We start from the raw sequence: 112,853 nt of genomic DNA, 5'->3' as shown, positions 1-112,853 counted from the left end.
GCTGCTCTATGCTTACTCTGAGGCAATGTTCTGTCTTTTTCGTGTGTGGAGGAACTTATAGAGAGTTTGAGGTTTTCTGACCTACGTAAGCCATCTTCCCAGAGTCCTCTTCAACAGTTTCATTTCACTGGGAATCTGAAGGGACCCTGGAAACTTCAAAGGCGAAAGAGACTGGTGACCCACTATAGAGCTCAGGGACCTTTAAACCAGGAATCTAGGTTTCTAAAATGCCCTATCTTCTGCCTTTGCCTTTGAGAGAAATTTTCTGTCAGCTATAAGGGTTGGGGTGGGCAGGGAGCCCACCTTTGTCCACTATGATGGTGGATGGCAGGTCTCTGCCAACTTTGGGGGTCGGGCCCTTGTGTGGCCAGTGGTCAAGACCCAGGCCTGTATTTGATTTGGACCACTGGTAGGAGAGCTCAGACCAGTGGCAGTGACCTCAGGACTAGTGCTGCCTGCTGAGGAGAAGAAGCAAGAGAACAGATGGAAAAAGGTGGAGTGATGACTCACCAGCTCTACCAGGAGGATGCCCTTATCTTCCTGTTTAAATCCCTGGGTTCCCTTTCCACAAGCATCAGCTGATTTTCTCAAGGAGGGGGGCGGAGTTACACAGGTGGGCCTGGAAAAGATGGATGGGGGAGATGGGAGCTCTGGACCAACTTATGTTTCTGCTTTGCAAACTGCGTCGCCACAGGAAATGGAGCATTGAGATGAATGCGCCCTCGCTGTTGACTAATAAGGAAAAGTCTAGAGGCAAGGGTGGGGTTTAGAGCCATAGATGGTCTACTTTTTGAGCGATATTTCATTATTTTCTCTTCTAAACTGATTCCAGCCAGTAGGAAAAGGAATTTGTAGAGCGAGCTCCCTCTGGTGGCCAGTGGGGAATACTACGACCTTTTAGGAAAGCGATTTCCACCCAGAGTGGCTGATGAGCAGGCCTCCAAGAAGGGAAAGGTGTGGGTCTATGCCCACCTCTGACACTGTCTAGCGGGGTGTCCCTGGGCAGATCAGCTAACCTCTTGGTCAACGCGGTATATCCAGGAATAACTGGGATATGAAAACAAAAGTCTTAATACAGTAATTAAAAAGCAATCTGAAATGAAAGTGGCTATGCTAAGGGGCCAACCCTAAAGCTACTTTGCATTTATTGTGTATTGATTCTGCATATAATAATCTCTCTCTCCCTTTCTGTCTATATATACATACACACACATACATATATATACATATATATATATATATACACACACACACACACACATATATATATATATATGCCGTTTCCGTTATAATGCAGGAAAAGTTCTGGAGGGCAGGAACTTTCATTTTTGCCTTTGAATTCTCCTCCCCCCCCCCCCAAGTACTTAGCTCATTGCCTGGTACACAGTAGGTACTTAATAAATGCTTATTGCTCCATTTCCAATGGCCTTTTCCTACCTGGCCTTTCTACTAGCAGCATTTAGGCCTGTATATCATTCCCTCCTCTTGGATATAGTCTCTTCCCTGGGGTCCCTCTTCTTTGCTGGATCATGAGTCATATCCTGTCCCTTAGGCATGTAGCTCAGGACTCAGTCCCGGACCCTCTTTTCTCTAGGCTCTCTCTCAGTGATCTCATCAGCTCTGATGGGTTCAACTGTCATCGCTATGCAGATAGATGATTCCCAAATACAAATCTGCGTCCTGAGTTCCAGTCCCACATCCCTTGATTGCCTGCTGGACATTCCATCAGCACTGGAATGAACTGAACAAGTCAAAAATGGAACCATCTTCTCCCTCAAATCCATCCTTTTTCTTAATGGTGCCATCCCCGTGAGCCGTCCTTCACTCTTCCTTCCTCCTTGGTTCCATACCCAATCTGTTACCAAGTCGTGTTTATTCTACCTTCACAACATCTCTCACACTGATCCTTCCAGCTCAAACGCTCTGATTTGCTACTCTTTTTCTTAAGTTATCTTTTATTACTTTCCACTTGGGATAGACCTGTGAGGCAGGCCTTTATGAACAGCATATGCTGAAGAACAATCCATGCCACAGACCTCAACTTTCAAAGAACCCTGGAATTTTTTTTTTTTTGGTGAGGCAATTGGGGTTAAGTGACTTGCCCAGGGTCACACAGCTAGTAAGTGTCAGGTTGGATTTGAATTCAGGTCCTCCTGACTCCAGGGCCGGTGCTCTATCCACTGTACCACCTAGCTGCCCCAAACAATGGAATTCTTAAGGAGCTTAAGACATCATCTAGTTTTTTTTTTTTTTAGTGAGGCAATTGGTGTTAAGTGACTTGCCCAGGGTCACACAGCTAGTAAGTGTTAAGTGTCTGAGGCTGGACTTGAACTCAGGTACTCCTGACTCCAGGGCCAGTGCTCTATCCACTGTGCCACCTAGCTGCCCCTATCATCTAGTTTTTAATGTCTGAAAACATGAACAGTCTACAAAAGCTCTTTGAGGGTAGTGACTGTCTTTGCTTTTGTATCTATTCCCAGCATTAAGAAAAGTGTTTAATAAAGAGGTATTCATTCATTCATTCCCATTCATTCATTCATTCATGCACTCTTCTCTACACTAAAGTGGCCAGCACCCTAGGTGAGACCCTCTTCACCTTGCCTGAATTATTGCAATAGCTTCCTCATTTGTCTGTCAACAGTCAACAAGCATTTAATAAGCACCTACTATGTGACAGGCACTGGATAAAGGCTGAGGATACAAAGAAAAGCAAGCACAGCCCCTGTCCTCAAGGAGATTACATTCTAATGGAAATCATAACATGCCAACAACTACATACATTGAAGATATGTATATATGTATGTGTGTATGTATATACACACATACACAAGGCAGACTAGAAGTAATTTCAGATGGAAGGTAATATATCATCAAGGGGGACTGTGAAAGCCTTCAAGCCCAAGGTGGGATGTGTGTGGGAGATCTGGAGAAAACCAGGGAAGGCAGAGGTGTTGAGGGAGAGCCTATTGGGCAGGGGGGATGGCCAGTGAAAACGCAGAGTCAGGTGGTGGAGAGTCCTGTTTGAGGAACAGCAAGGATGCTGGTGTTCCTGGATCGGAAATACACGTAGAGGAAGAAAGAACAAGACTAGAGAGTTATGGGAGGGGGCTTTGAACCAAACGGAGGCTTTCATATTTGATCCTTGAGGTAATAGGGAGCCATTACTGTTGAGTAAGGAGGTGACACTGTGGATGCTCCGGACTGCCAGTCACTATTTTCTTATACTTTCAGTATATACGGTAGTCCAAGTAGCAAAATCCATTTTAAGATAGACACTATCTGGGGCAGCTAGGTGGAGCAGTGGATAGAATACTGGCCCTGGATTCAGGAGGACCCGAGTTCAAATCTGGCCTCAGACACTTGATACTTACTAGCTGTGTGACCCTGGGCAAGTCATTTAACCTCCATTGCCCCATAAAAACAAAACAGACAGAAAATAGACACTATCTGCTAAAGTTGAGGCCGGGACACCACGTAGTCCAGGAGTGAAGTGATGAAGGCCTAAGCTAGGATGGAGGGAAATCTTGTCCCTTCTCTCCTGATCTTTCCTTGAGTCTCCTTTGCTGGCTCTTTCCCTGACACTGTACTCTCATCACCTCTGGCCTGGACACTTGTAATAGCCCTGTGTGGGGCGGTGGGGGAGTGTGGGGGGTTGGCCTGCTTCAAGGCCCTCCCCACTGCTGACCAGCCTCCATTCAGTCATTAAAGGGGTTTTCCTAAAGAACAAGAATGACCATTTCACACACACCCCCAATACTACAATGGCTTCCTATGGCCTCCAGCAGGATCAGAGATAGAACACGTTGGATTTTAAAGCCCTTCACAGTCTGGCCCCTTCCAGCCTTCTCCCATCTACCCACTCCACCATTCACTGGCATTAGCCTCCCGGCTGTCACCCACACAAGATGCTCCAGCTCCAGATTGTCCCCACACCTGGGCCGCTTCCCTTCATCTCTGGCTCCGGGCCTCCCTTGAGGCACCGGCCCCAGAAGCCTTTCCCAGTCCTCCCTAAAGGGACTGCCTTCTCTCTGAGATTAGCTCCACTTTATCCTGCATATGGCTTCATTGTACATAGTTGTTTGAAAATTGCCTCCCTTAGATGATACTTGTAATTCCTAAGAACTTTCTCATTGTTAGGGCAGTTGGAAGGAGTAGATATAGACAGAAGGCACCGGTGTGAGTTGAATATGAAGGGATGATATCTAAAAAAATAGAATTAAGAGGTGAGAGAGGAATGACCCTGGGCAAGTCACTTAACCCTCATTGCCCGTTTCCCCGCCCCAAAATAAAACAAGGAGGGGGAGATGGTGGAGGTGAGGGGGAGTGAGTGAACTCATCAGAATTGGATCAATGAGGGAATAACATACACACTCAATTGGGTATAGAAATCTATCTGACCCTGCAGGAAAGTAGGAGGGGGAGGGGATAAGGAGAGGTATTATAGAAGGGAGGGCAGATTGGGGGAGGGGGTAGTCAGAAGCAAGACACTTTTGAGTGTGGAAATATGTTTAACATCATTGTAATGTATAACCTGTATCAGATTGCTTGCTGGTTTTGGGAGGGGGGAGAGAAGGAAGGGAGGGAGAAAAATTTGCAACTCAAAATCTTATAAAAACAAATACTGAAAACTACCTTTACCTGTAATCGGAAAAAATAAAATACTATTTAAAAAAAGAAAAAGACAGACACTTTTGAGGAGGGATAGGGTGAAAGGAGAGAGAGAACAGAATAAATGGGGGGAAATAAGATGGAGGGAAATGAAGTTAGCAATAGTAACTGAAAAAAATATGAAGCAAGTTTCTCTGAGAAAGGCCTCATTTCTCAAACATATAGAAAACTGAGTCAAATTTATAAAAATAAGAGCCATTCCCCAATTGATACATGATCAAAACATAAAGTAATCAAAGCTATCTAGAGCCATATGAAAAAATGCTTTAAAGCATTATTGATTGGAGAAATGCAAACTAAAACAATTTTGAATTATTACCTCATACCTATTAGGTTGGCTAACAGAACAGAAAGGAAAATGACAAATGTTGGAGGGCATGTGGGGAAAAGGAGGGATTCATGCATTGTACTGTTGGTAGAGTTGTAAATCGATTCAACCATTCTGTAGAGCAATATGGAACTATACCCAAAGGGCTGTAATGCCATGCATACTCTTTGATTTAGCAATGCCACTACTAGGTCTGTATACAAAAAGAGAATGGAAAAGGACCTGTATGTACAAAAATATTTATAGCAGCTCTTTTCTGGTGGCAAAGAATTGGAAATCAAAGTAATGTCCATCAACTGGGGAATGGTTGAACAAATTGTAGTATGTGATTATGATGAAACACTATTGTGCTATAAGAAATGATGAGCAGGATGCTCTCAGAAAAACCTGGAGTTACATGAGCTGATGCAAAGTGAAATGTACTGTGTCCAAAGTAACAGCAGTAGAGTAAGATGATCAGATGTGAATTACTTGCCTATTCTCAGCAATACAATGATCCAAGACAACACTGAAGGACTTAAAAAATGTTATCTATCCCCAGAGAAAGAACTGATGGTGTCTGAATGGAGATTGAAGCATAATTTTTTTACTTTTCTTGAATTTTTTGTCTGTTTTCTTTTACAACATGACTAATATGGAAACATTTTGCATGACTACAAATTTATAACTTACATTGAATTGCTTGCCTTCTCAAAGGCAGGGTGGGGAGGGAGGAAGAGAATTTGAAACACAAAGTTTTAAAAATGGATGTTAAAATTGGGTTTTTTTTTTTTTTTGAAAAATACAATGTTAAATAAAGCATAAAAATAGAAAGTTGCCTCCTTCATTAGACTGTGGCTCCCTTAATGGTAGCGACTATTTTCACTTTTCTTTGTATTCCTAGTCATTTAACATAGTGCCTGGAACACAGTGGGCACTTAATAAATGCTTGGTGACCTAAAGTGTCAGAAGAGAGAAGGGAGCATGTAAGAGAGGCCTGGACAACACAATGGGTATGAGAGGAGGGGGTTGGAGAAGGAGAAGTTGGGGATGACACCTAGGTTTTGAGCCAGGGTGACCAGAAGGGTGGTGGTACCCTCAACAACAATAGAGAAGTTAGGAAGAAGATATGGTGTGTTGTTTGTTTTTTTTTTTGGGGGGGAGACAGGTAATGAGGGTTAAGTGACTTACCCAGGATCACACAGCTAGTAAGTGTCAAGTGTCTGAAGTCGCATTTGAACTCAGGTCCTCCTGAATCCAAGGCCGGTACTTTATCCACTGTGCCACATAGCTGCCCCCGAAGATACGGTTTTGAAGGAAAGATGAGTTCAGTTTTTGACATACTGTGTTTAAAATGTTTGTGAGTTGGAGATGAGAGACTGGAGGTCAAAAGAAAGGTTAGCAAAGAATAATAACTGAATCCATGGGAACTGATGAATTTACCAAGTATAATGGCATAGTGGGAGAAAAGAAGAGGCCCTAGCACAGAACCTTGGGGGGCACCCCTGGTTAATGGGTACAGCCTCACTAAAGAGCCAACAAAAGAGAAGGAGAAGTGGTCAGACAAATAGGAAGAAAGAGAGGAAGGGTCACAAAAGTCTAGAGAGAAGAGTATTAAGAAGAGGGTGGTCCACACTCAGAAGCTGAAGAGAGGTCAATAAGGAAGAGGACTGAGAAAAGGCCATTGGAGTTGGTAGTTAAGAGAGCACAGGCAACGTTGGAGAGAGAATTTCATTTGAATGATGAAGTCAGAAGCAAAATGTAGAGAGTTAAGACAGTGAGAGGAAAGCAAGTGGAAGCACCAATCGAATCTGGCCTTTCCCAGGAGTTTAGTCACAAGAGGAGAGTTATGGGACAATAGCTACTGTGGATGAAATGACCAAGTAAGGGTTTTTGAAGATGGGTGAGCCAAGGGTAGATCTGTAGGTAGCAGGGAAGCAGTCAGTAGACTGAGGCTGAAGATTAGTGAGAGCGGGCATGAAAGATGGGGCAATCTGCTGGAGAGGATGGGTTGGAATGACCCCTTGTGCCTTGGGCAGGAGCAGGACCTGAGACAGATGTGGGGTGCTGAAGGAGATAGTGGAGAAAAATATATGGAAAGTGTGATGAGGTGGAGGGGAAAAGAGGAAGCCCTTATCAAAGGGCCTTTTTTTTTTTTTTCCTTTCAGAAAATAAGGCAAAAATCTCAGATGGGAGATCTGGTGAAGGAAGGTAGTAGGGTGTATAGATTTGAGGAGGGAAAGGTTTGGAGAAGGCACTGCAGTTAGTGGGCTAGTGAATTTATTAGGGAGATATAAAAGGACTATTTTCCTGCGACAAAGACCCATATATGTAACAAAAATATGTAGTGGACCCAAGCCACAATAGCTTTGTAATCCTTCTCTCCCTGTTCCTTGCCTCTGGTCTTTTCCTCTCTGATACATCCTCATGTAGCAAGCAAATTGATCTTTCGGAAGTAATTCTGTATGACCAAATCATTCTGTGCTCAAAGTTCAGCGGTTCCCTACTGTCTCTAGGATAAAATATGATTCCTCTGACACTGAAAGGCCTCCAGGAGCTAGTGTCAATCTGTCTTTCCAGGCTGATCCCACATCTCTCTCCTTGCATTTTATGTTAAAGATAGGTTGGTCTGGGGGCAGCTAGGTGGCGCAGTGGATAAAGCACAGGCCTTGCATTCAGGAGGACCTGAGTTCAAATCCAGCCTCAGACACTTGACACTTAACTAGCTGTGTGACCCTGGGCAAGTCACTTAAACCTCATTGCCCTGCAAAAAAAAAAAAAAAAGATAGGTTGGTCTGCTTGCTGCTTCCTTTACATGACACTCAATACCTTTGCACAAGGCTGTGCCCCCTACCTGGAATCCTCTTCCCCTCACAAGTCCTTTTTTCTTTTTTTTGGTGAGGCAATTGGGGTTAAGTGACTTGCTCAGGGTCACACAGCTTAGTAAGTGTCAAGTGTCTGAGGTCACATTTGAATTCAGGTCCTCCCGACTCCAGGGCCAGTGCTCTATCCACTGCACCACCTAGCTGCGCCCCGCACCCAATTCCTAACTCCTTTCAAGTACTACCTCCTACCTGAGACATTTCTGGATGCCCCCCCCACACACACAATTCTTCATGTTCTCTCACACACTTCCTGACCCTCAGTGCTCTGTGCATTAGGCCACCCTAGATTTACTACCCTAGTAGATTTACTTTGTGTGCCTAATTTTTGTTGTTCTTGCTGTGTTATTTCAGTGGTTTCTGACTCTCTGTGACCCCATTTGATGGGTTTTCTTGGCAAAGATAAAGGAGTGGTTTGCCATTTCCTTTTCCAACTCATTTTATACATAAGGCAAACAGGGTTAAGTGACTTGCCCAGGGTTTAAACTCATGAAGATGAGTCTGATTCTAAGCCCAGTGCTCTATCCACTGTGTCACCTTGCTGCCTTGTGTGTAACATACACATGTAGGACATATACATGCATATATTTCTGTGAACATATACTCCTGTGTATTTTATATATATACACACACATATATTTGTGTATGTTATTTTTCTTCCATAGAATGGGTACTCTTTGAAGGCTGGTAGCTTTCCTTCATGTATATTTCCAGCACCTATATCAGAACTTTGAAGAATAATAGTTGATTTGAACTATGAGATAATCCTTCTTTCTTCAGTACTTCCAACTACCCCTTTAAATAGGGTCCTGATCCAACCTAGGGATACGCTGAAATGAAAACGAAAGTCTCCCTGAGCCCCTTCTGGGAAGGGGAGGGAGTCACTAATGTTAGTTTGTCTTTGACACACTTCTGCTTCCAAATACCCACAGGATGACCAGGGTTCAACACTTGACCTCACAAGTGCCAGGAGGTGGGGGAGAAACGGGAAGTGAGAGCTGGTTCTAGAGGAAGCATAAGTGGGGCACAGGAAAAGCCGTGTCCCAAGGCAAAGCTGACTCAATGCTGCCCTTGAGCAAGACTTCTGGGATGTGCCGAGCAAGGGACATGGGGGCTGGTAGGGCAGGGGGGCGGGCGCTGAAGTTTCTTCTGTTATCCCCAGCCTGGAAGGGAAAAATTTGTGGGGAAGGTGGGAAAGGGGCTGGTGGGGGGGCCTCTGTGTTTGGCAGGGTGAGGCGTATAGGAGGTAAGAATCAAAACGCAATGAATGGGAAGGGAGAAGAAAGGAGGCGGACGCACCGGAAGTGACGCACCGGAAGTCCGAGGCGGTACAGACCGGCATCCTCGTCCCCTTCCCGGCCCGCCCCCCCCTCCCGCCAACCGCGCCTCCACGATGTAACCGCAAAACCTCAGGCTTCTCCGCCCGTCTTTACTGCAGGGCAGGAGGAGGCAGAGAAAGCAGAGGAAGAAGCGGAGCGGCAGCTTGGCTGAGACAGTCAGCATGGAGTCCGAGGGGAGCAGGTCGGTTAGTCAGTCGGTCGGTCCGTCAGTCGGTCTGTTGATCGGCGCTCGGGGGCGGGGGCGGCTGCGGCGCTGCTAAGCAACAGCAGCTCTGCCAGCCTCGCTGCCTATTGGTGGCTTCTGGACGGTCCCATCCTGATCCGGGGGGGAGCTCTGGAGAAAGGAAGTTACCACAGTTCTTTTCACAAGGGGGAGAGAAAAGCGTCGTTTCCCCCTTCCACTGCCTCTCCTATTGGTGGCTTCCGGATGGTCCCATCCTGACCCGGGAGGGGGAGCTCTGGAGTCGTTATCCCCATTTATCCAATCGCGTCAGCCTGCCCCACCCTGCTACTGGTACCTTCCAGATAAGCGTAGCAAAAGTATCTGGCGAGGCTGGGTGGACTGGACCGTACCATTGTTATGGGCAGAGGTTGGCAGAGTACACACACGGTGGCAGCTAGGTGGCATCCACTGTGTACACAGCGCTGAACCCTGAATCAGGAAGTCCTGAGTTCAAATCTAGTCTCCCATGACACTGTCTAGCTGTGTGACCCTGGGCAAAGTCAGGTAACTCAGGCTTGCCTCAGTTTCCTCAAGGGCAAAATGAGGTTTACAAAAGCACCACCTCCCTGCTTAGCCCGGTGCCTGGCATACAGGAGGTGCCTAATCAATGCTTGTTTCTTCTTTTTGGGTCTGGAATATTCTTCCTCTGCAGGAGGAAGGAGATAGGGAGAGGGGTGGTACCCAGTCGCAAAGCCCCCTTGTGCCTTGAGTCTCACGGGTCTCCCTTGGTACATTGTGTTTATTTTTTGTGTAGACAATATTTGGTCTCCACTCGTTAACCACAATTGGACTTAAGCTCCTTAGGGACAGGCGCTATTTTACTTGTGTCTTTTCCCTTCCCAGCCCCCACTCAAATCCCACCCTCCCCCTTAATTTTGGGGTCTCCCCACTGGTCTCTCTGTTGTTGATTGTCTTCGATCTGTCCCAGCCAGAGGACTTTCTCTGTATCCCCAGTACTTAGGGCAGTGTCCGGCACACAGTAGGTGCTTAATAAATGTTTATTGGCTGTCATAGCTGGTGCTCCATAAATGCTTGTCCATCCATTGGCTCCCAACTTGGACAATATGCCACAGGATCTTGTGGTTGTCCCCATCTCACTCTTGGGCAGACTGACGCCTCATAACAGATACACATTTATTAAACACCTTTTCCTTGTCAGTTGCTAGGCCTCATAAGCCCTGGTGACCCAAAGGCAAATGGGAACCACCCTCTACTCTCCAGGGACTTACATTCTCCCCTGGGAGTATGAGGCTGGCAATGAGCCCCCTTGTCCCAGGAAGGGCCCCAGTGAGATCTCAGACCTCGGACCCCCAGTCCAGATTTCTTTCCAAGGTACCCAGATTTTTTTTCTTTCTTATTCCATGCATATCTTCGCCCCAGACTTCACTTTGTGAGAGGCCAGGAAATGCTCAGCAGTCCTAGGTGTCAGTAGCTTCCTGCTGAACTTTGCCACTCAAGCATCTTTGGAAAGTACCCTGCTGGTGCTGGTGCTGGAGCTGAGGGAGCCAGGGACGGGGCTCAGGATTTATGGGGGGACATTCGAGCGAAGGCACAAACATGAGTGCAGTCTTCCTGCTCGAAAAGCATTGTTTAAATGTAAACATTTCAACGAGGTGTTATGGGCCCAGGGCACCCCATAAGTTCTCTGGGGCACATCAAAGTTTCTCCTTGAGAAACTAATCCAAAGGACAGACACACCTAAAGAGATAAGTGGAACCAGATCGGGTTGAGCTAGCTTGGGGACCTCCACCCTTCATTCTAGTCTCCCTCAACCCTGGGGCGATAAGATTAGGTGTGGCTGCTTCCTTTGTGTCTTTCGGAGAGAGATGGCTTCAGAGATCTACAGCCACCCCTCACCCAACTCCTCCAGCCACCACCAGTGGGGGATGGTCCTCCCTCACTAAGGGAACTTTTCACAGTCAGATGGTCACCCCCATCAGTCCTCTATAAAAGTACCTGCCAGTCTCCTGCTTGAGAAGATTGGTATCTCAGAGCCATGCTCTGTGCCATGCCTTCTCCCCATGAGAAGTCCAAGGACTTCTTTCATGCTTTCCCTTCCCTTCCCTTTCCTCTAAATAAACTACCATCTTATTCTAACTGCTTTTGTGTGCAAGAGGGTGTAATTCTTTAAAGAGGAATTCCTAAGGACTCCAAACCCCTACCCCTTCCCAAACCCCCTACCCTGTTTGCCCCATGACAGTACCACTGCTAGGTCTGTATCCCAAAGAGATCATAGAAAAGGGAAAAGGACCCACATGTACAAAAATATTTATAGCAGCTCTCTTTGTGGTGGCGAAGAATTGGAAATCGAGGGAATGCCCATCAATAGGGGAATGGCTCAACAAGTTGTGGTATATGAGAACAATGAGCAGGAGGAGTTCAGAGAAACCTGGAAGGACTTACATGAACTGATGCTGACGGAGAGGTGCAGAACCAGGAGAACATTGTACACAGTAACAGCAACATTGTGTGTTCAGACCACGCATGTCATTCTTCAGATAGCAGAACGGTTGACATTAGTCTTATTTCTTCAGACAGCTCTAGTTTTGTGTATTCATCATGCATCTGAATCATTTGCTAAACCCAGGCATCCTTGGCTCCTGTTGCTGGGGGTGATGTGGGTGGTAGGGTGATTCTATAACCTCCAATTTCCTTAATAATCAACAAATGTCAGTCAATAAACATTTATTAAGCACTGACCATGTGCCTGGGATACAAAAAGGTAAAAGGTAGTTCCTGCCCTCAGAGAGCTTACAATCTAATGGGGAGACAGCAGGCACACAGATATATACAAGCAACTAGATACAGGATAAATAGGAAAGAATTCACAGAGGGGATGACTGGAATGAAGGGGAGGTGGGGAAGGCTTCCTGTAGGAGGTAGGATTTTAGTTGGGACTTAGGGAGGTGGGGGGGGGGGAGACATAGGCAGAGAGGAGGAGGGAGGGTGCTCCAGGTGTGGGGGATAACCAGAATAAAGTTGATACTGATGGAGGCTGGATGAGGGGGGGGGGGCCCGGTGCTGGAAATGTATATGACTGCCAGATGGCACCATAGTGCACAGAGCGCCAGGCCTGGACTCAAGAAGACTCATTGGGTTCAAATCCAAGCTCAGACACTTACAAGCTGGGTGACCCTGAACAAGTCACTTTACCCTATCTGCCTCTCTGGAGAAGGAAATGGCAAAACGCTCAGGTAGCTCTGCCAAGAAGACTCCAGATGGGGTCACAGAGAGGCGACTGAAGGCCTGAGAGACAACAATGTGAGGTGCCTGTGGTTTGTGGGGTGGACACTCTTCCCACAGGTCCCAACTGTCGTTCATGTTGTGGTCCTAGCAAGTGTCCTGAGGCCCACTGAGGTGGCGGCCACCTTAGCCAAGGTTACGCACCAGAATGTGGATGAGGCAGGGCATGACTGGGCCCCCCAACTCAGAACGTTCTCCAGCCTGGCTGACAGCATCGTGTTTCTTTTCCAGAGAGCTCATCTTTCCTCCTCTCACGGAGCCTGTGGATGCCCCGCTGCCCAACTTAACCCCGAGGCACCAGGAGCTGATCCCCACTCCCTGTGGCCCCGTAAGTACCTTGGGCACCAAGCCCTGGGGGAGAGTTGAGGCCTGGGCTCGACTGCTGCTGACAACGGGCTGACGCTGACCCTCCCCAGGGGAGTGTGACGTCCAGGCTTCTGCTGCCACTGCTCCTGTGGCCTCGACTCCTCCCTTATCTCAGCCCCTTCTTCAATAGTTTGTGTCTTGGCAGGAAACTCATGCTCGGCCTGGGACTCACCCCCTACATTGGCGACCAGAATCCAGCCCCCCCCCCCTCAATGATTCCTTCTCTCAAAATTCTTTGGGTCTTGTAAGGCATCAGGGTGGCACTGGGCCAATGTAGCTTCAGACACATCCAGACTGTGTGACCCTGGGCAAGTCACATAACCTCTGTCTGTCTTGGTTTCTTCATCTGTAAAAAACCCAGCACCTCCCTCCCAGAGAGGTTGTGAGGATCAAGTGAGATGATATTTATAAGGCGTCTAGCACGGTACCTGTACATAGTAGGTGCTCAGAAAATGCTTTCCCCTCCTTCCATCCCTTCCTCCATAGGAGGAAGAGGGAGAGAACTCCCAGGTGAGGAAATGCCCTCCCCCACAGCAAGTCAGTGCTTTCCCTGCTGTGTCTGGGCTTCCAGAGGAGACCTGCCCGGGGTCACCCAGCCCATGGGGATCAGAGGCAGTACTTGAACCTGGCACTCCCCCTGAATCTCTGCCTGAGCAGCTCCTGCCCCGTGCCCAGCCCTGTGCCTAGCCACGTCAGTTCCTCCTCAGCATTCCTGGCATCTGCCCCTCTTTCTCTCCCTGGACTTGAGTTTGAGGCACCTGGCTCTGTGTGCCAGCCTGGCCCATGACGGTCCCTGGACCAAGGACCTTCCAGGCCGGCCTAGGAGAGGAGGCACATCCAGGGATGCAGCAGCAGGGAGAGAGCTGGCTCCTGAGCAGCAGGAGCCTTTGAGGGGGCTTGGAGCAGGAGGATTTCACTAGGCAGAGATGAGCGGGCATCTGGCTAAATGCTCCAAGGGGCGAGAGTGTGTGAGTCTGAGAACAGCCAGGAGGGGAGTTGTGGGGAGCAGGGCCGAAACGAGGTCCCCAAGGGGCACCCGGGCCTGCTGGTGGAGTTTGGGGGGCCTCCCAAAGTGGGCAGGGAGCCGTCGAGAGACGAAGTTGGGGCTGTACCTCAGGAAGGCTCCCTGGGCAGCTGGCTTGGATCAGCTGGAGTGGGGGAGAGTGCAGGCCAGAGCCTAGGAGAGAAGCTGAGAGGAAGAGGAGAGAGAGGGGGCACCAGGGCCGGGAAGAGAGGAGGGCATGGTGGTCACTGAGGTCTTGGGAGGTGGAACCAGTCAGCCCTAGCCCTGGACTAGACAGAGGAGGGGGAGGGCGGGGAGGTTTGGGGGAAGACAGGAGTGCATTTGATGGACTGATCTCCCGGCCTCCTTCTACACCAGCGACAGAAAGCCCCTGTTGGGGCAGCTAGGTGGTGCAGTGGATAGAGCACCGGCCCTGGATTCAGAAGGACCTGAGTTCAAATCTAGCCTCAGACACTTAACACTTACTAGCTGTGTGACCCTGGGCAAGTCACTTAACCCCAATTGCCTCAAAAAAAAAAAACCAACAAAAAACCCCCCAAAAGCCCCTGCCCACCTTTCTGGGCCTGTTTCTTCCTTTCTTCCTCCTTCCCCCACAAGGCTGTGAAACACTCGGGACCCACCAAGAGAGAAGGCACCCGCAGGTCCTTCACCCACTGCCCTGGAGCATTGTCTGAGCCTCGGGGACTCCAGTAACTCACACTCCAGTTCTGGAGCCAGAGGACCGGCCTTTGAGGCTGCTCCTGGAGATGGGGATGGGGATGGGGTAGGGGGCCGGCCTCGCTGTGGGACAATGGATGCTCTCCTGGATGTCTGAGCTCCCCGCAGACACTTTGTCTGCCTCTCCCAGCCTCGGAGGCCGGCTGGGCCCGGGTCTCTGTGGGTTGTGCCACATTGTCTGCGTGTCCAGGCTGGAGCGCCGTGCCCTCACCCGTCCCTGCTGGTCTTTATTGGCAGCAGGCCACTGCCTGTGTCAGGACTGGAAAGGTCTGCGGCATATCTCCGTGTCTTTTTTCAGCTCTCTCCCCAGCGTGCTTCTCTGCAGGGGGGTTCTCATTTATCACTCAGATGAGGTTTCTGGGCCTGGGAAGCGTGACTGCTAGCCTGACATGCTCCCGGCTGCCACCAGGGGGCACTCCAGCCCCACCTGATGGAGCCTGGTGGCCAGGCGCTCACGGGGGCCCCTGCAGTCAGCTCTGGGCAGGTTGAAGGTACCCTTTGGCAAAGGAGGCACGGAAGGTGCCCCTTCACCCTTCTGCTCCCCTGCCTGATGCCTCTGCGGCAGTCCGACGTGGACGCGATCAGCCCGCTGGATGGTCTTTGGAGGGGAAGGAGACCCCAGTGAGACCCTGGCCACAGAATCTCATCTTAGACCTGGGAGGGGCCTTGGTGGCCTTCATGAAGCCTTTGAGGAAGGGCCTCCAGGGTGGGGGTGGGGCCTGTCCTTCCATCCTTGGCCAGCTTTGGAGCCCAGGTGTGCCCATGCTTCCCCCCCCACTCTCAGTCCTGTTCTCAGGGCTGGCCAGGAAGAAATCGCCTCCCTCCTAGACGTGCCCAGTGACAGGCTCTGGGCAATGGTGGCCCGTGGTGCCCGCTGCCCTCCCCTGGGAATGCTCCTTACAGCCTCGCATGGCTTTGGATTTATTCCCTCTGTGCATGTCTCTATTGGCCTGTTGATTTTTTGTATCCCCCTCACCCAGCCCAGCATCGGGCACATGTTGGCCTAAAACTTTGGACCAGCCTGTAATTTCATCAGTGTAAGGATCTCCTAGTGAGGGAAGTCCCTTCACTTACGTATAGCAGCACCTGGTCTACCTGGGACCCAGAGAGATGAAGTCCTGGCTCCCACAGCCAGAGTGGTTCAGAGGCAAGCAAGGCCTGCTCTCTATACGTGGTTTCCTGATATCTCTTGCCTTGAACATATACTAGATGCTTAATAAATATTTGTTGAAGTGGATTGAATGAATGATACTGTCCCCATAGGAGCTCATTCCGGACTCATCCCAGGAGCTCCTGCTTCAGTACTTAGTTTTGCCCTTTGTTCTTGGGTAAACCTCCCAGTATGGAAACTCCCTTCTTTGATGCTGCTTTTTTAAAAAATTAAATTTTATTTTTTCAATGGACCAAAATCCACCGTTGCTCCCTCCCACCTCCCCTTTCCCCAACTGAAAAAGAAAGAAAAATAAACCCCATCTTATGCACATGTAGGAAAACAAATTCTCACAGTGATCACATCCAAAGAAAATACCCATCTTAGTGTACTGCCTTGAGTCCATTCCCTTTGCCAGGAGGTAGACAGCAGAGCTTCATGAGAACCCCCCCCCCCCCCCCCGCCTCGTGGGTAGTTCTTGTGTTGCTCAGAGTTCTGAAGTCTTTCAAAATGGCTCGTCCTTCCAATGTTGTTGTTAGGGAAATTCTTCTCCTGGTTCAGCTCACCGCACTCTTCCCAGGTTTTTCTGGAACTGCCCCTTTCTTCATTTCTTGGAGAACAATAGTATCCATCTTATTCATATGCCATAGCTTGTTTAGCCAGGCCAAGCTGATGGTAGTAGCAGAATCTCAAGAGGTAGGCACAATTTTATAGCTTTTGGGGCATAGCTCCACATTTTCAGGATGGTTGGACCATTGCATAGCTGCATCAACAATGCTTCAGTGTGCCTGTTTTCCCATAGCCCCTCCTACATCTGTCATCTTAGCCAATCTCGAGGGCATGAGGTGGGACCCCAGAGTTGTTTGAATTAACATATTAGAGTCAATAAACCTTTATTAAATGGCTACTGTGTGCCAAGCATGTGCTAAGCATTGGGAATACAAAGAAAGGCCCAAGACAGTCCTTGTCTTCAAGGAGCTCATTGTCTAATGGGAGAAGACAAGTGGGGTGGGGTTTATTTACCCAACACAGGGGCATGATAAAGTCCTATAGCCCAGGTGGGAAATGATCCGAGGAAGTGAGAGTTTCAGAGTTGATTTCATCGTGTGGAATGATGAGTTTATGGAGATCATGAAGTTCAGGAAAGCAGCTTGGTGAGGGATGATGAGGTGAATGCTCTGGGAGCCTTCCTCATACTGAGGATATGTGAGGCACTTTTGGATGTCCATTCCTTCCCTCTCCAGTCAGAGGGGGCAGAGAGTGCCAAGGAACTGTGAGATTCAGAGGTTATTTGTCTTGAGGAAGAATGATTTTATGGAGATCATGCAGTCCAGGAAAGTAATAGGGTAGGAGAAGCGAACATTTACCTGCCATCTTTTTAATTTTAGCTTCATCGGTTTTGTTTGAGCAAAAAGTGTTGTACTTTGTGTCATCAGAATTGTCCATTTTACCTTCTAGATTCTCTCTATCCCTCATCTGGCCAGAAACTTTTACCCCTCCATAGATCCGACAGGCCATTTCTTCCTTACTCCTCTGACTGGCTTGTGACCTCACCCCTTGTGCCTGTGTGCACTAGCCATTTTGTGCTTATCTAGGAAGGTGGTGTGAGAGGCTGCTCTGTGCTCACTTTCTGCCAGAATACTTCCCCCTTGTCCCAAGTTGCCTCAATTGCTGGGACCTTTGGGTTCATCAGACACCAGATTGCTTGTGCTTGTTTGCTTACATATACTTTGTACCAGATATGTGCCACTAATTGACCTCTGTGCTTACCAGCATCAGATTGTTTCAGAGATTGCTGACTCATGGGACAGTTTGAGATCTAGTCCTCCTGGGCCTGCTTCCTTCCTGCATTTTTCCATTATTTCCCTTGAGATTCCTTTTTTTTTTTTTTTTTTTGGTGAGGCAATTGGGGTTAAGTGACTTGCCCAGGGTCACATAGCTAGTAATTGTTAAGTGTCTGAGGCCAGATTTGAACTCAGATCCTCCTGAATCCAGGGCTGGTGCTCTATCCACTGCGCCACCTAGCTGCCCCTCCCTTGAGATTCTTATCTCCTTTTCCTTCAGATAATTGTTTTTTTCCTTCAATCTTAATAGTATTTTATTTTTTCCTAGTTATATGTAAAGATAGTTTTCAGCATTCTTTTTTTTTGGGGGGGGGGCGAGGCAATGAGGGTTAAGTGACTTGCCCAGGGTCACACAGCTAGTGTTAAGTATCTGGGGCCAGATTTGAACTCAGGTCCTCCTGAATCCAGGGCTGGTGTTTTATCCACTGCACCATCTAGTCGGCCCTCAGCATTCGTGGCTTTTTTTTTTTTTTTTTGCAGGGCAATGAGGGTTAAGTGACTTGCCCAGGGTCACACAGCTAGTAAGTGTCAAGTGTCTGAGGCCGGATTTGAACTTAGGTCCTCTTGAAACCAGGGCTGGTGCTCTATCCACTGCGCCACCTAGCCGCCCCTAGCATTCGTTTTCATAATATTTTGAGCTCTAAATTTTTCTTCCTCCCTCCCTTCCCTCACTCCTCCCTAAGCTAGCAAGCAATCTGATATAGGTTATATATGTACAGTCATGTTAAACATATTTCCACATTAGTCATGTTGTGGAAGAAGAATCAGAACAAAAGGGAAATACCTCAAGAAAGGAAAAACAAAACAAACAAGCAAACAAAAAGCGAATATAGTATGTTTTGATCTGCATTCAGATTCTTTTTCTGGATATGGAGAGCATTTTCCATCATGAGTCCTTTGGCATTGTCTTGGATCATTGTATTGCTGAGAAGAGCTAAGTCTATCACAGCTGAACATCACACAATGTTGCTGTTACTGTGTACAATGTTCTCCTGGTTCTGCTCACTTCACTCAGCATCAGTTCATGTAAGTCTTTTCAATTTTTTTCTGATATGCACCTGCTCATCATTTCTTATAGCACAATAGTATTCCATCATATTCATATAACACAACTTATTCAGCCATTCCCCAATTGATGGGCATCCCCAATTTCCAATTCTTTGCCACCACAAAAAGAGCAGCTATAAATAGTTTTGTACATGTGGGTCCTTTTCCCTTTTTTATGGTCTCTTTGGGATATAGGCCTAGTAGGGGTATAGCTAGGTCAAAGGGTATGCACAGTTTGATAGCTTTTTGAGCATAGTTTCAAATTGCTCTCCAGAATGGTTGGATCAGTTCACAACTCCACCAACAATGCCAGATAATAATTAATAATGTTTTTACAATCCTATATAAAATAATTTTTGGTAGTTTGCTAAAGGAATAAGTAAATTAATTTAGGTAGAATTGTTATTTTTATTATATTGGCTCAGCCTATTCACCAGCAATGAATATTCCTCTAGTTATTTAGATCTGCCTTTATTTCTGTGAAGAGAATCTTGTTGTAACTCCAAGTCTTAGAGCCCTTTTCTGTCCTGGATCCCTCTGGGAGTGTCTGGTGAATCCTGGAGACCCCTTCTCAGCATAATGTTGTTAAATCCAGAAAACAAAATACAGAGGATTACAGGGGGAACCAGTTAGATTGAAATCCAGTTATTAAACTATTATTAGAAAGAAGTTCATGCACTAATGCATTGTTGGTGGAGCTGTGAACTCATCCAACCATTCTGGAGAGCAATTTGGAATTATGCCCAAAGGGCTATAAGGCTGTGTATACCCTTTGACCCAGCAATACCGCTTTTGGGTCTTTTTCCCAAAGAGATCATAAAAAAGGGAAAAGGACCCACATGTACAAAAATATTTATAGCTGCTCTTTTTGTGGTGGCAAGGAATTGGAAATTGAGGGGTTGTCCATCAGTTGGGGAATGGCTGAACAAGGTGTGGTATATGAATGTGATGGAATACTATTGTGCTGTAAGAAACAATGAGCAGGTGGATTTCAGAGAAACCTGGAAGGACTTACAAGAACTGATGATGAGTGAGATGAGCAGAACCAGGAGAACATTGTAGACAGTATCATGAACATTATGTGTTGATCAACTGTGATAGACTTAATTCTTCTCAGTAATGCAATGGTACAAGATAGTTCCAAAGGACTCATGATGGAAAATGCTCTCCAAATCCAGAAAAAAAAGAACTGTGGAATATGGATGCAGATTGAACCATACTATTTCTTTTGTTTTTGGTTCTGTTGTTTTTCTTTTTTGAGGTTTTTCCTTTTTGCTCTTATTCTTCTTTCACAGTAAGGCTAATGCAGAAATATGTTTAATGTGATTGTACATATAGAAACTATATGAGATTACTTGCTGTCTTGGGGAAGGGGGGAGGGGGGAGGGAAAAAAATTTGAAACTAGAAATCTTATAAAAACAAATGTTGAAAACTATCTCTGCATGTAACTGGAAAATAATAAAATATTTTTATGATTAAAAAAAAATAAAACCAAAAAAAAAGAAGTTCATGGAATCCTTGGGTGAGAGACCTCTGGCTTGGGTGACTTTGTAGAGGAAAGATCTGACCACGTCATTCCCCTGCTCAGTAAAACTCCAGAATCCTCCTGTGACCTTGTGCTTTAAATACACATCTACCTGGCTGGGTTAGAGGCCTCTGCAGCCTGGCTTCCACTGGCCTTTCTAACCTCAGTAGCCAAAGCTTCACTTCTTTTTTTTGTTTTTGTTTTTGTTTGTTTGTTTGTTTTTGGGTGAGGCAGTTGGGGTTAAGTGACTTGCCCAGGGTCACACAGCTAGTAAGTGTTAAGTGTCTGAAGCCAGATTTGAACTCAGGTACTCCTGACTCCAGGGCCGGTGCTCTATCCACTGCACCACCTAGCTGCCCCTAAAGCTTCACTTCTTGCACTCATGATCTAGCCAAGCAGGGCTTCCCTCTGTTCCCCCGATGTGACCCTCATCTCCCATCTTGGGGAGTTTGCCCAGGCTGGCTGGCGTGCTTGCAGTGTACTCCTCCCCCACCTCTTCTTCCTGGAATCAAGGGCCAATTGGCATATGGACCCTTTCCTGATGCCCCCCAGGTGCTGGTGCTGTTCCCTCCATACACTGAACTTCTATCTTGCCTCTCTTTGCTTTGTGTATGTGTGCATGTCCCCCCTCTCCCATAACACGGGCAGCTCACAGAATCTCATGGTCACATAACAAGTCAGTGCCCAGGGTGACTGACCCAGGGTCCCGGCTCCAGAGCCAGATAGGTCCTCGTTTTACAGATAGGAACACTGAGGTCAGAGTAACAACGTGACTTCCCAGGGTCCCCCAGCTGGTGTATGTCAGAGGCCAGCCCTGAATCCTGGGCAGCTGAGGGCCAGGGCCCGCCCCTGATCCCCTGCCAGGCAGGCTAATCGCCATCTCTCCTTCCAGATAAAGCCGTGGTCTGAGTTGTCCTGTCCAGTCAAGGTCTATTTCTGCATCACACTGGTATCTCTGCTGAGCATCATTGGGTTAACCATAAAGACGCTGGTGCAGAAGTCAGATGAGAACTTCACCGTCTCTCTCATTCAGCTCATTGGAGTCGGTAAGAGGGAGCGCTCTGGTGCCTGGGGTTGGGGGGGCCCTGCACTCAGCTCTCCTTGTCCACTCCACGTTGCCAGCAGTCTCATGTGGTGCCAGGGTCTGCCCTCCTCATCCCTGGCTCAGGGACCACGTTATCCTCTTAACCTTCCCTTTAGACTGTGAGCTCTGAGGGCAGGCACTGTCTTTGGCCTCTTTTTGTATCCTCAGTGTTCAGCACAGTGTCCCACACACAGCAGGCGCTTACTAAATGTTGATCAACCCACTGATTGACTGCCCCTCTGCCCTGACCACGGGAGCTGCTGCTCCCTCCAGTGGTGGGGATGTGCCTGGCCCTGGCCTGCCTTGGAAGCGGCCCTCAGGCATGGGCCCACAGGCGCTGGATCACCTCAGGCATGGGCCGGCCCTCCCCAGTGAAGTAGGACCCTTCACTTGGCGGCGATTTTGGCTTCCCCTCTGAAACCTTAAACACAGGGAGGAGTGGGGGTGTCCAGCTGGGATGTGGGCTCCCCACGGAGTGGAAAGAAGAAATAATTGCTGAGCGCTTGAAGGCTCTCTGGGGCAAGACGTGCAGCCTCTTGTGCTGCAGGTGAAGGACTAGGGGCCCTGACACCCCCTTTGTCAGGTCATCCAGGGGAGCCAGTCACCAGGGCCCTGCTCAACACCTCCCTCTGCTCCAGAGAGGAAACCCCAAAGGTGGATGGATTGGCTCCCCAAAAGCCTGGCAGAGAAGCTCTCAAACTGCACCAGGCAGGGGGCTGGCCCCCCATGCCCTCCCTCCCTCCTCCAGCTCTGCCTCTCCCTTCCCTCCTCCCTTCTTTTCCCCATGCCCCTTCTCCCTCCTCCTCTTTCCTTCCTTCTCTCTTTTTTTTCTCCCTCCTTCCCTTGCCTTCCCTCCTCTCCTTCCTTCCTTCTTTCCTTCTCTCCTTTCTTTCCTCCTTCCTTCCTTCCTTCTCTCCTTCCCTTCCTCCTTTCCTTCCTCCCTCCCTCCTTCCCTCCCTCCTCTGGCCCTGCCTCTCCCTTCCCCTCCTCCCTCCTCCTCTTTCTTTCCTCCTCTCTTTTGTCTCCCTCCCTCCTTCCTTCCCTCCTCTCCTCTCCTTCCTTCCTTCCTTTCTTCCTTCCTTCCTTCCTTCCTCCTGTCTTTTCCCCCTTTCCTAACACCGTTGCTCTCCCCTGTACCCTGGGTTGCCTTTCTCTCAGTGCCTCGAGGGCAGAGGCTGGGGCTTCTCTTCCTGCCCTCCTTGCCTGCCCCTCTGCAGGGGGCCCCTCCTGGTTTCTCAGCAGTCAGCACAGTGCCCCTCAGGTCACCTGCAGAATCCTCTGTGGTGTCTTGTCCCAGACGTGTCATCTGCCATATTGAGTTCTTGGCAGGTGGGGAAGGCCTAGCATAGTGTGTGACCCATCATGGGCCCTTAATAAATACCTACTGACTGAGTGATTGAGCCGTGTCAGGTCAAGAAGCATCCATGCAGGGCAGCTAGGTGGTGCAGTGGATAGAGCACCGGCCCTGGAGTCAGGAGTACCTGAGTTCAAATCTGGCTTCAGACACTTAACACTTACTAGCTGTGTGACCCTGGGCAAGTCACTTAACCCCAACTGCCTCACTAAAAAAAAAACAAACAAAAAAACATCCATGAAGGGGCTCCCTTGTGTTGGGCCCGTACCAAGCCCTGGAGGGGGATGATCTCAATTGCCACCAAACCCGTTGCTGAAAGCCGCAGATCAAATGGAGCCCAAGACTGGCCTTGGCCACGGGAGGCCCCGCCTAGATCAGAGCCAGCAGCCCCTCTCTGTGAAGGGAGACCATGTCCTGATTTCTGGATGCCTTTGGACCCTCATCTGGAGAATCGTTCCCGTCAGCTCCCTCTGTCTCGGAGATGACCTGGAGTCCCCCTTCGTCCTCATTACCACAAGCCGGCTGGCTCTGGAGGAGATGTGGGCCTGCCATCTGGTGACGACAGCTGGGGTCGGCCAGCTGGGCCTGGTGTCTAGATGTGCACCCGGGGCCCTGGCCTTTCTCGGAGGCGAGAGGCCTCCTGAACAGCGGGAAAGGAAGGCCATTCAGAGTCGCCGCATCTCCTCCTGAGTCCTGGACGTCTGTGACACAGGGAACCGTCCATCTTTCCTAAGAGGAAGTTGGCCGAGCCCATGGCCTGGTAGCTGGCTCGAGAGGAGCATGTGTGGGTGATGCATGAGCTGCTTGCTGCAGGGACTGGTTCAGCAATGATGGACGGGCCTGGCATTCCCTGCCTAAGGATGGGGGACGACTGGAGTGGCCAGGGGACATAAGGAGCTTGGGCCCTAGGCACCGACTGTCCTGGAGTCAGACCTCCAGGTGTGTTCCCTTCTGGGCAGCTTATGATGGAAGGCCAGCCTGGGGGAGGGGCAGGGGCCAGGGAGGTACCAGCCACTGAGGGCAGGTGGTTTCTTTATGTGTTAGCTTTGACCCCCAAAATAGTCATGCCCTTGACCTGGCTCCCTACGGAGCCTGGGCTGAGCTCAGAATGATACTGAAATTCTGGAAAAGTTACCAGTGAGGCTTCTTTGCCAACTTCTTTTATGGGAAAGGGACTTAGGAAGCTGGGCCGGGCCGGCCAGCCAGAGGTTGGGTGAAGCCATAAAAATGAAGTAAATGTGCTTCATGCTCTGTCTCCTTGGGGAACTCTCGGCTTCTCTGGAATAGGGTGTGTCCCTTCATTGGTGGGGAGGAACCCGGAGAAGGACAGGACGCTCGCCGGAGTCTGTTCCCAGGGCTCTGGGATGCCTTTTTTGGATCATTTACCTCATTGCCAGATGTCACTTGGCACCTTTCCTTGATGACAAGATAATGAGGGACTGATTGTGTCTCCACCGTAAGCTCAGTTCCCCAGGGAGAGGCCGCCCCACAGTGTGGGTCAGCTCCTCTTTCCCCCCGCCAGAGTCCACATGAATTTGCTGAGTGAGACCTCCCAGGCCCCCTTCTGTTGTGCTCACGGGCATCCGCCAGACCCAAATGGAAGACGCCTCGTCTGGGGGTGACCCTCAGCTCCCTTCTGTAGCTTGCATCTCCAATGATGCTTTTTGGAAGAGCCAGCGGCCGGCCCTGAGGCGCCGTCATTCTCTGCCCTGGGCCTCGGGAAACCAGACAAAACCTGCCCATTGGCAGCTCTGCAGACACCAGAGGAGGGCCGAGGCGCTGGGAAGCTAGAGCCGGGGGGCGCTGGGCTGGTGGAGGGTCTGGAGATTGTCTTGGGAGGGACACTCCAGGGGAAGCAGAGGCAGAGGTGAAGTAACTTGTGCAGCCCCAGAGCTTCCCAGCTCCAGGTCCTGTTGTCACATGCTCACTACACACAGCCTCCCCGCTGGGTTCAGCACAAGCTTGTGAGCCAGGCACCGGGGAGACAGAGATGGAGCAGCCCCTGCCCTCAGGAAGCTCACAGTCTACTGGGGAGACTCACCACGAGAAGCCAATGCCATCCACCTTTGCACAAAGTAATTGCATGAGTGAATAAAGCATTGATTAAATGCTTGCTGGGTGCAGGGTACGGCCCTAAGTGCTGGGAGAAAGATGAAAAACAGCAGCTGCACAGCCGTCCTGCCCTCCGAGAGCTCCTGTAGTAATGGGGACGACAGCAGGTGTGAGGCGCCCCAGATGGAAAGCTCCCAGAATCCTCAGCCAGCAAACACCGACGCAGGGCCTCCGAGCAGCCGGCCCTTGGCTAAGCCTGCGGGGCGCGGGGGGGGGGGGGGCAGAGTGGTCGCCAGTGCCTGTTCCCCTTGGAGTTCGCCTTTGTGGAAGGCCTGAGGTCGGGGCTGGATCTGATTTCCTCCTGCTGCTGCCCGTTCCCCCAGAAGTTTTGTCCAACACCAAGTTCTTTTCCTTTTTGCTAGAGCTTATCGGTCCGTGTGCGTCTGTCTGTCTGTCATCTACCTGCTCTGTTCCTTTGATCAGTCCCTTTCTTCAGCTGGAACCAAGCTACTTTGTGGCGTTGTTTGAGGTCCAGCACTGCCCAGCCCCCTTTGCTCCTATTTTTTTTATTTTTATTTTTGTTGAGGCAATTGGGGTCAAGTGACTTGCCCAAAGTCACACAGCTAGTAAGTGTTAAGTGTCTGAGGTCGGATTTGAACTCAGGTCCTCCTGACTCCAGGGCCGGTACTCTATCCACTGCGCCACCTAGCTGCCCCTGCTCCTATTTCTTTTCCTTATTTCTCTAGAGATTCTTGACCTTCTTTTCCTCCGTATGAATTGTTATTATTTTTTTCTAGTTATACAAGAGAATCTTGGTAGTATGATTCGTGTGGCATTGAATAAGTGAATTAATTTTGCCTCTTTATGGTCACTTCTTCTGATAAAATAATTTGTTTCTGATGATGCAAAGGTGTGGAAGTGGGAGATGGGTTCTAGCTTGGCTGCAGTGCAGAGCGTGTGTGCAAGGAGAAGGGGAAGGGAATGCAGCCTGGAAAGATGGGTGGGGCCGGATTGTGAAGGGCAGAGTCGAGGGCCTGCTACCCAGTGTGACCAGTCCCCATCATCGGATTGGCAAAGGAGTGAGTTTGCTGCCACTGGGAGTGAACTGGTTGGGGATCTGAACCAGATGGAGAGTGCATGGGGATGACCTCTGAGGCCCCCTCAGGGTGGTTGGCGGGCCTGATCGGGGAGGCCTGCAGCGGTCTGTGGCCATGGCAGACTCTGGGCTCAGGCGTCTTGTGGGTTCTCACCCACGTCCCTCTCTCTTCGTTTGTCTCGGTCAGTGTTCTGCATTTACTATGTGACCAGAGGGATCCTCCAGGAGAATCGGCAGGAGCTCATCGTGTTCATCCTCTCCATCCTGCTGGTGATGTTCCGGTCCCTGGTAAACTTCCTTGTGCTGATGGCGGAGGAGAAGCCCGTGAGGGAGGACCCTCTCATTCTGGTGAGTGTGCGGGTTCCATTCTGCCTTGCACCACCCCCTTCTGTACAAGTGAGCCCCACAGCCCAGAGGGTGGATGGGCTGCTAAGCTTTGCCCCTCACGGTGCCTGGGAAGGGGACGGGTGGGCCAGGGTGCGGGTCTGGCACCCTGAATCCAGGGCTGCTGCATTATCCACTGTGCCACCTAGCTGCCCCAAGAAAAGACAAGATCTTGAGATGTCTTTTAAGATTCTGGACCTCCAGAATAATTAGCCAGGCTGACAACTCTCATGAGCCCAGAGCCCCAGAGCTTGAGGCGGGGTGGAGCTTAGCAGCCATTTGGTCCAACCCATACACAGAGGAGTCCTTGCTCCACCAGTCTTGCCTTGAAGACCTGCAAGCACAGGGAGTTCACCCCTTCTAGAGCACATAGGAAGAGGAGGCTGCGTCCCAGCTTCCTACGGCTTCCCCAGCAGAGAACGGAGGAGAGGGGGGTCCGGGGGAAAGAGCAGTCACGTCCCCTCTCTCACCCTCAGTTTCCTCATCTGTCAAATGAGGCAGCCGGCCGGGCCAGCTGGCCTTTGAGGGCCCTCCCAGCCCGAGCTGCAGGAACCCAAGGAGACATCAGCCCTGGGAGAATGGAGGGTCTTTCGGCTTCACTTTTTGGAGGCCCTCCTTCCCTCCCAGCTGCTGCCCCCCTTCCAGGAGGTCGAGGGGCTTGAAGTGCCTCTTTGCATCCCTAGGCCCGGCACTGTGCTGGGCACACAGCAGGCCCTGGCCGAGTTTGGCCTCAGAAGGCCTTCTGACTGTGTGTGCGGGCCCCGCGTCTCCATTAGTGAGAGGAAGCTCTGTTCTGTGGGAGCCCAGGGTCCTCGTCTTGAGGCCCGTTCTGCCTGGGACCCCGGGACCCCTCCCCGGCCACGGGATGCAGCTGCAGGTGGTGGCTGCCCCAACCTCCCTGACGTCAGCTCACCCTGAGCGCCCCCGTGACCTCACCCTGATATGGGGCCTTCACCTCAGTTGAGTGAGCTCGCAGGTGCTCTTCTGTGGTTTCTTTCCCTCCCATGGAGAGGACAAGGGCCGGGCATCACCATTTCCTCCTGGCTCGGTGCCTGGGAGGCCTGGCAAGAAGAGCCCCGAGCTGTTGCCGGGATTCCCCGCCTGTCAGCTTCCTTGTCTTGTGGGCCGGGCGCCTGCCCCGTCTCCAGCCCCATGAGGCTGCCTCGACCCTGTAGTTGAAGCTCCCCTCCTTGGCCTCCCGTTTTCAGCCCCTTGTCCCAGCCAGACTGGTCCTGCCCCTTCCAAATTCTTCCATCCAGGGTCCCTCCCCTTTCTTGACTCAACAGTGAGCAAGCATTTTCTCAGGAACAGGTGTGGGTCGGTGCCTGGCCAGGCCCTGGGAGAGGAATGACATGGCAAACTGATGCCCAGACAGAAAGTACCCTTCCGGTCGCTGGGGGTGCAGGTAGAAAAGGCCCTGCCCCCCAAGAGTCCCACAGCTCCACAGGATGGTTCAAAGGGCACGGCCCAACAGAAAAGTAAAGGGGAGGGGAGTAATCTGAGGAAGGAAAGGCAACAGCTTCTAGTGTGGAAAGTCCCTCTGAACTCACCACAAAGGGAGTTAGGCGAGGCTGTGTGTAGGAGGCGGGGCCCAAGCTGAGCCTTGCAGGACTCTAAGTGGGGAGAGGAGTATTCCAGCCATGGGGAGCCAGCAGAAGTGTAACTAGGGCGGGGTGATGGGGGGCGCATCCCAGGACCATGACATGGCACACGCTTCTTTGCTTGGCTTCCCATGATCCTCTCATGGTTCCCCACCGCCTAGTCTATGTGACTCAACCCTTCCTACTCCCATGCCTCCCTCCCTGGGTCCCAGCCCTTCCTTTGGGGCCTATCTTTCCCTATCATGCCACCCTTCCCATACCTGGGTGGGGGTGGGCTGAGTACAGCCTGCCCAGGAGGCTGTGCCATGCCTCTGAGAGGCTGGGACACAGGTGTCCCATTACTTAGTACCTGCCCGTCACTTGACTGGGAGTGGGCCTGGCCAGTGTTGACTTTCTACCTCCCCTCGCCCCACAGTTTTATCCAGACTGCTCTAAGAGCGGGGCCTCCTAGCTAGAGCTTGGGTGACGGCGGCCTGCGCACAGGGAGCAGCCGATGGACCAATTGGGCTGGAATGGGGAGGACCCATAGGCCCGGAGGGAGGGCCCCACCTGTCCAGAGACCCACCTCCTTGTCCACCCCAGCAGGGCCGGCGGTCAAGCAGGGTCTGCCGACCGCACAGGCAGCTGGGCTCCTTTTTATCTCCCTGGCCAGGCCCGGTTCATCGTGATCCTGTTGGTGGGCTTCTTTGACGTGATCTGTGCCGTGATCCTCATCCGGACCCAGGGCATGATGGCCTTCAGAGTGGGTGGGGCCTTGGAAAGCCTCCAGGCTCAGTACTTCATGCTCAATCTCTGCTTCTCCATGCTGACCTTTGATCTCCAAGCTCAGGTATAAGGGTCCCAGAAAGCCCACCCAGAGAGGTCCTGGGGCTGTTTCCTCCCCGCACCCAAGGGTCTGCTCCCTCAACCCCAAATGGGATTTTGTCTAACCAATTCCTAAAGGGAACAAGCGGGGCCAGGCCTAGTCAGGTCAGAGGGCAGGGGCTTCCCAGAAGTATCCATCCACACATGGAGGGCAGCACAGCCTCTGTTTATTTAAGAGATCTTTGTTGTTATTTTTTTAATTATCTATCTATTTATTTAGTTAGTTAGTTTTGGCAGGGCAATGAAGGTTAAGTGACTTGTCCAGGGACACATAGCTAGTTAAGTATCAAGTGTCCGAGACCAGATTTGAACTCAGGTCCTCCTGAATCCAGGGTCAGTGTTTTATCCACTGCACCCCCTAGCTGCCCCAAAATCTTTGGTTTTAAGAGAAGGCCAGTGCTCCAGGGGTTTCTGGGCATTCAGGGTTAGGGTTCCCAGGATCCTTTGTATCCTGGCTCCGACAGCTCCTGAGCTTGGGAGAGCATCCCCTGGTTACTGGTGGGAGCCTCAGGCCTCCTTCTTAGAGAGGTGAGGCTGTGCTGAGCACCTCTGTTTTCAATGAGTCAGTGGGAGCTAGGTTCAGGTTCCGCCTCACCTCTGACACACTCTGGCCTTGTGACCCTGTGCAAGTCATTTCACCCTTGGTGACCTGCACTGGCAGACAGAGCCCCCCTGCCCACCTCTAGCAGGAGAAGGGAAGCATGTCCCCTTCTCTGTTTTCTGGCCATCCCCACAAGGGTCTGCTTAGGCCTTTTAAAATTTTTATTTATTTATTTATTTATTTTTGCTGAGGCAATTGGGGTTAAGTGACTTGCCCAGGGTCACACAGCTAGTAAGTGTTGTGTCTGAGGCCAGATTTGAACTCGGGTCCTCCTGAATCCAGGGCTGGTGATCTATCCACTGAGCCATCTAACTGCCCCACTGCTTAGGGCTTTTTAAGGTCCCTCCTGGACAGGTGGGTGGGGTGAGGGAGAAGGAAGAAGGACCTATTTAAGCAAACAGCCAGACCAAAGGTGGGTGACACATGCCGAGCTGTGACCTTTAACCCCGCCCCAGCACCCGCAGTGCCCTGCTGGCATCCTCATCGTGGGCTCCCAGCCCAGGCTCTGGTCACCCATAGCACCCAGGAGGCCAACATGGGCAGTCAGGGATGTCTGCAGGTCCCACCAAGCCCTTCTCCTCCAGGGCCAGGCTGACTCCCTCATGCGGCCGATGTCGGGCCCATCACAGAGTGGCTCCCTTGGCATCTGGCCTCTCCCTAGACATCCTATTAACAGATGGCACACCTGTGTGGAGTCAAGGTTTGCAAGGTACTTTTCATGTACTGTCTCAGCCTGGTAAAGTAAGCCGTCATCCCCACTTCACAGAAGAGGAAACCGGTCTGATGGAAGCCAAGGCTCTTGTCCATGGCCGCCCCGCTAGGAACGGCCCGAGATGGATTTCACCCCAGGTTTGCAGTCGGCTCTTTGTCTGCCGTTCCGGGCTGCCTCTGGCAGGGCTCAGGATTGCGGGGAGCCTCCTCAGCCTTTCCTCCTGATGGGCCGCCGTGATGTTGTGAGCTCGGGGAAGCCCACGAGCTTGGCCCTCTGTGGTGTTCTTGGCTTTGCAGGGCAGAAGAGAGGAGGACCCGGGCCCAGCCTCGGAGGGCTCCTCTTCTCCTCAGAAGAACTGTTGGCATCTGGCCCAGCCTGTGCAGCAGATCTGGAGCTAAGGTGAACTCACCGTTCCCAGACTCCCCAAGATCCCCCCTCTCATGCCACATGCGGAGGCATCTCGGGCTTGTTTCCATCTGACTCGGGGCTGTAGACTGCTCTGTGCATGGTGTGTGAGTGACCTCGGGAGCGTTGTCCTCAGCTCAGCCACCCATGGGCTCGTTTTCTCTCTTTCTGGCCACCCTTGGTTGGCATTCGAGGCTCTGTTCTCAGCCCTGGCTGGGCCTACCAGTGGGAAAGCTGCTGCATGGCACATCTGTTCTTGACCTCTTGCCCTCTCTGCCCACAGAGCCTGGCTGGCTCTCGCCGTTTGGACCTGCTGGCTTTCAGTCTTGCTGCCTTGGTCTTGGATTTCTTCAGCAAGCTTCTGTTGTCAATCCCTGGAGATAAAAAGGCAGGAGTGAGCCCATCCTGATCCCAGAGGGCTGGTCTTCTGTTGGGGGACACGGGGCACAGCCCATGCACACTGTCAGGGAAGAGGGAGCCCTCACAGGCCCCAGGAAGGGCCAGGCTATGGGGAAGCGACGGATCCCCTGCAAGGGTGAGGCGGGAGAGCAGGCCAGGCCACACCAGGCAGAGGGACCCCCAAAGGTGCCAGACAGGCGAGGAGGCCCACACAGGCCAGTCTGCCATGAATGCAGAGCCGTGAGGCAGCGAGCTAGCCTGCAATAGCATTTATGAGCTGCTTACTGTATGCCTGGCCCCGTGGCAACATTTATGGGCTACTTACTGTATGCCCAGCCCAGGGGAAGGTGGCAACCGGCTTGGGAAGGACTCTGGAGGCCCATCCGAGGAGTTCCTGATTTGAGCTAGGGTCAGGAAGGGGCTACGGTGGAAGCTTCTGGAACACCTGCTGCTTGCAGATAGCGGCCAGACCCCGTAACACTGGGAGCTGGAATCTCCAGAGCTGTCGGCTTCCTTCTTCTCCCAGAGGGATCCAGGCTAATGGGAGCGGTGTCCCCCCAGGCAGAGACTCGGGCCACCCTGACTCCCGGGGATCTTCTGAATGATCCAGCACCAAATGACAGCTGCCCCATCGTGTCTGGCCCGGCTGCTAAATGTGCCATTGGAAGGAGGTGCAAGATGGCGGCATCTTCTCCATAGGCTTCCTTCTCTTCCCTTTCCTTCCTCTCTCCCTCCCTCCTTCCATCCCTCCTTCCTTCCCTCTTTTCCTCCTTTCTTCCTTCCTCCCTCTCTCCCGCTTTCCCTTCTCCCTCCCCTTCCTCCCTCCCTTCTTTCCTTCTTGGGAGAGTTGGTGTCAGCCTGGCACAGGTGCCCTGCTCCAGCCTCCTCTTTGCCGTCTCTCAGCCATCGGTAAAAGAACAAGGCTCCTGGCACTGCGGGATGTGGCGCTGCAGGATGTGGCGCCGTGGGATGTGGCGCCATGCTCCCACTGGGTTCTGCTGCAAACAGAGGGGCCCTTGGATTCCCCCTTGCTCACTTTCTGGGGCCATTAGGAAAGGGCAGCAGGCCTTCCCTCGCCCATCCAGTGCCCCCTCCCATTCTCATGGACCTTCTTCCTCTAAGCGTCCTTGTCCCTTGTCCTCGTAGCAGTGAGGCTGTGTCCATTCTTGGTTAGTACAGATACTGACAAGTCAGCGAGGGCTCCGTGGGCCCCCAGTGGGCCCCGTCAGTGCTGACAATTGAGGTCTGAGGTGAGAGAACCTGTTGTTGCTCCTGTTCCTTGTGGGGAATGAGGAGGGCCTGGGCAGCTCCAGTAGCCGTCCTCGGAGTATGGGTGAAGCCCCTTCCCACTTAAAGGACCTGCTCAGGGTGCATGCCCCCTGCCCCGGGCCGCTCCGGGGCCCTGAGCGAACATCAGGAGCTCTGCTGCTCAGGCCCTGGGCCTGGCCTGGGGTGGGGGCCAAAGTCAGGCTTCCGCCAGACAGGAGAGAGTCCCCGGAGCCCCCAGGCCCATGCAATGTCCTCCGGTCTGGTGAGCACTGAACAGCCCCATGGGCTCCCATGGGGAGACAAAGGCAGACCAGGCCCTGAGCCTTCTTTTCCTCGTCTCCCTCTGCAGCTCTGCCTGTGTGTCCTGATCCTGACGTCGGGCCTGTACGCCTCGCTCCAGCACAGCCTCATCCTCATCATCGGCGTCCTCTGGGCCGGCCTCAAAGTGACCATCGGCATCCTGGCTGTGAGTATGCAGCTCCCTGGATGCTGGGCTGCCTCACCAGCCTCCCCACGTGGAGTCCCCTCTCATGCCCTCCTGTCTTTGCGTCACAGGGAATCTGCCCCCTTTGGGGCCCCCAGTGTTGGGAGAGAGCCCTGAGAGCCCTGTGCCGATTCTTATTCCAACAGTGGTGTTTGAAGGCCCTTGTACTTCAAATGCTGAGGGTCCGAGGCCAGAGGGCCAGATCCTCGCTGCTACTTACTGTGTGCCCCTGGGCAAGTCCCCTCGCCTCTTGTGGGCCTGCATGCCCCCCGAAGCGCCCCCAGCTACAGCCTCTGTGGCCCCGGCAGACAAGGTCTTTGAGGGGTCCGCCTGAGGGGGAGCCTCTCAGCATGGAGCCACGAGGAAAGCAGTTCAGCTGGTCCTGCCCGGTACCAGCTGGTGATCAATGAGTCAGCCAGCTAGCATTTATTGAGTATGTACTCTGTATAATCACTGTGCTAGGCACCGGGGGCACAAATACAAAAGGGGAAGTATCTGTAAACCTTGTTGAGGGGGTGATTGAGTGATCTACAGGATGATCCTCAGGTCACACACACATCCTCGCACACATATTTACACACACACACACACACACACACACACACACACACATACGCACACCTTATCAGTGGACTATACACGAAGCCCTCCAGCCCAGTAAGACCTGCCAGGGCCTGTGCTCTGCTGGCAGTGCCTTTGGGAACCGTGGCTGCCTCCCACACAGCCTCAGGGGGAAGAGTTCACTGGCAGGAAGGGCATTTCAGGACATTAGAAGGGGTATTGCCGGTCAGGGCACCCTCTGTGCACTCAGTGCCTGTCCAAAGGCCTGCCCTACCCAAGCAGACAGAGTGCGCTCCCGCTGGCTCTTGGGGAGCCTCACAGCAGGGTTCTGGGCACTTCCCTGGCTGCTTGCTTCTCCTAAGGGATGAAGATAACCTGGGCCTCTTGGAATGGGGCGGCTCACTTACTGTCTATCCAGACATTTACATGACTGGCACCTGTGTGTTGCTCACCCTCCACATATTTGTGCCTGCTCCCCTGGGATGTGTGTATGGACATGAGTCTTGGCTTGTAGAATCCTAAGATCATAGATCTAGACCTAAAAGGGACTGGAGAGGCCGTGAAGTCTATCCCCCTCCTTTTACCAGTTAGGCAACCGAGGCAGACAGAAGTGGAGTAACATGCCCCTGGTCACAGAGCTAGGAAGTGTCTGAGTCAGAATTTGAACCCAGGACTTCTCACCTTCAAGGCTAGGGCTCCATCCACCGCACCACACTGCCACTCTTCACCATGTCTGTGGATCTTGTAGAACAGCGAGGCCTGGCGCTTTGGGCTCTGGCTTTTTTTTCTCCCAAAGGAAAATCTTCCTTCTCTCCCTCCCACCTACTTCCCGCAACTGAGAAAGCAAGAAGAACAACCCCCCTGTTATAAACACACATAATCAGACAAAACAAATTCCTATCAGCTGTGTACAAAAGCATAGAGGATTTGTCCTCTGAGATTGCGTCCTCTGTGTCAGGAGCAGGGCAGCCGTGTTTCATCTGGAGGCCTCTGGCATCAGGAGATCCTCAGCCTTTTAGAGGTTTTTGTTTTCACAGGATTGCTTTATTGCATAAATGGTTTGTCTGGTTCTGCTCCCCTCCCTCCGCATTCCTGCGTGCCAGTCTTCTCAAGGTTCTCTGAAACTATCCCCTCGTCATTTCTTTCAGCATAACAGTGTTCTGTCATATTTAGACACCCTAACTTGTACAGGCACCCCCTCAGATTCCAGTTCTTTGCTGCAAAAAGCTGCTGTGAATACTTTTATAAATGTTGGTCCTCTTGTCACTAGGTATGTGCAATTTAATAGCTTTTAGGATATAGTTCCGAAGAGCTTTCTAGAATGTTTGAACCAGTTCACAGCTCTATCTTTCTCCCTCACCCAGGCCCTTCCAGTTTTCCCTTTTACAAAAATCATGTTTGCAAGTCTGCTGGATGTGAGGTAGAACCTCAGAGTAGGTTTGTTTTTGTTTTTGTTTTTTTTGGTGAGGCAGTTGGGGTTAAGTGACTTGCCCAGGGTCACACAGCTAGCAAGTGTCAAGGGTCTGAGGCCGGATTTGAACTCAGGTCCTTCTGAATCCAAGGCCAGTGCTCTATCCACTGTGCCACCTAGCTGCCCCCCTCAGAGTAGTTTTAATGTACATTTCTCTAATTATTAGTGATTTAGAGTACTTTTTTTCCATATAGTAGCTTGGATTTCTTCCTCAGAAAACCACTTGTTCATGTTATTTTTTCATATTTCATATGAGAATTTCATGAATCATAAGAATATTTAATATTCATTTATCAATTAGGGAATGGCTCTTTTTCTTAGAAATTTTCATCACTTTCCTGTATATCATTTAGGAATAAGACTTTTATCAGAGGAGCTTGCTGAAAATTTTCTGCCCAGTTTCTTGTTTTTCTTCTAATTTTAGCTGCATTTGTGTTATTTGTGCAAAACCTTTTTACTTTTATGTAATCAAAACTGTCCGTTTTCCTCCATTTTGCTTCTTATCTCTTTCCCTCCCCATAAAGCTGAAAGATAATTTCTTTCTTGTTCTTTTCATTTGTTTATGGTGTCACCCTTTATATCTAAGTCATGTACCACACTGCAGCTTATATCAGTATGTGGTATGAGATGTTGGGCTATGCCTAGTTTCTGCCAGGCTGCTTTCCAGTTTTCCCAACAGTTTTTGTTAACTAGTGAGTTCTTGCCCCATTAACTGGGATTTTGGGGTTTCACTAGGCTGTTGTGCTTGTTTGCTGCTATGTGTTGTATGCTTGAATAGTTCCCCTGATTGACCTCTATATTTCTTAACCGAATTGTTTTGATGATTGCTGCTTTGTAATATATTTCAACATGTGGCACCTCTATGCCCTTTTCCTTCCCACTTTTTTTTTTCATTCATTCCCTTGAAATTCTTGACCTTTTGTTCCTCCAGATGAATTTCATTATTATCTTTTTCTAGCTCTATGAAGTAATCCTTGGGAGTTTGCCTGATTGATTGGCATGGTACTGAATAAGTAAATTACTTTAGTTACTATTGTCATGTTTATCATGTTGGCTTGCCCTACCTATGAGCAATTAATATTTCTCCAGTTATTTAGATCTATCTTTTTGTAGTTGTTTTCATACATTCCTGTGTGTGTCTTGGCAGGCAAACTCCCAAATATTTTATACTTTCTATAGCTATTTTAAATGGAATTTCTCTTTCTATCTCTTCCTGCTGGATTTTGCTGGTAATATACAAAAATGCTAATGATTTATGTGGGTTTATTTTGTATCCTTCAACTTTGCTATAATTGTTAGTTGTTTCAGTTAGTTTTTTAGTTGGCTCTCTCTCTAAGTAAACTATTCTATCATCTGCAAAAAGCAATAATTTTGTTTCTTCTTCACCTCTACTTACTCTTTCCATTTCTTTTTCTCTTCTTGTTATAGCTAGCAATTCTAGCATGATATTGAATAGTAATTGTGATCATGGATAGCTTTGCTTTACCCCAGTTTTACTAGAAAGGTGGCTAGTTTATCTCCATTATTTGGTTTTTGATAAGTGCTACTTATATTATGGAAAATATTAATTTATTCCTCTGCTTTCTAGTGTTTTCCTAATATTGAACCATGCCTGCATTCCTGATTTAGATCCATTCTGATCAGAGTCAAATTTTTGTGATGTATTGCTGTAGTCTCCTTCCTAATACTTTATTTAAGATTCTTGTATCAATATCATTGGGCATAGGGTATATAGTTTTCTTTCTCTATTTCCATTCTCTATGGCTTAGGGATCAGGACCATATATGGATCAGAGAAGTAATTTTGTAGGAGCCTTTCTTTTCTTATTTCTTTCAGATAGTTTATGTAATGTTTGGAATTATTTTTTAAATGTATTATTACTTGGGTGATTTTTTTTCCTTTGGGAGTTCTTTTTTTTTTACTTGTTCAATATCTTTTTCTAAACTTGAGTTATTTATATTCTCTATTTCTTCTTTCAACATGGGCATTTTATATATTTGTAAATATTCATCCATTTCATTTAGATTATTTTATTGGCATAGAATTGAACAAAATAGTTCCTGATGATTTCTTTTTGTTTTCTTTCTCCTTTGGTTAGGAATCCACCTTTTCCATTTTTGATACCAGTCATTTGGTTTTCTACTTTAAAAAAAAAAATCATGGTAGCTATTGGTTTATCTATTTATTATTCCCCTCCCCTCAAAAAATCCTAGCTCCTAGTTTTATTAATTCATTATTGTTGTTTTTGCTGTTTTATTAATCTCTTACTTGATTTTTAGGATTTCAGTTTTGCTATTTAGAGTTTTTAATTTATTGATTTTCTAGGTTGTTGGTTTTTTTAATTGCATGCCCAGATCATTGATCTGCTCTTTTATTGTTGAAAGTGTTTAGTGACGTACATTTTCTCAAACATTTTGATAAATTGTTTCATTATTGTCATTATCTTTAATGAAATTATTATTTATATGATTTGTTCTTTGACCTACTCATTCTTTAGGATTGAGTTATATTTAGTCTCTAATTTTTAATAATTTCATTAGGGCACTTTATTGAATATATTTTATTGTGGTCCTTAAAAGATATATTTAATATTTCTGATTTTCTGCATTTGTGAGGGTAAGTTTTTGTGGCAGTGCTATGCACAGCTGAGAAATATGCGTTTGTATATATATGTACATCTATACATATATACATACATACACACACACTTCTTTCTATTCCCATTCAGTAAGCTCAAGAGATCTATCATATCTAACTTTTCTAAAATTGTATTCAGGGGGCAGCTAGGTGGCGCAGTGGATAGAGCACTGACCCTGGAGTCAGGAGGACCTGAGTTCAAAGCCAGCCTCAGACACTTAACACTTAGTAGCTGTGTGACCTTGGGCAAGTCACTTAACCCCAATTGCCTCGCCAAAAAAAAAAAATTGTTTTTCACTTTTTTGTTTATTTTTTGGTTAGATTTGTCTAGGCATGAGAGGAGCTAAATTGAGATTCCTCCATTATCATATTTTTATTTTTGGTTTCTTCCTATAAATCATTTAATTTTTCCTATAAGCATTTAATTGCTATGCCATTTGGTAAATATATGTTTAGTATTGATATATCATTGTTTATGGTGCCTATCAGCAAAATGTAGTTTCCTTGTTTATCTCTTTTAATTTAGTCTTTTTGTTGTTGCTTTGCCTGAGATCATGTTTGTAACCTCTACCTTTTTTACTTCAGTTGAAGCATAATAGATTCTCCTTCAGCCCCTTATTTTAATCTGTGTGCCTATTTCTGAAGTGAGTTCCTTATCAACAGTGTATTTTTGGATTCAGCTTTCTAATCCATTTTGCTATCCTCTTCCATTTTATGGGTGAGTTCATCCTATTCAAATTCACAGTTATGATTATTGTTTATTTTTCTCTATCCTATTCCCTTAGACTTTTTCTTCTATTTTTTTCCCTTACCCCTGAGTTTATTTTGCTAAAAACTAATCCCTCCCTTAATCTGCCCTTCTTCTTATTCTCCCTTTCTATTTTCCCCTTTCCCTACTGTTTACCTGTTGAGTGAATTGTATTTCTATGCCCAGGTGTGTGTCTATTCTTCTTTTCTTTGACCAGTTCAGATGAGAGTATGGTTCAGGTGTCACCCATTCTCCCTGCCTCTTCTTCCTTGTTTGTTATAAGCTTATATTTCTGTGTCCCAATTAAGTGAGATGATTTTCCCCATCCTTTCTCTCCCTTCTTCCTCCCCACTTCCTCTATGCACTTACCCAATAGGATAGAACCATTCCCAGGTCCTTTCTAATCAGAAACCTTCTATGATTCCCAATAGAGTTCTGAAGGGGAGATATATATATATATATATATATATATATATATATATATATATATGTTAAGGGACACAATTTAGAATTTAAACAATTTATCCTTCTTCAGTCCCAAATGATCAGTCACTCATGTTTACCTTTTTTTAATGCTTCTCTTGCTTCCTGTGTTTGTATTTCAGATTCTGTTTGGCTCTGATAGTTTCATCAGGGACAGTTGGGAGTCCTCAGGTACATTAATGGTCTGTACTCCCCCCATCCCCCACATAGGTTTATAGTCAGTTTTTCTTGGTAAGTCATTCTTGTTTGAAAGCTTAGATCTTTTCCTTCTGGGATATCACATTCCAAGCTCTCCACTTCTTTATGGCATTGACTGCTAAATCTTGTGTGATCCTTACTGACTCCTTGGTACCTGAATTTTCTTTCTGGCTGCTAGTGGTACTCTTTTCTTTGGCCTGAAAGCTCTGAATCTTGGCTCTAATGTTCCTGGGAGTTTTCATTTAGGGGCTTATTGTAGAAGGTGATTGGTGGATTCTTTCTATTTCCACTTTGTCCTTTGGTCTTAGGAGATCTGGGCAGTTTTCTTTTAAGATTTCTTGAAATATGATGTCAGGGCTCTTTTTTTGGTCATGGTGTTTAAGGTGTCCATCGATTCTTAAATTATCTCTCCCCAGTCTGTTTTCCAAGCCTGTTGTTTTTGCTCTGAGATACCTTACATTTTCTTCTCCTCCTCCTCCTCCTCTTCCTTCTCTTTTGCCTTAGGTTTTGTTTTGTTTTGTTTTTTGAAGCAATTGGTAACTTGCCCAGAGTCACACAGCTAGTAAGTATCTGAGGCCAAATTTGAACTTGGGTTCTCTTGACTCCAGGGCTGGTCTTCCATCCACTGTGACACCTAGCTACCTCTCTTTTGACTTAGTTTTAATAATTCTTATTGTCTCATTGAGCTTCTGTTTGATCAATTCTAATTTTCAGGGAGTTATTTTCTTCAGTAAGTTTTTGTAGCTCTTGTTAAAAGCTGTCAATTCTCTTTTCAAATCTTTCTTCCATAATGCTCGTTTCTTTTTGTTTTGTTCCTCTAGCCCTCTCATTTTTTTTTTCAAATCTTTTTTTTTTTTAATTTTTCTAACTTTTGCTCCATCTTTCCAGGAATTCTCATTAGACTTGTGCCCAAAGTATGTTTTCTTTGAGGCTTTGCTTGTAGATGTTTTAGAGTCCTTCTCTTCTTTTTTTTTTGGTAAGGCAATTGGGGTTAAGTGACTTACCCAGGGTCACACAGCTAGTAAGTGTTAACTGTCTGAGGCCGGATTTGAACTCAGGTCCTCCTGACTCCAGGGCTGGTGTTCTATCCACTGCGCCACCTAGCTGCCCTGAGTCCCTCTCTTCTTTTGGGTGTGTGGCTTGAGCTTCCTCATTATCTCATAGGTCTTTGTGGTGGTTTTCTTTTTTGTTTGCTCATTTTTCTGGTCTTCCCCTTGCCTTTGGACTTTATGTAGGGGCTGGGCTCTGCACACATCTCAAGTAGGTAAAAGAGGTCATCTTTTGTCTCACTTCTTACCTAGCCTTAATCACTGAATGGGTATTGCCTCTGGCGTACTGAGACCAGTGAAAGACCTTAGCTGAAAAAGGCCAAGGTCTCCCACCGCATCCGGGGCAATCTCCAGTCATCCTGACCTATATCTTACCACTGGACCCAGATGGCTCCAGAGGAGAAAATGAGGCTGGTGACTCTGCACAGCCCTGCCTCACTTAAATCCAATTCACTGCAAGTGAAGACATCCCTTCCCTGATGTTATGGTCCTCTTCGGGGAGGAAGGACAAACAAGAGCAACAGCCTCGCTTCATAGGTGAGAAAGCTGAAAGTGGGGGAGTGACCTCCCCAAGTCCCCTCAGAGAGTGAGGGGCAGAGCCAGGATTTGAACCTGGGTCCCTTGACTCTTCCACTCTTATTAGTCCAAGTGTATTCAGAGAAGGGAGTTTGTGGAAGGGGAGACCCTCTGCCACGTTCTCCCTGGGGCTCCCCCAGGGGATGTCTGGGTGCACTGTGACCCCCATCCTGTCTGGCTTGGCCTCTCCACTATCACAGAGAGCCCAGGTTTCCCGGCCTCGCCTTGGCGTCCATCCTGGCCTCTCCCAGAGTCAGCCAGGCTCCTTTGACAATCCAGACAGACTCCTCGGAGTCACGTTTTCAAATGCACAAAATAAAGCCGGTAGAAGTACTGAATTCTACTGAAATGTACTCATCAAAACATGGCCAAAGCCCTGCAGTTCATGACCCCCAGGTTAAGCCTCCCCTGTTGGCTGTCCCTCCCTGGATTTTTGAGATTCTTGTGGCCGACCAGATGAAGTGGATGGGTGTGCCTGGTTTTGTTAAGGAAACCTCAGGTCGCCTTGGCAGCGGGACAGTGGGCGGGAGCACCCCCAGCTGTCACATGGTCTGAGGATTCCCTCTCTGCTGCCTGCCTCCCCCTGTCCTCCAGGGGCCCGAGGCAGCCTTCAAGGATCTTCTGGCAGGGACTCGGAGCTCCAGCCAGGGTGGCAGTGGTCTTATCCCCCTGCCCCCCTACCCTTAGACCTTGGGATCCTACATCTAGGGCTGGAAGGGACTGTTGATGTTACTTGGTCCAACACCCACATTTGAGAGAAGAGAAAACTAAGGCCCAGAGAGGGAAGGGACTCGGCCCAAGTCATACAGGAAGTAAGTAGCAGAAACAGGATTTGAACTAGAGTCCAGAGACTACGGGTTGAGTTCCCTTCTAGCTGAAAAAGTGCCCCCTGTTCTCCGAGGAGCTGAGACCCCGAGGGTCAGGCCAAGCTCTGGAGGGGAGAGAGTCCTGGGGGCCCCCCTGCCTGCCTTGCAAAGCCCTTCCCTGAGTCATGATGGACAGAACCCGAGGTTACGGCCACTTCAGAGTGAGGATGGAAACTTTTTTTTTTTTTTTTTTGCCGGGCAATGGGGGTTAAGTGACTTGCCCAGGGTCGCTAGTAAGTATCAAGTGTCTGAAGCTGGATTTGAACTCAGGTCCTCCTGAATCCAGGGCTGGTGCTTTATCCACTGCACCACCTAGCTGCCCCAAGGATGGAAACATTTACTCCTTGTTGGGTAGGCATGCCAGTGAGAGCCAGGAGGAGAATGACCTTTATGAGGCAAGGTCACCTTGTCCCCTGAGCCAGCCCCAACTGTGGAGGAATACAGCAGGGCAGGCCTGTGCACTCTGACCCTGAGGCCAGAGAGCATCCCAGACCCTCAGGGACTTCTCTGATTTCAGACTGGCCCCTTCTTCTTTTCTGAGCCCCAAGGGAAGAATCCTGTGATTCTCCCAAAGGCCCCAGGAAGGACAGGCTTGCTCCCCAAGGCTGGTCAGGCGAGCCCCTGGGCTTGACCCCTGTGGGGGCAATCTCCAGGAGTCAGCATGGCCGTTGCTCCCCCAGACATTCCTGCCTTTGGCCGAGCCATTTCTGGATCCTGGCTGTGTCCTTCCCAGGCCAGAGCAGGTCTGTCTGGCCTCCATCCCCCGGCAGCTCAGGAGAGAGGGGTCTCCTCAGCCTGGCGATCTGCAGGACATTTATCATAGCCCCAGAGGGTCCCGGGCAAACACCCCTCTGGACATGCCTGCAGCTCCAGTCACTGTCCATCAGGCCGCAGGGATCTGTACTGAGCTGAATTGAGGGTTGGGGTTAGGCCAGAGACAGAACGGGGCCCTGGACTGGCCCCTGGTTACCCCAGGGCACTGCCTGTGTAGGAGGTGGATGGAGAGACACAGGCAGGGCTCAGCCCCTGCCAGGAGCCACAAGAGAGGACCTGCCGCGCCCTCCCGGCAGGACGGATCCAGGGCCTCCTCGGCAGTGGGTCTGGAGGCCGGGCCAAAGGGCCTTTGCCTTCCTGAGGGCCCCAGGCCTGGGCTGTCCCTGCCGCCCAGCCGGGAGACACCGAGGCCCCAGGAGGCGGCGGGACACATCACAATAGTGGCAGTGCCCCTGTAAAGTGCTTTCAGGCTTGTGAAGCCTCAGAAGGTGCCCATGAGGCAAGCGCCGGCTTCGTTTTAGTCCCATCTTCCAGATGAGGACGGCAAGGCACACGAGAGGTCAAAGGACCTGCCCAGATTCGCACAGCTAGTAAGTGACTACGGTAGGATTCAAACCCAGGTCCTCCTGACTCCTGGTGTGGTTCTGCTGCCTCTGCAATTTCCCCACCGAGGGTCTCGGCGGGGTTAGCGGCCAAGCAGAAAGTGCGTCCTCCCATGAGATTTCCATGAAGATGATCTACAGCCCTATTTTATAGACAAGAAAGCTGAGTCCCACAGAGAAGTGCCTGCTTGCCCAAGGTCGCATAGTCAATCAGTGGCAAAGCTGGGATTCTCACCCAGGTTCTGGGAACCAGCCACCTTCCCCCTGTTCCATGCAGTGGGTCAGAGCAGCAGGATGATCTGAGGCTGAGGGCACAGAGCCCCCTGGCATTATTGCCGGACCCCGGGCGGAGGGGTGGCGGGCTCAGCCCTCCAAGGCCTCCCCCCGGTCTCTGCCAATCTCAAAGAGACATCGTTTTCTTTGCAGATCCTGAGGGAGTTAAAGGTCCTGGTGTGGATTTTCCTGGTGCAGAACGTCCCTGAAGTGGCTTACCTCTTCTATCTCCTCTACACGGTGAGGGGGCTGCAGGCTGGGGAGAAGAGCCCTCTCCAAACAACAGTCACCCACGGGTGGTTGGCAGGGAATGCTCCGTGGGGCTCTCTTGTCACAGCCCCGCAGCCATGCCGGCCACGGCCCCAATGGTCAGCGAGCCTTTGCCCAAGGCCCGTGAGCCATAAATGACTGACTAGCTTTCCCCTGGGCCTGGTGCACGTCAAGCTGACCCTGGTTCTCACCGGCTTAGCACAGCCATGTCAGGGGAGCTACAAGCAGGCAGGCAAGGGGGACCATCCCAGCCTGGGTCAGGGTTCAGTTGTGGGCTGAACTGTGGCCTTGCCCTGCTCCTCTGTGCCCACCAACCAAAGTAGAGAAGAGTGGTTGTTTTGGATGGAGCTGGCCTTGGCCAAAAGACATATTCTCTCTGTTGTGGGTGGTGGTGATAGGGAAACTGAGGCAGAGGGTCTCACTGACCCCGTGCAGGCAGTCCCACAGGAGGGCTAGAGTTAAGGACATGGACCCTGGGCTTCATGAGGGGAGAGGGGAGGGGCCCCAGCATGGGGCCTCAGGGAGCAGAGCTGGAGAGGCCCCCACACTCCAGCACAAGTGGGGCTACCCCTGTAGGTAGGGATGGCTCAGAGAGCCCCCACGGCCACGGTCTCGGCGAGGCCTGGAGCCAGACTCCCAGAGATTCCATGCACATGTGCCCTGGCTCTCTTGAGTGTGCTGTCTCTACCTCTGGCTGCCAGCTGTGTTGTGGACAGACAAGAGGGACGCTGATCCACACGGATGGATCCTGCCATTCTGGGGAGGGTCCAGATTGCTTCAGCCGACCTTCAGCTGACCCAAAGCAGCGGTTTCAGTTTCTCCTTGCCTTGCTTCATGGTCCCTTCATCTTTTAGAGTTTCGAGGACTGTGGTCCCCGTTAAACAATAGTGAACAAGTCAGACTTGGCACAGAGCTGGTCATGGAGCAGGATGCTGGTGGGCATCCTTGATCCTGCCTCTCCTGCAAAGGCTGTTGGCGTTAGAGACGGGTGTTCTGTGTTAAGGAAAAGCCCTTTTATTCCTGCATTTTCTGCTGGTTTTGTTGTTTTTGGTTTTTGACACTAATAGGCCCTGGATTTTTTCAAAAGCCTTTTCAGCATCTATTGATTTGGCTTTGATTGGTTTTGTTATTAATGTGGTTTATGATGTTCATGGTTTTCTTTGTAATGAACCAGGCAGCAGGGGCAAGGCTGGGGCAGATGTTATAAAGGGGCCTGGGGCTCCAGGTCTGCAGGGCCCCCTCTCTAGCTTCTACCACCCCACTTTTCAATTCCTGCCTTGCAGGGGCCACCCAGAACAGAAAGGAGGAGCTGGGGCAGCAGTCTGTCCTGCCCTGCGTTTGTCCTTTGCCAAGCATCTAGCCCAGCTTGGGTAGTGATGGCGGCCAGGGGTGGGTTGAGAAGAGGGGTGTTCCTGGTCCCCGGGAGGGTAGTGGCTCCTCTGCTGCTCAGGGAGGCTGGCTTCCTCTTCAGAGAGTATGCAAATCTTATTCAGGATGTATTGATTTATTAGGGAGAGGGAGAGGGAGAGAGTCCCAAGGAGCAAACAGGCCAACCTAAACTCCCACCCACCTACTTCCCTGGGGGGCAAAATCCAGCTGGGCCGGCATGACCCAAAAGGCTGCTCACAGCCACTGGGCAGGCTGACTGAGGTTGGCTAAGCTCCAGGCCAACCTTCCCTGCCCTCAGAGGCTCCCAATAACCTTTGGCCTCATGCAAATCTTGGTGCAGGAAGTATTTCTTTCTTAGATTGGGAGCGGCAGCAGCTGGAGCTGTGGAGGGCAGCGTGATGAGCAGAGCTCTCCTTTCTTTCTGGTGGCCAATCCCCACCGGCTCTAGCAGGGCTGCTGGTGAAAACTAGAAAGGAACAATTCATGAATTCACTTCAGCTGCACATTAAGAGCCTGCTCTGCTCAAGGCCCTGGGGTGAAATGACATGGGCACGGCCACAGGCAGGGCAGAGGGGCATGGGAGGAAGGAAGGATCCAGGCCTCCAGGAACATTGTGAAGAGGGCGAGAAGATTCTATCAGGGAGTGGGAGTGGGCACGGGGTCGCCACAAGCCAGTGTCGGGCTAGGCCTTGGGATGGACAGCAGAACGATAGAAAGGACCCCAATCCAGCCAGGGGGACCGCCCCAGGGCCAGGGCGCAGTGAGCCCCCAGTGCAGTACAACTGCCAAGGGCAGTGCTGCAGAAAGGGGGCTTCAGATTGGCCCCTGCGAGCCTCAGCTATTAAGGATAATAGCACCGATGATATTAACTGTTAGTGCTCGGCACTCGGTCCCCTAGCCTGACCCCAGTATTTCTTGAAGCCCACCTAGAATTTCCTTGGAAGAGACCAGGCCAGCCTAAAGGCAACTGGTGTTGGCCAAAGGGGAGCCCCTCCCCCTGCCTGCCTGCTCCCCATTCAGCCCCTGGGCTAACCCTCAGGGGTGAGGCCTGCGTGGGGTGTGTCAGTTCCCTAGAAGGCTGGACCCAAGCTGGGGAGCTCTCAGGGCACAGCTGTGACAGGGTGGGGTGGGGGTGGGGGTCTCCACCTACCTCGGTGCTGAGCCACATGTTATTGTCCCTTCAGATAAGCCGAGCGTGGGGCCAAGACAGCTCCTACACGGGAGAAGCTGCTGCCATCGTGGGCTCCTGCATCTCAGTGGTCATCAAGTCTGTCTTGCTTTGGGCCCTGTTCCACGTGTACCGAAGCTTTGGCCAGGGTCTGAGAGAGAGAAGTGAGTGAGCCTTGTTGCCGGCACCCCCGCTCTCCCATTTTACAGATGAGGAAACAGGCCTGGGGGGGAAGGGGCCTTGTCCAGACTCCCATAGGTGTGAGTGGCCAAGCTGGACTCAAGCCCAGCAGAAGGCCACAGAGGGTCATCCCAGGGGCGTGGGCCCCAGGCCTGGGCAGCTGGGCCCCCTCTTCGCTGTGCTGGGCCGCTGGAGATGGAGGCCCACTTGGCTCTTCCAGCTCTCTCATTGGCCATTGCCTGGACCCTGAGGGGACCCAGGTCTCTTCCACGGCAGCCCAGAAAACCCCCTTCTCCCTCGTCCTGCCTTCTCCTCCGGCCGCCTCTGCCCCCAGCCCACCCGGAGCCAAGACTGAGGAGCAGAGCCTGGCGGGGAGGGGGGGGTGAGGTGTGCCTAGTCAAGGGCAGGCAGCAGTGACCTTCACTGACTGCAGACCCTCCCTGCCCCCTCCTCTGTCTGGCGGCTCCTCCAGATCTGTCTCTTCCCACCCAAGGCCATTCTCTTCTCTCCACGACCTGCCCTGCGGCCTCACAAGCAGATTCTCAGGGACCCTCGCAACATTCCCCCCCCTCCCCCCCCCCCCCGACTTCATGAATCTTGGGAATCTGAGGCCCACAGAAGGATCCCAAGTGTACAGATCTAAAGCTGGAAAGCCCCTGAGGGATCATTGAATCCAAGCCCCCCCCCCCCGAGGGGAAGAGACTTGCCCAGGGTCACCTCTTTTAAGTGGTATAGCCCAGACTCGAACCCAGGGCCTCATACTTTCCAGGGTACTCTTACATTGGCTTCTCTGACACCCAGCCCAGGACTTTGCCCCCTGTACCACACTGCCTCTGTGAATAGGCACCATTGTGTATGTTTTGGTGAGGGTCCTTTCCCCCCAGCCCCACCACTGCATTTACATTCTGGTCCAAGATAATGACCTGACCCATTGTTTCAGGTCTCCGCTTTGGAGCTATCTGCAGCACCCCCAGAGTTGCTAAAGCCCTCCTTCATGTGCTCCAGCTGTTCTCTGGGGCTGGGGTCCCCCTTCCGGCCTGCCCCTGACCTCTTCCCTCAAAGTACAGCCTCCAGTGAATGGGTCCCCTTGCGCCTTGGGGGCCTAGGCCTGGGATCCCAGGGGCTGGGAGTCAGACCTGCAGCTCAGGAGGCCCGGGCACCGGGTTCTGCACTCAGTTCTCTCTGCCTCCGTCGTCTGAGCCAGAGACCCTGCCTGGGGTGGGGGTGGGGGACCTCTGCCTGCATGTTTGCTGGGCCCAGGGCAGGGCAGGCTGTTACCCACTGACCTCCACTGACACTTGTGCTCTCTCTCACCAGTGTTTTCTTCCTATGGAAGGATTGAGTCCTGAGCAGCCCCGCCAGGCACCCCACCGGCTTCCCCAAGGCCTCCTGGGCTGGGATCAGGACAGGGCAGCCGCCCCCTCCCCCACTCCCTGCTTCTGTTGCTCACTCTCAGCAGCCCCCATTTGATGATCACTCACCAGTGTGGACTCCAGCCCCCATCCTCCCTGCATGCGGCAGTGACGTCCATCCACAGCGTCCTGTGCCAAAGCCCCATCCAGAAATGCCTGGGCCGGGATTGGAGGAGCCTGGGCCCAGGCTTTGCCCCAGCGCCGGCAGGCTGAGCCTGTGACCCTCCCTCCTCCGTCAGGGCCAGGGAACATCTGCAGCAAATACCCATGCTCCGTGAGTCCTGCCCCGCAGGAGCACCCAGGGAGGGCAATGCCAGGCCTCAGCTCGGCTCTTCCCAGCCTGAGTGCCCTGGCCCAACCCGAGGGCCCAGGGCTTTGAGAGAGTTGCCGCCAAGGAGGGCAGAATGGCTGGGGGTGCCCAGGGGCCACCTGAAGAGACAGTCACTGTTTTCCCTGCCCCCTTTCATACTTGTTGCCTCGATTTCAAAAAATCTTTCATACTAAAGAAACAGTTTTATTATTTTAACAAATGGAGCTTTGGTTACTGGCTTTGTATTTTTCAATAAAGTATACAGAATGCACTGGAGTGGTGTTGGGGGAACCTCCAGTCCACATGGGGTCAGAGCCAGAAACCCAGTGTGGTCACTGGATCAGCCACCCCCTGAAAGGGGCCAGCGTCCTTCACCTGGGCCCTTCCCTGGCCTCGGAGGAACATTTTGTTTCTACTTTCTTATCCTCCTCCCCAAGGGCTTAATGGAGATTTCCTTGTTTCCCCAGCACTAGATTCTGGTTATTTATGTTAGCTCCGCTTATCTGTCCAGTAATGGTGTCTAGCTGGGCTGACTAGGGAGAAAGCCTTCCTGCCCTCCAGCCAGAGTTCAGCTGAGCCCTTGCTCAGCTTCCCTGGCCTGGGTCACTCTGTCCATGGCCTCGGGGAACCTTCTGGGCACATCTAGATCATTTAAAGTTTTCTGAATAGGAAGTGCCTGAGAGCCAAGGCAAATCTGATGGAGGTGAGGCTGGATGATTGAGGTCAGCCCCAAGAGTGCTCAGAGAAAGCTCGAGAAGCAAAGGAAAGCTGGCTTGCAGAGCTGGACCTCAAAATTGGGCTCCCCTTTGGGCTTTCCCGTCACCTGGTGCTGCGGGGGGACGATCCCATTGTCACCGGCAGGAGCCTTTCCAAAGGGGGGCCTCTCTATCCCTAGGGCTTAGCTCAGAGCCCACTGCACAGTGGGGCTAAATAAATGTTTATTGACTTGCCAGGAGCCAAAGTGGCTTCATCCTGTCCATGTAATCCAGCGAGGCTCCTCCTTTAGCACTTGTTGGAGGGAGAACACAGCTACAAAAGGCAGGACGATTCCACATGGACTTGACTTGCCATCTTGCTTCTCCTGTGCTATCTGTCTTCACAAAAGTGATTTATAAACCTTGAGAGACCTGTGTTGTTTTTTTCCCTCCAAAGTGAGTCAAGACTAATGGAAGAGGATAGAGCACTGGCCCTGGAGTCAGGAGGACCTGAGTTCAAATGTGGCCTCAGACACTTAACACTTAACTAGCTGTGTGACCCTGGGCAAGTCACTTAACCCCAATTGCCTCACCAAAAAAAAAAAAAAAAAGACTAGAAGAAACCCAAACCCCCTCAGATGAGTGGGAATCAGAGCTAAGAATCCTGTGGAGGAGCTGGGGCTCACGGCAATGTTAACTTGCCCTCTGTGGGACGACCAGGGCTGGAGCCTGCAGGGGCTCTAACACCTCATTTCCTCCCTGGGTCAATGGCATCCTTGCTCAGACCATTACCAACTCTGAAGGGCTCCTCTTTGTGGGTCCCACTCCCAGAGTACAAGGGCGGGGGGCGGGAGGGGGTCTCATGCTTCCCCTAGTGCTCTAACTTTTAAGACACCCCAAGGGCATTCTCACCGCTGGGTCTCATTTTTCTACACCCTTCCTTCCAGGCAGGTGTGATCACAAAACCACTTCAGAGACTGGGTTTTCTACTCTCATCCCTAATGCCTGGCCCTGTCAGGCCCATGCAGTTGGTGCCCAAGGCCACTGCACCGTGGAGACCCCCAGCAAGTTACCACTTAGGAACAACAACTGGACAATGCATTTTTTTTTCTTTAGAAAAAAGTTTATTGAAAGGATGTGAAAATAGTAATATATGCTTTCAACAATAATAAATTTCCAAAGTATGAAACATTAGGAATCTTCTTAAGAGGTTCGAAGCACACTAAAGTCATACCGTGTCCTGCTGCTTTTGGTCAGCACTTGAAAAGCTGCTGGGGCTATCTTGTGGGAAGGACAGACGGGTCAATCAGGGATCTGGAGGACCTCCTGTGAGCCGTCCCAGACCAGAACAAGCCTCCTGGGAGATTGGGGCAGCACAAGAGGGCAGGTTCTAAAAGCACCACTCCTAGAAGGCCACTTTCTGCACTTACAGCCAGAGGACCAGAGAATGTGGTCAGTGTGTGGCTTTCTGCCAAGCGAAGTTTGACCACTCTGTCTCAAGCTACGACTTCTGAGAAGCCTGCCTCCTTCCCAATCGCCTCACAGACAGGAGAGGCAGGGCATCTCGTGGGGAAGAGAACCACGAAGGCGGGGTTTTGAAGAACGGGCATATTTTCACGTGCACCGGGTCACACCAAGTTGTTGGGTTCAAAAGATGAAAATACATCTATACATACAGGCGTATATTACAGGCTGCATTTTGGAAGCGTGCTCTCAAGAGAGCACAAACCCCAAGGTCCGGGAAGGACCAGTCTCTGTATACATTTGTCTATGGGTTGTGCCTGACTCAAATCTCCTTTATCAGCCTTCCTCGGGCTGTACCATCCAAACAAATCAGAGTACATGGCTTTTGCTGAATTCTGTTCTCATCAACTGCATTTCGATGGAAAAGAAAAATACAAAGGAAAAAAATTGGAAAGGAAACGGTTATCTCATAAATTAATTCCTCTAAGAAACATTAAGCATCAAAAGAGAAGTTACATCGTACTTAACATGTGAAAAATGAAGAGGTAAAGCCATGTTAGCACATTCAGACCCAAGTCTGACAGGTCTTGCTTACTCCAACTATAACACGCTCCAAACAATAACTTACAAAACCTGTACAAACGGATTATTAATTTACACCCACATACATAATTTCCACGTTGATTCTACATGGTTTGCTTGAGAGCCCAGTTTTTTGCAAAGCTCTCCCATCTTGATTGACAAAGTAGACATGAGGATGAGAGGGCGGGAGGGAAAAGACCTCCATTCAGCTACCCAAGGACTGGCCCCCGCGCAGACTAAGGTGGGAGAATCTTGTTCATTCCCTACCCCGTACCCCCAGCCCCTCTGGGTAACAGAAATCATTCCAATCGAATTCATTTCATTGGCGAAGCGAAACAGTGACTTGACCCAAGAGCCCTTGCCGAGCTGCCTGCTGTTGGCCCTCTGGGGTTGTCACGCATGCCATACGCAGCTGTGAACAGTTCACTTGGGCTTTGTGTGAGTACATGTTTTCAGCACAGCCCCTCTGTTTCTGAATCTTCACAGGAGATACACAGAAAGAAGCATTTTACAAGTTGGGCAGAATCTTTACAAGTACATACAGATGTAAAGTTTCTTCAGGTGTGCAGAAGGCACCGTGGTTGCTGGGTGAGAAATGTGGGCAGTGTCTGATCCGCCTCCCAAGGCGACGCTATCCCTTCCTGCTTTCTGGGGTATGAGGGGAGCTGCCTCTGACAGAGCTCTGGGGTGAGGGGCACAGCTGCTGTGGCCTATGGGTCTGAGCCGTATATAGCTTCTGGCTGCCTTTTTACACCAGAGTGTAAGGTGGGAAGGAAAAGAAAACTCTGTCAATGCTGGTCAACTGTAAGGGGGACAGGGACCGATCACAGCCCTGGGGTGAGCACCAGCAGCCTGAGCCACCGGCCCAAAGGAACAAAGAGGGGAGTGGGAGCAAGAGCTCACCGTGTTCAAGTAACCTCAACAACAAAAACCAATCACAGTCTTTCCAAATGACTATCAAAAATGTCCTTTTAATTTTCATCTTTGCAGAAGCATTTCCCCTGATAGTCTTAGGAAAAATAAAGATAAGTTATATGTACAGAGGGGGAAAGTATTTTAGAATCATCTGCTGAAGGAAGACATTTGGCTGTGATACATTTATTCGAAACAGCAAAGGACAGTTTTTTGTTTTATAATCCAAAGGACAGATTAAGTCATACATATCCCCTCTGAATTTTAAATAGACTCATCTATGAAATTTCCATACACATGGAATTACAAATAGGAAGCTATGTAGACTATTGTAATGTTACATTTTTAATGGTGGTTTAGAAAATCACTTTGAATTTGAAACTACAAATGAGCATATGGATTGTTGATATCTTTTAGAAATGCCGGCTCATTTCTAATTTTGCTTATTTATAAAACACAAAAGGAAACTGAATTCAGAACATTAAACAAGTTAATTTTGTTGACAAAAAAAGACAAATTTTAAACTCTTCCCTTTGGCCAGTGGATAGGAAATAACATGATATCTGGTCATCAGCAGATGAGACAATTGATATGAGGTACATCACCGTATTCAAAAATATATATATTATATATATATATATTTACAGACAGAGACACACACAGATTGGTCGACTTCGAGGGGCTGGGGGGTTAAGGTCAAAGAAGAACACATTGAAAGGATTTGCACACGCTTCCCCAGGAACTGGGGACCTCGTGGGGCGCCGCTGGCTGCCTAGAACTCTTCCTCCTCCCCAGTGAAGTGGTTCTGCTTTTTCCGGACATTCCAATGCAGACATTCAGCCAGGCTCTCAAACCAGTCACTCACAGGGTCCCGGAAACAGATGGAGGGGAGAGGGTAGCAAGAGGTAGTGATGCTGATACTGACACACGCAAACACACAAGAGAGAAAACAAATGGCCATTAGTGTCAGAGCCTAAGAAAACGGAGCAGTCACTGGTGCTGCGACACGCTGACTTAGGGATGGACTCGAGCTGGCGCCTCTGCATCTGGGGAGGCCCCTACCCTCATTAGGCTGACACTTGCAGGCAGGACAGGACGCCACCTGACCAAGCCGCTACACACACTGACAGAAGTGAAGCTGGGGCTGGGGAGGGGCCGGGCCTGGCTGCCCAAGGGGACATTGCAGCCGTGCTGGAGCCTTGAGGCCCTCCCCGCCCCACCCACTCCAGGAGAGGGCCTGCCTGAGCTTCAATCTTGGCTCTGCCTCCGTGTGTTGTGGTTCCCCACTAGGAACCTTAGTCTCCTTCTCTACTCAATAAGCTGCAAAGATGGACAAGAGCCAGCCTCTATCCTCATGGAGCTCACAGGCCAGGAGTCCCTTTAGAAGAAGCTCCCTAGGCCTTCTGCTTCCTGGGCATCAACAAATAAAATAGGGCTCCCACCATCATACAAACGTGGCACACGGTTAAGGCCTGATTTATAATGGGGGAACAGAAGGCAGAGGCCCCCAACAGGACTGAGGGGCTGCTGACCTGCGGGTGGAGGAGGAGGGAGACCGGCCCAGGGGCAGCTCAGGAAGTCCTTCCGGGTGCCTTCAATTCTAAGGCTTCTGGGACCATCCAGAACCAAAGGCCATCTGGCCAGCCCTGACCCCAGCTCCAAGCAGGAGGGGTCTCCACACCTTCGTTTAGGGCCAAGGATGGGGATGGGACGAGGTGTCTGGGTGGGGATGCTCCTCCAGGCTCAGGGGGAAATACTCACCTGTCTCCATGGCAGATTTCTTGTCTCTTCCGCCCATCAAATGACACCCAGGCTGTGTTCCTAGCTTCCGGTGACAGTGTGATCTGGAAAAACCACCAAGGAGAGCCCTGGGAAGCTGGTTCTGAACATGTATTTTGGGAAGGAGGGATGGAGCGAGCAGTGCTACAGAGAGGATGTGGTGAGGGTGGGGAAGGCCCTGGGCACCCTGCTGGACACAGCTGCTGTGAGATCACCCTGCCCCTGGCCCCGTGCTGGAGGAAGGAGGCAGGAGACCATCCCAGGACTGGAAAAGAAGGGGCGAGTGTAGACGGCACACAGGTGGAAAGAGAAGCGGGGAGGAGAGGCAAAATCTGTGGGCAGAGGCAATGGGGAGGGCCACGTGAGAAGGCCCTGTCTCGGGGCAGGCCGCAGAGGCTAAGGGAACGGGGGAGGGGGCCCCTATGCCAGCCAGGCCGGCACCACTGACCTTGAGCTCCACGCCGGCAGGCACCACGATGGGCCGGAAGGACAGTGAGTGGGGGCAGATGGGCGTGATCATGATGGCAGGGACGTTTGGGTGGATCATGGAGGCTCCTGCAGCAGCGGCGTAGGCTGTGCTCCCCGTGGGCGTGGACACAATCACTCCTGAGGCAGGAAACAAAGGGTCAGCATAGAGAGCCACAGAACATACCACTCACTCTCTCCCCCAGGGAAGGAGGTGCCAGGCTGCAGCTGGACCTGTCCTCCTTTGGGGAAGGGCAGAAAGACAGGACAGTAACATGGCGGTAAAAAGGACTTGGGAAAAACTCTGTGCTGCCAGGACTCGGGGTGCGTCGGCCTCCCCGGGTTCTGTTGTTCTAGGTGCTTGTATCATGGTTCACACCCTCTAGGCCCAAGTGTGCCATCTTGATACCCCTGCCCTGCTGGAGTTCCTGAGGGGGTGGTATTCCCCAGCAGCCTGGCACAGAGCCGGGCGGATGGAGGGCCTAAGCCAGGAGTGAGGAAGACACGGGATCCCTACGAGCAGCCCTCCTCCTCACATGACCTTAGGCAGGGGCATGTGGCCCTGGGGCTAACGGGACTTACCATCCCCTTGGACTGTAGTTATCAGGTGTCCATCGAGATAAACATCAACATTAGAGAGGTATGAGGAGGGACCCCGATCGATCACCACTTCATTTAGAACCTAAAAAAGAAACTCAGCATGTGACCCCGAGAGCAGCCCCGGTGTTTCGGCATCAGACAAAGTCACCAGGAGTCGCACGTTCTAGCCCCTGGGAGGGCACATTAGCTTTGTAGGGAGAAAGTCACAGAATTCCAACAAACACAACTCTGAGGGTCCTTTTCAGCCAAAGAGTTCTATGCCAAGACGGAGGGCCTGACTCGGGCCAAGTACTCCAGGACTTTGCCAGGCCACGCTCTGGGTGGATGCCCGGCTGGCTGCCAGGCCACGGGCCTGGTGGCCTGCTTGGACTTCCAGCGGGCAGGGGCATACAGTACTGCCCACCTGCCCTCCCTCCTGCTGGTGTCCTCAGACCTCAGCCCCCAAAGCAGGCGCTCAATGGAGGGGAAGGCGGGCAGACCATGCACTGCAGAAAGACAGACGTGGGACTCGCGCCCATCACTGAAACATCGGCTGCACAAACCTGGTAGTGCATCATCTGCTTGCTGCTCTCTTTTTCCAGGCTGGGAGACAACACTCCGTTCTCGTCAATGCCGTTCTGGATCATGGCCTTCTTCTCCCGGGACTCCTTGACGACCTTTACCTTGAGCCTGCTCCGGAGAACGATAGCGGCATTTCCTGGGCCGAAGAGGAAACGAGCCATCAACAACAGGAGAGATTGGAGGTTGTCACCCATAATGAGGGCCTTGGCTTTAGGTGGGGGGTGGGGGTTGAGGTGTAGGAAATGGTTCACCTTCAGCATGAGGAGAGCAAAACCCACTGCCTTCTCCCCTACTCAGTGCAACCTGCTGGCTCCTGAGCCAGCCCAAAGGAAAACAGGAACGCCCCAGCCCAGCACCGGCTCTGCCCCAAACCACGGCCTCCCTCCACAGGCCAGGGCCAGCGCCAGGGCCTGCCCAGCTTGACTGACCCAACCTACCTTCTATCACCTGAGTAACTTGGGACTGAAAGTTCTCAAAGTTGAAAGGGGTGAGGAAGCCGAGAGATCCCAGGTGGAAGGCCATCACCGGAGGCACGCTGCCCTGTCAGTAAACAGGGACTGGTGTGAGCTCTGGACCCCCTCTAGGACATACTGAGGGCTATTTATCTGAAGGGTCTCCAGCACCCTGTGGGTGGGATCCCGGAGCCCAAGTGAAGCCATGGAGCTGCAAACAAAGCTAAGACATCAACTCATTCAAAGGCCTCCAAACAGCCAAGGAGAAATCCTGGCTCCAGGGTCACAGGAGGTGGGGGGCTCCCTCTGGCTGCTCACACTCCTGTGTCTTTGTTCCCATAGGCAGAGGCCATCCAGCAGGTGCCCCCCCAACCCCAGCCGTGTCCCCAGCAATCCTGTCTTCTTCCCCTTGGGGCCCTGCCTTCCAGGACCAACAGACACTGTTCCCTGTGCCCTGGGCACCTGGGAGCACATTTAGCTCTTACTGTCTGGGGATGCCCTCCTTTTTGCCTCCATGCTGGCAGACAGGCAGTAGGAGGGCCTGGTTCGAATCCTCTCTAGCCCTCACCAGCTGGATGCCCTCACACAAGGAAGCCCCTAAGTCTCTCTGGGCTTTGGTTTCTCCATCTAAGGGGATCAGAGCAGATGACAAAGCTCTCTACCTATGGTCCATTGTGGGGGAAGGGGCACCCTCTCTTTGTTCTTTCTCCTCCTCCCATATCCCACATCCGTCTTTTCTTTCAGCTCCAAACTTCTCCAAATTCCTCCCCATCTGATCTATCACTCTCAGTCTTCCTGATGATGTCCCACTCTTCCTTCTGTGCCTCCTTCTCTCCTTCTCCTTGTCCTCTAAATGGGGGCACACCCTGAATCTCAGGCCTCGGCCCTCTGCTGTTCTCTCCCTGAATTCACACCATCAGCAGAGGAGGAGGACTGCCCAACCTGCCGGCCTCCTCTTCCCCAATCTCAGGGGTCACCTGAACACCTCTGCCTCCAGGCAGCTCCTTCTCCTAGGCTTCCGTAGTTCTCCCAGTGCTGTTGCCATCCTCTCAAACAGTCATCTTTGCCAAAGTGATTTGAAGCCATCCCTTCATTTCTATCCCTGCCCATCACATGGTGGCATTCCTGCAGCACCCTCTGAACCAGCCTCCGGGCCTGCAGGATTTTGTCCCTCTGATCCATGTGGAAAACACTGCCAGACTGTCTATGAGCAGCAAGGCTGAGCTTGGGACTGTCCCGTTCAAAACTCTCCATGTGTCTCCCATTGCCGACAGGACACTTGACATTCCCTCATCTGACATTCCAAGCCCCCCCCCCCCCCCATCTTCTTTACCTGGTGCCCTGGAGAGGCTCTCTGCTGCAGGCAGGCAGGACATCGGCCCCCCCTGCACTAACTGCTCTGTGTGCAGCCCGCCCCTCCACTGCTACTCCAGCGGACACACACAACACTGGCATGGAATGACTCGATTAAAAACTAATATTTCTACCCATTTCTAAACTTATTTTGCCCCCAAAACCAAAATATTAAATAACTTTTCCAAGTTGCAGAGAACAAAACTATGAGATAGAAAGAAATGAAAAGAGATTACAGAGAAGTGTCTCCATGAAGCACAATGTTCCCTCTTGTGTCTCTTCAAGTTTACCTGGAAAAGTGAAGAAGCGTAAAGCAAGGTCCCATCTCCTCCCAGGCAGATGATGAAGTCTATCTGATTCGAGATGTCGTCATAATCTGGAACATACCAAGAGATATGGAACTTCAGTTCCAGGATGCACAATGACAGGAGTTGTGAGAAGCACTGAATCGACTCATGAAGTGAAGGGGAATCACCTCATCTAACCCCTCGAAGATGATAGTGAAGCCCAGAAACACTGAGGTCACTCAAGAAGTGGTTGAGCTATGACCTCAGGGCCTCTGGCCCCAAATCCAAATCTTTCCCCATCATACTCCACAGCCTGAGCTATCACTAATCACATTCTCTCTCTCTTTTTTTCAGGGCAATGAACCAGTGACTTGCCCAGGGTCACACAGCTAGTAAGTGTCAAGTGTCTGAGGCCGGATTTGAGCTGAAGCCAGGGCCAGTGCTCTATCCACTGCACTACCTAGCTGCCCCCACTAACCTGGAAGAATCAATATAACCTTCACAATTTTGCCAAAGGATTACCTTCCCTGAAGGTGCAGAATTTCTTCTTCACGGCTCCAAAATGTTCATCATTTATTATGGCAGGGTCTTCTAAAACTTTTTTTTCTACATAGACAATCATGTTGTTTTCCTAAAAGCAACACACATGAGCACACATTTCAGAAACATACAAGTGCCCCGTCCATCACACTCATGATGGGGGAGCTTGGTTTTATGAGGCTCAACTATACAAACACCAGAGCATCTCTGTACGACAGGAAAAAAATCTGATTCATCAATATCTTGTTGCCCAGAAAGAAATCCCTGCTGGTGACTCTCGAGGTCTCACTGCAGAATGGGAGAGCTGCTGGGGTTTAGGAAGCCTCATACTTTCACATTCCCACTTCACATCGACATACAGAGATGGACACGACATTTCTACTTTTAGCTTAAGGAGTAATAAATGACTTTGGAAACTCAAACCTTTACACATGCTAAAAGCCTTTATGAGAGCCACGAATACGATTTCTTCTTTGGTTCCTCCCCAACTAGAATCCTCTTCCCAAGCAGGAAGGTCTGGATTCTTATTTACTCTTTGGTCTGTGGGTTACGAAGCCCTGTCCTTCATATGGTTATAGTCCCCGATAAGCAGACATACCTCCATAAGGTACACGCAGAGAGCTTTAAAAGGCTGCAGGAGACTGGCATCTCGTATCTTTTTTATTACAAGGACACTCTTTGGAGATTTGTTCCATGTCAACCGCTGGCTTGCTGGATCCTGAATGTGCCTGAATGGGAAAAAGAAAGAAAACTGCTCATGTGAAGGAAGACAAAGCTTCGAGAAGGCCCGATTTACTAAATAAGTAGGGGAGGAAGATCCCATTTCTTGGACTCATTGCTAGAGTGACAGTTTACCCAAGACCCCATCCATCTACACCACTCAGTCTGGGCACACGGCATCTGCTTGCTTTTTAGATGTCCCCAGTTAGAGGGTTAATAGTTAAATAAAACCACGTCTTCCACCTAGAGCAGCTAGCTCTTGTCTTGCCTTGATCTCTTGTCCTTTGCTACAATTCTTTAGAACTCAGCTCAAAAATCTACCCCCCCCAACTCTCAAAGTCTTTTCTGATTTAACCAAGAAAAAAACTGGCCCCCGTCCACAGTCCGCCATGTCCATCGATGAGACTGACACTCGCTTTCCTGGACATGTTCATGGGAGCAGACGGGCAGATGTAGAGTCTGATGTCAATCGAGAGAGCTCACTGAGGATTCTCTTCAGTGTGTGGCTATTTGAATGCTCGAGTCAAGGAGCTGCACTCCTCCGTTAGGTGCTCCCCAAAGTAATCTTTGGCCCTGACATTCTAGAACCCTGAATGGCCAGTGGACCCAGTGCACACAGCAGGTGTTCTACTCTTGTCCACAAAAAGGACACTTCCCCAACTGTCCACAGGAGCCCATTCTCAAAAAGTATGTTAGTTGAATTTCACCCTGTTCTGTCTATCTCTTGGTCCTATAAGCTTGTTAGCTTTTGGAGGATGAGACCTTGGCTACCCGATCTACACAAACAGTGCAGCCCTTGGCCTTCCAATGACTATTGGCTGAGGGTGACAAAGAAGACTTCAATGATGAACTTCCACCTGCTATTTCTGCAGGTCTGCTAATGAGCAATAAAAGCTAAAATTTATTTTTCCTTCTCAGAGGGCAAGAAGTAATAGGGAAGAGGCATGAGCAACCAGCAGAGAATCAACTCAAAGCCAATTTCTGTGGAACGAGAGGGGGCCACAGTGAGCAAGTTATCCAGCGTCTAGTTTCTCTAGCTAGCTGAAGGATCAGAAGTACCTAAGAGATAAAAGGAAGGATCACCTCAATTTCAGTACTGGTGTCGGACGGCAGCAGACACCCGTGCACACCCTGCTCCTCCCCTGGAGGAAGCCCAATTCAAACTCCTCAGACTGTCTCATCAAAGACAAAACTCTTCAGTTTATCAGCCCGCCAATGGTCATTCTGTCTGTTTGGCCTGCACTGATGTTGGGCTCAGACAACATCAGGCTGGGAGTTTCCACAGATTTGCCCGACATGATAACTAAATAAATATAAATTACATATCACACCATCTAAGTACCAGGATGCAAGTGTGTGCATCTGTCAAAAGACTGAAGAGATTCTGAAAGCTCACCGTCCCTAGAGCCTCAGTGCTATTATGCTGCAAAAACCCTATCATTGCTGGGTCCCCATAGGGGTACACTGGACAATGCACTATCATTTGCTCCTATGGGAGAAGGGAAGGTCACTGAATATAAACGCTGAATCACTCCCAAGTCCAACTTCCATCTCTTGTCAGGCCACTGAAAACAGTGGGGCTTTGGGCACCCAGCCTGAAGCTTCTTAAGTGAGAAAATCTTTCAGGAAGAACTACAATTGATTCCTATTCTTCTCCTTGTTAGTTCTAGCAAAGTCTGCAAGCTTACAAAGTACACACTGATTGGCAAATGCTACCCAGTTTGATGCAACAACCCCTCCATGCGCTGAAGGTATGGAATGTGGCCCTGGCAGAGACTCCCACTTCAAGATTTTCCTTCCTCAACTCCATTCAATGGTGTTTAAAACCAACGCAAAATACAAAACCCACGGTACCAAATGTCTGATAAATCAATGTGACCTGAATCAAGACCCCACAAAGTGAGAGCTGAGACACCCTGATACTTTTCAGAAATTTTCCCGACCCAGACTATTCTTCACTGATAGAGTGGGTGCTGAGCACAGGACCAAGCGTTTTCACCCTTGCTATCGATGATTAACAAAATGCCCAGAGCAGCCATTCTTTTAGCAGTACTCACCATTTCCAGGTATTTTTGTTAAACGAGACGTCATTCATAACACTCTTTATGATCTTCATGGCTTTCTTCCAAAATCACAAATAATTCTTGAAATGTTTCTCGTTTATTTTAAATTAGGCTACTGCCATTGTCAAAAGAATTTTGTTTCTCTTGGCAGGCAAAGAAAGGTTTAAGACAAGCTAACAAAGCTAAAAACACACCCAAACTCTCCCAGCTATGCATTTAACTAATGTTCACTTAATTTCCAAACAGGACAATTTTAATTCCAAAGCACAATGCTAAGTCATCTTTTGGAGCTTTTTAAAACTACTAAGCCATAAGAGCACCCTAAAATGAAAACAATCTAAAACCAGTCAACTCATGTTATATCTCTCATAATATAACCCTTTCTTTTAACGACCCACCCCAAAGGAAGTCTTCCAGATTACGTCTAATCGGCACCATGGGAAAAATCATGGGATTGTCAGCTTTTAAATAAGCTGGAAACCAGAGATTAATCTACTCCTGTTTCTTTTTAACCTGCCAACACCCCGGAAAAAGCCAAAGCAAACCCTGTCAGTGCTAGCAAACCTTATCTTAGCCTCTGAACAACAGTCTAAACTGGCTCTTCTTAACAAGTAGGAGAGGGAAGGTGTCTGCCCGCTCTGGCTCCAGCTCCAGCTCCCAGCTCTCTTGTGTGCTCAGCCTCAGCAGCACTAAACGTCCTGCCCTGCCCACCTTCTCCACACTCAGCCAAGTATGAAAGCCAGTTGATTCTCTCATGGGTCTGGCTCAGCCCTGTGGGAGGGGCTCTTGCCACAATCAGGAGGAGTCTGCTGGAAGCACAGGCCTCCACTTAGCCAAGGGGCTCAGGACACTATAGGCAAGGCAGAGGTAATTTAAGGGAGAACACTCCTCAGGACTGATTTCCTTACAGAATTCCTCATTAAACTACTATATTTACAAATTTTAACTGCCAGGATACTTGAGAAAATTATTAAGGTGTTAAGAAGCAAATTATCAGGGGCAGCTAGGTGGCGCAGTGGATAGAGCACCAGACGTGGATTCAGGAGGACCTGAGTTCAAATCCAACCTCAGACACTTGACACTTACTAGCTGTGTGACCCTGGGCAAGTCACTTAACCCTCATTGCCCCGCCAAAAAAAAAAAAAAAAAGAAGCAATTTATCAAAATGAGAAAAGGAAAACCAGATTTCTTTCCCTGTGCTGAAAGTGAAAAGTCATCCCTACTCCAGGGGCCCCTGGGAGCACTGGGAACCCACCTGGGCAGAAATAGAAATGTCTGTTCAGGGTTCTCACACACACGCTTTCTTTTTCTTGTCTGAGGCTGGATTTGAACTCAGGTCCTCCTGACTCCATCCAGGGCCAGGGCTCTATCCACTGTGCCACCTAGCTGCCCCCCCACCCCCTCCCCCCTGCCCCTTCTTAGCAAAGTCTCCACGCCAATGACATAGGCTTGCAGTGGGGACTAGAGGAAACAAACACACAAAGACCAGAGGTGAGAGACAGCCTCCTTCCGTCCATACTAGGGGGACATTTGCATGGGAAGACCCAGCTACCCTTTCCAAGAGGTCTAGAAGGACAAATGTGCCAAAGGGCACCTTATTCTCTAGAAACCAGATGCTGCTGCTGCTGCAACAGGCCCTTATTCAGAAGCTGCAAAGAGGCCCTGGCCAGGCTGTGCACAACAAAGGGCCTTAAAAGGGTCTCTGCAGTCCACTCTTGGGTCACCTCGAGATCATCGTTTCTAAGGCTTCTACCATGTGACCAAAAGCAGGAGGGGGTAGGGCTTTTCTAGCGACTCTTCACATCCAAGTCCTTGGATGTTCAGCAACTGTGTTTATGGAGAAGCTAACTCCTGTCTTGGAGCCAGGAACAGCTGTGTGAGCTCCCAAAGCCAATCAGCAAGCTGAAATGCATCTGAAAGTCAATCCAACCAATATTTGTTGAGTGCTTGCCATGTGAAAGCCTCTGTTCCAGGGATTGCTCAACACAAATGGTTAAGAAGGTAAAAGGCCATCTTCACAGGGGTTAGTTAACAATTAATCGTGGTGATGATAGAAGTCAGTCTCCTTCTATGTAAGGAAAACCTGAAATGAAAAGAGCCACTGCTGCTGTTGTGCAGTCATGGGTTTTCTGGGCAGAGACACTGGAGTGGTCGGCCATTTCCCTCTCCAGCTCATTTTACAGAGGAGGAAACTGAGGCAAATAGGATTAAGTGACTTGCCCGGGGTCACATAGCCACTGAATGTCTGAGACTGAATTTGAACTCAGGTCCTCCTGACTCCAGGCCCAGTGCTCTACCCACTAAGCCACCCAGCTGTCCTTGAAAGAGGGATTCTTTTTGGGTGGGGGGTGGAGGGTTGGGGGGGGGGAGAGCAATGAGGGTTTAGTGACTTGTCTAGGGTCACACAGCTAGTAAGTGTCAAGTGTCTGAGCCCGAATTTCAACTCAGGTTCTCCTGAATCCAAGGCCAGTGCTTTATCCACTGCACCACCTAGCTGCCTCCAAAGCCATTCTTTTTTGATTCGGACATGTCAACAACCATCACAATTCCTCCCACACTGTTACACTCTCCTCAGTTATTTGATATTCTCCTTTAAAAGAGGAAGTATTCTCAGTCTTCTTGGAAAGTTACAAAGGCAACAATGTTGCAGAATTATCTTCCAAGAGAAGGGGGAGGATGCTTAAAAAAAGAACTATTAACAACTTAAACAACTGTATTGCTGTATACACTGAGTATGGGCAAACTACCAAGCGCTCTGTAGCTGCCTTCCTACCCTCTTGTTTCTGAAACCTTAGAAGCAGGATGAGAGATCTGGAGACTGCAGGCCCGCCTTAATACCAGAGCTAGGTCCCACCTCCACAGAAGGGATGCTACTGAAGGTATCATTTTAATCCTCACCAAGAAGACCTGTTTTTCTCTCCTGATTATGTCACTCCAGTCACTAGACCCAAGATCACAATCTAGCTCACTTCCTCTGAAACAAACATCCCAAGGTAAGACACGAATCAGACACTAGGGGGCTTTGTCGCACCCCACCATGGCACTGGTTGAACCATTTGAATCTCCCCAGCCCGCCCCACCCCAAAGGCACCAACATAGATACAGGGCAGACCCCTCACTGCCCATCTCCAGCATGTGTCCTTGCTCTCCATTCCAGTGCCATTTCCTACTCCCTCGGGCTCTCGGTAGAGTTTGGGAAGACAGGCTTTAATGAACAGGGCTGAGATGGGAGCACTAGACTTTTCCGCAGCATCTCACACAAGCAACCCCCCCCCCCCGCCTTGAGACAGCCTCCTTCCTTCCTTTCTCCTCTGGCTGAAGAGACCCTGCTCTCTCCATGGTCCATCTCCCACCTGTCTGACAGCTCCTCCTCATCCTGAAACCTGGGTGGCCTGGGAGGCCTCTTCTCAGCTCGGCCTATGCTATGTCCTCAATGATCAGCTCAGTGCCACCAGCCCTGGCCCCCATTTCTGAATGCCTACTGGAAATCGTCCTGTGAATGACAGGTGCCTGACCTCCTCCTCCTTCCTCTGAAGCCCGTCTGACTCTACTCACTGTCTCTGCTGATACTCCCACAGCTCTCCTAGCCCGCCAGGCAGGACGCCTCCTGTCCGAGCTGCCTCTATCATATACTTCCCCACCTTCCATTGCCACTGTTGCCACCCTCCTTCAGTCCAGAACAGCTCACCTGGACTATTTCTTTCTTTTTTTTTTTTTTTTGGTGAGGCAATTGGGGTTAAGTGACTTGCCCAGGGTCACACAGCCAGTAAGTGTTAGGTGTCTGAGGCCGGATTTGAACTCAGGTCCTCCTGACTCCAGGGCTGATGCTCTATCCACTGCACCACCTAGCTGCCCCCTCACTTGGACTATCTTTTTTTTTTTTTTTTAGTTCTCAACTTTTGTTTATACAAGCTTTACAATTTCAGATTTTTCTCCCTCCCCCCCTCCCTCCCCCCTCCCCTAGACAGCAGGTAATCTGATATAGGTTATATCTATATATCTCTATAAATATACATATATATATACACACACACATATATATACACATAATAACATTAATCCTATTTCTGCATTAATCCTGTTACAAGAGAAAGAATCAGAGCAGTGATGCAAAACCTCAAAATAGAAAAAAAAACAGCACCCAAAACAAAAGAAATAATATGGTTCAATCAGCATCTATACTCCACAGTTCTTTCTTTTTTTTTTTTTCCTGCATTTGGAGATCCTCTTCTATCATGAGTTCCCTGGAACTCTTCTGTACCATTGCATTGGTGAGAAGAATATAGTCCATCACAGTAGGTCAACACTCAATGTTGATGATACTGTGTACAATGTTCTTCTGGTTCTGCTCATCTCACTCATCATCAGCTCACGTAAGACCCTCCAGGTTTCTCTGAACTCTTCCTGCTCAACATTTCTTACAGCACAATAGTATTCCATTGTATTCATATACCACAACTTGTCCAGCCATTCCCCAATTGATGGGCACCCCCTCAACTTCCAATTCCTTGCTACCACATAAAGAACAGCTATAAATATTTTTGTACATGTGGGTCCCTTTCCCCCTTCCATGATTTCTTTGGGCAAAAGATCTAAAAGTGGGATTGCTGGGTCAAAGGGTATGCACAGCTTTATCGCCCTTTGGGCATAATTCCAAATTGCTCTCCAGAATGGTTGGATCAGCTCACAGCTCCACCAACAATGCATTAGTGTTTCACTTGGACTATCTTAATGGGCTCAGTCTTCAGGCCCTCTTCCTCTCCAATCTATTCTTTTTTTTGTTTGTTTTGTTTTGTTTTGTTTTTGTGAGGCAATTGGGGTTAAGTGACATGCCCAGGGTCACACAGCTAGTGTCAAGTGTCTGAGGCCGGATTTGAACTCAGGTCCGCCTGAATCCAGGGCCGGTGCTCTATCCACTGTGCTACCTAGCTGCCCCTATTCTTTTTTTTTTTTTAATGTATTTTTTTCCTTTTTTCCCAATCTATTCTTTACAGTATTATCAAGATAGAGATCTGATCCCATCACTCCCTCTCCCAAAACCTCATTATCTACCAAATAAAATGGGAATTCCTTAGTTTAGCATTCAAAGCCCTCAACCAGGTCTGATTCCAACCTTTCTTTGGCTCCAGGCAAACTGGACTAATCTCCAGTTAGAGGTTGTTCTCCACATGCCTGCTATGATCTCCCCTCCCTCCATCTCCAGGTTTTGTCTTTTGTTCTTGAAGAGGACCATGACATTGCACTGAATTGGATTGAAGTGAGGCAGGGCTGTGCAAGGACCCCAACCTCACTCTCTCCTCCAGAGCCATCTGTGTCCAGTGGCGAAATATACATCAGGACAACTGGAGATGGCCCTGGATGTTTGAGGCAATCAGGGTTAAGTGACTTGCCCAAGGTCATACAGCTAGTGTCCAAGGCCAGATTTGAATTCCCATCCTCCTGACTCCACAGTCAGTACTCTATCCACTGTGCCACCGAGCTGCCCCTATTTCCAGTTACAGGAATCTCAATCCTCACAGGATCCTGGCTCTCCCTCCCCAGTGAGAACAGATTTCTCTCAAAAATCCATCTGGTAAGGTCTTTACATTTCACCTTTTCATTTATCTGGTACTTATCTGTGTATATCTTAATCCCCTACTAGGGTCTAATTTCCTTAACCTAACCTTTTGCACACTGATGACTAAGATTTATTGAATATGGGGGCAGCTAGGTGGCGCAGTGGATAGAGCACTGGCCCTGGAGTCAGGAGGACCTGAGTTCAAATCCGACTTCAGACACTTAACACTTACTAGCTGTGTGACCCTGGGCAAGTCACTTAACCCCAATTGCCTCACAAAAAATCCCACAAAAACAAAAAACCCCCAAAAACCCCAACAACAACAACAACAAAGATTTACTGAATACATATTAAATTTTCAACATAAAAAAGCTGAACCCCAAATCTTTACTCTCAAGCAAAAAGAGAAGAAAGGCAACTCACATGATAGTCTTGGGGTTCTGCAGCATACAAGCCTTTGGTCCAAAAGTGGTCACTGGGCATGGCCCATGCAAAGAACGGGTCCTCCTTTTGGGGGGGAAGGGAAGAAGAAAAGACAACATTTCTGATTATTACCTTAAAATAAAGATTTGAAGAAAAAGCTGTTTGGGAAAAAAATAAGAAATCGCACTAACTTTAAAAAGATGCAAAAAGAGACTAAAATACCCAAACACTTTGACCCAGAGACCCATCCCGGTACTAGGCATGTATTGCAAGGAGGTGTGTGATAAAAGAAAGGCTCTTTCACAAAATATTTACAGCAGCATTTTTTTGTGTGGTAGCAAAGAAGTGGAAACCAAGTGGCCACACATCAAATGGGTAATTTCTTAAACTGTGGCATGTGAAAAGTAATGGGCTATTACTGTGCTAGAAGAGTGGTACGCATGCATGGAAAGACTTCTGATGCAAAATTAAGTAAGGGGAACCAGCCAAAACAATATACAACAAGTCTACATCAAAGTCAATGGGAAGAACAATACAACAGACCTGAAAGAAGAGTAAGGAGAAGACACTCTCCCCTGTTTCTTTGCAGAGGTGAGGGACCACTGGTGTGGCATAAAGCATAAAGGACTTTTCTGATATGTCAGTCTTGTGGAAGTTTTATTCTTTATTATAAGGAATGGGGAGAGGATGGAGATAGTGGAAAACATAGGTAATGTCAAAAGGAAAATGAAACCAATACAAACTGTTTGTGAAAATTCAAAATTCCATCTGAACTACAGTGCACTGTCCATGGAGACAGGGATCCCGCAGTGTTCAATGTCCTAGGTTTGGGCCCCCTGCGCTGTCATTCCCAACGAGCTGCTACCCTGAAAATGTCACTTACAGAGCTTGTGATGTCCAAGAAAACCAAGACAAGCAAGCCAGTGGCTACCCTAGAGAATACCCACCCGACCTGCACCACAGGCCCTGCATTTTATAATTCAAAAAGGAAGATGGGCAGAAAGCCTCAAGTCTGAGGACATGGGAGGAGCTCTAACCCCGTTATGCTTGTGTTAACTCAAAGCAAGTAGAGACACTGGTGGTGACCTCTGTCTCATCCATGACACAAAGCCCTCTCTTCTCTTCGGCTGGTCCCAGATGAGCTACGGATGCCACTGGAAGTCCAGGAGCCCTTCCTGATGAAATATGCTACTTGCCTCTTGGGAAAAAAAGTAACAGAAGCAAGTGTATGGGATCAGGTAGGATAAAAATACATATTTTTGTAATTGGTAAAAGAAAATTTTATATAAAAAACTCTAGGAATTTGGCTGTCTTGCAAATTAAAGATTCACATGCTTTCCCTCAATATACCTAGGGTAAGAGCATGGTGACTTTCTTCCCCACTTTAATACTATTTTCCCCCACTTACATGTAAAGGTAGTTTTCAACATTCATTTTTATAAGATTTTGAGTTCCAAATTTTTCTCCCCGCCTCCCCCCTCCCTAAGACAGCAAGCAATTTAGTACAGGTTATAGATGTACAATCACATTAAACATATTTCCACATCAGTCATGTTGTGAAAGAAGAATCAAAACAAAAGAGTTTTTAAAAATCTCAAGAAAGGAAAAGAAAAAACAAAAAGTAAGAATAGTATGGTTCAATCTGAATTCAGAATCCAGTTCTTTTTCTAGATGTGAAGAACATTTTCCATCATAAGTCTTTTGGAATTGTCTTAGATCATTGTATTATAGCTGAGAAGAGCTAAGTCTATCATGGTTGATCATCACACAATGTTGCTGTTACTGTGTACAATGTTCTCCTGGTTCTGCTCAGTTCACTCAGCATCAGTTCACTTCATTCTTTCCAGGTTTTTCTGAAATCTGGGTGGCTTTATCATCAATTTTAGCATAGTTCTCAATAGGAAATAGAATTCTTGTTTTATTTTATTTTATTTCTGAGGCAATTGGGGTTAAGTGACTTGTCCAGGGTCACACAGCTAGTTAAGTGTTAAGTGTTTGAGGCCGAATTTGAACTCAGGTGCTCCTGAATCCAGGGCCGGTGCTCTATCCACTGCACCACCTAGCTGCCCCAAATTACATTTCTAGGTTCCATTCCACTGTTGTATTTGTTTTGCAAAGTTTCTATTCGGTTATGTTCTTTTTCTTTTTTATTTTTGTGGGGCAATGAGGGTTAAGTGACTTGCCCAGGGTCATACAGCTAGTATCAAGTGTCTGAATCCAGATGTGAACTCAGGTCCTCCTGAATCCAGGGCCAGTGTTTTATCCACTGTGCCACCTAGCTGTTCCCAGGAAATAGAATTCTTAAACGAGATAATTGGGGCACTTATGAATCACTGAAATAACTGAATGATTTTATAGATCCTTTCACATACTAAAATACTGTCACAAAGTAAAGTGTAGAGCATCATTATGAAATTATTGAAATATTCTGGCCAAGGAGAAAAAAATCGAATTATTCCTTTCTGGGTACAATTCTCTCCCAGGGAATTATGTGAAAATATACAAATTTCACATAATTACTTTTACACTTCTTTAGGTTTTATTTTATCCTTTTCTAAAGAAAAAAATTTAACTTTTCATCTGAAAAATGTGACTAACTCCCCACCCTGAAGAGAGCCGATCACCAATCTGCTGGCTCTCTCCTGCTCACTCACTGGGGAAGACGGCATTTATGCTAAGAAATCAGCCCAAACCGCTAGCTTGCATTTAGCAGGGCATCTTCCATGTTATGGCCTACATTTTTATATATAAATATTACCTGTGAAAATAAGTATAATAATAGCTCAGTGTTATAGACTGCTGTGACTCATGCAAGTATTTAATCCTCTAACATATCTATTTTTTTAAAAAGTGCACACGCACACACATTGTGTGTGTGTGTGTCTGTGTGTCTGTGTGTGTCTGTACATATGCGTGTATAAAAAATATCAGAGTTGGGGACCTGGGTATGTTTCCTAGCTCCAATACTACCTGTGTAATCCTGGACAAGTTCATCACTTACCTCAGTCTCAGTTTCATTAACTATAAAATGGGAGTAATATTATCTACCTTACAGAGCTGGTATAAGAAAAGTTCTCTGCAAATCTTCAAGTCGTATATAAACTAGAGCCTGGTCCTAATTGGTGAGAAGGATGAATCCCCTCCAGTGGTCACATTATTCAAACTCACACTCTACATTTCCATTGGGCTGGAACCAATTATGGTCCAATGAAGTGGATTCATTCTTCACACTAATCACGATTTAGCTGTGCTAATATACACTTATGTGGATACCTCAGGCATCTGAAATGGACAAAGGTTTGGGCCTAGAACTGAATAGCAGAAAGCTACTAAGTCCTTTGAGTGGCCTTGGGCTTCTTCCTGAAACAAAGGCTTAGTTCTTTTTTTTTTTTTTTTTTTTTTTTTTAGTGAGGCAATTGGGGTTAAGTGACTTGCCTAGGGTCACACAGCTAATAAGTGTTAAGTGTCTGAGGCCGGATTTGAACTCAGGTACTCCTGACTCCAGGGCCGGTGCTCTATCCACTGTGCCATCTAGCTGCCCCTAAAGGCTTAGTTCTTTAACATCAACATTCACCCTCCAGACAGCCACTTGCTCTCCTGTTGCCTGTGGCACTTCTAGGAAAGGGACACCTCGGGTGGACTGCCCATAATAAACTTATGGAAAGACATGGAGGAGACTCCACAAGATGGGCAGTGATGAATGGGCTACAATCTGTGTCCCTGCAGAAAGCATCAGACCTTGCAGTATCAGCTGGCCCGCAGAACTCAAGGAAGGTGAGGCCAGTCTGTGACAGAACGGGGCCTGGAGCTTGGCAGCCAAGGGCTTCTGGACAAACACACACTCTCACCTCATTTGGGGCACATCTGTCCTGGACGGGTCACCTCAGCCTTTTGTTACCCTTAGCCAGCCCCAGAAAACTCCACAGCTTTAACATCTAACACTTTCCACTGTATTTTTTTTTTTTTGCCAAGACAACGAGGGTTAAGTGACTTGCCCAGGGTCACACAGCTAGTATGTCAAGTATCTTGAGGCCAAATTTGAATTCAGGGCCTCCTCAATCCAGGGCCTGTGCTTTATCCACTGAGCCACCTAGCTGCCCCATTGTAGTTCTTTTTTTTTTTTTTTTGCGGGGCAATGGGGGTTAAGTGACTTGCCCAGGGTCACACAGCTAGTAAGTGTCAAGTGTCTGAGGCCGGATTTGAACTCAGGTACTCCTGAATCCAGGGCTAGTGCTTTATCCACTGTGCCACCTAGCTGCCCCCCCGCATTGTAGTTCTAATTGGAACTAGAGTTCACTGATTTGTGTAATGACCAGTGGGGGACAAGAATCAAGTTTTAAAACTCCTGGGTTATAGTTAGTAAAGAAAGGTTAGCATGTCATGTTTTAAACTGAATGATCTTCAACTTTTCCCAAAAAATTTTAGAGTATTTAACCCAAGAGAGAAAAAGCCACCATATTAGATACAAAATAAATGAACAAACATTATGTTAAACACAGTTATTATGGTTTTATGCATAATACTAGAATTTAATTTCTATGGTCAAATGCCAATTATCCACATTAATTGAAGTACAGTGGCATGGCTGACACAAATAAGGAATAATCCAAGTGACATTTTCCAAAGGGGAAGCAATTTCTTACAGGAAGTTATCCTAAATATTTTGCTTAAGTTAATATTAAAATTAATCTGCATTTGGGGCAGCTAGGTGGCGTGGTGGATAGAGCACTGGCCCTGGATTCAGGAGGATCTGAGTTCAAATCTGGCCTCAGACACTTAACACTTACTAGCTGTGTGACCCTGGGCAAGTCACTTAACCCCAACTGCCTCACCAAAAAAAAAAATTAATCTGCATTATAGCTAGGGAGTAGCTTACGGCTGTGAAACAGCAGGGAAGAGGAAGTCCACAATAAAGTTGTCATTGTACACAGTTTGCAAAGTTGGGATTGTCACACATCAATGCACACCCATTCCCATGAGGCACCCTGACCCCAATCCTCAGATATCCCAGAGAATTCACATGCTGTTGTTTACTGATGAACCAGAGGGGACTGCAAATGTCCCATGTGACAGGACCTCTGTGAGATGCTACCACTCATATTCACCAGTTTTGAGACATTGCAAAGGCTAAGTCCCTAGGCCTGCATATGTCTCATTGAGCCAATTCTCTTAGAATGCCCAAACTCAGCAATTTGTTCTGGTCCCACCAGCCAGACGATGCAAAACTCCTAGGCAGATGAAGAGCTGGCTCTCTTCTCGGACGGGCACTTTACCTGAATTCTTTCGTGCTCCCCAAGGCGGGTGAGGCAGACAAACTCCGAGACTTGGCACGACCTCGGATGGGATTCCCATAGCTCCAATCTTCATCTCCGTGACATGCTGAACAGCGGAAAGAGGCTGAATCTGGATTCAACTCTTTGCTCAGACTGATTTTTTCTTGTTCCATCTCCATAGTGGATAAAAGGGAACTTCCGTCAGGAAGACACTGACGCCTGGAAGAGAAATTAAATGATCAATTCCATGGACTCAGGCATCAGGTTCTATTAATCCGTTAACTTAAGTCATTATGATACACCTGTCTTTCATTATCTTTGCTCTTTCTGATCTACACTCCTGTTTGAACAATACACCTTCAAGGATAGCTTTGAATTTAGCCCAAAATCCGGCAAATGGCCAGAAAAAGGCAACAAAGGAAATAAGATTTTCTTTTCTCCTTTTCATTTTTAACTACTCCCACATCATTAGCTCAAATGCAAATTTTACACTGTAAATCTTTTTGTTTTGTTTCGTTTTGTTTTTGGTGAGGCAATTGGGGTTAAGTGACTTGCCTAGGGTCACACAGCTAGTAAGTGTTAAGTGTCTGAGGCCAGATTTGAACTCAGGTCCTCCTGACTCCAGGGCCGGTGCTCTATCCACTGCGCCACCTAGCCGCCCCCACACTGGAAATCTTAAACAAAATTAAAAACAATTTTATTTGTTGAGACAAATCAAGGCTATGTAATGAAGATTTGGGATATAGTATAACATTTCCAATGCATTAAGAGGAGCTATAAATCTAATTATCACTCACTTTCATAAATCAAGAAGCCCTTATTGCTTTTAAGAACATACATATTTGGGTGAAGGGACTACAATTCTGGTATAGATCAGAGTAGATGATCTCAGGTCAAGTTAAAATTCAATCAACATTTATCAAATGCGGATCTATATGAAAACCACAAACCTCACCATGGTGTAAAGGAAAGCCTGCCAAGAGGGTACAAGTTCTGGCAGCTTTTACCATGCTGGAAGGGCTTCAAGAATGGTCTTAGAAACAGTCTCTGCCTAGGACTGGCTCCTTTCGTGCAGCCTACAAACATTCCCCATCCTTAAAAAACCTTCCCTAGTTGCTAAAACGTCAGCTATTACCCAGGGCAAAGAGAGACCTGGGGGACTCCACTAGAGACTTTCCTCCAAGTTTGCATTGACCCACATGCTGAACCCTCATCCCTTTCACAACCAAAGTCCCAGAAAAGTTGTCTGCATTCATGGTAGTGCAGTTTCTCACATTTCCCCTTCTACAGGCTCCCCCACCCCAACCTACCCCCCTTCCCATTCTCCCCTCCTTCCACTCCCAAGGATAAGGGCAGGATTTAGTTCATATTTATTTTTTTTGGTGGGGCAATGAGGGTTAGGTGACTTGCCCAGGGTCACACAGCTAGTAAGTGTCAAGTGTCTGAGGCCGGATTTGAACTCAGGTCCTCCTGAATCCAGGGCCAGTGCTTTAGCCACTGTGCCACCTGGCTGCCCCTAGGTTTATTGGTTTTTACATTTCTAAATGTACTAAATTAACATTTCTTCCATTTCTAAGTATTCTTCCCTCCCTCCCTAGGAATCCATCCCTTGTAACAAAGAAAAAGGGGGGGAAATCAGCTCCTGGAAGCTAAGCAGCCCACCAGCTGAGTCTGACAGGGCCTGCTTGGCATGATGCCCATTTCTTCTGCCTTCTTTAGGGCCAGATATGTGCTGGTAGAGGGCTGTTCTTTCCATTTCTGCACTCACTGTGTACACTGTGCTCATGGGTCTGCTCACATCACCTACAAGTCTTGCCCTGGTTCTATGTAGTCCTCAGAGTTGATTTCTTACAGTGAAATAACATTCCATTATATCCCTGTCCCACGATTCATTTCTACATTCCCCAAATGATTGGCGTCTACTTTGTTTCCAATTATGTGTTTCTACATACATTTTGGTGTAATGGGACTTTTTCTATCTTAAGGAACATGCTTGGCTCCCACTCACTTCTCAGCCCCTTGAGAAACTGTCCTGGCCAAGGCCACCAACCTCCACTGACTCCGGACGCCTCACCCCTTGCTGACCGCCCCTCCTCCTCCTTCCTGGGTTTTCCAACCCTGCTTCTCAAGGTTCTCCCAACCCCCTTTCAGGGATCTGGGCTCTCTATCTCCATGGGCCTGCTTGGCTTTTCCACTCCGATGTCCCAGAAGCATTACAAACTCAACTTGCTCCAACTTGCCTCTCTTCCCAATGCCCTGACTCCTGTTGAGGACACCATGACTTCCTTGGAGTCACCTTTGTCACCTTCTTCCTCTGCACCCCTCCCCCCCAATCCCACTATTCCATTTGGTCTTCTCAATTGCTGGGCCTTGCTGATTCCATCTCCACAATCCCTGGGATGCATGCTCTTTTCTCTACTTATACCACAACCACACCACAGCAGGCTCTTGCTGCCTCCCGAATGGACTAGCCCAGGCGTTGGTAAGACTGCAACCCCAGCTAAAGAGGGTTTTTTCCATTTTTAAATAAAGTTTTTGTATTAAAAAAATATAAACACCATTCCCAGCTTTCAGGGAGCCAGTTGGCCCTCCAGCTTCTAGCCAAGACCAATAGCTTACCAAGTGGTCACTCCCCTGTCCAGTGTTAGGCTTCCCCCAGCTACCAAAGGACCACTGCTAAAGCCCAGGACTAACTGTGTCATTTTCCTGCCTTAGAAGCGGCAAAGCCTCCCCCTATCCCTAGGAGGGAATAAAGACCAACCCCCTCTGCTGGAAAAGGCCCTTCCTGATCAGGGAACAGCTCACTTTTCCAGGTTGATTAATCAAGTTTTTACCCTTACACATCCTATTTTCTAAACTATCTGGCCTAATGGCTGTTCCCTATGCACCATATTCCAAATCTCCTGCTCCTCTGTATTTGCACAGACTATCTCCCATGCCTGGGATGTTCTCTCTCCCCACCTCTGCCTCTTGGAAATCCAAGCCCCTTCCCCAAGTACCACCTCCTCCCAGAGACCTTTCCAGAATCACCTTGGGTCATGAGGGCCCCCCCCTCCAAACCCAATTACTGTGCATTGGGGCATCTGTCAACATGTCTCTCCACAGCAGAACAAGGCTCACAAGAAAAGGGACCATCCTGCTTTTAGGTTGGCAGCCCCAGTACTAAGAAAAGAGAGCCCAAGCGCATGGTAGGTTATGGAATAAATGCTTAGTGATTTGCTCACCAGCCCAGGTAGGTATAGACAGTGTAGCACCAGCTGGCTGGCCACTCGGTCAAGAATTCTTTTTTGTTTTTTTTTTTAGGAGAAAATAAGGTCTTTAATCGGGGCAGAGGAACCATAGCTCATGGTATCACAAAGCTCGGAAGCTAGGAATACCCCTCGGTTAAGAATTCTTCTCCTACAACAATGCATTGAACAAAAAATACAAAATCACCCTCAGTCCTATGGAGTTGCCAACCATTGTGGCAATGACAGTGGCAGAGTGTACTGAATACCAGCTTTTAGATCATCCCCAAACTTTTAACTACTGGCATTTTTTCCCTCTTACAAACATGTCAAGCAAAACAAATTCCTGCACTGACCCTGTCCAAAAAAAAAAAAAAAAGCCTCAATTTGTACTGAATCCATCACCTCTCTATGGACAACCATGATTCATGTCTGGAATTGTGGTTGGTTACTATTTAAATGTGAGATCTTTATTCAGCAACCAAGGAGTAAACACAGTACCGAGGACTAGCAAGCATGACATTCTTGCTAGAAATAAAATGAGAAGACAGAAGGAAGACACAGTTAAATGGAAGGAGTGTTCATGGGCTCTTTTTGGAAAGGAAAATAAAACAACAAATTATTTCATAGGTATTTGGCCATTCTCAGCTTCAATGATCATGGTAAGTATTTGTGAAGGGAAAACCCCACCATGAAATACATATACACCAACACCTCCTGTAGAGGATAAAAAGGTAGAGAAATTCTATGAAGAACTCAATAAGACCCATCACATTAAATCAAAGTAAACTTTGATTCTCAATTACTTCAATGCAACATTAGACAAAAACAATAAAAAAAAAATTGGAAAACATGATTCAGGAGAAAGGAATGAGAGAAGCCCAAAACTTACAGACCACACAGACGCTTCAACTCCTTTTATCATGAATACTCTGAGAAAAGAACCCAAAAGTGCTAGATATGCAAGCTCCAAATAACATCACACAGAGCAAAATTGAAATTTTAGAGAATGATAGTTCTTGAGTAATTTTAAGAACATTTTTACATCTTTTAAAAATATCACCAAAATTTCTCCCAGAATCCTTCCCCCCCTCCCCAGGGAGCCATTCTGTAACAAATTCTTCTTTAATACAACAGCTGTGACTCAAGTGGGGCAGGGGAGGGGGAAGAAGCAGGGCCAGGCTTATTCTTTGTCACTGACTGCATTGCTTTGTCTTCTTTCCATTTATGTTGTTGCAGTAATTTTGTTTGCTGTTTTCTCAGCTTTCCCTATTCCCCCTGCCTCAGGTTGTATAAATCTCTTCATTCTTTTTTATAGTTGTAAAGTTGTAATTGTTGTTGCTGGGTTGTTAACAACTCTCGGTGACCTCATTTGGGGTTTTCTCATCAAAGATACTGAATGGTTGCCATTTCCTTCTCTTGCTCATTTTTTTTTTTAAACAGATGAGGACACTGAGGCAAAGAGGATTTAAGTGACTTGCCCAGGGTTACAAAGGCAGTAAGTGTCTGAGGCAGGATCTGAACTCAGGCCCCAAACTCTATCCACTGTGCCACCTTGCTGCCTATGTTTGCCTAGCTACCATAAAAAGATGTTAGAGTAAAGGGCACATGATTCTACAGAGCAAAATACCAACAAGGTGTTTCCCAGACATCCCTCAAACTGAGATATGATTCCCAGAAGACTATAACTCTAGGGACGAACTCGTCTGAAGATTCTGTTGGCCACTTATCAATGACTAAAATGCAACAGAGTCCCAGGTTGAAGAGGAATTTCATATAGATGGTGATGTCCTCAAGATAGCGCTGTTTGTAGATGGTACTTAGCTGGTTACATTGAGCTTCAGAGCAATTGGGAGTCTTCTGGGTGATATGTATGACCATTTGAAAGAACCTAGCCTGACCAACCACACAAGAAAAACAAGGGAGATGAAAAATGCCTATTATCCAGACTATGATATGCTATTAGATGGGAAAACCTATAAAATTCATCCATCAGAAGATATGTCTTGGATAGACACTACAAATGGAAAATAAATTGTGCTCAGAACTAAACAGGGAGAGAAAAGAAGGCTGAATTATCTTTGGAAAACTGCAAAATTCTTTTACTGACCCAAGGAAAGGTCTGTCTTTTCAACAGCAACATTCAACTGGAACTATATGGTTCAATCATCGAACAATGCTTCAGAAGAATAGAAAATGGAGGATGGAGAGGTACGTGCTGAGAATGAACATACCGTAACACATTACAAATAATGAATTAGGAAAGAGGACAAGATTAAAAGATGTAAAAAAAACCCAAATAAACCCATAAGTGAAAAATATGGCAAGAGTGAGGGAGAAGGGGGCAGCTAGGTGGCGCAGTGGATAGAGCACCGGCCCTGGAGTCAGGAGGACCTGAATTCAAATCCAGCCTCAGACGCTAACACTTACTAGCTGTGTGACCCTGGGCAAGTCACTTAACCCCAACTGCCTCACTAAAAAAAAATTTTTTTAATTTAAAAAGGGTGAGGGAGAAGGGCAAACTGTGTGCTCCCTTGGTATCCTCAGGCATGAGGGAAAGACTTAGGTGAGAGCAGCAGCCGGGGGACAGATGTTTAAAAGAGACCCACAATGATGAGATCACAGATAGAACAGGTATGTGTAAACCATTGAGACCACCACTGAGGACACACAAATAAAACCTGCCCCTGCCCCATGAGGACATAAAGACAAATGAAAAGCAGGCCTGTTCTTAGGGAGCTGACATTCTATTGGGGAGGGGGGAAAGGGAGGAGATGTGTCCCAATAAGTATGATACAAGGTAGGGGGTGAAAAGGGCCAATGAGAGGTCAAAGTGCTCCAAGAATAGGAAAGGGAGAGAACACTGACAGATGACACACAAACAGCCCTCTCTGTTTGCTCAAGGGTACTTCCAGACACATTTTCTGTTAAGCATTTTTAAAATTACTCTTCTTGAGAATTACAAAAGGTTCTTACAAATTAAGGAAATATCAGGGGCAGCTAGGTGGCGCAGTAGATAAAGCACTGGCCCTGGATTCAGGAGGACCTGAGTTCAAATCTGGCCTCAGACACTTGACACTTACTAGCTGTGTGACCCTGGGCAAGTCACTTAACCCTCATTGCCCTGCTCCCTCCCCCCAAAATTAAGGAAACATCAATACTTGTTTCTTTACAAAGAAGAAACAGAAACAATGACAGCATATGACTATATCTGATAAATATCTTATTGTTCAAGCAAAAATACAGTTTGCCCAATGGCATTGAAGCTCATCTAAGAGTGAGGTTTCTAACAACCTGCTAAATAAATATCTCAATAATGAATAAATCGATGGCAGCAACTGTTCCTAGCAAACAGTTAGCAAAGAGAACATACCCATGCATATGTATGGTTATTCAGTTTCGATTTTGAGCAACAAGTTTTTGAAAAACCAAAAAAAAAAAATCTATTCTTTAAATATCTTGTATATACTGTGATGTTTAAAATCTAAATTGTGGTCACCTTAAATCAGAAGCTTCAGCTCCAGTCTAGCCTAGAGTTCCAGCCTGGTTGGGTTCTTCCTGAAGTTCTCCTCCACGAGCCTGCTTTAATCAGGAACACCCTTTTCTCAAGCTGTTTGTGGAAGCTTTTTTATACGTCTGGAACAGAGGCGGTCCTTACACCCTGCTTCAAGGTGATTGGTTGGCGTCATCCAAATCCATTGGTTTTGAAGGTGTTCTCAAGTTGAGTTCACAGTCTAGTTTCTGAGAACAATACCTTCTTAAGGGCTAGCCAGGTGTGATTACAATCCAATTAACTTGAAGTAGGCTTAATCAGCTGTCAATTACTCTCACTTGATTCAATCAGTATAGATTAATCTACAGGTGGGTCTTTGAGTATCTGCTAAAATCCCATTATTTCATCACAATACCTATTTGAGGCAGCTGAGTGGTGCAGTGGATAGAGCACTAGGCCTGGAGTCAGGAAGATCTGAGTTCAAATCTGTGCTCAGACATTTACTTAGCTATATGACTCTGGGCAACTCATTTAACCCCTATTTCACTGTAAAATGGGGACACATTGGAGAAGGAAATGCAAATCAACTCCAGTATCATATAGTTGGACTCAACAAAACAACAATACACCTGTTTACATACATGTTGCTTTATGTATGTTTCCTATTATTGAACCACAACACACCTATTTTACAAAAATGCTATTTCTCCCACTAGAGTGTAAGCTCCTTGAAGGCAGGTCTATTTTTTTTTTTTTGGCCTTTTATTTGTATCCTCAGTGCTTAGCCCGGTGCCCAACACCATTTTAAGTGTTTAATAGATACTTGTCAGTTGTTTAAAATTATTTCCAATATATCACCATTTTAAAATCCCTTGAATGTTTTTATGGAAAATTATTTTAGAAAACAACTAAACATCCCTTTTTTTCTGCATTCAGCTCTTCAATCATGTAATTTCCTTAAAAGTAAGTAATAAAATTTATATATATGTAAAAAAAAAAAATCACACTCACCTCAAGACTACTTGATCTGATTTTCTTTCTAACCGTATAGAATACAATACACTGTAAAGTGCTGAAGCTTTGAATGGTTTCAAGGGAAAGGTACAAATTATTCATATTTTGAAATACCATTTTTAAACATTAGTTATTAGAAAAATTAAGTATAACAAACTGAAGTACTTAAAATTACAACAAAATCTGGCACTTCCATTGAAATATTTCAACTCTAATTTACTTTGGTCAACAGTAGCTCTATTTCATTGAGTGGAAAGGGGGCAAAAGGATATTTTCAGAGTTTTAATTAGCTTAGTTAAAAATTATTTAGCACCAGAAGATAAAGCATTTATTACATTGTGCTAAGCACCGAACATATAAAACTAATCAAATAAGACAGTCTCTACCCCCAAAGAGTTTACATTCTAGTGTAAGACAACACAAAGTGGAGGCAAAGTGATTGTCAAGGAAACAGATAAATCTCGACCGTGAGTGGGGCTGAGAAAGTGAGTGCAACCAGGGCAGCTCCTGAAATGATGACATCACTTTGGCTGTTCAGTTGTGTCCAACTTTTCCTGGCCCCATTTGGCGTTTTCTTGGCCATTTCCTGCTCCAGCTCATTTTACAGATGGGGAAACTGAGGCCAACAGGGTGAAGTGACTTGCCCAGGGTCATAGAGCCAGTAAGTGCCTGAGGCCACACTGGAATTCAGGAAGATGACTCTTCCCGACTACATGCCTGGCATTCTATCCATTGCACCAACTAGCTGCCTGGGGAGAAGCTATCTACAAATTGTGATTTGAAGCAAACTGCAGGATTTTCTCATTCTTCAGTGGCTTGAACTAAATGAACTGAATGAAAACCCCCTACTTGAAGTCTGGTCTGAGAATGAAGTCCTCTGAAAGGTAAAGATGAGGGGCAGAGCCAAGAGGGCAGAGGAAAGACAGTGACTCGCCTGAGCTCTCCCCAAGACCCCTCCAAATACCTTCAGATAATGCCATAAGACAATTCCTGGAGCAGCAGAACCCACAAAAGGACAGGGTGAAATAATTTTCCAGTCAAAGACAACTTATTAGGTTGGTAGGAAAGATCTCTCATGAATGGAGTGTGGCCCAGTGCAGGCCTCAACAGCACAGCCCCAGCCCCAGCCCCAGCCCCAGCAAACCAGGCCTTGGGAGCCTCTGAATCAGCTCCTGTAGCAGCTGCTTCTGGAACTTAGCCCACAGTGGTTGGCCAGGGGGAGATTTTAGAGGTCTTTTTGCTGACACTGAGGCGGGACTCTTGTTTTGCCCATGCTTGCATCCGGGTCCTAATCTTGGGTGGCGGTCCCAGGCAGAGGAAGAGGAAAAGCACACCAGAGCTTGCAGCCACAGTGGTGAACATACCCATCCTTAAATCAAACCACCTTGGAAGAACTAAGGACCAGAGAACAGCTGCTCAAACTCCCTGAAGCTTGGGACAATGCACTTTCTACCCTGGAAGCAGTGCCCCACTTTAACAGACTTAAAAGTCAAGAAATAGGCTGGGAAAATGAGCAAACAGAAAAAAATGCTGACCCTAGAAAGTTTCTATGGTGACAAGGAAGATCAAAATATACCCTCAGAAGAAGATAAAGTCAAAGCTTCCAAGAAAAATATGAATTGGTCTCAGGCCATAGAGGGGCTCAAAAAGGACTTTGAAAATAAAGTAAGAGAGGCAGAGGAAAAAAATAGAAAGAGAAATGAGAGTGATGCAAGAAAATCATGAAAAAAATGTCAATAGTTTGAAAAGCCCAATTGGCCAAATGGAAAAGGAGGTACAAAAGCTCTCTGAAGAAAATAACTCCTTAAAAATTAGGATTGAGGGGCAGCTAGATGGCGCAGTGGATAGAGCACCGGCCCTGGAGTCAGGAGTACCTGAGTTCAAATCCGGCCTCAGACACTTAACACTTACTAGCTGTGTGACCCTGGGCAAGTCACTTAACCCCAATTGCCTCACTAAAAAAAAAAAAAAAAAATTAGGATTGAGCAAATGGAAGCTAATGACAATGAAAAATCAAGAAACAATAAAGCAAAATTAAAAGAATGAAAAAAAAATAGAGAACAAAGCACTCCAAAACCTGAGTCCCTTGCTTTGTCCTGTACTTAGGATTTTTTATTTAAAAAAAAAAACATTTTTAAGGGGCAGCTAGGTGGCACAGTGGATAGAGCACCAGCCCTGGAGCCAGGAGTACCTGAGTTCAAAACCAGCTTCAGACACTTGATACTTACTAGCTGTGTGACCCTGAGCAAGTCACTTAACCCCAAATTGCCTCACCCCCCCCCCAATTTTTTTTAATGTGTTAAGGTCAGCTTTCCAAAACATTTGAAATAAAACATATTGAACTATTTTTATTAATCTTTACTCGACAAGAAAAGGAAAAAAGTTGCCATCTCTCATTTTGGTAATAAGCACTTAGAAACAAGGAAGGAACACAAATTCTGCTTACAAATGAATATTCGAATTCAAAAATAGAAAGCACAGAAAACATTTTCTATTTTGCTAAATTTGACAAATCCAATCATAGACTTATTCAAAGTGTCTCTTGCCACAAAGAACCAAATAGCTGATAAATGACAGGTTACTGAGAAGAGCAGAAACCAAAACTTTTCAAAGACATATTCCAGATGTCAGAGAAGGTTGTTGTATCAAGTTTACACAAATAAGGGATTTCTTTTGGCAGCATAACAAATCAACATTCTGAATGTATATCATAAAAACACATTTGCTACCCAAACTTATAAAATCTACTGCCTAAGGACAAATGCTGGAAAAACGGTTTCAATGGCACAGAGTTCACTGCTGTTCTTGGATATATGGGGCCTCCAGGGCCTTCAAAAGAAGCTGCTGGGCACAGCTAGATGGCGCAGTGGATAGAGCACCGGCCCTGGATTCAGGAGTACCTGAGTTCAAATCCGGCCTCAGACACTTAAAAACACTTACTAGCTGTGTGACCCTGGGCAAGTCGCTTAACCCCAATGCCTCACTAAAAAATAAAAAAATAAATAAATAAAAGAAGCTGCTGGTGACTACCCGTGTATAACTATATCGAATTGTTTGCCTTCTCAAAGGGGGAGGGGGGCATTTGGAATTCAGAGTTTATAAAACGGATGTTAAAAATTGTTTTTACGTGTAATTTGGGGAAAATAAAATACTAAAGAAAGGGGGAAAAAAGAAACAACAACAAAAAGGAGCTGCTGGGTCAGCCCTTAGGGAGAGTATGCTTCAAAGGGCTAATCTACCTTTTCATTTTGTCAGAATGATCTGACAGAATAATTTCAGCAATGCTTTCCATACTTTCTAATAAATGCAGCAAGTGATGAGGGGGACTCAGGAGTCACCAATGAGGCTGTAGTGTGTGACTCACACACATTCCTTTCCCCCTACTTTTTAACAGATCTCCTATGAGTCTTTCCACTTGGCTGGTTTCTCCATACACTTTCATTCCAAATACATATTTATCAAAGTCCTATGAACCACTACTAATAATATACTCACACCATATGGTCATCGTATGAGAGAAACAAACTGCTGCTAAGTGCCCAGCAATAGTGTTACACAAGAACCCCCTTGACAGATTTAACAGTTAACAGGCATATTATTTCAAGTCTATTATCCCACATATATCTGAATATATTTCCATATTTTCCAGGATCAGTTATTAACTTTTCCCAAGTGCAGTTTAGACTTCAAGCAAGAATGCAGGGTTTGTAAAGTGCCCCCAGTATCTGAGTCTGCCCAGTCCCTCTAAGGAGCCCTGAGACGCTGTCGCACTATGACGGACATACTAGATTTTAGCCCGGCTTTGCACAGATGTTACCCTCATAGCACGAGTCACTGGAGCTTTGAAGGTTTTGATGTATTATTGTGCTTGTCTTTTCATGAGGTTTTCTCAATACCTCTTATGGTTATTAGGATGTTGGCTGATGAATTCTCTGAGGAGAATAGTGAAGTCATTTGAGGTCATCCCAAGTGACGAGTGAGACTAACTTCTTAAAAATATGATAAAGGTCGTCCCCACGTCAGTCCTGTCCATTATTAATCAGATCCAAGTGTTATTTTGTTACAGCTATTTAAGATCAAGGGAAAAAGAATTATGAAAGCTAAAGGTTTAGGGTTGGTTTTTTTTCTTCCTTGGGCCCAATGGATCCCCCCCACGTCTAGAGAATCTTCCTTCTCACCTCTGCCTTAAGACAGCTCCAACTCTCCTGCCTAGAAGGGGCCTTTCCCAGTCTTTCACCCCTCCCCTGGGGGTTACCTCCAATCTACACTGAATTTTGCATGTACCATTTTTTGCATCATGAATGGGAGGGCAGAGGGCATGCTTTTGCCTTTCTTTGTATGTCCACAGAGCCTGGCACATAGCACTTAACGAATGCTTAACTGATTAACAACAATTGATACCAACCTCAGCAAAAGATATAGCACATAAAAGGGTCTCAGTTTATAGTTCATCTACCTCATAAAATCACAATCCCATAATCCACCAAAGACTTGGAAGAGATCAGAAAAGACCTGTGTTACCAATACTTCTTGCTACACTGATGACCTGGGTAAGTTACTGAACCTCCCTCAGCTTCAGTTTCGCAACCTCTAAAATGGGCAAGTGCCTACTGCCAAGGGGTTTACCCACGGTCAGAATCAACCAAAGGAGGGGTGAGAGGAGGGAGAAAGAGAGATACAGAGAGCGCTAGTAAACTTCAAAGCCCTTGCTATCATTTCCTCCTGGATTTTGTTATCGCTATAGAGAAATGATTTTTTGCGGGTTTATTCTGCATCCTGCTCTTTGTAGATATTGCCACAATGAGTTTCTCTGCTAATTAATTTAAACTGGATGTTCTATAACCATTTCAAATTCAACGTACCCCAAATAGAATTCATCATTAACCTAACTCTTCTACTTAAAGTCCCTATTCTTGTCAAAAGCTCAGTATCTTTCTTCCAGTCTCTGGTTTGTAGACTCAGCAACTCTTCCTCAACTCCTCCTTTCCCTTCCTCATTTTACACATCCAATCAACTGATAAATCTTGTCATTTCTACCTTGACTCCATTTCTCGCCCCACACCCTTTTCTCCGCCCTTACCATCTCTTACCTGGACCACAGCAGCTATCCCTGCCTCAAGTCCCTCCTACCCCAAACCCAGCAATCCCCCAGATACCAAAGGGATTTTCTTTTAGGCTCAGCTCTGACCATGCCACTCTCCTATTTGGGCCCCCTTTACCTCCAGAACCAAATATAAACTTTCATGTGGCTTTTGAGTCTGGTACAACCTGGACCCAACATATCTTTCCAGCCTCATCACATATTGTCCCTCTTCTGCACTTTCTGGTCCAGTCGAACTGTTCTTCTCCATGTCCGTGCCTCTGCATTCAGATCTTAGCACAGAATGCCGAAGGCAGAGGATGACACCTTTAACAAGTCAACATCTTCCTGTTTTACCTGCTCCCCCAGCCCCATTTGGGTCACCAACAGAAGACTTCTGCAGTTGTGAAACCTGAGTACAAGTTGTATCATCTATGCACAAGGGGTAGACTCCTTGATGGAGAAGGGCCTCAAGGCTGTTTTACAGGTAAGGAAATGGAGGCTCAGCTGGGTTCAATGACTACAGAAGATCGCATAGCATGCAAGCCAGGCACTCTATCCATCAGGCCACACTACTTCTCCACCTATGTCCCAGCTTTGTTATCAGGAAAGTATTTTGAGTAATTATGAGTTATTTATGAATTGATTTATAATCTAATTATGGGATAGCTAGGTGGTACAGTAGATAGACTGCTTGACTTGAATTCAGGAGCACCTGAGTTCAAATCTTTCCTCAGACACTTCCCAGCTGTGTGACCAGAGCCAAGTCACTCAACCTTAGTCTCAGTTTCCTTATCTGTAAAAAGATAAAAGTATTTTGAAAACCTTAAAGTACTACTCAAATGCTATTGTTACTGCTGGTTATTGTTCCTCTTACTATTAACCTACCCAAGAATCCTTCTGGGCTTCCTCACTTGGGAGCATTGAGCGGTCCCCATTCTCTTCATGGCCTGTTTGTCTCCCTTCCAAGGACCAGAATGGCTCCATCAGGCAGACTCATGATCAAGTTGGCTCCAGCTAGACTGCTATTACAAATTGGGGGCAGGGAGGGAGGGAGGACGTGTATGATGAAATCAAAGATCTGACATGCAAAGGAATGAGAGTATATGGGTTTGGATCCCATTAAAGACAAATACACCAGGCAGCTAGGTGGTACATGGATAGACTCTTCTTCCTGAGTTCAAATTCAATTTCAGATGCTTACTAGCTGTGTGACCTGGGCAAGTCAGTTAACACTTTTTGCCTCAGTTTCCTCATCTGTAAAATAGGGACACACTGGAGAAGAAAATGCCAAACTGCTTCAGTCTCTTTACTAAGAAAGCCCCAAATGGGTGTCACAAAGAGTCTGAAATGACTAAACAACAAGTGGAAGTATTTTCAAAATGATCTTGTTTGCTAATGTTTTCACCACACTAAGAAAATTAAGGCCATTTTGTAAGCTCCCCCCCTCTCCCCAAGCGCACACTTCATAACCCCTCTATATTGCTACCCAATGTAAAAATACTCCTGAGATGAACATATGAGTTTACTGTATATACAGATGTAATAAGCCTGTTTGCCAAAAGGAGCCAACCAGGAGCCTGCAATGAGCCAAAAGTCTTGTTCACTCCCAGACACCTTTGCTAGTGTTCATGGGCTAACCTTGCTGAGCTGTGTACCTCAAACAGGCTTAAACCAGCCTTGTGGGTCAACCATTGCTGCAAAACATCCTGCTTCTGTGTCCCACCTGTTCTTGGAGAGGACAGTCTATTCTCTACCATAACCCCTCCCCTTTGTGGTTTTCAAGCATAAATTGCCCTTGCCCCTCAGGGGACTGTGGGCTCCATTATGCCTTTGAAACTGAGGCTCCAACACACAAGTCTATCCCCCCCCCCTTTTTTTTCTGCAGGGCAATGGGGGTTAAGTGACTTGCCCAGGGTCACACAGCTAGTAAGTGTTAAGTGTCTGAGGCGGGATTTGAACTCAGGTACTCCTGACTCCAGGGTCGGTGCTCTATCTACTGCGTCACCTAGCTGCCCCCTTGTCTATCCCTTTTAATAAACAATTTTGTTCTGTCTCAACCAGCTCTCCTCTATATTTGAGGCGTGGGAGTCTTTGGAGAGTCTTTTCTTACACTGACACCATTCTCTCTTTCCTTCCTTTTCTCCAGGTCCTGGAGGAAAAGGGGACTCTTTTGCCAAGGCCGACCTCTCCACCTGTGCTCTCAATGGGCACTCCCATCTCTGCTGGGAACTTGCCCCTTCACTTCATTCCTCCCATCCATAAAAGAAGGGAGTTAGATTAACTAGCCTCGGAGACCCCCACCAGCTCCAAACCTAGGAATCCCATCACCCCCTACTCAAACACATTGAGCGGCTTCCTATTGGTGCCCTGAAAGCCAGCTCTCCAAGCTCTCCACCATGAGGTCCTCATTAACCTCTGGATCAGACAGGGCATTTACACTAAAGCACTTCTCTCCATGGCTCCATCCGACCCTCCCTCGTCTCATACACTTAACTCCTCTTTACACACAGCCTGGTCAAGCTGGCCTTGCTGTCTGTCCCTCTTCATGTCCATCTTCTAGAATCCCTAGCTCCCTTCAGAGACCAACTCTAATGGTAACTCCCACAGGAGGCCTTCTCTGATCCCCCTACTTAACAGAAATGACTTTATTTCTATCGTTTCTATTGTCTGCATAGCATAGTACAGGAGAAAGCCAAATGCCGTCAGGCAGGAAGACCTGGTTTCATGGTCTTGCCCCAGGCTGGCTGTGTGCTCTTGGGCTAATCACTGAGCCTCCCCGCGGGGAGCAGGTGCAGACCTACCCTGAGCTTCCTCCCCAGGAAGTTACCTAGGCCCATATGTATTTTACATAGATCTACGTGGAGTAACTGTTTCTCCCGATAAAATGTAAGCTCCTTGAGGTCAGGGACTATTTCCATTTTTGTCTTTAAAAGTTACTTTTGTCAGTGCAGGGAATAAACACCTTCCCAGCGCCCATGATGTGCCCGGCATGGCACTGACTAAGCATTTTGCAATTACTCACTCATTTGCTAACAGGTGACTAATCAATCTTGTTCATTGTGTTTGCAGAAACTGTCATATATGGGGCAGAGGACAGAGGGGGAAAATCGTGCGCGCGCGCGCGCGCACACACACACACACACACACACGCCTGCATTATCATCTCACTTCAACCCGGTCAGAGTCCCATATCCCTGCCTCTTACTGTCTTGTCCCTGAGATTACAGGCCATGGGACTTCTCTTTATATCTATCCTTCATAACTAGCCCAGCTTCGAGTCAGTCCAGCAGTCCTATTCACGGGATGAATGCAGCAGGGACCCAGGGCATCTAACTTTAGGCTAAGACTTTAGATTGTTGAAAGCACTTACCTCTTTGCCCTTTAGCTTACAGACAACTAAATTCCCAAACCTGCAATTTGTGGATTTAGGGCTGGAAGGGGTAACAGAGATCATGCGGTTCAACCCTAACACTGAGGCCTAGAGAGGTTAAGCAACTAGCCCAGAGTCACAAAGCTGGCAAGCACCAAAGGCAGGATTTGAACCCAGGTCTTCCTGATCCCGGGCTCACCACTATCTTCTTCTTCTTTTTTTTTTTAGTGAGGCAATTGGGGTTAAGTGACTTGCCCAGGGTCACACAGCTAGTAAGTGTTAAGTGTCTGAGGCCGGATTTGAACTCAGGTCCTCCTGACTCCAGGGCTGGTGCTCTATCCACTGCGCCATCTAGCTGCCCCCACCACTATCTTCTTTATCACATAAGAGTAAGAAACACATGTTGTCACCAAAACCTGGAATTACCAAGTTGTAATTAACAATCAATGGAAGACAATAAGCTGTATCACTGTTCTAAATCTTGACAAAATCCTTCAAATCTCCCCCCCAAATCATCAAATATTCAGCAATCCTGGATCTGTTTGCTGTCCTTTCCCCTCACTAACATACCCCCCTTGGGGAGCTTTAAGAATAACAGACCAAGCAGGATGATGCAGGGTCGGGGTCAGGATACCAGAATTAGGTGGCCTGATGCCAAGGCCACAGCCAAGATTCTTCCCATAATACCATGCTACCTTGTGCAGGAGGCCCAGGTCAATGGAGAACTCATCCACAACTGAAACCACCTCTACCACAAAAAAAAATTTCATGCATTTTTAATCTTTGAATTTTACTGGCAAAAGACAGGGTTTACTTTTCAAAGAACTAAAAAAAGCAAATAATGTTGTTATTTTTCAAGAATATTCATGTTTACTGCTGAACTATTCCAGAAGCTCCATCAGTCTTTGCTAGTCAAGACTATAATGGGTATGATGACTAAAAATAACTTAATTTAGAAAATAATGCCATTAAACATAAAAAACAGTTCCTTGAACTGAGTTTTCTGGGTTCCATTTTAGCAATGGTTAATGTGACTAGGATTCAACTGCATTTAATCAAAGTTTGTGTTTGGCTTAATGATATTTTTTTTTAATCAAATTTCTAACTTCCTCCAAATGCATTCAGTCTTCTGACAGCACAGATTTTATAATTTACTATTACAAACACCAGGACCCACATATTTAGTTAAAAACCAAAACCAACGTCATGAACATCTGCTTGTGGGGTTCTTCACCAGCGAGGTTGCCTTGGAATATTTTGGAGGAGTTAAGAGAATGTATCAGGAATACTTCCCCTCTTCATTCATTTCACTGTTTTCAAATTAGCTTGACTAGGCATTTTTTTTTTGTCTTAAAGTGGGATAATACCCATAAATTAACCCGTTTACCTGTTACTTTTAGGGTATCAAACTTTAAGGAGGTGAGTTAATGCTGAAAAATCTCTCTGTACAATAAATAGTAAGAAACTCTATTCAATTTAGCAGTCGTTTATGAAGCCTCTTCTCTGTACTAGAGACCCTGAGATCCAAAGTGAGATGAAGGGGCCTGGTCAGTGTCAGAGACAGGATGGTGTGTAGAACACCCCTAGCTCAGCTGGGTAGAACACCCACAGAGTCCATCCATCTGGAAAGACACTGCAAGGAAACAAGGAAGTGGGCCCCAAACGCAATGCAAGAGTGGACTGGACTGACTTTGAGAAACTGATGTTCTTTTAGTGATTCAAAGGCTCTCCCTAAAACAAAGACCCACCATTTCCATAGCACTACAAACATCCTGGCTTCACAGTATACCAGGTTCCAAAGAACTGACGCTGAGGGCCACCCATGGAGGTGCCTGGTGAGCGCAAGCAGGCTGCAACCCATATAAATGAACAACTGCACAGTGTGGAACCACATAAAGGACACCCCAAAGAAGAGGATAACTAGAAAGAAAGGATGGGCTAGCCCTGCTTCCGGACCAAAGGGCAATCTATGTACCCCACCAGGATCCCAGCAATGAAAAGAGGGCTTCCCTAGCCTGGGGTTACAAGAGCCCGGATGAGAGTTGCCAAGGATGGATAGTGGGTGATCTGCGTCACACATCAGTGAGGTCACAGAGCCATTCAAGTGTACATGAGGGCTGAAAAGGCAGGGAGAGTTATCCTGCAATGCGTTACAGGCTGAGCCATTACCCAGTTAATGTCACCAGGCATCTACGGTGCTCAGAGGACCCCAACAGGCTGTGCCGGCCAGAGTGAAAGCAAGCCAAGTATAAATGTCACCAGAGGGGAGAGAACGAGATCTGAGAAGACTAGGAGACAATGAAGCCTGCAGGGGATCAGAGGGAGGAGGGGGAGCCACAAATATCAGTGACAGTGTGGATTAATGACCATCTTATTGCCACCATGAGCTACAACTACACCTGCTGCAATTCAATTCAAACATTAGGCACCTACTGTGTATAAGGCACTATGATAGAGACTATTTGTCCAGAAAATGAAAACAGTCTTGCTTCTCAAAGAGAGAAAAGAATTACATTGGTCTTTTGATTTAGAAGCTTAAAAAATTTCCACACAGGTTTCACTGACTTAGAATTAAAACAGGCCTTAAGGGGGAAGCTTAAGGTGGTGTAGTGGATAGAGCACCAGTCCTGGAATCAAGAAGACCCGAGTCCAAATTCAGCCTTGTCCCAGTCTTGATTGACTCCAAAATAAATAAAAGAAACAGGACTTAATGAGCAACTATTCCAAACCTTTCATTTTGCAGATGTCTTATTGGGGGAAAACTGCTCTTTTTTTTGGGGGGGGGGGTGTCTCTGTATCCCCAAAGTCCAGCAGAGAACCTTTAATTATGCCCAAAAGTGTACAGAATTTTGGATTTAAAGAAAGATTTTACCCCAGTACCACCAACGATCTACAGTCCTGGAAAAGCCCTCTTCCCAATCATGAAGAGCTTCACCTGCTCCTCTTCCTTTTTGAATTTACACCTGTTCTTGGTCAAATACATTATTTTCTACTCTGCAAAACGTGGCTTAAACTCAGAAATGTTATATATCTAGATACCTACAAAGATATATAGCTATTTTTTCCTTTTTCAAAAATGTGTCAAGGATGATGGAGCCAATGGGCACAAAGAGGAACTTACTGTGGAGAACACCAGAAAAAACCATCCTATAGAGATTTGGGAAGAGTGGGGGCAGGGGATCCTCCCTCACAAGAAGACCAAGAAGATGAACGGGCATACCAGGAGGGCCCTGACTATATGACTCTTCTCCAGTGCACCAAATGGGTGCCCAAAGAGGAGAACACGGTCATCCACAAGTTTGTCACACACAAAACCATGGAAGCCATTGCCATCGAGGACATCTGTGGGGCTGGACCATCTCCCCAACTCTGCCTAGCCCTGCACCCCCCCCCCAAATCCATGTAAAGAACTACCTGCCAGGGGCAGACCCAAGGAGGTGGCTCTCCTCCTCCTAGAAAATGCAGATGAGAGGCAGGTAGGTGGAACACCCGCCCTGGATTCAGAAGGACCTGAATTCACATCCGGCCTCAGACACTTGACACTAGCTGTGTGACCCTGGACAAGTCACTTAACCCTCATTGCCCCCCCACACACACACAAAAAAGAAAATGCACAGATGAGAATGGAAAATGGCGGAGTAGAGGGAGCTTTCCAGCCGAATCTTCCCAGCATTCCCCTCCAAACAACGGATCCAATTCTGAGTGGCAGAGCCAACAAAAGGTTAGGGATAGGCATTTTTCCCGCCCAAGACAACTTAAGAAATCAGAAGGAGAGGTCTTGACACTGGGTGGGGGCCAGCCCCAGAGCACACATAGCAGCAGTACCAGTAATGGGCTTTGGAGGCAGCAGCAGCAGCAGCTTCTGAAGCTTTCTGCCCAGAGATAGTAAGAGGGTCAGAGAACTGGTCAGAAAGAAATTGCAGGGTGCCCTTGTGCTAGCACTGAGAGTACGAGCGGGTGGCTGTTTGGCAACTCTGTTGCCTATTACTCAATACCAGGTCAAGGAAGGGAGGAGAGTGCTTACAGGTGCAAGGGAACAAGTGCGCTGGTCACAGTTCCAGGGCAGAAAGAACCACTAGCACTTATGGTTGCAGAGAGTCTTTCTTGGGTAAGAACCAGGAGAACAGTAACCACACCTCTCCTCAGGTTACACCACCTTGGAAGCACAGAAAACAGAGACTTCCAGAACTAGCCCTCAGGCAAGCAGAGCCCAATTTCACCATAGTTGAAATGTTTTTAAAAGTTCAAAATGAAGATACACAAACTCAGGAGGGGATAATGATGTGAAAATAGCTACAAGCAAAGCCACAAAGAAAAAAAAACCACCCAAAGTATTAGCAAGCCTAACAAAAATTCCTGGAAGAGCTTAAAAAAAAAGATTAAAAAAGCAAATAAGCTCGGTAGAGGAAAAATTGGGAAAAGAAATGAGAGTGATGCAAGGAAATTAGGAAAACAGAATTAACAACTTGGTAAAAGTGGCACAAAAAACACTAGAGGAAATCTAGAAAAAGTCACAGTGCATCATTTGTCCATCCATACTTCTTATAGGGAGATAGAGATGGAGAGGTCTGGGAACAGTGAAGGTTGAGGGGTGGGTGGGGCACTGTAGCACCCAAGGATGAGGCCCACCAACAGAAGAGGATCCCTCACACAATATTGGGGCTCTACCCCAGACCCTTCCCAGGGCACCACAATGAGAAAGGGTACCAAATGTAAACTCCCACTAGCCAGTTCTCTGTCAGAGATCCAGGTCTAAGTGAGAAGGGGAACCATGCACAAGGGCAGCATTCCTGGGGAGGGAGACCCTGGACGATGTACTGAGAAAGGAGGAAACTCGGAAGCAGCAACAGCTGTAAAGCTCAGACCATGCACCTAGAATAGCTGGCAAAGAAACAACCAAGGCAGGAATCCCCAAACCAAAGGGGAGCCTACAATTACGTCCCTCTGACTGTCCAGCCAGCTGACAGGGGCTACTCTCCTACAGACCCAGATCCAGGTCAGAGCCGTGCAGAGCTCAAGACCGTGAGGGCAACGATTAGACTTTGCCCAGAACCAGATCGCTCTGAGAACTCTGAGAACTTTCAAGTTCCCAGCTTGTCCCTGAGACCCTAGAACAGTGCAATATTCCATACCCAACATACCCAAGAAAGCAGCAGCAGGACCAGCCCAGACCTTCCCTCCAGACGTGTGTCAGAGCTTAACCTTCGCACCAAGTCCAAAGTCAGGAAGTAGGCAGGAAGAATAGGCAACGAAATAAGAATCCAACCATGATGAGCTATTACGGTGGCAGGAAAGCTCAAGACACAAAAGCAGAGGATATTAACAAGCAATGCCTCAGAGGAAAACAGAGCTTGGGCACAAACTCCACCAGAATCCCTAGAAGAGATGAAGCGCAAGAGGTTTTGGGTTTTTTTTACAAGAGTTTAAAAATGTTTTTATAAATTAAATAAGAGCACTTGAGGAAATAATTGCAAAAGAAATGAGAGCTACAGAAGAATTAGAAAGGCAATTAATAGCTCAGCACAAGAGTTATAAAACTTTGTCCAAGCAATAAACTCTCTGAAAGTTAGAATAGACCAGACAGAAGTCAATGACTTCATAAGGCAACAAGAAATATTAAAACAAAATTAAAAACCTGAAAAAACCCCCAAGAAAATATCATAGCAGTAACAACTGATGAAAAAAACAGACAAGGTGAAAAAAATTTAAGAATCACTGGACTTTGGGGCAGCTAGATGGTGCAGTGGATAGGGCACTGGCCCTGGATTCAGGAGGACCTGAGTTCAAATCAAGCTTCATACACTTGACACTTACTAGCTGTGTGACCCTGGGCAAGTCACTTAACCCCAACTCCCTCACCAAAAAAAAAAAGAATCACTGGACTTTGGACAGCTAGGTGGTACAGTGGATAAAGCACTGGCCCTGGATTCAGGAGGACCTGAGTTCAAATCTGGCCTCAGACACTTGACACTTACTAGCTGTGTGACCCTGGGCAAGTCACTTAACCCTCAGTGCCCTGCAAAAAACCCAAAACCCAAAACAAAAAATAATGGAAAGAGAGTGGAAGAGGAATACACCAAAGGGAAGGGGATGGAGACAGTGTGATAGGGATGGGGGGAAGGAAGGTTAGGAGAAATTCTCTCATGTAATCTGAATGCCCATGTTCACATCTATACAAACAAGGAGGAGGGAGTGAGGAGCAGTGGCTGACACTTTTGAACTTTACTCTCATCTCAACCTGTCAAAAGAAAGAAGAATACAGATACAAAAAGCTGTATATAGAAATACACTTCACTCAACAGGGCAGGGAAAAGTGAGAAGGGAAGAAGGGAAATGAAAGGGAGGGTAGATTAAGGAAAGGATTGGACCTACACAACAAACTCTAAGGAGGTACAGAAATACGGATCGCCCAAAGAATGGGATGTGAGAAAATGCCTGTAAGTTGGAGAGATGAACAAGTTATGGCATATAAATGTGATGGAATACGACTGTGCTGAACTCATATTGGAGTAATGACCAACAAGGATTCCAGAAGACTAATGATGAAACATACCACCCATCTCCTAATAGAAAGGTAAAGATCTCAGAATGTAGAATGAGATAAATACTTTTCTGGACATGGTCAATATAGAAATTGCTTCTAATTGACTATACATGTTTATAATAGGTTACCCCCACCTTGTGTTTTCAAATGGGGAAAGGGGAAGATGAATCTTGGCCGATTAAAACAATTTTTTTTGAGAGCTATCTTCCCATCAAGACTCTGGAACCCTTCAGAAGAAAAGAAAATGGCTAGTCTAACTTAAAGCTGGGGGGGGGGGGGGCTGAGAAATGGAGTGAATCCTCAAAAGGGTGTCCTGTATCAAAATAGTTAAAATAAACATAATCATGGGAGATTAAAAAATGTTATTACCATTAGTTAGGGCAGTAAAACATAATGATGTTACAGTAATTAAAACCAATTGTATAACCCTAACATCAATTTTTCCAAGGCACAACTTGAAGATTTGTTTAAATTTAAACAAATGTTTCAGGAAAAGGCCAACAGAAAACAGTTATAAGTCATTATAGAAAACTGAATCCAAACGGAAATCTAATTGCTTTTGTAGGAAAAAAAAACCCAAGTCCCTGGAACCTTCATTTGTCAGGGAAGGAAAACTGCCCCTGATATTTTGTATTAGCTTTTGGGCACACCCTTTTCCTGCAATTAAAAAGCAAAAGGCAAAAGACCAGATGAAGCTCTGTCTCTGCTGATTTGGAGGCTCTGGGTCGCCAGGTGCCTATAGTCGCATTGAGCTTCACAACCCTAAAGAACAATAAAATCACTTGTCAGGGAGCGCCATTACAGAGAGCTCAGGACCAGATCTAGCTTGGTAAAAACATATTATTACCATCTGTCCTCAGGGTCTTCAGAATAACATATGCAGAATAAGAATTCTGTAGCTTTATCACTAATGATGCAGGAGGATTCACTTCCTCTAGGTTTTCAACTCGATGCCTTGAACACAGCTGGTTCTTAAATGTCTGTAGAACAAAAACTCTTCCCCAAAAGGAGAGGTCAAAAGATACAAGTAATACTCCAAACCCTTCCAAATTATGTGTGAAGGTATGAGAAATGGAGATTAAATTAACCTGAGATTTCCCTTCACACCCAGCAAAGATGACAAAAGATGGGAACAGTCAGCGTTGGAAGAAGTGTAGAAAGGCAGGAACACCAATACACTGCTGGTAAGCAATTTGGAATTAGGCAGAGAGTGACTAACCGCCTCTACCCTTTAACTCAGAGACTCCATTGCTAGGCACAGACCATGGAGGTCACAAAAAAAGAAAAGGCTCCACCCATATCCAGCAAAATATTTATAGCAGCACTTTTTATGTCAGCAAAGAATTGGGAAGAAAGTAGATGTCTCGGAGAAGTACTAAACAAAGCAAGGTTCAAGAATGCAATGGAGCACTGCTGTGCCATAAGAAAGAACAGATGAATACAGACAGGCACAGTCTTACATTAGGTCATTCAAAGTGAAGTGAGCAAGGCCAGAAAAACAGTATTCACAAAGATGAAAGCCATGCAAACACACAAGTCACAACTGCTCGCTGCAAAGCTCTAAGAGCAGCCTTGGCCCTGAAGAAGAGATCTCGGAGAAGTTCTCACAGAAGGCACCTAGGCCTCTCCTCCTCCTCCTCGCCAGTCATGGTCCACAGGTGTGGAGCACTCACTTTCTCTGCAGCCCCCCCCACCTCCCCCGCCAATGAGCTGACCATTTCTGCTGAATTTTTTCCCTTCTTCCTGTTTTTCCTCTATGAATAAAACTCTTTGTTATAAGAGATGGTTCTCTAGGAAGAGAAAGGCGGGGATTCTGGGGGAAACCTAGGCAACATAAAAATAAAAGATTTCAAATTTACTACTTGCAACAGTCTTGCAGAATGAGAAAAAAGAAACAAGGACTAGGAAAAAGCTCAGATGCAGACCACTGTCTTTGCACATGTATGTTAGAGCAAGTGCCTACAACATTTTGGGCAGCATTTTAAAACTGGCTACCCACTACTCATACCGTTGCTGAGAATGAATCTGCAAATAGGAAGTTCACGTAAATACAGATTCTCTCAAAAACCTAAAAAGGTGTTTTGCTTTTTACAGCTCCCTCCCCCAAACTGTAAAAAGCAAAACACTTTTGAGGAAGGTGAAGATGTTCTGGATAACAGCACATGTATGACATATACTGAACTGCTTGATTTCACAGGGAGAGTTGAGGAGGGAGGGAGGAAGAAAAATTTAAGAAAACAGAATTAGCTTGTTAAGGGTTAAAATTCTAGCTAAACTGTCTAAAATATCTAATGAGTGGTCGCCAATAAATTATAAGCTTTGGCAAGAGTTAGACTTTTAAGCATTTATTAAGGAGAATAAGAATTTGGTAAAGAGAGAGAAAGGCCTAGATTCCTATCTATTAAAGGGAGAGCACATTTCTAGCTCCGCTCTCCACCAGAGTCCAAAGGAAAGCCCCCGAGACTCAGCGCCAGTCTCTTCCTTCCTCCTCCCACTAGCCCGCATCACTTCCTGACGCCAAAGAAAAGACTCCTGGTCTTGCCCTCAAAGACCTTCGTTTCATGGGCGGAACTCTTCTACAGTAAGTCTTCAGCAGGTGGTGTCATTCCAATCGTTACAAGCTCAAAGACCTTAACCTCATCAGAGTGGGCTCAAGGAGGGAATAACATACACACCCAACTGGGAGGATAAGGAGGGAAGGGTGAATGAAGGGAGGGTAGAGCGGGGGAGGGGGCAGTCAGAAGCAAAACACTTGAGGAGGAATAGGGCAAAATAAGATAGAAAATAGAGTAAATATTATTGGAAGGGAATAGGATGGAGGGAAATAGTTATGATTGACTACAATGGCAAAACGTATGGTACCTACTCTGCTGGGCTATTGTGAAGAAAATTCTTTATCAAGTTGAATGAACTATATAAAAGTTATGATGAACAGGATGCTATCAGAAAAACCTAGAAAGACCCACATGAACTGAGAAATGTACTGTATACAAAGTAACAGCAATAGTGTAAGATGATCTGCTGGGGAGCCTGTGGTTATTTTCACAAGGCAATGATCCAATATAACTCTGAAGGACTTATGAAAATTGCAATACACCTACAGAGAAAGAACTGATGGTATCTGAAAACAGAGCGAAACATTTTTCCTTTTTTTTTTTTTGGACAACTCCTTAATCTGAAGTCTTGTTTTTATCTGTTTTCTCTCACAACCTAGCTAATGTAGAGATGTTTTCCATGACTACTCATATATAAATTACATTGAATTGCTTGAGTTCTGGCGGGCGGGGAGTGGGAAGGGAGGGAGGAAGAGAAGTTGGAACACAAAGTTTTAAAAATTGTTGTCAAAATCTGCTTTTACATGTAATTTGGAAAATAAAATTCTAAACAACAACGACAAGAAAAGCTAAAAAGGGTATGGGTGCCATCTCCCCCACTCCCAGGTCGGGTCTCTGTGACTCTCAATTCTTTGACCAATTTGAACTAAAGCATAAGGTCACAGACTTAGATCTGAAAGGGGCCTTGGAGGCCAGCCAGCCAGCCCAACCCCCTTTTTTACAGATGAGAAAGCAGAGGCACAGAGGGGTAGGCTGACCTTCCCAGGGGAACAGAGCTAGTAAAGGTGTGAAGAGTGATGTGAACCCAGATTTTTTTTCTGACTCTGGCAGGCACTGCAAACTGAACAGGTCAGAAAGAGAACTCAGCGTGTTTCCCCAAAGATCCATCCCTCTTCCAAACTTCCCTACTACTACTGAGGATACCACCATCTTTCGTTGTTGTTGCTGTTGTTGTTTTTGGCAGGGCAGTGAGGGTTAAGTGACTTGCCCAGGGTCATATAGCTAGTGTCAAGTGTCTGAGACCAGATTTGAACTCGGGTCCTCCTGAATCCAGGGCAGGTGCTTTATCCACTGTGCCACCTAGCTGCCCCACCACCATCTTTCTAAGCTCCCAGGTTCTCAACATCAATGTCACAAGCCTCTCCTCGTGCCAATCCAGCCTCTCTCCAGCTACCAAAGGGATTTCTCTAAAACCTATTTCTGCCCCATCAACATTCTCAACCCTCCCCCAATTCAACAAACCCCAGTGGTTCCTTATTACTTATAGGATCAAATAAAAACTATTCTATTTGGCATTTAACGTCCTTGCAGTCCCCTGACGCGTTCTGTTTCACCAGCCGTAGTGGCCTGCCTCTCTGCTATTCCTCACAAGTCCACCCTATGGGCCTCTGCACTGACCATCACCCAACAGGCTTACACACCCTCTATCCACACCTCTGCCTTCCAGAATCCCTGGTTTCCTTCAAGACTCCACAGCTGGCAGCCCAGCCCTGCCTCCAGCTGCTAGAGCTACCTCCAAGACCACCTTGTACTCGATGCTCCAGTCCTGCATACATTCCTGTGTGCATGTCTAGGGTGTCTCTCTCTATTAGACTGTACATACACTCCTTGAATACAGGGACTGTTTTGCTTCCATCCCCCTAGCACTTAGCACAGTGCCTAGCCTGCTCAGTGCTTGATCTATGCTTGCTCTTTGAAAAGGATAAGTGTTTATCTAAATGGCATGATTTGTAGACCCTGGGCAAAAGAGGTAAGGGACGAATTCATCCAGTACAGAACAAAAAAGATGGACTACCACACAAGAAACACTAAATGGCTCCATCAACGCTGGTGTTTTTGTTAACGTCAGGCTTCTTTGGGGGTATCATTGACACCAAACTTGCAGAATCGGCCCTGGGTTCTGAAGGACTACATAGGCCTGCCCAGAGAGGAAGACTGCGCAGATCCAATCAAGCTGGAAAGGCTGATATCTAAGCCCTTCACTGTCTGTGGACCAGCCTGGTTCAGGTTAGAGACAGGCTCATCACCAGGTTGGTTGCTGCTGATGGACTTTTCTGACACCATGATTCCTGAAAACCAGTAGGAGTGGCAGTCTGCACCAGTGGAGGGAGAACCTGCACCAACAAGGTGGCTGTTGCTAAAGGGCCTAAATACAAGCCACCAAGAAGTAGAAACCGTGCCCAGCACCCATCCCAGGGTCACTGAGGGTCTGCTCACACTGTTTTCCAAAATTGACCTCTAGGGCATTTTACACACTGTAAAAAAATTTTCAAAGCCGTGGAACTCAATCTCCAGCAGGGCCAGTGTCCAAGAAAGCCTTATTCCGTCTGTCCATCCTCCCACCACGTGATAGCCGACAGGGCCAGGCCTCAGCCGCTGCCGTCCTGCACAGCCCCACTCATGGGTCATTCACAGTCCACAGAGGCCCAACACAGAGCCCACCAACCTCCCTAGGTGGTGGCAAGGGTCAAACAAGATTCAAGTTTGTAAAGGCTAAATCTGGTGATTAATAAATGCTTGTTAATTTTGGTCAATAAGCCCCCTTTTACTGAGAGGGGGTGTCAACGAGGGAGCTGGGCAATATATAGGGCACACCTGGAGGGGCACGCAGGGACAGAGGGATGGGGCACACATACGCCAACATACACGCTTAGAGCAAAGGGGCTGACACACTCATCACTAGAGGCAGGCACATGCACACACACAAACACACACACACAACAGAGAAGAGCACACATTCAAACTCACACTTATAGAGAAGCAGGCACATGCCCTCACGCTCACCCATGCTCACACCCACAGATGGGTAGTAGGCACACGAACTTACACACTCACACCCGAGGAACAAACACACCCACAGAGGAGCAGACATTCACACTCAGGCTCATTCATCCAGAGGGCCAGGCACACGCACTCATATACTCTCCCAGGGAGGGGCAGGTGCTCACACTCACCCATGTTCACACTTACCCAGAGGGCCAGGCACACGCACTTACACACTCACCCCTCCTCTCGGGAGGGCTGAGGGAGTGGCTGGGTCGGCCCCACCCCATGACCCCATAGGCCCGCCCCGTGACCCCCGTAGGCCCGCCCTCCGTCCGCCCCTCCTCACCGCTCGGCCGCAGCCGCCGACGCCTCTACATTCCCGGGGCCCCCTGGCCGCTCCCTGGGCTCGTCCCGGGGCTCGGCGGCAGCCCCGCGCCGGCCCCGATCGCCGCCGCTCGCCGTCGCTACCTCCAGGTCTGCGCCGCGGCCGGTGGCTGCCCCATGGCCGCCCGGAGTAGCAGCGACAGCAGCCGGAGCCGGAGCGGCGGCGGCGGCGCCTGCGGCCGAACCTTCACTGCGCAGGTGCCGGGACAACCCGGCGCAGGCGCAGAAGCAGCGCCGCGTGTCGCGTGCACCCCTGAGCTCGAGCCGTTGCCTCCCCCCCCCTCCCTTAGGGCGCGCACGCGCACACACACGTACGTGGATCTTGTCCCCGGTCGCGCGTACCGCCCGGTCCGCCGCAAACTCCCCGAGACGAAGGCCGGGAGCCGAAGTCTCCACCGCAATCCCCGAGCCTACACTGCCCAGCCCCGGATGACTGGTACGGGGCAGGCCCCGAGATTTCATCATCCCGCTCAGCTGGGTCGCCCGGCCCCGCCTCTCGGTCTAGGTTCCGCCTCCTGAGAAGCAACCCGCATTTATTAGGCACCTACTGTGTACTCCCGGGCCCCTTAAAGGGACCTAGGAAACTATCGGAATTGCAAAATCTGCCGCCCAAAGGCGTGTCCACACTCCCGGTAGCCTCCGGACCGCAGGGAAGCGGTTACACTATCCTTACTTAGCTTCCCGACTTCGGTTATTGCCCGTTCATGCTACATAGTAAATTATTCCAAATTGTTGTTTCAGTCACGTCGGACTCTTCTGACCCCATTTAGGGCTTTCTTGGCAGAGAGGTACAGGAGGGGTTTGCCGTTTCCTTCAGCAGTTCATTTTACAGATGAGGAAACTGAGGCAAACGGGGTGAAGTGACTTGCCCAGGGTCAAGGAGCTTGTAAGTGTCCAGGGTCGGATTTGAACTCGTGAAGAGGAGTCTTTGTGACTCCACGCCCAGCTATCATCAACGTTTTACAGATGAGGAGAGACACAGAAAGAGGTCAAGCAATTTATCCAGGGTTGCACAGCTGTTCTGCATCTGTGGTAGGATTTGAACTCAAGTTCAGGACTCATTCAGGAGGGGGGCTGCTCCCCCAAATTAAAACTCTGCCCTGCTTTGCCCCCATTCAGTTTGCTGTGACCTTCAGAGTATACCTTATCTTAAGAGATGGAGGCTAAAGGTCCCCAGTTGCCTTTGCAAGGACTCTAGGTAACTGTATCTCGTAGGAGACAACTGTTATTAGACCCCAGGCAGAATGCAGAAACCACAAAGGACTCTAGAGTTTCTCATAAACAATCAATACAATTAACCTCCCTTTCCGGCTTAACAAACCTTCAGCCCAGGAAACTAATAGCTTCAACTCAATTTTCCAGAGGCTTTCCCTTTCCCTTCCCGGAGACCTTCTCGGCAACTCACAGCGGCAGCAAAGGCCAAAGCCCGGGTTGTGTTTGTTTGATTATTAGTGTTCCTCTTTATTTGAATCCCTCCCGGATACTCTTTCAGAAGGCTGTCATACGGGAACAACCACCACTAGACAGACCTCTTCTCTCTTTTCAGGGGCCGTGGGTCAAAGAGGTGGATCCCATGATAACCAATCAATTTTTCTCCAGTCTTTGAGGCCAAATCACTCTGCTTCAAAGGTGGATTGTAGATGGGCCAACGATTACCCCAAAACACAATGACCAAAATCATAATCTCCCTGGGATTCCAAAAGGTACACTTCTTCCAAGGCTCTAAGTGTGTGACTGTCCCTGGAGGGAGACCAAAGCCCTTACTAGACTGGGAGCTGCTCTCTTATCTACCATCTGAATCTCCACCCAAGTCAACTGGATCTGCTTCCATGATAATTCTAGAACAGCACTGATTGATTGGTGTTCACTCTTCCCTCATTCTTTATTCCTGCTCATCCGCACCATAACCTCTTCATTGCCCTGGGAGTGATACTTTTTTTTTTTTAAGGGAGGCAAATGGAGTTAAGTGACTTGCCCAGGGTCACACAGCTAGTAAGTGTCAAGTGTCTGAGGCTGGATTTGAACTCAGGTACTCCTGAATCCAGGGTCGGTGCTCTATCCACTGTACCACCTAGCTGCCCCGTGATACTTTTAAGTTTTTAAAGACCTGGCATTAAACTTTTCTGAGCTCCTCAGCTGTTCCCTCTCAGACAATTTTAACTACTTCAAATGTATTTTCTTTTTCTTTTTTTTTTTTTGGTGGGGCAATGGGGGTTAAGTGACTTGCCCAGGGTCACACAGCCAGTAAGTGTCAAGTGTCTGAGGCCGGATTTGAACTCAGGAACTCCTGAATCCAGGGCTGGTGCTTTATCCACTGTGCCACGTAGCCGCCCCAAATGTATTTCTTTTTGTACATTTAAATGTACATCTCATTTCCTCCATGGCTGCACTCATTATGGATTTCTTTTACTTCTTTGACAGCACTTGATTGGACAGTGGAGCCATAAACTCCTCCAGTGCACGTAGTTGGTGTATGGGATAGGTGGACTTGAGTCAGTTCAGATTCTGAGGATGGGGTCGGGAAAGTATCTGGGCCCCCAGTCCCTGTTATAGTCAGATCATTTTGTTCATGTTTAATTCCACTGCTAATAACAGAAATCATATATTTTGCTTTGCTGACCATGGTACCACCCTCAGTGCCTACATTCCAAAGCCCTCAGTCCTTGTTATGGGTTAGTTATGCCATATACACCTCCCCCTCCTTGCTCTATGACCAGGCAGGAGGAGATATCTCTTGCTAGTGCTAGTTAGGACCCCACCCAGATACTACCCCCTCTTTTACATTCCTAAGCCCCAGCTCCTGGTACCATCTTTCCCCTCTTCCCCTTGCCCCATCTGACACAGGTGGGGTGGTTTCACCTTTTCCCCCTCCCCTGTCCCCCTCATTCTTGGAACATGTGTCCATACTTTGATCACGCACTGAATATTCATACTGGGTGAGACAGGATTGGATGTTAGATTGTGAGCTCACCCTGTGCATGAGGGGACCCACCCCCCTCAAAACTTCCATAAAAACCCAACTCATGAGCCCATTAGCGTGTTCTTCATCCCTTGCATGGGGTCACCCATTCTCATGAGAATGTAATAAATCTGCCTCTGCTTGACTTGGTGGTCTCCTCAAGTTATTTGGGTAAACTGAGGCAATTTTGTCCCAAACAGTTGGTAATAATAATGATGTTTATGATAGCTAACATTTATATGGCACCTACTATATGCCAGGCACTGTGCTAAGTCCTTTACAAATGTTATGGGCCTAGCACCCCAGAAGTTCTCTGGAGTACATCAAAGATTCTTCTCCTTGAGAAACTAAACCAAAGGACAGACACACCTAAAGAGACAAGTGGCTCCAGATTGGGACTGAGCTAGCCCCAGGACCACCACCCTTCATTCCAGTCTCCCCCACTCCTGGGGTGATAAGATTAGGTGTGGCTGCTGCCTTTGTGGTGGGAGGAGGAGAGAGATGGCTTGAGAGATCCACAACCATCCTCACCCAACACCCCCAGCCACCACCAGTGGAGGATGGTCCTCCCTCAATAAGGGAACTTTCTGCAGTCAGATGATCACCCCCACCAGTCCTCTATAAAAGTACCTGCCAGTCTCCTGCTCGAGGAAATTGGTATCTCAAAGCCAAGCTCTGCTATGCCTTCTCCCCATGAGAAGAAGTCCAAGGATTTCTCTCTTGGTTTCCTTTCCCCAGCCCCTAAATAAACTATTATCTTATTCTATTGGATTTTTGTGTTAGAGGGTATGATTCTTTTTTTTATTATTGTGGGGTTTTTTTTTGTTGTTAGTGAGGCAATTGGAGTTAAGTGACTTGCCCAGGGTTACACAGCTAGCAAGTGTTAAGTGTCTGAGGCTGGATTCAAACTCAGGTCCTCCTGACTTCAGGGCCGGTGCTCTATCCACTGTGCCACCTAGCTGCCCCTATTATTGTGGTTTTTTTGTTTGTTTGTTTTGCAGGGCAATGAGGGTTAAGTGACTTGCCCAGGGTCACACAGCTAGTTAAGTGTCAAGTGTCTGAGGTTGGATTTGAACTCAGGTCCTCCTGAATCCAAGGCCAGTGCTTTATCCACTGCGCCACCTAGCTGCCCCCTGGGGATGTAATTCTTTAAAGCGTAATTCCTAAGGACCCCAACCCTTATCCCAAACCCCCACCCTATTTCCCCATAACACAAGTATTATTTCATTTAGTCCTCACAACTACCCTGGGGGATAAGGGCCGTCAAAACCTCTATTTAACAGTTGAGGAAACTGAGGCAAACAGGTTCAGTGACTTGCCCAGAGTCACACAGCTAGTAAGTGTCTGAGGTCAGATTTGAACTCAGGAAGGAGAGTCTTCTTGATTCCAGGCCTGGCACCTTATCCACTGCAGCGCCACCTACTTGTAGATATTGACTTGGATTGCCTACCTGAGGTGTATAAATGAATTAGAGGGGTAATCTGAGTCCCAAAGCCCACTGGTATGGGACTTTCTACCCATTGGAGGTGATCAATGCGCTGTATCTATGTGATGGGAAGGGGGGTGGAATTGTCAAAAAGAGAAAAGAGGAGAGCTCTGATCCCTTCAGACTAGCTTTGAGACAAGCATGATTCTTCCTCCTTTCTGAAGAGAGAAAAGACCAAGACCTGAACCACATACCTCAGCCACAAAGAACTTCCCTCCCATTCTACCCTTTAGATTCTTCAGCCACTGTCCAGGGCCAGGACTTTGGGTCCCATGTGCCCCAGTGATAAGGAGCCCTTCTCCCTATTATGGTCAAGGCAAAAGTAAATCTTGAAAGTTAGGTTGGAGTTTGAAGAGCTTCAAATATTGAGTTTGAATTTTATCTTGGAGGTCTGATTGTATTGAAATTTCTAGAACAGGAAGTGGCATGATTTTGTTATTCATTCTTAGTTCTCCTTTTCAAAGAAGACCAGTGACATCAGGAAGGTGATATCTTAACTTGCAAATGAATTGGGTTTAGGGGAGGCAGAGCTGTTCAAAGTCTTTAACCTCACTCTCTTCTCCACCTTCATTAGAGTCCAGTGGCTGGACACAGGTTAGGACAATGAAGATGGCCCAGAATGCAGTGGGAGGACTTGGTCTTTTTAAGCTAAAGTCTTTCCTGGGTCTCAGTTTACCTGAGGCAACACCCATTCACTGATTAAGGCTAGGTAAGAATTGAGGCAAGGGGGTGGGTAGGTGGCGCAGTGGATGAAGCACCGGCCCTGGATTCAGGAGTGCCTGAGTACAGGTCCAGCCTCGGACACTTGACACTTACTGGCTGTGTGACCCTGGGCAGGTCACTTTGCCCTGCAAAAAAACAAAACAAAAACAAAACAAAACAAACAAACAAAAACAAGAATTGAGGCAAAAGTCCTAATTTGCCTTCATAAGGATTCAATCTGGGGGCAGCTAGGTGGAGTGGTGGATAAAGCACCGGCCCTGGATTCAGGAGTACCTGAGTTCAAATCCGGCCTCAGACACTTGACACTTAACTAGCTGTGTGACCCGGGGCAAGTCACTTAACCCCCATTGCCCTGCAAAAACAAAACAAAAAACCCCCCAAAACATAAGGATTCAATCCGGGAAGGGAAGACTCTCAGAGTTTCTGGCCAGAACAGAAACAATGGCTATTTACACTCACTCTGAACCATGAAAGCCCAAATCAGACCTATGTTTTTGGAGGATAGCTTTGGCGTCATAGTAGAGAAATGGACTGGAGAGAGACTGAAGGAAGGAAGACCAACCAGAAGGCTACTGCAGTGGTCAGGCTTGGAGGTGGGTGATGAGGTCTGAACTAGAGTGATGTGGTAGGAGTAGAAATAAAGGGATGGAAGCAAGACATCTTGTAAGGGTCAAATTGACAAGTTTGGCAACTGATTGATTATGGGTGTGTGGCTGAGGGGAGACTCAGAGATAACTCTGAAGTTGTAAACCTGGAAGACTAGAAGGATGGTGGTGCTCTCTGCAGACATAGGGAAGTTGGGAAGAAAGACAGTGAGTTCCATGTTGAATTTGAGATACTGATGGGACATCCAGGGAGAGATATTTAGTTGGTGTTTAGTGATGCAGGGCTGGAGCTCCACACAGAGACTAGGGCTGGATAGAAGTGAAAATGCACTTATTAAACAATGACCATATGTCCACCACTGCTTTGGGAGTCATCCGAATAGAGATGATAACCTATTAAGGAGATTAGCAAGGGAGAGAGTAGTCCAGGGTCAGATGAGATTTTACATACATATGTACATAGACATACACATGTGTCCACATATGCACATGTGCCTATACATATATACACATGTACATGTAGAGCGTAGGTCACAAGGGATGATTCTGCAAAGGAAAGGCAGGAGCACTCAGCAGCAAAGAGAGATTAGTGTCCTAAAAGCCAGAGAGAAGGTCCAGAAGGAGGAGCTGGGCTTCTGACAGAGCCTATATCATTGTTGGATTATATTAGAGCAGGGGATTCCTTTGTGGTATAGGCGGGACTAGGTGGCTGCTGAGACCCCTTCCAGCACTACAATTCTGTGATTCTAGGATTATGTTGTTGACAACAGTAAGCATGTCCCCTCCTCTCCTCTGCCTCTGCCACTGCCCCCACCCCAATCCAGGCCCTCATCACCTCATTCCTGGACTGATTGCTATTACTGCTGATGGGTTGACTGGGCCGAAGGTGGTCAAAGTTCAAAGCTGTTAGCTTCTGAGAACAATTACTTTCTTAAGTACCCTTAAGTACCAGCCTTACAATGCTTACAATGGTCAACAGTCTGTCGCCTTATCTAATTCAATCAGTTTAAATCTCCAGGTGGGTCCCTGAGTATCTGCAAAATAAATTATCTTAACACAGACCTCAGACACTTGACATTTACTAGCTTTGTGACCCTGGGCAAGTCACTTAACCCTCATTGCCCCTCAAAAAAAAAATGGATTAAAAAATGTCAAATTATTGAGGCAGCTAGTTGGCACAGTGGATAGAGCACTGGCCCTGGAGTCAGGAGGACCTGAGTTCAAATCCAGCCTCAGACACTTGACACTTACTAGCTGTGGCCCTGGGCAAATCACTTAACCCCAATTGCCTCACCAAAAAACCAAAAACAAATAAAAACATAGGAGGTGTTTGAGGGGCAGCTAGGTGGCCCAGTGGATAAAACACTGACCCTGGATTCAGGAGGAGAGGAGTTCAAAGCCAGCCTCAGACACTTAACACTTAGTAGCTGTATGACCCTGGGCAAGTCACTTAACCCCCATTGCTTCTCAAAAAACAAAAAGCAACAAAAAAAGTGCTTTGGGGACAGCTAGGTGGCACAGTGGATAAAGCACCGGCCCTGGAGTCAGGAGTACCTGAGTTCAAATCCGGCCTCAGAGGCTTGACACTTACTAGCTGTGTCACCCTGGGCAAGTCACTTAACCCCCATTGCTCCCGCAAAAAACAAACAAAAAAACCCCAAATTATTAAGGGATTATTAGTGTTAAGTAACAACTGCCTGCAAGACACTTGTTCCAAGTACTAAAACTGCAAGGAGAGCTCACAGGCTATAGAATTCTTCCCTTTACTGACCTCCCTGGCTTCCTTTATGTCCCAGCTAAAAACCCAGCTCCTACCAGAAACCTCCTCCAACCTCTCTTCATTCTAGTGCCTTCTCTCTGTTAATCATTTCCTCTTTATCTTGTTTATAGTTATTTGCATGTTGTTTCCCCCATTAGATTCTAAGCTCCTAGAGGGCAAGGACTGTCTTTTGCCTCTTTTTTTATCCCAGCACTTAGCACAGTACCTGGCACATAGTAAGCATTTAATAAATGTTTATCGCATTGAATACATGCCAATGGGGAGGGTGGGTTGGAGTAGGAGATCAGGAAAGGCTTAATAGAGTGATGGTAGATGAGTTGGACTTTAAAGGTTTTGCTTTTTTTTTTTGTGGGGCAATGAGGGTTAAGTGACTTGCCCATGGTCACACAGCTAGTGTCAAGTGTCTGAGGCTGGATTTGAACTCAGGTCCTCCTCAATCCAGGGCTGGTGCTTTATCCACTGTGCCACCTAGCTGCCACCAACTTTAAAGGTTTTGGAGGAATTCCATGTGTTGCAGGTGTGATAAAATAATGGGACTTGGCAGATGCCCAGGAGCCCCCATCAGAAGTTTGATTTGGAATGCATTGAATTGGGTGAGACTGAGAGACTGAGAACCTACTTAATGATGATTAAATTGGGACCACACCTAGATGGCCCTGAGTAGGGTTTTCGCTCTCTTCATTATAATATATAATATATCTTTAAATAAATCCTTAAAAGCCTAAACTCTGGCTGATTTTAGCCAGTTTCCCCCCAAAACTGGAGGGGCAGATTAGAACCCACATTTTGATTTTAAACAACATATAGGGAAATAGGTGGGAGGTTTTGTGATGGGGGGTAGGGGTTTGGGGTCCTTAGGAATTCCTCTTTAAAGAATTACACCCTCTTGCACACAAATCCAATAGAATAAAATAATAGTTTATTTAGGGGCTGGGGAAAGGAAACCTAGAGAGAAATCCTTGGACTTCTCATGGGGAGAAGGCATAGCAGAGCGTGGCTCTGAGATACCAATCTCCTCGAGCAGGAGACTGGCAGGTACTTTTATAGAGGACTGCAGAAAGTTCCCTTATTGAGGGAGGACCATCCTCCACTGGTGGTAGCTGGGGGTGTTGGGTGAGGGATGGTTGTGGATCTCTCAAGCCATCTCTCTCTTCCTCCCACCACAAAGGCAGCAGCCACACCTAATCTTATCACCCCAGGAGTGGGGGAGACTGGAATGAAGGGTGGTGGTCCTGGGGCTAGCTCAGTCCTGATCTGGTACCACTTATCTCTTTAGGTATGTCTGTCCTTTGGTTTAGTTTCTCTAGGAGAAGGTACTTTGATGTGCCCCAGAGAACTTCTGGGGTAGCATGGGCCCATAACACATGGATAGTATATTTAAGCACAGTGGATGTCAAGAGCTGAAAGCAACCTGAGAGTCCAACCCATCATTTTTTATTTTATTTTAGGTTTTTTTGAGTGGCAATGAGGGCTAAGTGACTTGCCCAAGGTCATACAGCTAGTAAGTGCCAAATGGATATCAGGTCCTCCTGAATCCAGGGCCAGTGCTTTATCCACTGCGCCACCTAGCTGCCCCTCAACCCATCATTTAAGCCCAGGGAAGGGAGGTGATTTAAAGTCACATAGGACCAGACCTCAGGATGTTCTTTCTCTCTGGCTTTGGCTCTCTCCTTTCTCTCTCTCTGCCTCTTCTCTCTCCTCTCTCTGTCTCTGTGTCTTGTCTCTTCTCTCTGTCTCCTCTTTTTTTGTGTGTCTCTCTGTCTCAATCTGTCTCTCTTCTCTCTCCTCTCTGTCTCTGTCTGTCTGTCTCTGTGTCTCCTCTGTCTCCTCTCTGTCTTCTTCTCCCTTTCTGTCTTTCTCTTTCCTCCTCTCTGTCTTTCTCTGTCTCTGTCTCTCCTCCCTCTGTCTTGGTCCCCCTTTCTGTCTCTCTCCTCCTCTGTGTCTCTGTGTCTCTATCTGTCTCTCCTCTCTCTCTGTCATGGTCCCCCTCTCTGTCTCCCTCTCTCCTCCTCTCTATCTCTGTCTCTTTCTCCTCTATCTCCTCTCCCTCTTTTCTCTGTCTTCTCTTTCTCAACCCCCTCCCCCCATCGTTTCGTTTCTCCTCTTCTCCCCTTAAATCCTCTTCCTCTCTTCTTCCTTTTCTCCTCTCCTCCCAGTGGGTCCCAGTCCCCTTCGTTCCTCTAACAGTCTTCAAGGAGGAGGAGGAAAAGCCCCGCAGCTGCTTGCTTACCTACTTTCTTGAGCACTGGAAGTCTGAATAGCTTCCACCTTGTTCCCCAGAGTCTTCCACCACGGCATCCCTCGAGCTGCAGAGCTCTCTGACCCCCAGGAAAGGACTGGACGGCCTCATGAAAGAGTGTAAAAGTTTGTTCCCCTTCCGGCCTCTCCTGTTCCCCTCCCCCAGCGTTCACTCACTCACTCTCCCTCCTTTCTGGCCAAACTTCTCTTTAGAGTTCTAGCATTTCTAATACAAGACATTTAATTAAAAAAACATTTATAAAGCACCTACTATGTGCAAAAACTTGATCATGGATGCCAGGGATATATCACATAGGCCCTGCCCTCAAAGAGCTTAAAATCTAATGGGGAGGGGCAGCTAGGTGGCACAGTGGATAAAACGCTGGCCCTGGAGTCAGGAGGACCTGAGTTCAAATCCAGCCTCAGACACTTGACACTTACTAGCTGTGTGACCCTAGGCAAGTCACTTAACCCTCATTGCCCCAGGAAAAAACAACAACAAACAAGATCTTTGGGGCAGCTAGGTGGTGCAGTGGCTAAAGCACTGGCCCTGGATTCAGGAGGACCTGAGTTCAAATCTGGCCTCAGACACTTGACACTTACTAGCTGTGTCACCTTGGGCAAGTCACTTAACCCTCATTGCCCCACAAAAAAAAGAAAGAAAAAAAGAAAGAAAATCTAAGGGTGAAAGCCTGAATAAGCTCATGATACTTTTGGATCTCCCTTCTCAGGTTTCCCCAAACGAACCACGACTTCATAAGGTCCTCTGGGACAAGGAATGTTTTCCATTCTGACGTCATATCTCCAAAATCTAACATGGTGCCTTGACCTTTCAGTGGGCCTGGACCTATGGAGACCTCCCAGAGAAGAAACTCCCTCCACCAATTCATGTGTTCTGTAACTAGTGGTCTTAAGAGAACTGGTTATGTGAGGCCCTGTGAATCTACAGGATTTGCTCAGGCTCACATAGCCAGTACACACCAGATTGCAACAGTAGTTCCTAAGAGATAATTTTTTGAGCCTTAATAATTACCCTGTGAAAATGCCAGAATTTCTGGTTTCTAGCATCCATATGGCTGCTTTTTGCAACCATACTGATTCTTGGAGAAGATGACCACTCTTAGGGTCATCCTGAACCTGAAAAGAATACAGTGACATGGCCAACTGGCTGAGCTGGACACCTGGGCCCTGGACACCTGGGCCTGTAGGTGTTAGGGGAAGCATTTCTTTAGCAATCCCATCAAGGGCATTTTCTTTTCAGAGAGACGAGGGTAGAGAGAGGTTACTCCTTTACGTTTTAATTTTTGTGAATATTTATGTGTCTTTTATGGCTTAAACATTTCTTTTGTGACTGAGGAAATAAAGAGATCTTCTATTTTTGAGTAATTTTTCAGTCATGTCTCACTCTTTGTTACCCCATTTGAGATCTTCTTGGCAAAGATACTGCAGTAGTTAACCATTTCCTTCTCTAGCTTATTGTACAGATGAGGAAACTGAGGCAAACAGGGTTAAGCAACTTGTCATGGGTCACACAGTTCATGTCTGAGGCCAATTTTTTTTTTGGGTGTGGCAATTGGAGTTAAGTGACTTGCCCAGGGTCACACAGCTAGTAAGTGTTAAGCATCTGAGGTAAGATTTGAACTCAGGTCCTCCCGACTCCAGGGCCAGTGCTCTATCCATTGCGCCACCTAGCTGCCCCTGAGGCCAAATTTGATGAGTCTTCCTGACTCCAGGTCCAGCGTTCTATTCACAATGTCATCTAGGTGCCCTGTATCTGATACCTATTTTGTATCTTTTTCTGAGAAGGGATCCTGTATATCCCTTTTGGTGGTACCTTAACAATGTGCTATCTAGCCCTCTTTTGTTTTAGAGATTTTCCCTAGAGTTCTGCTCTAGGGTAGAAGTCTGACTCTCCTATTGGCACTCAGTTAAGAATAAATCAACAAACATTTGTTAAGCTCTCATTTTATGCTAGGTGCTGGTGTACAAAGACTAAAACTGAACCAGTCCCCTTTCCTCAGGGAGCTCACATTCTATGTGAGAAGACAAGATGACAAGACAGTTCCTGATTCATTCTCAAGATGAATTGGTGGGTTTGGCTTTGCCTCTTGATGCTTCATAAGGGATCAGCTTCAGTTATGGCCTTCAACATGATCTGATTTGTTCTTGGAGGATACCAACTCTGGAGAATGTAACACTTTCTTCTTCTTCTTCTTTTTTTTTGCTTTTTTTTTTGCAGGGCAATGAGGGTTAAGTGGCTTGCTCAGGGTCACACAGCTAGTAAGTGTCAAGTGTTTGAGGCCGGATTTGAACTCAGGTCCTCCTGAATCCAGGGTCAGTGCTTTATCCACTGAGCCACCTAGCTGCCCCAAATGCAACACTTTCAAACTCAGAATTCCTGCTTTGACCCTATCCAAACCAATGGTTGCATCAGTTGCACACTACATATAGTCCCCAACTACAACCACTGTAGATGTATCAAGTCATACCTTGGACTCTCCTCAGTAGCCACTATGCTGCCCCCTCACCACTTTCTTCTAGTCTTAGAGCTATAATCAAATCAATTCTAGTACTGAGAAACTGGATCTGAAAATATTCCTCTATCAAGGAATTACTTGCACACATGTTCCAATCAGAATTTAAGTAAAAGTTTTCATTATTTGGCACACAGAGGTATAACTGAGAGAAGTCTAAATGTCAACTCCTGAACAAAGGAGAGTGATAGTTTTATAGAGGAGAAAAGGGGGTGGGAGAGAATTTAGGACTAAAAAGTTACAGCTGTTTGGGGAAGGAGGATGCTAGCTATTTGGGGAGTGGGATACATGAAATAGTAAATATGCCACATTCCTAATTTGAGATTATTGTCATTACCTGGTCCTAATCACATAGCAAATACAACTGGCTCCCAACCAAGCTCATGCTATAAATTTCAAGGCACCCAGATTTCTGGGTGTCCCTGACATGTCTGTCTACTTTGTTACCTGTTTGACTAACCACTACCTGGTTAATTAA

General features: G+C 47.7%; 2 protein-coding genes and 1 long non-coding RNA gene across 11 annotated transcripts; 1 reads left to right on the top strand and 2 right to left on the bottom strand.

Annotated features, from left to right (window-relative positions):
- Window positions 1-9,233: 9,233 nt before the first annotated feature.
- Window positions 9,234-49,481, top strand: LOC122745270. 3 transcript variants are annotated; one of them, XM_043990449.1, is made up of 9 exons: window positions 9,234-9,378; window positions 12,895-12,991; window positions 21,230-21,383; window positions 26,111-26,271; window positions 28,561-28,737; window positions 32,508-32,624; window positions 43,034-43,120; window positions 45,724-45,871; window positions 49,252-49,481. In XM_043990449.1, the coding sequence occupies exons 1-9, from the start codon at window positions 9,359-9,361 to the stop codon at window positions 49,443-49,445; spliced, it is 1,155 nt and encodes a 384-aa protein (XP_043846384.1). In that variant the 5' UTR covers window positions 9,234-9,358; the 3' UTR covers window positions 49,446-49,481. The 3 variants fall into 3 exon arrangements, with proteins under 3 accessions (XP_043846384.1, XP_043846385.1, XP_043846386.1); XM_043990450.1 differs by lacking the exon at window positions 49,252-49,481 and adding an exon at window positions 47,205-47,344; XM_043990451.1 differs by lacking the exons at window positions 43,034-43,120; window positions 45,724-45,871; window positions 49,252-49,481 and adding exons at window positions 38,665-38,713; window positions 40,042-40,168.
- Window positions 43,316-47,481, bottom strand: LOC122745271. 3 transcript variants are annotated; one of them, XR_006355446.1, is made up of 3 exons: window positions 47,369-47,481; window positions 45,690-45,858; window positions 43,316-45,005 (listed from the first exon to the last, which is right to left on the bottom strand). It is a non-coding gene; the product is annotated as an uncharacterized LOC122745271 (long non-coding RNA). The 3 variants fall into 3 exon arrangements; XR_006355447.1 differs by lacking the exon at window positions 47,369-47,481 and adding an exon at window positions 47,202-47,336; XR_006355445.1 differs by lacking the exon at window positions 47,369-47,481 and adding an exon at window positions 47,174-47,303.
- On the bottom strand, window positions 49,406-109,942 carry NADK (NAD kinase). Of its 5 annotated transcripts, none has more exons than XM_043990443.1 (12): window positions 109,834-109,942; window positions 71,336-71,554; window positions 66,063-66,146; window positions 57,898-58,027; window positions 57,282-57,390; window positions 56,763-56,848; window positions 55,105-55,207; window positions 54,649-54,803; window positions 54,089-54,188; window positions 53,490-53,647; window positions 53,024-53,106; window positions 49,406-52,182 (listed from the first exon to the last, which is right to left on the bottom strand). In XM_043990443.1, exons 1-12 carry the CDS (start codon window positions 109,899-109,901, stop codon window positions 52,035-52,037), a joined length of 1,443 nt encoding a protein of 480 aa, XP_043846378.1. In that variant the 5' UTR covers window positions 109,902-109,942; the 3' UTR covers window positions 49,406-52,034. The 5 variants fall into 5 exon arrangements, with proteins under 5 accessions (XP_043846378.1, XP_043846380.1, XP_043846379.1 ...); XM_043990445.1 differs by lacking the exon at window positions 109,834-109,942 and adding an exon at window positions 100,366-100,469; XM_043990444.1 differs by lacking the exon at window positions 109,834-109,942 and adding an exon at window positions 100,013-100,223.
- Between the last annotated feature and the right edge of the window lie 2,911 nt (window positions 109,943-112,853).

This window comes from Dromiciops gliroides, chromosome 3, assembly GCF_019393635.1.
Source record: "Dromiciops gliroides isolate mDroGli1 chromosome 3, mDroGli1.pri, whole genome shotgun sequence".
In the NCBI taxonomy this organism is placed as follows: Eukaryota; Metazoa; Chordata; class Mammalia; order Microbiotheria; family Microbiotheriidae; genus Dromiciops; species Dromiciops gliroides.
The sequence above is the reverse complement of the archived record's forward strand: the minus strand, read 5'-3'. Positions and strand labels throughout refer to the sequence as shown.

What these genes read in the sequence shown, in the direction of transcription:
- LOC122745270 (XM_043990449.1), top strand. Translation starts at nt 9,359, where the DNA reads ATGGAGTCCGAGGGGAGCAG. An exon ending in ATGGAGTCCGAGGGGAGCAG is followed by an intron (nt 9,379 to 12,894) that starts GTCGGTTAGTCA and finishes TTTCTTTTCCAG; the next exon opens with AGAGCTCATCTTTCCTCCTC. An exon ending in CATTCAGCTCATTGGAGTCG is followed by an intron (nt 21,384 to 26,110) that starts GTAAGAGGGAGC and finishes TGTCTCGGTCAG; the next exon opens with TGTTCTGCATTTACTATGTG.
- NADK (XM_043990443.1), bottom strand. Translation starts at nt 109,901, where the DNA reads ATGCCGTGGTGGAAGACTCTGGGGAACAAGGTGGAAGCTATTCAGACT. An exon ending in GGGAGCACGAAAGAATTCAG is followed by an intron (nt 66,147 to 71,335) that starts GTAAAGTGCCCG and finishes CCCCCCCAAAAG; the next exon opens with GAGGACCCGTTCTTTGCATG. An exon ending in GAAATCTGCCATGGAGACAG is followed by an intron (nt 52,183 to 53,023) that starts GTGAGTATTTCC and finishes TGCGTGTGTCAG; the next exon opens with TATCAGCATCACTACCTCTT.